General features: G+C 33.6%; 4 protein-coding genes across 5 annotated transcripts in view; 3 read left to right on the forward strand and 1 right to left on the reverse strand.

The window, feature by feature from the left end:
• The first annotated feature begins 30,271 nt into the window (after positions 1-30,271).
• On the forward strand, positions 30,272-37,857 carry LOC111031904 (serine protease inhibitor 42Dd-like). The gene is made up of 7 exons (XM_022312021.1): positions 30,272-30,547; positions 30,994-31,176; positions 33,416-33,623; positions 33,806-34,014; positions 35,386-35,577; positions 37,015-37,159; positions 37,292-37,857. The coding sequence occupies exons 1-7, from the start codon at positions 30,476-30,478 to the stop codon at positions 37,435-37,437; spliced, it is 1,155 nt and encodes a 384-aa protein (XP_022167713.1). The 5' UTR covers positions 30,272-30,475; the 3' UTR covers positions 37,438-37,857.
• A 10,584-nt stretch (positions 37,858-48,441) lies between these two features.
• LOC111031905 (leukocyte elastase inhibitor-like) lies at positions 48,442-55,267 on the forward strand. Its single transcript, XM_022312022.1, has 8 exons — positions 48,442-48,562; positions 48,698-48,813; positions 48,986-49,168; positions 50,330-50,537; positions 50,677-50,885; positions 51,335-51,526; positions 54,558-54,702; positions 54,819-55,267. The coding sequence occupies exons 2-8, from the start codon at positions 48,748-48,750 to the stop codon at positions 54,962-54,964; spliced, it is 1,149 nt and encodes a 382-aa protein (XP_022167714.1). The 5' UTR covers positions 48,442-48,562; positions 48,698-48,747; the 3' UTR covers positions 54,965-55,267.
• Positions 55,268-70,862: 15,595 nt separating this feature from the next.
• LOC111031906 (lysyl oxidase homolog 2) lies at positions 70,863-108,861 on the forward strand. The gene is made up of 8 exons (XM_022312023.1): positions 70,863-71,219; positions 79,662-79,808; positions 79,947-80,152; positions 81,049-81,133; positions 87,445-87,690; positions 99,024-99,282; positions 106,360-106,612; positions 108,383-108,861. The coding sequence occupies exons 1-8, from the start codon at positions 70,958-70,960 to the stop codon at positions 108,503-108,505; spliced, it is 1,581 nt and encodes a 526-aa protein (XP_022167715.1). The 5' UTR covers positions 70,863-70,957; the 3' UTR covers positions 108,506-108,861.
• Positions 108,862-117,479: 8,618 nt separating this feature from the next.
• The window catches only part of LOC111031907 (complexin), a 196,843-nt gene continuing 170,143 nt past the window's right edge, over positions 117,480-144,179 (reverse strand). For both annotated transcript variants that reach the window (XM_022312024.1, XM_022312025.1), the window contains 2 exons: positions 121,610-121,742; positions 117,480-117,633 (listed from right to left, as the gene is read on the reverse strand). In XM_022312024.1, the coding sequence (XP_022167716.1) occupies positions 117,560-117,633; positions 121,610-121,742 (207 nt within the window). In that variant the 3' untranslated portion in view covers positions 117,480-117,559. The remainder of the gene's footprint in view (positions 117,634-121,609; positions 121,743-144,179) is intronic.

Genomic DNA, 144,179 nt, shown 5'->3' on the forward strand with positions numbered 1-144,179 from the left:
ATTTGTTCGAGTTCTTAGATAATACGACATTACGGTTTTAATTAGTAAGTAGAATTTGTCACACAGTTAAATACATTTAATTTGAAAATCATCGTATAGATACAATTATTGGAAGATGTGCTATTATTGAACGGTTTTTATATTGCCATTGATTCAAAAAATATTTCATACCACAGTAACATATATATTGGAATTTACCGAAATAAAATGATCTATGTTTAAAAGCGACCTATGTACAATATCTGTAGTCGTGCGTCGATAATATTATAAAAACGTTATTTTTAAATATCACTGCAGGTCTAAAACTTCCTTGATATTTAAATTGATACAGATTTACATTACATGAATAGTTACAGAATGTTTGGTACTTCTAAATAAAAAAAAACCCTCCGCTATTATTTTATCAGAATTACATTAAAAAAAAAAATAAAATAAAAATACAGTTGACTCAACGAAAATAAAATGAGATTGTTGTAAAACAGCTGATGTGCGATTTTGCAGTATTAAGTTTTTACAAAGCTTCAAATACTCTGGAGATCATCTCTATAACCTATACCGTATACAGTGTAAAGGCTTAATCTCGTTTTGAGCCAATGGCGTATTATCAAACACACTGACGATGTTATAGAAATAAAATTAAACACAAGAACACAACGAAATTCCAACACTGTCTAATCGATGAATTTTTATTTTTTTTTCTTCAACGTTTTAGTTTGACGATTAGTGATTAAAAAAGTTATGATTAAACAGACATTATAGTGTTAATGTTATTACACTGCTGTAAAACTTTCATTTTAAAAACGTTTTCTGTTTAACGAAATATTTTTGAGACCGTTTGGATTAGAAGTAGAACCAATTTTGTTAGATAGTATTAAATAATGAATTAAATAAATTCTATCCAACAAATTTCTTCATAATCCTAATTTTTTTTTCTTTGTCCATGAGATTTTGTATCATTTGTTTGTAATATGGAAGTTTCACCTTAACACATGAATACAGCTTTTCCGATTTCTTAAAATGTATGAATTATTAGCAATTGAATAGAAATCAAATATGTGTTTTATTTTTCACCGTAGTTAAGAAACACACTTTTAAGGTTCATAAATAATATTACTAACTGTATATCATTATATAATAAAATCATAAAATACGAATAAAATAGTTTATATCTATATAACTTACATATTTTATTATAGGAAACGTTAAAAAAAAAATGTTTACAGAATCTGCGAGATAGTCTCTAACGAGTTGAATTCAATATTTACCACGCAGAATCGTTTTCTTTATTTTTTTATTTAAACCCCGGCGTAGTAAAATATTTCACAAAAAGACGTCGTTTACGAAGTCTTAACGTTCTCTGTAATCTCGACATCACCAGGAAACGCATTATGTACCTGGTATTCGCGTCCGGCCATCGATTCCCACACTAGGGGGGTTGTTTTGAATTTATTTCCGATCGTACAGCGGATAATAATTTTTTATTTACGCTCGCGATATTCGGTTCCACGGGAGTACTGAAATATATATGCATTTTTGAGCCACAACTTACAAATACTTACAAATGTAGATCTTTAACTTGAAATCGGTCCTGTTCGATATAAGGGGGCACATATTTCACACACTCAATCTATAGACCATCAGCACTGCAAAATAAATTCATGCAGGTAGACTATACTTTATTTTTATTTTGAATATGTCGAAATCGTAATTTAAATAAATTACAATGTTATCGCTAATAAATTAATATCTGTTTGACAGTTTTAACGAGTGTATTGTATTACCAGATCTTTTGTCGTAGGTACCTTACCTACCGCGAATATTACCACAAAATCCTGTTCATTATAGCTAACTTTAGTTCCCTTCTTTCGGTTACGCTTTTGTCTGTAACAATACGAAGAAAACCGCTGAAAACTTTGACGACAAAAAGAAAATCACCGATTTTGTCTTTAATCATATTTAATCCAAAAAAAACGAAGTTGCTTACTCTTATGACGTGCAGCTCAATGCTCGTATAGTATAATAGGTCGTATAATATGAGTTATATTAACTCTGGTAATTAATATCTTTATTGAAAATTAGTCATTTGAATCTGTTTTATTTTTTTTGTTATGAAAATACATTAAATTTACTGTAAGTAGGTACATCAATGATTAACGTTCTCATGCCAATAGTTACCCATAAAATAACCATCGTTAGGTACTATACTCAGCATAATATTACTGTTATTTAAGTCAACGCTACAATGATGGCTGGAAATTCTAAGAGGTAAATAGCTAAGACTCGCACATAAGGAAGCCGGTCTTGACAGAAGCAACTTAATTGAATAAACCGGTCAACCACTTAATGTATAAGCACAGATAACTTTTGGGAGTTTACAAATTATTATTCAGATTAGCGTCGATATAGTCCTTCAGAATAGCACAAATACAGTAGTATGTTTAAATAACTTTTCCAAATTACATTATTTGTTATTTATTACATTTTAACTTGTGTTGAGGTATTCAAAAGTCGGGTGAAAATAATGATTTAAATTCCTTAGGTAAGTTTAATTATTTTTGCACTCTGTTTTAAAATTATATAATACCTATATGTTTGTTGAGCGCTTCCGGAAAATTTTTCAAAAAACAAGATAACCAACTGGTAAGCTTATCAAAATAGATAACACAAGTGTATTTTAAATTTCCCTGAAGTTCAAAATTTCAAATTTATATCTGCAAAAGAATAATGATTTACGATTTATGACAAGGGTGGTCAAAAACCCTTACTAATAGTATTTTTTACTAATAAAACAATAGATATTATTCCTTTTCTTGCTCTTCATATTTTATTTTTAATTATAATGTGCAGCTCGTAACTCTCTAATCGCTGGTCACCCCTCTGGTTTATGAGTTCTCCACTCAGACCAACAGAACGCACCAAACAATCTGATAAATTAGTGTCTACTGATGAGGGTCAATCACATACATACACATCATAATCGGAAAACATTTTTATTTTTTCATTGTTGTTGTTCGGAAAGATTACATGAAAGAGGGTTAAGGAAGTATACAATCCAAATCTCATTCATTTAAAACTAAAATACTATCTTCTTTGGATCAACCTGTATAATTATACCTATAATAATAATATATTGATATAATTCAAAGCATTTACTGCTTACACTTTTTCGGATTTATTAAAAAATGTTGGGATCACTCAAACCTAAAGAATCAATTGCATATAAAAACGTTAGAGTAACCTTTTTTTTTTAAAAAACATGGAATCTGATAACCAAATTCTTAATTTTTAAATTACATTTTCTATACAATTCAAATAACTTAATACGTGTGGTTTTTTATTCTTGAAATAATTAAAAATGTTATGCGGTAAAAAAAATTCAGACTAATCATATAATTACTTCAACATTTATAAAACCTGTCAGACTTGGCACTCCCGAGAGCCACAGCTTATAAATTGTAGATTTTTTGGTGTGTTCTGGGTGGAAAACTCATAAACCAGAAGGGTGGCCAGCGATTAGAGAGTCACGAGCTGCACGTTATAACTAAAAATAGTATATAAAGAGCAAGAAAAGGAATAATATCTATTGTTTTACATAAAATGTAAAGAATGTAAGCGCTCGACGTGGATCTTAAATAGTTAAATGATCTATATAAAACTGGTAGGTATATAATAATAAATATAATATTACCGGCTAGAATTTCAAGCAGAAATTTGGTGAAATATTACTCGCGTTTGTCAGCATTCGGCAGGTATTATAATATTAATTTACACAGTCCATGCGAAAAGTTTATGCAGTTTTTATAATTTATAACACTGAGACCATAATCATCAAAAACAACCTCGCGGGTAGTAATTATAGTTCACAGCTCATTTATAGTTCGAAACTTCAAGTCAAACACTATACTTGTGTTACAGCAACGGTCCGGAAAAAGACATAAAATGCACCCAACTTAACCTTATGACGTAAGTATAGCTTCACATTGCCCCCTCAAGACGTTTTGCGCCTGTAGGCCGACAACTTATCTGCGCACCTCTTCCAGCGATTTAGGTGCTTTTGATTCGTTCATTTAGTTTAAGTAGTTAAGTTAAGTTTCAAATATAATATTCATATATTGACTGTTGTTGTTAGCTGCTGTAATATAACTATGTAATTACATAAGGAGTACAAAATGTATTATCAAGTCGAATAATTGGTATAATCATCATATATGTTATAAATCATAACACATACAAATGATGAAAATTGTCATTGAATATAATACTCGTATTATATCGTTTATAAGTAACTTTAAACTTGAAATTTTTTTATTAATCGTGAGTACGAATTTGGCTTTGAAGGTTGGGCCTTAAAGTAGTGCATACTATTATATTATAACATATATATCTAATATATTATGTACATTACGTCATTAAAAAATGAAAATATTCAGGATACTAAGTACCAACTAAGGTATATATAGTGTTTAAATAATATGACTTAGATATAGATATTTTATACAATAGAAACAGATTTACACTGTAATATGGTTACATATTTACAACATAGGGTTGTATGGTAGGATATTAATTGTATGACACGAATTATGTTTAGACTGTCTCAATTATCTATAAGGTAATAAATAGTCGTTTGTTTTTATATCATATAAAACTTATAAAAGTATCTCATGGTATTCAATTTATCTGTTTCCTATTTTTTTTATATTCTGCATTATTTATGTATGAATGGTTTCAATTGAAATTCAGAGATAATATTATTGAATAGATAAAATGTCTTGAAAAAAATGTAAAATAGATATTCGTAGTGTACGGAGGGTCTATGACCCACGTCGCGTTTACACGTCAAACGCGCGAGTTTATTAGTTATTTAGGTTTCCGTTTTTCCGGGGCAATTGCGGTCCTGGTCTGTAAAATTTGCACCGCGACCCTGCGTCTCGACGTCCCCTCGGGGTCTGGCGAGCTCCACCAGGTTACGGGTAACCGTCTGAAATATTAATTTTCGAAAAACGTACATTTCATTACGGTAAATATCACATGAAAAACAAATTAAGTATCGACTTGCCGGCATAACCTGCAGTGCTCGACTTGGAAAAATTAAAGTAGGGGGATCTATTTACTATGAAAAAAGACCGTTCCCATCACTTGTTAAACGTTATTGAGACTTAGAGGCTACCCTCACACCTCCTAATACACCTATTTAAATCATATCGAAAATATTTATAAGTACTCATGATTAATTAAAAAAAAAAATACAAATAAAAATTAATATAATAGGAAATTAGTGACTGTTGTACATAATATTTTATCATATTTATAAATAATACGAAACTCGAAATTATAGTAAAAGTAAATAAATGAATAGCTTAGTAATAATTAGTTAATATTAACAAATGTATAGATCCGCGGTTATGAAATAATGCACGGGTAAGGCAAATTAATATGATGGTATCTCTCGCATTTTGGGAAACGCGTCCCATGCGTCCTTCTTAAGAACGATAGTAGTAGGGTTCGCTAAAATGTCTAAAAAATTAGATGGGGCACTCCATCCCTCTGCGTATACCCCCAAGTCGAGCAATGCTGATGTACCTAATATAATATATTAAACGCGATGCACATGTTGTACAATACTATGGAATAATGAAGAACCAGGATGGACTTTTTTCTTCATCTTGCATTGCTATAGTAACCGAGACTTTGTGCACGTCTCAATGGAGTCATCGACACAAAATCACGGTTTAATATGTGCACATATTTTGATATAATATGTCGACTGAGTTTATTCGGATCGCGAACCGAAATCGTACGCCACACGCCATATGCGCCTATATACGTGATAAAATGTAAAATATAAATAACTAATCTAATAATAAATAGATTATAATCTATACATTAAATATTTCGATTGCCTTGTGTACTATATATTATTATGTTGTACTCAAAATAAAATTATAAAATGTCGAGCCTCTTCTGCCATTCATAATTCATCCTAAGTGTGAAAAAATGGAAGGCAAGTTGTAGCTAGGTATCACTTGTAGTACTGTTATAATAATATAGTTAGTTTTTTTTTTATCAAATTCATTCCGATAGCTGAAATCTTATAGGCACACGTAGTAGGCCGTTTCAAGAGGTGTAATGCAATTTTGACTAACTTTTTTACGGGAACGCGTGCTTTATTATAATTGGACGGGTTTTAAAAAAAATTTTGGCATGCGATTCGAAACATCGGGTTAAAGCTACGGACTAAATTTTAGTCACCGAGCTCCGATAATCAGCGTCGAATTTCGTTAGGCATTACATGGAGTACAATATGTTTTTCTTTTATGATAATACATGTTTTTTCAATAATTACGATTAATTTTATCACATTCACTTTGCTGAAAACGATCGGAAAAATCACTCTCCGTGTGCTGCTCATCTCTACTACTAACATCGTTTTGACTTTACACTCCAATTGCGTCGGAGAAAAACCAAATAACAACAAATCGTGTCAAATACTTCCACACTCACAGAAAGGCGTTAAACCCGCTGGAAAAATCTTGGCTAAAAATATATTAGCTTTCCCCCGAATTGCATTTTTTTTTTTACTCCAATGGCCGCGCGTCAACACGCCATAAACAATTTATATGACTAATGGATTCGTCGGAAAAACTAAAAACATGTCTGAGCGTTTTTAAGTTTAAAATTCGCGTACGCATATATTATTGTTCACATGTGTGTGTGTAAGTGTGTGCAGTCATTTTGACTACGACAGACAACAGGAGCGCATTTTTAATTAGACGACTGACGCAGTATATACGGGTACACAAGCGAGAGTTTTCGTGTTTAAATTGCAATATTAATCGTACAATATAGGATGCGAGTAATATTGCGTTGTGCATGTAATATTTATGTTTGAAAGTTTGAAACACATACGTTTGAGTTTGTTGAACAGATTTTGAAGGGCAAAAAAATAACACAAAAAACGACACGTCTTCGGTCAGAAAAAATTTTAATAAATTCAAAGCGCGGAGGTCTATAAATAAGATTGTGACGTCAGTGAAGTACAAATTATTTTGAAGTGCAGTAGAAGCCGCTTATGAGTTATGAGGGACATCGAAAATAATCGATACAATCGCGTTATCGAAACAAAACGTCTAGGGCAAGTAGAAACCAATCGCATATTAGGAACAATCGGTTAATTGACACATTCCACCTTGATTCAAAAGTGTTCCAAATAAGCGGCTTCTTAAATGTATCTATTCATATTACTCGACCATAATATTGTAGTTTTTGATTAGGATGTGTCGAGCCCGAGATCGACCATCGATGGTTGATCATGATGTGTGAGTTATGTGGTGGGCATAAATGGGGTAGATATATTGTTGTGCCATTCAATAATCATTAATTAATTGTGATTCGTTACTGAGGTATAGAATTGTACACTGGACCTTGGGAAATGAATTGTTTTTTTAAGCTCTTGAAATCATCTTTGAACATTAATACGTACACAGAGAATCGGTGAAAAAATGGTAGATTGCACATTTTAGAGCTGAGAACACAATAAGATAAATCGAATACAATAAATATTATAGTCGATAGATATACTATCTTTATATGTATATAAGTACTCAGAAGGATTCACCAAGCGTGCTCATTGCCACATTTTAATTATTTTTATTATCTCAATTATATAAAGCAGTAATACAAACTCTGATTTTTTGGAATTGTTAAGTATACCTACAATTACGATTACATTAAAAAAAACTGTTATTTAGCTTTATGCTCTAGATATAATACTAATTTAAAGATTATCCATGATAGTTTATAGGTATTATATTTTGGAGTTGACGGATTGAATATCTCGGGCCTTTTACACCTTTTAATATCACAACTTTTATATCGAAGTATTTTAAAATTGTAACTGTTTTTAAAAATTAAACAGTAAAGGTAAAACCGATTAACCAGAACGTAAAATTTGTCACGTGATGCTTTATTAATAATAGATAGAACACATACAACGGGTATAATGGCATTTTGAGTACACTTAGAGGAAAAACTATATCAAAGTATCATTGGTTGATCGACTGTAATGAAAAATCGTTGACGATCGTTATTTACATAGGCAAAGATGCATTTTTTATCAATATTTCCTCTGTAACGACTATAATTACGGACTTATTTATTCAAAATTGATAAAAATGTTTATTGAATGTGCTCGTTTAATTATTAGAAATGGCCCTGCTCTGGGGACTCGATTAATCTTACCAGTAAAATAACATACTCTCGGGCTCTATAATATTACGTCGGCCATCGTTCAGTATTATTAGGTATAATAGACGGCAGAGGTCCATTTGTAGCATACATTTAAATATACAATATACAGTATAAACTATCGAGGTAAAGGACAACGTATTTGTAATAACATGTGTACACACGCATGCGTACTAGCACATCGTACAAAATATTATAATATTATGTAGTCGATCGATATTTCTGGAGACTGTGCTGCTTTATTTTACATTTTTTTTGGAATATTTCGTTTAAAAAAATTATCAACATGCTTGTATTATTCTAATGTATTAACCAAACATTTAATTTTTATTACGTTGCATATGTATTGTCCGCTAATTGACGATGTCGTCTGCTAAAGTTAGGCATTAATGGTATGCGCTAGGTATACACGGATATATTATATGTATATTGTATATATATATTATATAATAGTATTTATATCCGGTTTCATCTCTGACCCAATATATATATTTTAACAACAATAATTAGAATATGTCGTCGCAATGCACGAGATAGAGGAAATAAAATTTAAACCACAGTGCGTGGTTGGTGGTTGGTCTTTTCACTGACGACAATCATGCCAATTCAACGCAGTGCTCGATTAAAATATTTATCTTTTTCGTGCTCGTACATAATATTATTATGTATTTTTGTGTTTATATTATATCACTCCGTTCGTGATTTAAGTGTTCACTGCAGCACTATTTTTGAAATAATAAAACGCGCATCAATAGCACCATATATCTTCGTCTACTCGTTACCACAGTGTTCACAAGGTATGTATATATATATATATATATTGTTGCTAACAATATAAAAATAAAATACAATAACTGTGTAGGTGCACTTTAAAACGAAACATTTGATGTGACACGAGCAGCTAAGTATAGTGAGCACCTATCTATATAAACATATAACAATATTATAATAATTATACGCGTCTGTCGCTCGTAAACCGTTTTGTGTAAATAATTTACCGGTGTACTCTTTTTATCCTCTAAAAGGACGCAGTCGTGTGACGAAAGGTCTGGAAAAGGGATATTTTACAGCTTATTTCTCATCATCCTTCTTTTCATCCCTCTGTCCTGCCCACGGCTAAACCCGAGGGCTACGAGCTACAGTCGAACAGAGTCACGGCAATTCGCAAACAAATATAACGTGCCTTCAAGTAAAATATTATACCGTGCACTCTATGTTATTATGACATAAAAAATATAATTTTTTTTACTGTTCTCGTGTACGATATCGCAATACAAGTCATTAAATATATATCGTCAGGTATAGACTTACAGAGGAAAGGACTTGTAACAGAGAGAGAAGTGGAGAGGTCCGGGGGCCAAAAATGTTAGGAAAACACAGTGTATACGACTTAAGACCATCGTATACACTATACAGTATAATATTATACCCATTAATAGAGAGAGCGAGAGAGAGAGAGAGAGAGAGAGGGAGAGACTTCAACAACATAACTAACATATATTGGTACTCACTTTAGGTCTCATCTTCATATGCCCAGCTGAATTGCGGGTACTATACGTATGTATATATATATATATATATATATATACACACATCTGTTTCAAACAATATATTTGGCTTTTGGCACCCTATTTAGCGGGATGTGGGTGTGGGTGTGGGTGGACTTGCTGTCCATACATTAATATTACTATGTCTATGCGTTATATATATATATTATATATATACATACGTGACCGTCTTATAGTACCTATAAAATATTTTTCGGTGTAATATAATATTATACAGAATGTTGGCGCTCCGCGATAGCACTTAAATATTATAATCCAGTCTGGCGACGTCGGCTTGAGTGATGGGACTTTGGGTAGGCCCAGTAGCGAAACTTACGTTTGCGAGAAATGCAAACTTTTAACCATTTTGGCGATTACATTCTATGATCGACGGCTTTTCTATTTTTCGCCCACTCCGGTGACAAAATCGTGTTTTGTTGTCGTTAAAAGAAGAGCAAATGAAAAGCTTTTTAATCGTACTTTCTCAAGACAAGTTTAATTCTATGTACATCCCATAATGAATCTCCTCCCTGAAAAATCATTCAAAATTTAAAAAAATGTATGACCCTATAGGCTCGATTTTTTTAGTGTAGAGGGCGATCATTGCTCTGTCTATCTACTACATGTAAGTGTGTTTGTAAAATAACTTTTCACCCACTATGTATTCAATGTTTAGTAAGAATATTATAATAGACACATATATTATATTTTAAATTATAGATAAAACGATAAAGAGATCATAATTTCTAATTATTATCAAACCAGACGATTAGAGATCAACAGTCATTCGTATAAATTATTGAGAGCATAGCTCAAATTGAAGAAATTATGTACCTATAGTCTATATCTTTATGGTACATGAAGATGATTGGTAATTGATAAGATATGTATCATTATACATTAATTATCAACATTTTTATTTATAAAATGCGTTTGTTTTATTCATTGAGTTTAAATCATTATGTTCACTTTATTACACGACATCTATTATAAAATATGTTATGGGTACTTACATAGTTTGAATATTTAAGATCTAAAATAACTCATGTTAATATGGAACTTCAAATTAAATACAACTCTTAAACGTTACCGTGAATTGTATCGATTCTTGGTGATTACTTAAAAAACAAAAAGTCATAAATATAGCCGACGGAGAAGACAGAATTATTATTTATTTAACATAATATAGGTACCCTCAGTAGAATCATTACATTTTCCTCTAAACTGAGTTGAATATTTACTTACAATTTTAATTGTATTTTTCCCGAATTTGATAAGGGTCGTACGAAACTCAAACGTTATAGAATTTAATGATTTTTTTTCTCCTAATATCGTGTGTGTTCATCATAATATTGTCCTATGTTAGTATGTATACCTTTGTAATATTTTCGTTTCACTCGCATACACTAGTCGAAAACGTAATAACATATTTTAAGCTGGCTTGTCGTGTATTCTGCACCGCAGTCGTACCATGTTACATGTTTCAATTTAGTGAAATACACAACATTATTATGTTGTACCGACCCACGTGATTTACTGATAATTTCTGTCCGAAATAGATTACATCTGAGAATTCGATTTGTTTGTTGTCAGAGTGAAATCCTAAACAGAATGACCCCGCCGTATGATGAAGGTAAATACATACCTACCCACGACAATGCGATGATGATGACATTTTCAGAGTTCATTGTTTGACCGTATAATAATTTTTCGTTTGTCTCGCCGCTTACACGGCGGCCGAAAGTTGTATAGCTGCTATTATGTTTAAGTATAAATTTAATTAAACTCGTGCATGTGTGTAGGTACATTATTATAATTATAATTATTATTATTATTATTATGTAGTGATAAGGGTTAGCTAAACGAAAACGTCGCGTGGAAAATATTTAATAAAGCGCTCTATTAAGTATATTGTTGCCAGCGTAACATAATTTAATGCCGAGATAAGTGAATTAATTCACCTTGATGTTGTTTATGTTACAATAACGCTAGGTACATTATTATTATTATTATTATTATTATTATTATTATTATTATCATTATGACGCGGAGGAGGGGTCTAATTATTTTTCGATTTCGGTCTAAGGTCTTTGCGAATCCTCAAAAATGTAGTGTACACTGTACGCCCCCAGGTGTATACGCGCGTGTTACGTTCAACTTAAGGCGCCGTTGGGTTAATTATAAAATCGTTACGGATTTTGTTAATTAACAATAACTTATCGTCAACTGCAGATAAGACTATATGTGGATGTACCTATATAATGTCCACGGCGTCGTCGCTGCATTTGTCCCAGTCAATATATTTTTTTTTTTTTTTGGTTTCTTGAGTCACCACTATTATCAGCAAAATACAGTAGTTTTCAGTTTACACATGAATTCGAAATGAAAAAAAAATTAAACGTCTATGGTTTTCGGGTTTCTCGAAAACCTGAGATTGGCGATTAGATATACCAGAGATAATATTTTTGGGTACACTACGAGTGTAACAATATTGTTATATTTCACTACTATAGTGTTGTAATATAATAAGACCATATTATTATTTAGAGCAGGCATATAAAACACGAGGCTCCCGGCTATTTTTGTCAAGGCCCGTGGATAGTAATTAGTAGGTACCTAACTATAATGAACAATTAATTGAAAAACGAAATTATTCAATTTTCCTTTTGTGTCATAACTGTATGTTTGTGAGGAGTAATATGCTACCTTTTCTGACTTATTTTCTGATCAACTGTAATGGAATACGAATAAAAAAAATAATAAAACAAAAAAAAAAAAAAAAAAAAAAAAAAAAAAAAAAAAATTTTTTTTTTAGATAAATTTATATGTGAGACCCACGTAGTACACTTTTAAATAAATTTAGCCCAGTTGATACTTTGTTGAGTAAGACATGCCCGATAAAGAGATAGAGGAGTCCAATAATATTTGGGTAGGGTATAGACGATAGCAGGGCAATCACGCAGAAACTGCAGCAAGCATGCCAGCGGAGCCTTGAACTTTTTTTCCTCGACTCACGTTTAATATATTTTCACACCACCCACCATAAGCGTTTTTCCACTGCTCTCCAAATCCATAGGTGGTTAGTGGTTAAATAACCATTGAAAGTTGTTCAAAACTACATTTTCCTGGAACCATATATACCTGATACCTATACGACCTACCCATTAATATTTATGTGAATCTCGCGATTCAAATATATATATATATGCAGCTGTGCGTGTTTTTTTAATTCATCAACAACACAACACCGACGGGAGAAAAAATACGGTTTCCAAAAATATAAATATTTTATTCGTCAAAATCTCATGCTGAAGTCGCCTGCAAGTCAATGAAATCCTGCGTGCGTCATATGTCAACCAGAACACTGTAGCTCGGATAGACGAGTTTTCACTTTACCCGTTGTACCTACGTGCTAGCGTTTTTGTTGTTATTATTATTTTTTTTACGTCAACTCGTCTGATGAAAATATATTGACGTTTCGCGATACAGATGGATTGAAAAACAACCGGATAAAATCATATTTTCTGTGAGATTAGATTTTTATTGGATTGTTGCAATATCTAACTAGGCCTTCATAACATAGTGTGTAACGTTTGAAAGTGTAAGTCTTAAATTTAAAATAAGACTACAGAAAAATGAAATTGCAGTCACATATAATGGAACCGATGTAAGTAAATTTTAAGTGCACACTCTCGCGATATTAATAATATTGTATTGAAATATGTATCTCTTTTTTTCGTTTTCGTTTCACCAGCTTATTATATTTTATTTTCACGCCGACAAAGCCATTGTGTTTGGTCATTTTTATTATTTTGTCTCGTTTTCATGAGTCGTGTGTGAATAATAATTTATTCTCCATCATATTATATACGAATTATTCCAATAAAGTAAAAATTGATTTTTCTTATATAGATCTGTGTGAAATAACAGTAATATTTTGCCTAATTTACTTTTATATTAAAAATAATAAGCCATGTACGACTAGTGAAATAGTTAGGTACCAATTATCATTTATTATAATATCACATCATAATTTAAGTAGGTATGCATATTTTAAATGCCTACCATTGTAGCACTGTCGTGTACAAAACTCTACACGCAGCTGCTACTGCAGTGAGTTAGTTTTTTTAAACCTTCCCAACTGATTTTTTAGAACATTTTAAACATTTTAAATTTTAAAGCGCAGCAGTACGAAAAAAAGATTGTGTCACTTGTGCCGATGTTTTTGCGCCCATCACAAACCAATTATGTTATAAAGTCGATGAATTTTTTAAAGGTCCTCGGACGCTTTTGCAGAAGAGGGTCGTTGCGTGAGAGCGAAAAAATAGTTTTTTTTTCGCCTAGCTTATGGTATTATATCAGTATTGTACTTTATACCGTCCGAGGTCCTAAGTTAATAATGGTAGTTTTTCTCATTAATTTCGATACACAGTGCGCACGCAGCATGTAATTATGATGATATAATATTGATTCGGTTTAATGTGCTACAAACGGTTTATAATACAACGGGCAAGATTATACGTTTTTAAAATTATAAAATCTTAATGTCACAATATATATTACAGACTCCGTTAGTCTCCGTCAGTCAGGTCCGTCAGTGTCACGCGGTTGGAATATCGATGAAAATAAACGATTGCAGTCGGATCTCTCTAGAGGCCATGTCCAGTTATTAATTATAGGAGATTTTTCGCACCTGATTTTGGAGCATAGAGGTACATATAGTAAATTATGATTATATCTTAGCTCATGTTTATTAAATATTCATAGAGTGTGTCGCGCAACAAAAGTGCTTACAACATATTGTAATCTATGTAAAATGCAAATGTTTGTATTTTTTTTTGTGATAAAATACAATATTATATATATATGATGCGTCTAGGTATATACCTATCTGTACTCTTACGGATTTGTATTGAAGTGGTCGAACTGCATACATATTGAAAAAAACAACATTGTAGTTTAATGTATGTGTTAAAAAAAAAAAAAACAATATTTTTGAGAACACTGACATGACGCATATTATATCGTATGGGCACACCATATTATTATAGTCATTCGATAATATTCGAAATTATATGCAAACATTTAATCCTGCAACGAATCAGATCACGTCATGTTTTATGACATACCAAAATACATACTTTTAAATCGATTAATACTAATTAAACAGTACCTGCATAAATATATATATAATAATATATAGTATTATGTTTGTTTACGAAGGTATACAAAAGAGTACTTTGAATTGATTAAAATATATTGTGTAATATTATGTGCATGCAGATTTCAAAGATTGTCGGTTCATATACATATTATGTTGTATGTTGATAAATTGTATATTAAAGTTACGATTAGGGACGATGTTTTGATTTGCAACGATATACGGTTCGCATGTGGGTTAAATAATAATAATAGTAATAAGAGGGTGCTAAATTTTTGTATTATTGAATTGCTTTTCGATTTAATATAGGACGTAAACACCGCGCCTCCCTATATAGCTATAACAATAGGTATACCAATGATAAGAAATGAAAAATTGCATAGGTGCATGCCCGAATAGACAATTGATTGAATAACGCTCACATTCGAGAAGTAATCATTGAAGTGTAAACTATACATCAACCGAATACAAAATGAAGGAAAAATTCTAACGTTGTGTACCTATGTTATACGATACGAAAAATATTTTTACTACGCCGTCACTGCCTGTATATATATTGTATGCATTATTGTTCTTTACGGTTTTTCGAACAATTGTATATATATATACGTTTGCAGCGTGTGTATACATTTTTTTTCAGCACGAGTTTTATTTTTACGATTCGGAGATGATTAAATTTATATACGAGTATATTGATGGTAGGTATACTGTTTTTTAACATACCTACAATTTTTTTCAATCATACATACACTCCATGATAATATTAAATTATGCTTTATTTGAATTCAAAATTGTTATAGAAAAAATTTCTACATGAAACGTAAATTCTATATTATATGGTATTTATATAAATAATAAACCCATACTGCAGATAACTGAATTTTTATTCAAATATTCAAGCATTTTTAATTAAACGTTAAAACTTATTTAAACTATATAATATTATATATTAAAATAGTAAATAGTTTAATGAGAGCACGAGACACGAAAACAAAAAATTAAATAGTCAAACAAGTGTACAGTTATTTTTTTTTTATTATTTATTTATTTTATAAATTAAATCGTTTTTAATACTAGGTAGGTAAGTACAACAAAAAATATTAAGCAGTGAATTAAGAAACAAACAATGTATACTTTTATTTAACTTCTTTTGAAATACATTAAATTATTCATTTTTGACCAAACGTGCAAATGCAATATGTAAATCAAAAAAACTTTGATATTTTAATCAGAATTATATGAAAAAAATGTATTACTTGTAAGATTTTGGCTGCCTTAATCCGTCAAAAGCATTATACATTTTTTATAATAAAATTCATACCCGCGTTGTAACCTACCGTCAGTTAGTTTTGTAGAATTTCTGTAACCTAAAATATATAACTACGCCTTGATAGTGTAGTTATATTTATTATAGTTTCAAATTAGAGTTAAGATATTAAAGGACAAAATAACATAGCATGAAAACCAAATTCGTTGGTTTTAACTGATTAAAAGTGTTAAGACATGATTTTAATTTTAATTAAAAAATTTAAAATAGCTTAAAACAACTTTTGCCATTTAATTATTCAACTAAATCGAAAAAGGACTAAGAATATTTAAAGGATTCTTTAATAATGCATCTGAACAAGTGTTGTAGTTCAGCGGGTCTAAATCGTAAACGGGAGAAACCGAGCTTCCACCATACATAATGCACTTGTCTTATACCACTGAACATTTCTTAAATTTAAAACTTTGTACTTATAAAACATATACTTTTGCATTAAAATAATAATAAATTGTTCGATGGACAAGTTCAAAAAATAACCATTCCTTGATAACTTTAGGTAGAGCATTTACTTACTTTCTGCTACCTGGTGGAAATTGTTTGAAAAAAACTTCAAGAACGAAAATTATAATATTAATACGTAAATGGGTATATTAAAAATGTACAAGCAAAAATAATTTATATTTATGGCACAGAATGTGTACAACTTGACACAATATTATGTGCAATACAATTTGTTAAAAGGCTCTCTTAACCTACTCCTATATTGTACAACAGTTCGTTGACACTTTTACAGTTTTCGTAAAAAAAAACCGTCTAAATATTTATTATGCACGCTAGACATCCCGCACGACGATTAATTTATCGAATTCGGCGTGTTCATACGCGAGAGCGATGAATCCTGCCAGAGCGCGAGTATATATATATATATTATGTACATTCTGGTCGAAAAACTTTGGTAATGTCGTTCGACTAAAATACATAGAAGCGGTATAGGAACAATTAAATTCTGCACATATTTTCAACGACCGCGTCGGGCGGAATAGGCGGATGTACATTTCGCATAATATAATAATATAATATATGCACGTTTTAATTTTGATATGTAAATCGCACACGACCGACAGAAATATACCGATAACATATTTCCACTACCATTGTCCCTTTCGTGCTGCGGCAATTATGCGAAAACCATTTAAGCATAGTAGTTATGTGGAATAGTTGGCGAATTTCGAATGTCATTTAAAATCGAGAGTACTGTAATCTGAATTTTTTTTGCTCGAAGGTTCCCCGCAATGTCGCGATAATCGTCAGCTAAAAATATGTTCGCTGCACTTCACGATATCCAATAATACTATACGTTCAATGATAATATTGTGCAATAATTGCCTCAAGTTATAATAACTATGGTTCGCCTATACAACTGCAGGGTATACCTACCACCCGGTATATAAAGATAATATTATGCATTGAAAATTTGGAAAATTTCATGACGTATTTATTTTAATATTGTTTTTCAATCAAAACTCTATATTGTTTTGATAAAAAAATAATATAATAACAGTATGGGGTCTGCACTGCGTACACACACATCATCCTGAAGTTTATATTATGACGTTATTGGCTCGATGGTTTTCTTGGTTTTATCAAATTTGCATATTGTAACGCAGTAAAATTTCGTTGGACGTAAGGTTATCATTATATTAATTTTACCTATACAGGAACCGGCCGGAGAAATATTGACCATGTGCCTTATTTGAAAAATAACGGAATTTAAAAAAAATATTAGAACGTTTTATAACATGAATCGCATATTGATATTGCAGGGAACAAAATAAAACGATGCCGTCCAATTCGGTAAAGATACAGGCACCCATATCAAACATGCAGCGTCTAGACCCGTCTAGACGTATATAGGTCATGTAGTAATGTGGTCCAAACCTGGGCGTAAACGAGTTAAAAAGTTAAAGTTAAGTTAATTTTGACCCTTTAACTTAACTTTTAAAATTTCATTTTCATAAGCTTATTTTTTAACTAACTGATTTTTATTGATATAAACTTAATAAATAACTAGTTACTAGTAATAAGTCCAATTTCGTACATTTATAAATAATTGAATAATAAATATAATACACTTAATATTGATGATACACATGGCACAAACATTTACTTTTCGTTATTTTAAGCCATATAACTAGCTGCTCATACATAAAAAAAAAAATAAAAATAACTTAACTTAATAATAAGTTAATAATACGTTACAACTTAACAGAGTAAAAAAAAAAATATACATTATAAATATTAACTTTAAACTTTTTTAAATGTTTTCTATCAACTTAACTTAATTTAGTTGAAAATTATCATTAACTCGTTCAGGCTTGCTGTGGTTTGCAACATGCAAAGTGTATGTTATAATGTTCAAACGCTATTTGAAAAAAAAGTCACACCTACAGATATACCTAAGATTTTTGTACTTGAACCGAAAATCCGTTTACGGATATTTTTTGCGAAAAAACTTTATTGTTATGTCATACCCATTCGATTGGTTTTTATTTGATATTATTGGACGTAGTTGACTATAGCTAGTGTAAAACTAATTAGTGCGTGCTTTATGAAAATCGCGACCGTCGCAGTCGAAATCGTAATAATCTCGTTTAAAGAAAAAACACCGGGAATTGTGCAGGCCGTATTACGGAGATGTGATTCGGTCGGCAAACTTAAACTCAAATTCGGAACGTTTTGCTAGTTAAGTCCCATCGCCGTCGACGACCACTAAAATATAAAGCTCCGCGGCGGCAGTTGGTTATGACGCGGAGACGCCTGGGCACCTAGACCACTTGGCTGTATACTTATTTTATGATATTATTATAATAGACGACTGCTGGTGTAACGGCTTATTCTTTGTCGACTGCCGCATTTAGGAGGAGAATAAATTATATAGCATTATATTATTACTCACACACACACACACACACACACACACACACACACACACACACATTTATAAATAAATACGAACCTCGCAACCAACAATGTGTTCGAACAATGCGCGCGGGTATAATTAATCATCGTTTGTTTAAATTATTATATTATTATTTCCGTATAATATTCGTCGTATTTTTATTATTGTTTTGCCCCCGATTCTTGGCGGCCGATTGTAAAACGTTTCGCCGAGATAACTGCCACTGTAATGTCATAGTACGAAGTTTTTATGCGTATCTCAGACCTCGCAATATCTCTGCTCCGCACTGTTAAATAGGCATTTTTACTGTCGCAGGGGTTGGTAAAATGACGTGACTGCAGCAGAAGTTTTTTCTGTCCTGTAAACTCGGCAAATATTTTTTCGATTATAGTTGCACAATATTAATGTTGTCATCTGGTTCCAAATCGTTTTCATTTTTTGAGTTCTATCTACCTTGATTTAACCTGAGCTCACCTCAATTATTGGTGGGTTACTACGGCGAGGGATTCTAAATCGAAATTGGCCTATCACCATATCCAATCACGTTTGGCTGTTTTTTCATTTCATTAAGATAACTTTAAAGTAGCAATTTTTTTTTTGTTATGAAATATTTATTTTTCAAATAGTACAACCAGTTTATGCGTTACATATATGTATATTGGGTAGGTTGGTATTTATTAATTTACATTTCGCTGTTCATGCCTATATTTTTAAGCGTGTTATTCAACAAGAGTAAGTACCTACTAATTACTAACTAAAACTGGGTGGTGTTCACTATTTTGTTGTGGCCAAATCAATCTACTTAGGCACATTCAGACATTCTGCAATTTTTGAGTCGATTGAAAGACGAAAAAATAACACGATATAATAATCGATGGCTAAAAAAATATTATAAACCAATATGAGTCCAACAATTTTTTTTAAATACGTATAGGTGCTAGATCATACGAATGTAAATTAGTTTGACAAAAAATGGTTTTTTTTGTTGTTATTTTAAATATATTCAATCTGTAAAAAAAAAAATGGTCAAGACTTAAGAACGAAAGAGTTACAACATAATTCAACGACGGCTTACAGACTTCATTGGGTACCTATAAGGCAAAAGAGACAATTTCATAACTCACAGTTTTCTTTTATTTTTGTAGACAATTTGAATTAAAAATGTGAAAATTAGTCTACAGTCTTAATTTACCGTCCCGAGTTGAGCGGTACAAGATTGACTATTGCATATATTTGTCAGTACAAACATGTAGATAATATTAAGACATATATAATATTATACAGATAATAAAAAAATCATATTATTTCTATTTTAATAAATATAATTGTCGTTGTGTTGTATACAATAATACTATTGTATATAGTGTATACTATTACAATATAATATGGGTACCTACTCGTACGGACTTAAACGTTTCATTATTGAATAATAGTAGCATTGGGTACCTCTACAGCTATTGATATTATTTGTTTTAGTATTAAATAATCGATAAAATAATGATAAATTCGTATAATAGGTAGATAATTCCGTTGACTTTTTATATATAAATAATACAATTAAATTACAACAGGTCAGTGGATTTTTCGTTTCCTGCAGTCAGAAGGGGGGCTATTTCCACAAGTATGTTCAAAGTGTGTTGTGACGAGCGGCTAAACTAGAGGCGTTGCCGAATCTCTCATTCCCTTCCTCCTCCACAACCACCTCCTCAGTTGCACAATAGTGTATTTCTTAGTACACATAGTATATCCGTTTATAGTAAAATATTTAAACGTTTGCGCTTTTTTATTGTTATTGACTGTTGTGTAATAACTGTACAAGTCGCGTGTACCTACGGGGTACTTTTGGAAATGGCTGAGGACTAGACAATAATATGACCGTTGCAAGAAAAAAAAATGAAAAAAAAAATTATGACCTTGCCGTTTTATAGGATCGTTAAACGGAGCCGCCGTTTGAATGCCTTCTCGTTGGCAGGATATTGAAGACATTTGCAATGTTTTGTCTAACTCAATCGCGGAAACTTGATGTAACATTGTGACCCGGACTATTTGGCTGCTTTAGTATTTTATATTCTATACTATAATAATACGTGGTGGGATTATTCATTTTTACTTTAGATCGAAAACTTTGCTGTTCATTCGCATTACATTACACACCCCGGAGTGCAAAACTCGCATCGGACCGATTCACCTACAGGTATAATATAATTTTCGATCAGACCTCATTGTGCGAGCGGTTTATTAAACGTAATTCCATACACGTTTTGTCGTCTACGACGACGATCGGTTCTTAAAGCACCCGAATTATAATAGAAAATAATAATCTCGACCGTCTCAAATCGCTTACGTAATCGATACTATATAAAACCTGCGTCAGCCTACACTAAGATTTTGTACGATTATTGTATTGGTATTGACCTTTAAAGTACTTATTACGTTACAAAGTAGGTTTTAAATTGTTCAAAGAAAAAGGAAAAACCTACGGCGGTACACAATATGTTAAGCCCTCGCCAACCGAGTATCCTGCGGAGTTTTATTTGGCCCTAGGGGGGGGGGTAGTTGCTGATAAAAATAGCGAGTATACGAGAATACCATATGGACCAAATCCTATCTCGGTTTTAATCGCAGTTACTCGTTCTTGAAAAACAGTTTTTTAAAGTCAATTTTTTTATACGACTATCAATTGTTTTCAGGCAAAGAAGGAACAGCGGATCGAGTGTTTTTCATGAACTGCATATTTTAATTGATATACTAAAACATAGTATGTATTGCAGGACTCCACTTCAAGAACTGTTTGTAGGTATACACACTTTTTCGAGCGCACCAAAGCAAGACAAAAAAAAAAACAGAAACAATACAGGTAATAATATTTTACAATAATCTGATTTCTACAAAATATTAAACAATTACAACCCAACGGTACCTACCCGGACAACATGCATACATATAATTGCGATAAGTGATATAAAAGCACTATCTGCCTTGTATTGGCTGTATTTCACTCTGCAGTGGTCCTTAACACAGTTACGGTGTAACAATATGATATACTAAATTACTAACCGATCGTAGTAAATCTTCCATAATATAATATATCTATACTGCAGTTTGCCAATTACGCACATTAATAGAGTATTAAATTGTATGACTGTAGTACACGATGTAGTATACCTACCGTTTATTAACGAATGTTAATATAAACACAAATTTAGTTATTATCATTATTATTATCGTGCGTGCATGATTGATTGCGTTCTAGTAATAATATACGTACTCCGGTTTGCATGACGTAGTGAGCTAACTGGGTATCAGCGGAGTGGATTGAAATTTATTCGTTCGTAGTGATACTTACAAGGTATTATTATAACAATATTGTAGGTCATCATATTTTATAATTTAAATTTTAAACAAACACATAAATCCATAATGTTTAATATTCGTGACTATACAAATATTTTTCATTTCATCGCCCAAAATTATGGAACGCGTAATGTAAAATCAAAATCGTTCTCCAAAAAATTGCCATTACAAATCCGCAGACGCGATTTATTAAACATTGTCCTTGTTTTTTATCTCAAAAATTATTCTCCATAATATCCCATTTTAATTATTATTGAAGGTGTATGTATTAAAAACAAATCTCAACGTTGTGTTAAATGCTTATAATTTAATGATAATTTAAAAAGCCCGCTTTCCACGTTCGATTTAATACTATACATTCCTTTTCAATGTTTAGGCTCGCTCATATGCAGCTATAGTGAACGAAGTGGATCAAAATGAGTAAGGGATTACTCTGGGATTAATAGCTGAATGTCGCGTTTCATTGATAAGCTCGAGTTCAGCTCGTCCAGTTCAGTGGCGTATATGTAGGAATAACTGATTTCAGTATGGGCCAATTACATTTTTCGATGGTCCAGGAGGTTATGATAATAATTATGATTTATCTTAATACTGCGTTTAAATTGGACCTGCAATTTTTCTACCGGCCATTGACCAAGTGCCCTCCACCCCCATAAACTCCACTACTGTAGCTCTCATCGGTGATGGGCCTAAAGGCTCAATTTTGACGCAGTTGCGTCGACTTTTCAAATGGGTAGTGGCTAGAAGTCTATGCTAAGGTCCGACCACTGCCCGATATCTTTCAGCTACATTTTATTTACCTCGTACCAAACTTGGTAATATAATAATTAAATAATGTATATTATAGTGTATATCAGCTGTTCTCGTACTTTTTTTGTTCGTGGAGCCCTTATGTTCCTAAAAAAATTACGGAGCCCCAACATTCAGAAATGTCTATCTGAGGCAACAAAAATTTATAAAAAATGATGTTAATTCGAAAAAAATATGTGGACTTATAAATAGTTTACAGTTTTAAACGTTTAAAATAATACATATTAGTAAGGTCCAAATAATATTGAATACAAGTTTAAAAATTAAAAATTAAACTAAGAAATATAATAACAATTTAATAATTTGAATTTAATTAATACAGATATCTATGGCCAGGGAGCCACGGAGCCCCTAGACTACTCTCGAGGAGCACAGTTTGAGAACCGCTGGCGTATATAATTGAGGTGGTGGTAAATACTTCAGTACGTCATTTAGAATTTTAGTTCAGTCCCCCGCTGAATGTCATTGTATTGCGCTGTAGTTTTCCAACTCAATGGTCGATTTTCGGCGTCAAACGTTATCATTGTTGATTACAAAATATTTCTTAAGCAAAATAAAGATTATTTAAAATATATAGTCAATATCGTTTATAATAACATAATATAAAGGCGCAAATCATGTTAGCAATCAATCGTTCGAAATCCAAAAGGATGGATAATTTTTTGAACGGGAAAAGTGGTTGGGGATAGAGGATTGGGGGGGGGGGGTTGTGAAAAATGCTTACTTACAACGGTGGACGGTTGGCGTCACACCAGCCGTAATACGTTTATGCACGTGAAGTGTTGGCGCACCAACCTGCTGTTGTTGGCTGCCGAAAAGTTTGATTGATCTCAGTCGAAAAGAATTCCTCGGAAACCATCATTGTACGGCTATCGTGATAGAACGGTCATAGAAGTTTTAATGAAAAAATATTACTTCGTTCTCGTCCACTTGTTCGCGTATTATTATGACTCTGTTCCGCTCACCACGCCGAAGAGCATAAGCTGATTCGTATCTAGTCAACTCGGACGGAAATTACAATAAATTTCCCGAAAGTTCGTGTATCACGAGATCAACCATAAATAACTTCGGCACCTAACTCTTCGCTCACAGCACCGAGGCCTGGCCGTAAACCATTTCGTCCGTAGAACAATATTATTACATTGATTTTACATATTTTTCCGATTTTCGCATCGGACAAATTTTACGTCGTACCGTATAATATGCGCTGGCGGAGTCGTGTCCATAATCCTATTTAAGAATTAATGCGACATTGTCACGGGATGGTTTACTGCGTCAAATATACCGGAACCGCGGTAGCATGACAAAATGTTTATACATATATATTATATATATGTATATATTTGAGAGAAGTCAACTGGTAATTCGAAATGTATAGTATGCGAAAGTTTTGTTCGCACAATGTGAATTACCAATTCAACCAATCCTTCAATATTATTATTACTATTATTATACTGTGTGTAATGTAAACTTTTGATATGCAAATATCGCGTTGTATGTTTAAAAATCACCAGGATAACGAAGTGAAACGCGACTGAAATACAATTATGATAATATTAGCACATTATTTCTGAATTTTGATGTTATACGGGGTTATACCGTCTGTAATATATTTTATTTTTTTTTCAAACAAAGACTGCATAATGAAAAAAATCTGAAAGTGTTTCAGAAAAATATAAAGTTGAAATTTCGCATTTTTTATGCATTAATAATAATAACCCCGGCGAAACCTTTATACCCATGTGAGATTTATGATGAACTATCGTCGGGTGTTCTTTACAACCGAAAATGATTAAAAACCAAACAGTTTTCAATGATTAAAAGTAAAATATCATATTATACAGTGCTGCAGTATCCACAGTATTGCAGCATTATTCTGTTCAATATCGTAGCCCGGGGGTACTTTATTCTCGATTTTATATACGCACAATAGCTGCTTTAGTTTTATACCTTTTGGTTTTAGGTCTTAAATATAAAAGCGTATCGCTCGGTATCAATTTATAGTTAGGTAATGATTAAGAAATACCACCTCGCGTTGTACAGAATTGATCAAAATAAAATCGTTTTAGTCAATTCAGATGTTTGTCTCGTGACTAACACGATATCAAGGGTACATAATTTTTTTTAACTCGATGCTTTATTCATTTTTATGAAAATCGAATATCATATTATATTTTAGATGACGCTTTCCACTGTCATCATAGTCCAACTCACTCACCGGTTTGTACGTATACGTACTTACGACGGGAGTTGGGCGATGAAACAAAACATTAGTCGGTCATATGTCATCAGTCTAGTTAGTCACGTCTGTTGTCAATATCCATTAACCTGTTCACTCTCGTCGAGTAGCACCTGTGAAAAGTAAAACCGCGTCATGTACATTATATCGGAGTTCAGAACAAATTAGTTTTATTTTTACACGTATCTACCAATAATTAATTAATAATAACTATAATTATTATGACAGTAAAATATTAAAAAAAAAATATTGATATTTTGGTTAGAGAACAATATACAATTTGGGAATTTTAATTAATTACTAATGATATGCCGAGGAAAAATATTGGATTTATTTATTCAAAAATTCATAGTAAACCTATGAGGTTGATGACGGGTTCTACCATTCATATTTAATCGTTAGAGAGATGTGTTTTTTGTTTTTTTTTTTCTAATCAATTGGAACAATGTTGGGTACCATTTTGTCTGTGTACACCACTGATATTATAATGTATTACATCAATATAACCTAGTTACGATTTATGCATTTCAATAATATAATATTAAATCGCAATCGAATCGAAAATATAAAAATAAAACTCTCTGCAAAAGCTTTAGAATTATTTTCACTGCAATATGTAAATATACCTACGTCGGTGTTGTATGCATAGTATAAAATGGCTGTACGAATTCCAGTGTACATTAAAGTAAAGCACAGTGATTTTGAAGTTTATTGTGTGACTTGTTATACTAGAATGTTGTGTATAAAGTTGAGTGGCACGATGTATACGTTTTGTTGGATAACTGTCGTGTGCAGGAATTGTTTGATTCTTGAAAGGTCTGATTTGAATAAACAAAATTGCGCAACTATAACACCCAAAGGAATCGTGGTCGGAGAATTTAAGGACTGCAGGTTTTCGGTTGGTGTGGGAAAAGACTCAACTTTGTTCAGCGACGTGATGTTTCAACGTCTATCACATTAAAAAGAAAAAAAAGAAAATTGTTTCAAAAATTACCATAATGTTCAACGGGGAAAAGCGTAGGTATATACAAATAACTCATCTGCCTTATTACAACGATAATAATATTATGTAATACTAAGTAAATAGCAATCCGTGTACCTATACTTATCTGTTGAAAACACTATGATAAGATCATTATTTCGTTAATATAATATTATAATAATTGTTTTAAGCAAAATAAATATCAAACACACCTATGTACGATGTAATGATTCCGGCAATGTTGTTAACGTATCGATGAGCCGAAAGCGAAATATTATTTATATTAAGATAATATTATTATTTTTGTATCGTGAAATATATTACCCCTACAATAATATAATAAAAACGTCTACCTAGAAATGTTGGCATAAAACTAAATCATTTTTTTTTTTAGACGACTATAATACTTTACATTTTAATTTTTTTTAAATGGAATTTATTATATTGAAACGTGTATCAGTGCATCACACTATAATATATTGGCGTTGTATCTATTCGACGAATTTCGTACCTTTATTTTTGGCTTTTTTTCAAAAATCAAAAGATTTATGGCATTACATGTTATTAAAATGCCTTTTACAGAGCTGTATCTAAAACACGAGTAAACTCTTAAAATACTTTAAGCTTTCTGAAGTTTGTATTAGGGTACCCATACAGTTAAAAAATTCAATTCAATAAAATCTGAAAATAAATATTTCATTTTCAATTTGTCGTAACAATAGATGCTGGTTCTCGAACAATTTATGATAACTTTTATAGGCAATATTAAAATATAATGGAATATAATATTAATGCGAAATAATTTTATGCACAGCCGTACCAACATTTTACGGTTGACTAAAATATTTTGTAAATCTGATATAATAATGGCTCGTTATTAATAATTATCGGCTGCTTGTTGTAATTATTTTTTTTGTTTTATTAATATTACGTCATTTATTCGGGTAGCTAGAGCATAATATTATAGTCTAAACGTGAGATTTTGAACAAATAATTCAAATAGCTTATTTATCACAATATTTATTTATTTTTAACATTTTTATCCGTCAAACGACGGACGAAAGTATACGTGATTTAGTGTAAAGTATTATATCGTTTGTTTTTATAAATTAGCTACTGAAAGTATGTCACTGACAACGAAATACGAGAAATATTGATTATACTATGTATATAATATTATAGTTTATAGCTCAGTCATTAAATTGGAAACTACTAACGAATAGCGTACCTATAGATAAGAGGATTTAATGTTTTTTTTAATAATAAATTACTACATTGATTTCATATATTTGTAAAGTTCGAGCTCAAGCAGTCGAATTCGTATCTTTTTCCAATTAAAAACGATGTGGCATATAAATTATTATGTCTTATGTTCCAAGTAAGTATGAACTGTTATATAATATACAATTTCCAATGCACAAAACACTCTGTTATATAAATCACCCGATTTGTATGCACCCTTCTGTCGTACGCAATTAAAAATCATGACTTTATATTCATTAGTTTATTTTCTTGTTGTTTATGACCTTTGTGTGAATCTATAGGTTGGAATATTATGTGTTCGGAATACATATTATAATAACATAATACAGAGGCTTACGCAAAAGTGTATATACCTACCCATTCATATGTATATACAACTATGCAGGCGTCGAGTTAGCAGAATTGGAAAAAAATATGCTTTACCTGTAGCTGCCTATTGCTGGGGCATTAATTCGAAATGTAAATAATTGCTTTCATGTAATTATTATATTATTTTATACCCATTTCCGCTGCACTCGAGAGAAAGTCTTCCAGCTATATTATATATTATGCACTTGGAAAGTGCGATAACTACGGATTAATAGATTAATAGACAGTAAACCTCACAAGAAAGTGATACCTATAATAAGTACGGCGGAAAAAGTAAAAAACAAACTTGATAATTATATAATGCGTATTATGTATATTTTTTTATGGTGTTGATTGCATAGTTATAAGCCGGATTTGTCACTAAGAACGCGGGTGGTCACCCATCCAGTGACTAGAGACACTGATCGGTATTGGCTCTCAGAACAAGTTTGTGACTGAAGCTAAACATCACACCACACCAAACCCAAACCAAGGCCGCTATATAATATGTTTTACAAGTATGATGCGAGTGTATACAAATATCGGAGTCGAGTTTCTGAGGTTCATACGATTTCACATGGGACGTTTCGGTGATGGGGCATAAAATCGGTTTCAAAATCAAGTTTATATATATATATATATATATATCGATGAAAAGTGCAAACGACGAGCCAGCACGTATATGTATTTAGGAATAAAAATTAAAACCATAAAAATATATATATATTTTTTATTAATTTTTATATTTACAATCTGTTACATAATAAAATCGAACAATAAGTAAAAGAGCTAAATGAATAAAAAGTGGCTTGAAGAAAGAACAGATTTAAGAAGCCTTCCAGTGAAGACACTTAATCAGTTATTTATATAAATTTTTATGAGTTTACAATAAATACAATTAGGGGCAATTAGCTAAATTAATAGGTCCCTACACCCCACCGGCTTTTTAGTATTTTCCTAGGATTGTCACGTATGTTTGCCGACGCAAAGTCCTTTGATTAGGGGATCATGGTGGTTTTTAGCAAATAAGTTGAATCTATAAAAGTCTATAAAAAGTTCTATCTACATCGCAGACGGGTGAAATGGCAAGATCGTTATGTATAAGGTCTGGTTGGATACGTAAAAAGCGTTGAATACGGTTAGTGTTTGAAATTTTTGCAGGGCCCCTTCCATAAAAATATAAAAGCCATATTTTAAATCGAAAAAAAGCAAAATTGTGCTTAAAACCTGATGACCAATCAGAATAAGATAAAAATGATATTGCTCGATTATATATTATAATAATAAAAAAAAACATGGATTAGAAAATCGATACGCATTGTGTTCCAATTTAAAATAAAAAAAAATCCAATTTTGATGAGCGAAATCGAAAAATGTAATTTTGATGTCAAGCTTTGGGCCATATAACACACTCTGTATAATGAACGCACTCATGCGTTTATCCACTACGCTCTCGAATTGAGTGAGGCCGGTTGACCGAAAGTCGCGACGAAAGATCGTCACGTGTGAAAGCTGCAGACGTTAGGTTTATGTATTCTTTTTCGAGTGCTACGTGCCCGAGTGATGGTTTTCGTGTTTTACGCGTCCGTTAAATTAACGGCCGACAGATATATTCTATTATATTATTGCGATGACCTCTCGAGTCATAACATATTTTATACACGGGGTCGTCAAACTCTGAATAAATACTATGATATAGGTGCTGCTATAATAATATCGACATAATTAGAAGAAAAAAAAAACATGACGTGAATCTGTATCGTCCGATACTCGTAGCCGATAAGCACAACAAAATAATATGTATATTGTTTTAATGAAATTTTGTTCGCCGCGGTTCGATCACAAACGTTTTTCGACGACGACTCTCTTCTCGCTCCCGCACGTGGTCTTCCGACCTCTGACCCGGAGATCGATGATTACAACCAACACTTGCCGCGGTTGCGATCAAATAATAATACAATATAACATAATACTATATATATTGTGATGAATGAAATAAAATAATTGGCTCTGATTGCGCGTGCGTTATCGGCACCGAGGGTTTTCCGCCGGAAGCGGGTGATAGTGTGGGTATTATTGTTACTATCATTATGACCGTTTGAAAGATTGTGTTCAATTCACAGGTGGTACCTATGACGTGTTAATTTACAACCGCCATAGGTATGTTTAGGTAGGCACGCCGAAATATTATCCGCCGAGCCTATACACGCCAACACCCGTGCAGTCCAAATCTGGACCGACTACTGTGCAGCAGAGTTTAGCCTCGATCGATCGATCACCGGAAACGCCGTCATCGTCATGCAGGCCTCGCCGTCTACGAATATCCACTACACCTCCCACACGTCAAACTATTCGTTCACATTGTTCAAGGTAGGTATATGTATACATTATATAGTCACCCCGAATAAGGTTATAATAATTGCAATTCGGAGTGTATCCAGGAACGTCAGCCCGGAACCGAAATTATGAAATCAAATCATACTAAAAAAGCAGTTGGTAATATTGTGTAACCAAAGTCACTAAAACCAAATGCCCTAAAAAAGAAAAATATCGAATTAATCATCCCCTAGATTATTAATGTTCTATACGGAGTGCTCTGCTGGAAAAATTTCAAACCAAACTGGAAAATTTGTATACGATTCGTAATTCGTAACCGCAAAATTAAAATTTGTCCCAGGCTGACGGGCCCGCTTAGTTCTGGCCACGGAAAACCGAATATTATGATCCGGAGTCAGTTTCCGATTCCGGTCGTCGTTTGACGAAATACTCATTAATACAATGCATAAAGGACGTATGTTGTGGTTGTTTTTCCTCAGGAATTGAGCACTTCCGTCGATGGCAATTTGTTCGTCTCCACTTACAGCGTGCAATTTTTGTTGTTGCTCCTGGCTTTCGGCTCCAAGTCAAAGACCGGCGATCAACTCAAGACGCTCCTGCGATTGCCACAAAAGATTGCTCCGAATTACGACAACATCAAGTCGGTCATCACAAACATCGAAGTAAGCTGTGTTTGGATAGGTTCAACGGGACCGAATCTCTGCTTTTTTTTCCCACCAGCGGTCTGTGGACTTTATATTTATTAGAGACTACAGGTGTGGATAACAATCATAATATTACGAAATCGCTCAAAATCTCATTTGCATCGGAATCGTAGATAATTCATAACAAAACAATTTTGTTCTATTTGCTAGAATAACGTTAATATTCAGCTTATATTACCATGAGAAAAACGTGGGAAATATTGGGTATCTTACGGCGGGTACTCTTATGCTTTGTAAATATTTTTTTCGAGTAACATAAGAAACCTCAAAAAGCATCTCCATCTGTGAAATAAAGCACTCCAAAAGTATGTCATGGTATTGAAATGTTTGTACGGAATTCGGAGAATAATCAATATTTATTTAATTATTTTACAAATTTGTGCATATTATACTAGGGTCCTATTACAAACCATTATATTTGATGGGATATAAAATATAGCTAAAGCGGTGATAAAAAAACTGTATTGTTAAACATGATCTAAATGGATTCAGTTTGTATTGATGGTAAAAATAATTACAAAACGTTTATTGGAGTTCAATTTTAATTTCCAAAAATATCGTAACGATGAAAGCATCGTAATACATTTTGTATCACACTTCAAAAACATATAATATGTATAGGTACGTATATTTTACTACCTACCTACTAATTAATTTAAATCTCTTCATTTATTATCGTTATCAATCAAACAATATTTTATGTGAAATTTGTTGATTTATATTGTGTTTGAGTGATTTACATTACATGATCCATTCTTAAGGGCGATAGTTACCGTAACATTACTATAACTGTTACCTACGTCTTTGTTTGTGTTACTCTTCTCTTATTTTGTATGTGTTATAATAATGTTACAATGTATTAAAACTAAATTAATCTGTAATCGGACTCGACTCAACTTTTTTTTTAAATGTTTAAGTTTTTATATTTTGAAACGATATTAAACTTTTACAAATTCACTGAAGTGTTTTGACATAAAGAGTTGTCTAATTCACGCACAAAAGATACAAACATGTCCGGTCTTTTGTTTTTATTTAATTAAATCTAAGAGACCAGTGAAAAATGTGTAATGAATAATAATAATGCGGAGCGCATAAAATAATTAATTCGTTTATAATTACTTGATTTAATATAAATATTTCCGTAGAATAAATAATGCATATTTAAATTATTCGACTTAATTGGTCAACAGCTTGTTTTTCGGAAAGCTAAAAGTAATAATAAATATACATCAAAAACAAATTATATAGTAATTAACAATTACAGCCATAAATTATTAACCTTAATTCAAATTTGATATGACTACTATGTACATAATTAAACACATTAAATTATATAGTAAGGTATGATTTAGATGACGATTAGTAAATTGTTTGTATATATAATATATTAGAGTGAGTTCATGCTAAGAAGTAGGTACCATTGAATATTTAAAATGAATGACGTTGGATTGAAATGGGTGGTTTTCGGGAGGGGAAAGGGACTACACATTTTGAGAACATTTCAAATGTTTAACCTTTTTGGTACCCACATGCACAATAGATACAACTATAATGTGATTCTTGAATATCGACAGATTCGAAAAGACTGTAAAGATCTTTAAACAATTTTTATTTTTATAAAAAAATAAACAACGTTAGGGTTAGTTTAAATCTGAAATTTGAACTAATTCGAAGCGTGGATTTCAGAAGTACGATTTCAGTAGTAAGTTTTAACCACCTGAACACTGTTTTAATCTAATAGATAATTTTAACTGAAATATTTGCTTTCACTTTCTATAGCGTTAGCTATAATATGTTTTTATATATTTTATACATAATAGTAACGACGTGGTTAATATCGGAACTAAAAATAATTAGATTTTAGTGCAAAATGTTTGTACAGTGTATGAAATGTAATTTTCTCATGGGTTTTCTTAAAATTATTATTGTTATAATCAGAGTGCAGAGTAAATACCATTTAATCGTCAGTTTGAATAGTACAGCGAACGAGTACGTTTTATTTGAGGCATGTTTCGATTTATAAGCATTCCAAATCAAATTGGTATTTTGTTATCAAGTGTAAACCAATCTCAATATTTTCATGAGATTGCTGTTTTTCGCTTTTTGTTTGCTGTGTCTCAGATAACGCCACGTTGCGTTCTTTTAGATACATCGACGACGTTTATAGTAATTTTGAAGTTTAATTAACTGTTTTCAGGACCCTGATTATTTAACCATTGCCAATGGAGTTTTCACGGATATGGCGTTCGTTTTGAGAGACGATTACGTGGAAAAGGCTCGTATCTACATGAATTCCGAAGTGAAAAGTCTCGATTTCGCCGGAAATTCTGCAAACGAAGTATTGGAAATCAACAAGTGGGCTGAACATAAGACCAACGGAAAGATTTCCAACATTTTCGAACCAGGTAATTATAAACACGATAGGTAATAATAATAATATAAACATAAAAATATAAAGTGTCTGTAAAATTAATAGTACCGCAACAAGGAAATCGGAAAATGTTGCTAATAATTAAATATTTAAATAAGTAGGTACGTAAACATAACGATGTGTACGCCTTTCATTGCTTATCATGCCTTCGTGTAGGTACCATTGACAGGGATACGGTGTTGGTTTTGGCCTCGGCCGTGCACTTTCGAAATGAGTGGAAAAACCGATTCACTGATACGAAGAACGCGAGTTTCTGCCTTACGCCTTCAAAGCATATTGACGTCGTAATGATGCAGCGAAGAGGCATTTTAAGATACTACAAGGACGACGGTTACAAGTTCTCCGCCGTCGAATTGCCGTACAAAGTATTGTATTATTTTTGTGTTTATCTTTGTAAAAGAAACCGTATTTTATTCGAAAACACTACAGTTGAATTGGAAAATTAAGAGGATGTCAGCCCACTATTTGTTTTCTCTCTCTGGCCCACGCGCGACATAGCAAATATGAGTATGGCAACTATGTGTTATTATACTTTTAATTTTAGAACGGATTCACATGCTATCAAATTTTAAGTTAAGAACATTACCTGTTGGCTATTTTAAGATATTTTAATTTTTGTGCAAGTTATGGGACTGAATGCTATTACAATTTAAAAATGCTTATACATTCTATACAAATTTAAATATCGTAAAAAGCCAACGTAGTGACTCGGATAATATTCATAGCTTAGAAATATATAGTAGGTGCATCTACTCTATTATTAAAAGTAGCAACACGGGGTTGGTTTGGCTAATAACCATACATTTTCTATGTTGCGAGGTAGGTCAGAGAGAGAGACAAACAAACTGTCTGATGACATACTCTTAACTTCGTCACTTAAACGAATTGATTCAACTTTATAATATCATGACATATATTCGTCTATATTTCGTATATCGGCCCAACGTTATAATATTTAGGGGGATCGGTGGCGGACAGCTACTTTCGTCAAAACATACCAACCTTTTGTCCATCATACCGATCGACCTAGTAATGCGACAATATTTTTTAAAACTGAATTTTGTAGTATGTTCGAGATCGGTCAGTCCGCTTTTTCCAATTTCGCCCCTACAAAACTATAAATTTAGTTTGATTATTTTGAAATTTTTATGAATTTTCAAACGCTGATTATTCGGAATTCAGAAATCTCTAAAGTATCTCAAGTAGAAATTAAAATGATTTTCAGGGATCAGTTTTCTGAAATATAATCTCAGTAGTGGGTCGATTGATATACTGATGGATAAAAAGTAGGTACTTACAAATGAACATATTGAACTGTTTACCATTCACGTGCTCAACGCCGAGGCGGCGACTTGTACCTTATATCCCCTGGGGGGAGGGGGTGATGGGGTATCGTAAATTCTCAAAAGGGTATAATATTTCATAGGAATAAATAATGAAGGTGAGTAAGAATATTTTTTTCTGGTGGTATACATTTTTCTCCGGGTTGCTATAATAGCCCCCCCCTGAAATTAACACTGGAAGAAGTACTCCGCTGTTTCTTTTACACTGCACTGTAGTAATATACACCAATGATAACTTACTACGCACACATTCACAAGACCCACATACATGCAATTTCAAAATTACCAAATTCGAACTCCTTAAAAACTGTCCTCCGCCGATCCCCTCGATATGACGTATTATTCGTATAGCTGTAGATAAATATTGTCACCATAATAATTGTTGTGAACCAGGCAGGTGGTTTCGACATGTTGGTCATACTGCCGGACAGGGTGGACGGATTAGAAGAATTGGAAAACTCGTTTCTGAAGAACTCCAAAAACTTCGCGTACTTGCAGGGCAATCTGACCGTCCACGATGTCACGGTGGATGTACCGAAGTTTAAGTTCGAGTCGGACGTCAGTCTCGTAAAAACATTGGAAAAAGTAAGTACCTCGGCGGCTCAGAACGCTCACATACAAAACAAATAACAATACGTCAATGTCCGTGTCGTGTGTGTGTTTTTGCAGTGTTATTCGATTAGGACGCGTAAAAGTTTCCAACACGCGAAAAATTATCTCGCCGGTTGACAGTTGACTATAATTTATACGACCCGTTTTCATCCATCGCGCCCGTCAAAACCAATTTTGTGTATTTTTTTCGTCCAGTCAACGAGCTTAAACGATTTAATATGTAAAAAATGTTTCGACAAATCTTATTAGGGGCAAAGAATTATTATTTTCCCTCGGAATGCCGCGTATTAGGAGGTACCGACTCTACATATATTATATATAAATATTGGTATAGGTTTCGTAAAAATTTCAGTTTCTATGGAGTTTATTATTATATTATATTGTATACTGAACAGTCACCAATTTTATGTCCATTCGCGTTCGTCTACCTAATCTGATATAAAACACGCGTCACTTTTAATTTAAATTCTGTTTATAACATTCTGCCCGTTTTGTGTCGGACTATTTTCGTGGGTTCTGGTATTTTTTCCTTTTTTTTTTTTTAAAAAAGTCAAATCTCCTTGAAATCACTGTTTAATCTATTTCGCAAAACGCTTAAACCGCTATTAGTTCGTCGTTTTTGTTGGACAATTTTAATTCATATTGAAGTCTACAGTGTAGAGTTGGATCATTTTAGTGTTACACCATCACTTCAAATATTATCATGTTAATGAAATATTTTCAGCAACATTAGCGTTTTCTAAAATAATGAGTATCTTACTTTAAAATATGGAGCATCCGGTTGAGTGTATATTATCTACCTACTACCCAGTGTAAAACTTTATAAGACAAAAGGTCAGAAATATTTGTTTTGTGACTATAACATTTAGAAAATACAATGCGCTTCAACGGCTGAAGGTCAGATTAAAACAGAATAGAATATAATATTAAAATATTAAATAAATATAGATACTCTAAAGTATGCAAACTCGAACCGCTCTGAATTTGGTGGACCTAGAGTGGTGGGGGGGGGGGTCAATCATTGTGCATATTATTAAATTCATAATATCATATATACGTCACGTTAGAGTTGTCTCGTTATTCTTCTGGGAGTGCGACGATAGTAGAGGCGCGCGTAGACCACATTTAATACGTGCAAGTAGATTTCTTTTATACGACTGCAGTGATCTTGACCTAGGCAACATAATGTAATTCGTGCGAATTCATATATATATATGTATATATTTTTGCGAAGTTTGCGCAAAAAGTAATTTATTTGAAACGTATGTAGACTACTTTTGAACAACTTACAACAATATATTTATGCGCCATTATATTATGTCTCTACAATACGTTCCGAGTATAAATTAGTTTCGAAAACTTTACGTCTGTATTTACTTCTGTAAGGCTCATCAATATTGTTTTTGACAGTTGGGCTGCACCGAGATGTTCACGTCGAGTGCCGATTTCTCTTACATTAGTACATCTGCAGCGGGTAAGCTGAAAGTTAGTGACATCAAACATAAGTCGTTCGCGAACATCGACGAAAACGGCACCGAAGCCACAGGCGTCGCCGGTAAGAACGATGATTATAGTAATAACAACAATGGTGTAAATATCGGATGTTATTCGATTTAAAAAAAAAACAAAAATTATTTTGAAATTCGAGCGCAAACGATTAACGAGTTGTGTCGTTTCATTTATACAGACATCGGCGTGAACCTGAGAACGTCGGAAGACAGACCGAGCGACATCAAGGCCGTTAAGTTCCACGCGTGCCATCCGTTCATGTTCATTATAAAAAAAAACGCGAATATAATTTTTATGGGTAGATTGTCCAACCCGAACGCTTAGTGACTGATAATATAATAATATTATATACGCACATTAATATTAATTGTAATATATATATATATATGTGTTCATATTACTCCAGTCATTATAATATTATATTTGTTGATATTTTATTAGTTATAAGTACATTTTAATAAAGAGTAATTATAATGGCTTGTAACAATGTCCTACTTAACATCGATAACAGATATGACTGCAGACCGTCTAAAATTAACAAAATTACAATAATTGTTTGTAAGTATAATATTGAAGTGTGTATAGTTTGTAACAAAAATATTTGTTATTATATAAATTGTTATTCGTCTTAGAGTCAATCTCAACCGGTACGTTTTAATGTGATTATGAGTCATCTCATATACATGCTCTACATAATGATGTATTTAAAAAAAAAATACATTTTAGATTGCATCACTGCCAATATTTTTGTGTCGTTTTCAATTATTTGATTCATTTTTTGTAATTACTTTAACACGTGAACGGAAGTCAATATTTTACCTGAAGCGCAGATGCAGTCAACAGTGTTTTGGACAGAATACTCGGACAGGTGTGAATAAAAGGGTGCGCAGGTTATCAATCTAAATTTTAAAGCAATACATCATCGCAATCGAATAATGGTTTTTCTCGTTTACTTTTTATGTTTTTAGGTATTTTAACGATTTACTGGTGAAAAAAAAATATTATTGCAATACCTATACCTAATCAATATTATTTAAACTAAAAACATATCTTCTTGTACGAACTTAATTATAGTAATTTAGAATATATCTAAACTGATTATATTTTTTATCGGCGAATGCCTAGTCAATATTTTGATAAGTATGCGTTTTAAAAAAAAAGCTTGTAGTATGTACATCAAAGAAAAATTCAGATTAACTTTTTTTAAAAAACATTTAAGTTAAAAATACCTAGGTACTTAGAAATGAGCAAAGACATTTTCTGGGGAACATTAAAATTAATTGAGTTAATGAGTTATGAGAGTGGACGAGTGATCACTTTTTATTGTAGAATAACCTATATATATATTATATATATACATATACTCGTATATTATCATGTATTGGTAATTCGAAATAAAAACAAATTATTAACATATTAACTAATATTACGGTAGTTTGATACAAATCACAAGGTATTAAACATTATAAAGGCAGGTACGTATTTAGGAAATTCTGAAGTATGTGGTAAATCGATTGGATCAAATTTTCAAGTTTATTAAAATTCTTTATTTTTAAGCTTAGAGCAAATTTTAATTGTACGACGGTTATGTTTTGTATTTAAATTGTGATCACCTAATTATTATATTATAAATAATTGATGACGTGATAACTGATAATAATATAGGTTCACATTTAATAATTGCCTATTATAATGTCAATGACCGTTCAGAAGACTATCAAGTACAAAGTAATATTATAGTCATGTTATAGGTGGTATGGTTCTAATGGAAACATTTGTAATAACGCAAAAATAGAATAAACACAAATATAAAAAATAAGAGAATAACCGTAAATATAAATACGACGCCTGCCAACACTTATATTTAAAATTATCTCAATTTACGCTATTATTACCTTCCTCCTGATCGTCGGAGGGTTCTCGAGGTCGCGTATTCGAGAATTTGATCAAATACACTGTACAATATAAATGTAAAGGTATGTGCATATAATGTAATACAGTGCAGTCAATAATAATATATTTTATATTATAACATGACGTCTTACCTGACTCGCAGCTGTCCCTGGGTTATATGCTGTGTAGGAGTTTTAGGTGACGCAAATTAATTACTCAAAATACTCAAAATAATAAAACGCACTGATAATTGCTCGTCATAAGGAGTCCAGTTGTCGCTCGTAGAATTCGGTATAGAGAGGTTGTTACTCTGTTTAGTGGTGCGCGTGCACTGGTGAGAGGTGACGACGTGGTCAAGCCAGCCAGATTCGCAGGCGGCTTCATCAAAGGCCTCTGAGTTTCCAAAGCTCTACCGTTATCCTTAGTGACAGAGTGATCGGTCCATCCCTTGTATCCGGCTTCACACGAAATAGATCACACATGTTGCGCAAAATGGTCACAACAGTGTGTGAGTTTCTACGTGTCCAAATAATGCAAATCGTTCCTTTCATCAGTGATCAATGGTATTTATTGGATTTTTAACGGTTCTCTGCGTGCGACAACTTGACCGTTATTTATTTTATTGAATAAATCAATATAGACAATTATGATATGTGAGCATAATATCTTTACACATTATACATTTGACAAATCCTGTAATGCGAACAAGTAGTAATATGCAAAAATTGGTGCAATGTGCATTTTGCAATGGATTACCTACACAATAGAGTATTATTCAAAGACATTATTATTACTGTTTAGTGTAAAATTAAATTAAATTTTAAAAAATAAACGAGATGTGGAGACTTTACGAAGAATCTAGTGATTTTTATAAAAACGATTAAATACACTTCTCATAATTAGGTCGACTATACCGTTTGTTTTGTTTTTCAAATTAATTTTGAATGCGTATTTATAATGCCCTGTAAGTATTAAATGGATATGTCATTAATCTGTTCTCGTAGAAAGTCGAATTTATTGTGCGTGATATGTCAAACAAACTCAATTTAACTTTGTAATCTATTTGATTGGCATATGGAAATCGAAATGCCGACAGTAAATACATCCTTTGTTTCGTTTAGAATCTAATCGTTAAACTGAAGTGAAAAAACTTATTATATTTTTTAGTGAAAATTTGACTAAAAAAAACCTAAAAAATCAAATAATTAATATTAATAGGTTTTGTTTTTAAATGTTTTAATTTTAAGTTTTAGGTTTCTATAAACATAAGTTTAGAATACTTAATATCCCCGCTGTGTCCACCTGATAGGTTATTATCAAGGCTCGTAACTTCATGCACTAAAAAATACCTAAATAAGCATTAAAAATATGTACTAAAAAGTTTAAAAATATGCAATTTTATGCCCTAACATTTTTTAATTATGCACTCAAAATATGCATTATGTAAAAAAATCATGAGAACATTTAAAAATAATAAGGATAAATCAATACATTTTAAAAGTGTTAGCCTAATAAATTAGGTATTTTCTTTCTTTTAATTTTTATGTATTCAACAGTCAAAATTGATAAATTAAAAAATAATTTTAATACTTGTGTAGTTCAAATAGCTTTGTTATTTTTATAAATCTTAATTAGGTAGTCATTTGTGCCTAATTTGTGTACACCCATATCCAGCACCTACACTGAAAACATTTGGAATGAAATATTAGGTATTTCATTTTGATATATTTTATTATAATATTTATAAAAATTATATTTACTTTAGAAATAACTGTACTATTATAGTGTTTTTTTTTATGTTTTCCAACTTAAAGATCGACGATTGTCTACCAATAAGTTTTTGAGCATGAAAAAGGATCTTTCTACATCTGCTGAAGTAAGAGATGCATATTTAAAGTACAGTAAATCGTTTGCAGTCATATCTTCAGGTAGACCTAAATTTTCAATATTTTCTTCTTTGCCACACAAATTATGTTGTACCCTTTATTTTTGTCCAAAACATATTTAATTTTTTTTTTAAATTTCAATCCTTGTCCTTTTGAAGACAAAAAATGTCCTTCTGGTTTTTCAAATGTGTCTACGATTTCTTCGACTATATCAAGTCCTTCACTTAATAGAATGCTTTGTTCTTGTAGACGCGTGATCGCTATTGGAAAGTAATCAAAGTTTGATTTGATATGAATCAAGTTGGCCTGTAGTTGTTGGAATTTGAGTACTTGTTTCGATTTTTTTACAGCCACAGCATCTCTTTCGTCAAATGATTCAACTATAATTTTTATAGTTTCAAAATGTGTGCAGTAATACGACGCAGCAGTTAACCATGTACTCCTGCGAGTAATAACGGGTGACGGGGGTAATTGCAAATCAGATGCTTCATTTCTAAATATTTGTATTCGATATAGACATTTTCGAAATACTTGATTAACGTTGGCCACTAAATCGTCTACATTACCAAACTGTGAACGAATTTCTTCGGCAACACGATGTCGACCATGTGCCACACAAGTGAGATGAATCATTTTCGTGTAAAAAGATCGTAGAGTACGAGCTGCCTTTCATATATGGTGCGGCGTCAGTACAAATAACAGGACATCGTCGTACTGCATTCCATCGGGCCATAGTAACAACAACGATTTATCTATATACCTATATCTATATGTCTTGCATATAGTACTATGATTTGCTTTTTCCAGTTCATCAATATTTAGTAAAAATATTTCACCAGGAGAATCATGCAAGAGTATTCCAATCGTTGTGCTCACTATATACCTCCCCTAAACATCTGTAGTCTCATCCAACGATGTCCATATTTTTTTACCGTTAACTTTTTTTTAAATTTTGTTAACCGTGCCGATGTAACGATCGTCAACATATCCTAATCGTAATGTTGATTCTATAGGGGTATCTTTCATAGTATACTTTTCAAGAAAACTTTTAAATTGTGCATTGGATAATTTATTAAGGGGGATATTGGCAGCTAGCATCGTTTTACATAAATCTAAGTTATATTCACTCTTTTTTGATATGGAAGGTACGAGCAGCTGTATTTTTTTGTTCCCTTCTTTTCTTTGGAATCGTTGAACACCGCGACATATGCTTATCTGAAGTAATGTGCTGTGTAATACTAAAACGTTTTTCACTAGATACCTTAGATTCGCACACTGTACAGATTAAAACTTTGTTGTCGGTTGACAAATATTCAGCACCAAATTCGGCCACAAAATTTTGCAAACGGCCTGCAACTGTTTGTTTTTGTTTCGGCATTGTTTAAACAAAATATGAATAACACGAAAGTATTAAAACGGGAAATTGAACGGACTTACATACTAGCGCATACGACTCGTACGAGTAACCTCATCGGCGACTGGCGGGTGCAAGAAATCTATACTGTACCAATGTACACAATTATAAATGCGGGTTGGTGAGAAGCTGCACGCGTGTACATGCCTGAACAGGTTTGTTTCGACCACGACCTTGGTACGGTGGAGTATGGTAGTGGTAGCGATTACATTGTTTCCGCGGTACTGCGTAAACGCATAAAATCTAAATAGGTCCTACTAGGATACTAGGTACTCACACATTCACACGGGAATAAAAATAAATAAAAACACTTTAATTTTGTAAACGGAAAAGTAAACAAGAAACAAGAACATTTTCAAATACTTGTCTAAAAAATATTTCCATGAAACAATATGTACTAACGACTGTAAAAAGTGGACTGTATGCCGAATACGCCTTTACACCCAAAACATGCTATAACATGCACTATAAAACTTCATATTATTATTACTATAATTGTTATGAAATGGATTTGTATCTCAGTTAGCATGTTTTCCTGTGAAGCAAAAGAAACATGCAGATGCATGCACTCACGAGCCCTGGTTATTAGTTATTAATACTTATAACGATTACATAGTTACGAATGTTGATATTAATATTTCTATTTACTATTAGTATTTAGTATATTCACATTTTAAAACAAAAAACTGGAAATTCAAACTAAAATTTAACCAGAGACTTATTTATATAAATATTTTAATACATCAGTTGAATAAATAAATAATTAATTTCCGATTCTACTCAAACTAAATTCATACTAGCCAATATTAAAAAAAAAATTGGAGTACCAAAATATAAAAGTTTATCAAATTCGTTTTAAATTGCAAATGGAACTATAATTTATTGCGTTCTACTAAATTGAGTTTAGAAACCTGGACTTTCGCACCCCCGAAGAGTGAGGTTTTCTAACTTGTATAAGAGTATACACAAAAAAAAGTTATAAGCCGAACGTCAACATATTTCTAGAGAAGATTAAAATTTGATATAGTAGATATTATGGGTATGTTGAAGTTATTTAATTTAAAAATCACATGTTTATTAAAATTAACTGTCTTGCAAGAAAAATGGTTCTTATTTTAAACAGTTCAATGTTTTATAGAACGATTAATGTTGAATTATTTATTTTTATGACCGTGTTAGGGCAATATTGTTTGTCGATTCAAAGGTGTTTGCAAAATAATATATTATGTGAAAAATTAATATTATGATATATCATCATAGAAAAAATTTGATTTATTTAAGGTGCAAAACTATCATAAAAATAATGTAAAGCATTATAATATTATGATATTAACTGTTAAATAGAGTTATACAGTCTCATAATCAAAATTGTGTCATTTTATTATATATATTTTGTGTTCAATAGTTATTTTATAATTTACTGCTGTCCTATCGTGGGTAAGTATGCACAAGATCATCTTCAACATAAATTAATTATGAAGACCAAAAGAATTCAGAATAACTGACATAGTGATAAAAAAATAAAATAACCCCAATAATATTCATTCCCGAAATCGTATTTCTTCAATTATTACGAAGAGGCGCGTTCAGGCCGTTTTAGGTGAAAATTAAAATGTTCTCTTATTAATCATAGCCATATAAATAGTTATTTGTTTAAAAACAATCATCAATAAAAATAATTAAAAGTAGTCGCCAATAATGTTTTTCGATACGTATTTTTAAATCGTTCTCAATAATAATAATTTTTAATTTCTTCTTAATTATATTTTGTAATCATAAATAATATTTATTTGTTATTCCATTATATATTATTCAAGTAATTTTATTTAATAAACAAACGGCTTAAAAACCGGTGCGTTAATAAACGCATTTGAATAAAATAAACATTGCAGTATATTATGTTTATGCTATAAAGTTTAGAGAGTATAATTTTAAAGTATTATAAAAAAATAAGCATTATTTTATATAATTATAAATCAGTTTGAAAACAACTAAAAAAATTAATTTATTAATTCGACTGGGGGCGAAATACGTTTCGGCTGCTTGAATTGTATGCTGGCGCCAGAACCCAACCGAAATTATAGCAATTCATAAATCATGATATAATAACATAAATAGTTTACACTTCATAAAGTATTGAGTAACCTATTGTTAGGTAGTTGTAAGATTACATATTACTTATTTGTGGGCCACGGTCCGTATAAATACAAGGACCAAGATAGGTTAGGTTTGTTTAGGTTTGGAAAAAAGTAACTTCCTGGAAACTGCCATCAAATAAAAATATTAAACTCTGATGACTTTCACAAGGAAATCGATGGAAATCGATCATTTTATTATGATTAATATGGCAAGCGAATTTGTATCCCATAAAAAAATATGAATGATTTGACCATCACTTCACTGTAGCCCCCGGAGGTGGAAAAGTTTGGCAAGCCTAAACATTTTAATGCTTTGTTTTAAATCTGAAATTGCGACCCAATTTAGTTTGATAATTAATTTATTTGGTATAACATGTGATATAATTTCAAAATATTGACAGAGACGGTATGATGATCATATGTTTAACAATAAAATACATTGTTTGTGTGGGTGTGTGTAAGCGATCCTTATAGCCAAGTATATCAGACTCATAGACCATAGTTCTGAAATTAGATACATAGGGAATTCTATAGGTACCCGAAGGATGTGCACCTCGAAGCCAATTTTCAAACTTTAAATTTTACGATTCAAGTTTGCAGCCCAGATATTTGTTGGCTCTCGGAAAACGAATATTTGTCACATATATGTACATATTGCAGCAGTGGTTTCCAACCTCTTCCATTATATGACCCCTTTGTAGATTTTCAACCGGTCGTTGTTCATTTTTCTTCTTTTCCATGCATAGAGAAATAAAAAAATTAAATAAATACAAGTTTTACTTCGTCACGACTCCAGTTAGCGTCTCCTCAGAAATGTGTACACCGCGGCCCCAAGGTCGGGAACTAGGGAAACACTGCATTACACTATTTATTGTCAACGCAATAGGTTGCATAAAATAAAATAGTTACCATACATTTTACGCTTGTAGTTTAGAATTGGTGAAAACGTGTGCATCTTACATAAAACTGAGTTTAAAACGGGGGTAAATCCGGTGGAATTATTTAATATTTGTCGTGGCCGTGCAGGATCATCTAAAGGAGAATTTTCAGCGGTCTGAATCAGCAGAATGTTTCCATTTGTTTGTTTGTTTGTTTGTCCTCTGTTTACTCAATAACTACTGGGCCGGTTTCAATAAAAGTTGTATCAATATAGATTCCTATCGAGACCCCGAGGAGGGTGTTTATAGCACATAGTTATAATAACCCCTAAAGGTTGCAGCAATAGCGAGGGTGGCTCACACAATAATGATATAAATCCACTGGCATTATTTAATTTGTCTCTAAAAACGTCATGCAGGATCAGTAATGGTCCCATTCCCGTAGCCCTCTATGTATATGATACGTAATATTATTACGACAGCGTCTGAAGAGTGTTGAGTCTTTCCGAAGACTATATTTAGTGCGGAACAATAATATCGCAAATAAGAGATGCCCGTCGAAGTATAAATAAGTGCGTTGTATTATTCTAAACAGAGTGACGACTGCGGTGTATAATATTATACACAGGCGACAATATCTCACCCGCGGGTGACGTAGCGGGGAACGATCTCGGTACACGGACCGGGCACAGGACACGACAACTGCCGGAGACGGATGCAATCTCAGAGAGAGCTTATAAATTCCACAATGTCGGACGTTTCGAAAAGGGAATTATTTCAGTCATCCGGTAGCGGCCTCGCCATCGCCCCACAAACCGACACGAGGTCTGTTCCTATTGTCCGCTGATGGCTGTGGCGTGCTGGCGTTTGCACTTCGAAGATCAAATTCCCATTGTGCCAGGGGTCGACTGTACTTGATCGTCCTCCGAAGAGACGTTTGGCCACTTCCGAGTACTCTCGTAGGAGAGGGGGGGGGGTCCTAATGATTTTTCGCGAAACTGTAGAAGTCGTGACCAGAGGCGGACGTTTCGTTTGCAGAAATACTGCATTTTAATATTATATACTTTAATTATTGATTAACCTATTATGATATTATGTAAAATAAAAATAAAATAAAATATTAAACAGTTTCTTTTGCATTGGCGTCCCTCTAGATAAACTTTTTTAGAAGGGGCAACTCGTTAACGAATCTAGGTTAGGTATGAAAATCCATCTAGAAAAAAACAAAAATCAGGTTAATTACCCTCCTAGGGCTATCTTTCAATTGCTCTTACTACTTTTACAGAGATTTTTGTTTAATAATACATATTGTATTAGGTACTTATTTTTACGTTTGAAACATCAGTCTACTTAAAATGTAGTAATGGCCAAAAAAGTAATAGCTTTTATTCTAACAAAACAAATACAATTATTTTTTACGTTTGAAGTTTAAACTTGTTCTTATGTAGTTACTGTTAGTTATTTGTACAATTGCAATATTAATATTGACTAATTAACAATTAATAATAATAATATTAAGAGCATTAGACATTTTTATTTTGAATAATTCACAAATATTTATTATAATTTATAATGTTAATGCCGGGTGTATACGGGGTTATACGGCGTATATTGCGGTAATTATTATTTGCCTTAAGTGTTATTGTTATGCTGCTAGTCTAATCCTTCGAAAAACAAAAACACACGGTGTTTACGTCTTTTGAACTATTGAAACGTGTTGACCTTTGTGTAAAAGTCCAACGAATAACGTTATGGGTTTGGAACTCAGCGAAGCCGGCTTTTATATTATGGAACGTTATAATAACAGAACAAAATGAAGTCCGCCTGATTCATCTGTAAACAATCGGATATAATATAAGCTTGGTATTTATAACAAAAAAGAGAGGCGAGTAAAATAATAATTAGAAAAGAAAATATATAACGAGCCTCCAATAACGGAAGTCTCTGTCAACATCTATCTCACCTTTCTCTTAAACACGGTTAAAGATAGTGTACCTACCATATTTAACGTGATCGTGAATAATAATATATCTGGCTTTAATTATTTCGTTTAATTAACTTTTGATTGAATACCGTTTTGGGCGAAAACAAATTTCTCATCGAGTAATAGACACCGATTACATTGAACTGTATTTAATTAGCGCTCAACCATCCACCATGGATGTTAAGGTCAAATGGAGTAATTAATTAATTCGTTGAGGTTATGCGTTGTTGTCAAGCAACAATAATTAAAAAGTACGTACCTACAACTGAAGTACCTTCAATGTACGTGAAAACATTATAATTTTAATCCGAGCGTTAAAAATCGAACTTAATCCTTATTACAGTTTCAATAAAACATAAAACTTGTTATCAGGATAATTTTTTTTTGTGGAGGATATCATTTTAAAATTCGTCAATAAAATATTAATTTTTTTTGTTACTCCTCTTCTACATGAAAGGCAATATTACAAAATATATACTTTTGTACTTAATTTTTCTTTTAATAATTTACATTTATGCTTATTTTATAATATCTGTAGTCTTTACATTTGTATAGTCCTATATTGGGGCGATTGAAATTCATTTTTTTTTCTTAATAGTAGTCTTCAAATGCTAAGAAGCCAGCTTTTCATGAAACTATTACAATTTTATTATTTTTAAACTGTATTTGAGGGGGAGGGGGGTCTTGGAAGACTTTTGAGGATTAAGTTTCCACTACTTATTATAATATTATGTATATCGTAAAATATTATCATTTTATATTTCTAATGAAAATATAATAATGAATGCATCGGCAGGAACATGCGCAGTCCAACAGGAAGTAAACAAGTAGGTACCTACAACAGCGACCGGAAGTCTATACAAAACATCAATTGCAGAAAAATCACGAACACTATGTATAAAATGTATTTTAAGTTTGACTAACGTTTCAACACATTACACATTTTCCAATGATAATAATATGTGCTCGAGTCGTATCATCATGACCTAGAACTCGCTGCAGAGTCGCGGTCATCGAACTGCAGCTATTATTATGGTAATTGGAAAAAAAAAATATTTTAATCGCACAAACATAATAATATTTTAATGATTAAAACGACTATAACACCATTAATGTTATATTTCACGTTCGCGAAATCGATCTCGGAACGAGCCCACGGCGGCTGTTATATTCGCTCCTCCACGTCGATCTTTGGCCCCGAAGATTATTTCCGTACATTGAAACGCCGACGTCGCCCGATATCGTCTGTCGTGGAGGTAGATCGGCCGCGATCGTACACGATCGATAACCTCTAAATAATAACAACTCGTGGTCGCGCCTGCAGACGCAGTTCGCACACCGGACCGGATAGTTTTAGAATAATTAATATTATAATTTAGTTTTTTTGATAGCTGCAGTTCATGGTTCGAGCTGTTTGACTGACTTCTCCAGACACGACGTCATGAATAGCTCGGCGAGTATCCACTACACTGCCCTGACGTCGAACTATTCGTTCACGTTGTTCAAGGTAATGATATTATAATATTATGTTACCCGACTGTTGGAAACGCGACCGATGAAAGCGACATTTCCAACTGTCTACTCTGCTAATAAAAAATAGATTTTGAAAACAAACTGGACTTGTAATCAGTTCGATACGATTCTAGTAACGACTTCATTGGATTAAATTTTCTTTCCAGGAACTCGGCAGTTCAGTCGAAGGAAACGTTTTCGCTTCCACGTACAGCATACAGTTCCTGTTGCTGCTCCTGGCCTTTGGATCCAAGTCTAAGACCAACGACCAACTCAAAAAGGTCTTACACCTATCCAAAGACAAATCACCAAATTACGAAAACATCAAATCGGTCATTACAAGGCTCGAAGTATGTGAAAAAAATCTCCTCACTCTGAGTGTTTTTCAACATGGCAATAATTTTAATTTCAAAAATTCAAAAATGTAAACAAAAAATGGCAACTTATAATCACATAGTTTATTAAGTGGGAGAAACTAGGATGTATTTTTCAATCTAGAGTAATTGTATACCTATGAATTGTACTAATAATGATTTTCATCAGTTGATACACAATTAGATCGACTTGTAATTTCCGGTTTGAATTTTTACTTTTTAAAATAACGGTTTTTATAATTAATAATTCAAACAAAATTATTGAAATAAGCATAATACATTTTTCTGGTATTATATTTTTATAATAATCAAAAATATTTATATATTTTAGAATAATAATTATTAAAATATTGTATATAATAAAAAGTTGGGTATTAAATAGCATAAATGATTTAATCTAACCATAAAACCTGACTATAAGTATAATTAAATGATTTATGACATTATGATTACATACAAATAATAGTAATAATTATTTTATTCTATTGAATGTCGGTTAAAATATCAATATGATTTATTAATAAATTATTTAATGATTAGTTAAATTAAGAATTATAGTATACTTGTGTTCAAGAAATTAAATTAATACATTTTGAAAACAAATTATATAACAATAATTAGCAATTTTATGAGTCATTCGTTTTTAATGAACAGCACGTATCATAAAAGATATAAGTATTTATCAGTAGATAATGTAGTTATAAATAGTCAATTTAAGTTATTGACTTCATGATAATAATTCGAAATAATTAAATAATGGTGTTCAATATTCAAACAAAAAATTTAAATCCTCATACCTAATATTTATAAAAAAGGGTTTATAGTTTTAAAACAAAAAAAAATTGATTCAGAAAAATGTCTGTTAGTTTAAACAATACTTTGCAAAAATGTATTGTGCATTGAAGCATGAACGATTTTATTTATATAATTTTATTTTTTTTTTTTAACTGTGTACAGCAGTTTTATATTTTGTAATCAAGTGTATGTCAGTTATTGATTTTTTTTTATGCAGTTCTTTTTTTCAGCTTTTTTTTTGTTGTTCATAGTTTCAGGCAATTAATTCTTAATACTTGTGCTTTACCAGACTAATTATTATTAATGACTAGAAAAGTTTATAGTTGAATTTATTATTCTTAGGTCCCGGGGCATTTGACCGTCGCCAATGGAATTTTCTCGGACAAAGCATTCAGTTTAAATCCAGAGTACACTAAAAATAATCAAAAGTACTTGAACTCTGAAGTGAAGAGTGTCGATTTCTCCGGAAATCCTGCATCCGGGGTGTCGGAAGTTAACAAATGGGTTAATAGCAAAACCAATGGGAAAATTTCGGAAATTTTCAAACCAGGTAAAAATTTTAAGATAATAGCAACAGCTGTATCATAGCAGTGTGACGTACTGTTTTGTCGTCGGTGTCATCCGAAAAACAAACGATCGTACGGCGTACCTCAGTTACTTACAGTAGCGATATCATTATTTGCCTTCAGGTGACATTAACAAGGACACGGTGTTGGCTTTAGTGTCGGCCGTACACTTTCAAAACTCGTGGAAATCACCATTCACGGCGACGAAGAACTCGAGCTTCTGCCTCACGCCTACGAAACACATCGATATCAAAATGTTGCACCAAACCGGTCACTTTAAATACTATAAGGATGAACACTATAAGTTCTCGGCCGTCGAAATACCGTACAAAGTACGAGTCTTGTAATGCCCTCCCTCATATTATTGAAAACGTTGGAGCCCCCATCACCACTATTTGGCTTTTTTTTTTCCACCAGTGATCAAGAAAACAGGGGAGAGGATTTAAGATCTTTTGAAATTTCCTAGTTATTCTCTCAAATTATTATAAAAGAACAACCTATTTTAATATAACACTATTTGGTTCTCTGAGGACGAAATCGTCGTCGAATTGTTCCGGTCGGATCCGAAAAAAATTTAAATTTGTATTTTAATACTTAAGTTTTACTCAGTCATCATTTCCCAGAAATATTTTACTACCCCGAGTTTGGGCACGTGTCCTTCCACCCTTAGACCCTTAGACATTCTTCACCCCGAGCTTGAGAAAAAATCATTGTCCTGTGGCGATACACAATTAAACATTACATATTATTATACTGATCGATTGCGCTCTGTCATACGTAGGTGGGCGGTTACGAGATGCTCATCATATTGCCAGACAAGATGGACGGAGTAAAGGACTTGGAAAACGTGTTCCTTAAGAAATCCAAAAACTACGCTTACTTGCTGGGCAACATGACCGTCTACAATGTCGAGTTGGACGTACCGAAGTTTAGGTTCAAATCCGATTTGAATCTCGAAAAAACCATGCAAAACGTGAGTGCACAGAACATAGTTATATGCATACGTTTATTTTACAGCTGACGATTTGGTTGGTAAATATAAATATTTCGTCCGTACGTGCAGAGCCACCTTGACGGAGTTTGTCGGCGGCCGTCGGGTTTTACGGGTTTTTTTTTTTTTTTTTACCATTTGATGCACACGCTCGAGACAATGTTTTTTCATCTTCAGTGTTGACAAACAGGAAAATCAAATCATTTTATAAGTGTTGTTTATTTCGATAAAATCAAATCGGAAGGTCATGTTGTTTTTTTTCTATTCATATCTACAACAGCGCTCTATCTTGGTAGCCGTACAAATATCTGTCAAATACACCATTAACGTTTTAATTTGTTTTTAAATTAAAAAATCAAATTGAAAAAAAAACACTCCTGCAATATATAATATTATAGTATAATATCTAGGTGCCTTTCGACTTATATTTTCCTTTGATTCCGTTAATTGCAATAAAGAGTTTCAATCAATTCACATTATAATAAATTATATACATTCTTAATAAAATATAATAATGATAATAATAATATGTGATTGACTGAATTCGTTTAAATGTATTTTATTGTTCGCTATGTGAATGTAATGTTACGATATCAGAAAACATAATTTTTAAAGCTCTAATTGTTTGTATAACCATGTTATCACATTATTGTCAATGATGTCGTGGATAAGTAAAAAATTTAAATTATTATATAACTTATTCTAAATCGAATTAAATATTTACTTTAAACTGATATACGTCATCTACAAACGGGTTATTCGATAAACAAGATAATATTATAATTTACAATACATAGGACATACTATTATTTTGAACATTTGTGTGCCCGCATATATTCTTCGCAGTTTTAAATGATTTAATATTTGACGAACAATAATATTATTTTAACGTACCTATAATATTAGATAGATACCGAACTAACAGTTTCTATTAAATACTTTTAGCTAAAATCATATCGATTTCCGCTTCATAGGTAGCTATAATTGTTGATTTGATTTTCCCGTCTACATAATATATTACCTAATCTATCGTTACTGAAAACGTTTTAAGCATAACACTGCTTGTCTGTATGTGAACTTGGTTGTATTCGAGTAGGCAGTCCAAATTATTATATAATGCTATAATCGTGTAGTAAATTAAAACTTAGACATTGGTCGAAGACAACGGAAAAGATATAAAAGGTTAGATCGGGAAGGTCGGTACATTGAGATTGTGTCCAATGAGAGTTACTAATAATGAATTCGTAACAATTTACACTTTAAACAGTATATTTAAAATGCCTACTATTGTCGACGGAATATATAATTCCAAATATTTTAGAGTACAATATTATTTTCAATTTTATCGAATAACTGGAACTTTTTCATTTTATAAAATACTATTTGATTTAACCGTTTATTTCTGTTCCACTGAAATTCATAAAACATATATTATAGTCAAAATATCTCTAATCTATGTGTATTCATTTATGTTAATTCGGTTGAAATAAAATATAATGTGTTCGTGTTGGTTGTATCTTCGAGTACCTACGTTGTTATAACACAATATGTTTATTTATTTTTATAGTTTTAACATTATCCAGTCAGCTTTTTAGTAAGGACTTACAGGGACAGTAATTTTTTGAAAATTATGCTGGGTTTTCGTTTTCATATTTTCAACCCATATTGATCACATGATGTTTATGTTATATATCTACGAATTAAAAATTAGCGCGACATTTCTATTTTTACTTTTACTTTTTATTATTTTGTACTGTTATTACTTTTTGCTAATAGGTAACTACTACATGCATATACATACCTACAATTCTTGAAATGTTTTGAGCACTACAAGTATATAGTTTCAAAGTTTAATATTTTCAACGAAAACAATGGATTAATCAAGGTCTCAAATTTTCGCAATCTGATAAAACAACTAACTATTGTAACTTTTGATTCTTAATGAACCCTTGTTTCTTGATTTCTTTAAAAATGATTTTAATGTAGTCGATAAATGAAAACGCATATATTATTATCTTGAGTTAATTTTAGTAATTTGATTTGAATATAAGATTAAGTTGTCCGTTTTCTTTTATCAAAAAATTTAAACATTTGGTTTATTTCCAGAGGGGATTAATATTTATCTTTATTTTAAACTTTTTAATATATAAAAAAGAACGTCTTCATTGTAATGTAATAAAATATAGTATGTAGCTAGTTTATTACAAAAAATATATTTTCGTTGACTTTAAATTTGATGTTATCGTAAAAAATTGTTGATTTAATATTAAAGTGTCTCACAACACGTTGTCTATAAGTTATAACTTATAACTAAAAGAAATGACGCGTATGAAGCGAATATCTGACAAATAAAATATTTTTTTCGCGATACCTAAAAATATTATTATCATGTGTAGGTGGCACAAGATAATTAGTTTGCGACCTACACGTTGAGAATTACTAGAAGTGTACCAGGTACCTATTTAATATTATTTGTATGATTCATCTGAATAATAATTTTACCCCGGATTTTAGGTTATGTCGTAGTGTATACCAATGATGTTTATTTTTCCATTGGCGACAAAACTATTTTTGGTAACACATATATTATTATTTTGTACTATTCGATGTACAGCACATATTTTGTTATTAATTATTAATTATTTATATCGTGTGAATGGTCGGTTCAGTGTAATTTCGGTGTAATGACTACGAAAGTGACGTGCGCGGGAACAATATCACATAATAAATTTGGCATTTACAGTGTTCACCAAGTCAATACAATAATATTATATCATGATATTAGAGATGAGATACGTATTTTATACTCTGAATAACTTCCAAGAGCAATCCGTTTCCAAAACCAAACGAAATATTCTAACCGTATACCACTATTTATATACCTGCGCTCTACCTGTAATATCCAACCGTTTTATAAACTGTCGGCCAACTAAACTGTCTCAGTAATTATCTACCCGCCCCCTCCACGATAACGTCCCATCAATCTATAACATTTCAATTTTGTTGTCGACAGTTGGGTTGCACCGAAATGTTCACGCCCAGCGCCGATTTCTCCGAGCTCAGCTCGTCCGCCGCTGGAAAGCTGAGGGTCAGCAGCATGAAACACAAGACTTACGTGGACGTCAACGAAGACGGAACGGAAGCCGCGGCCGTCACCGGTAAGTCGCAGTCCTTCCATCGGACTTTTGTTCGAAGTCTTCCGATTTTTCGGATTTTCAAGCGAATATTAAAACGCAAACGAGATTACCTAACTCGCAACGGTCTTACACTGCAGGTGCCAGCATAGCCAACTACAATCTGGAATACGTTCCGGCCAACATCAAGAAGGTCAAGTTCCACGCTTGTCATCCGTTCTTGTTCATCATCAAGAAAGACAGAGACATCATTTTCATGGGCAGACTGTCCGACCCGACAGCGTAAAGAGCCACACTTATGTTATCACGACGCTGCAGTGATGCACGTATATTATAGCACTGTGTAATAACGAGATACTTGTATAATACGATAATATATGATAAGGTTTCTGCCATTTTTTTTACGTCGATAATGATGATCGTAATTTTTATAATATATATATAGGTTTTTTAAAGAGTCATAATATTATACAGAACGAAAATCAAAGGAAAGCATATTACTATTTTGTGTGCCAAAAATCTTACGGTATAATAATATAATATACGGGTGATTTTGTAATCATGCGAACAATATATTTTTATGCCTACATTATGCATACGTACAAATTATGATTTTTGGAATTTTTAAATGCCTCATATTTTTGTGTAGGTACTTTAGATTTTGTGTACCACTTAAGCATCACCCTATTATAACACAAACTTATCTTTTTAAAATTACACCCCTCCAACTCCTTTCACTTTTGATTATTCAGCAGATAATTTCTTTGAGAATTTTGATGAATGTAAATGAAAATTCGAACGAGTAGTTTTTGAGTTAAGAAATTGTATGTATTATGGATAGTAATATGTGTGCGATAATTATTATTATTTAAGTAGACATAGGGGCTTAGGTAATTTGAAATCGTTAGTAATTACTATTGATCTATCAAAATAAAAAATCTAATATAACATATAGTTTATATATTTTTTTTAAAACTATTTTTAAGGATAATCATCTAAAGTATAAACATTCTAATAACTCAAAAACTACTCATTAGAATTTTCAAGAAATGACCAAGAAAATTATCCGCTAATTAAGCTGTAAACAAAAGGGAGGTTGTCATTTGAAAAACAGAAATTTGTATTGTCACAGAGCACTTTTGAGTAGTACAAAAAATATCAGCAATTTGAAAATATGGTATTTAACTATAGTTAAAATTTTAAAAATCAAAATTTAAATAATATTATACTATTGAAGGGAATATGGGGTGGAGCGTACTTAAAATATATCGTCCAGTATATACATGATTATAATCTCGGAAAAGCATCGCTGTCAAATAATTTTACTGCGGTTTATATTTTTGTTAGTATTTTTCGGTAATATTATTGAAATATTGTATTATATTTATGGTTACACAATATATGCAGACAGATATTGTTGTCACCAAATGCTTCAAAGAGGCCGTCCTGTAGGTGGACGTGAAGACGATGTGTGTTATGCTATTTTTAATGATTTGAATGAGTACGCACTGTATCACTGTTAAACGAAAACAAGTCAAATCACATTTAAAAATTATTTCTTGAGAAGCAAAAAAAAAAACCTTGAAAATATTATCTGATGGATTTTACGGTGCTTAGAAAGTTATGGAATAAAAATTTTCAATACATTACAAAGGGAAGCAATAAATATTTATAGACTTTTAAAATCAGCCGTTTTTAGTCTAGTGGTTTTAATGGAAATATTATCATATCGAAAAATCCAATGCGAACAAATAATCAGGTCGTATAAGCGCTGCGCGATACGCTGTTTGAAGTATTATTGTATTGACTGCGCGCAAAAGACTAACGCGAACAGACCAGAGTATGGTAGCATTCTTAGTTAATCTTTAAAAACAAAAAACCAAACGAAAAAAAAACGGAATCGTAAAACTTATAGCTCCAGTGCAGCGCAGCTTAGAATACTAAAGTCACGACATCGTGTTCAGTGAATTATATTATATGGAAGCAATTTTAGACTTCATAACAAAACGTTTTATTACCGTCTCTCGTTGATCGATTTTTTTTTTTTCATAAAAACAAATTATCATCGATGCGCGTATAAATTATCTCCGTGGACGCATAAAAATCTCGAAATTTTCGGAGATAAAACGTTTTGCTCGCCCGTCGAAGTGAGCGTTCGTTTAGGTGTTATATTATTATTGTGTACATTTTTACCTACACAACTCGCGCACAAAATACACTTCGAATGATCGCGATGTCGCGTACTTGAGAGCAAGATTTTCAGTATTTTTAGCAATTACAATTATTAATGTCTTAGTCTTATCGTCCCCGCCGATGGCGCATGAATATTATATTTTAACTCTGAAAAACTCGACGAGTTTCCGAAAACGATAACGTCGTCCCGAGTGTCTCGATAAGCGATCGACGCTCAGCGTACACATCGTACCAATTCAAAAGAAAGTATACAATTTTCAAGGGCGTCGGGGACGTGAATGATTTTTAACACGCACTGTTTGATCTTAAAAAAATTGTAGTATTTATGGTTAAAATATCATGAAATAAAAGTCACGGAAATATCTGTCTCTCACGTCCCTCGCCCACCCGTCTGACCGCAACTGTACCTTATTCTATATAATATATTTTAATGCATCTGAACCGGATGCACATCATTCCGCGGATCGTCAGACCAAATATCGGTAAATCAAAAAAAAAAAAACGTAATAAATGCAATATTTTAACACTAGGTCACCCATCTACAGAGGCATATACTATGTGTGAAGTGCCAAAATAATTTATGCCACGACCCCTCGGGAGTTATCGTCATCCACACGTTATTCTGATTTAAAACTTTTTCATAAACACATTATTGAATCAATACTACAACAGATGGTTGATATTATGCTATAATATGTGTATAGTATATAGATAAACGAAAACAAGCAATGACTGCGGTTGTTATGAAAACGATCCATCAAAGGTCTAGTTTTCGATATTCCTAAAACAACATTTTGTTGATTAAATAATTATTTTTTTAAGCGAATAAATTTAAAAAATAAAAATCTCAACCACGGTTCATTTATTATATTGGTGATATTTTGTGAAATAAATTGCTCCGAAAAATTGGAAATGCTAATTGGAAATATAATTTACACGATACGTGGGTGCGGCATAGCATCATCGAGACTGTCCCCCTCCCTCCATTCACTATATCACCAGGTGGGTAAATTATTATGATATAATTATAATGGCCACGGAGAGAACACCAGCAACTGACCTTTTCGTACTGAACGCTTACCTACTGTAACCGGCTGGAAGTGACCGATATAATACTATTATCGTCAACCGTTTGTGAATCATAATATTATTATTTTCCCTAGGGATTTTATTGTCGGATGCACTAACGGGGTCGTCGCGGTTTCCATCAATTTAATTTGACATTATTATTATTGTTGTGCGTGGTACAAATCAAAAAGTATCATAGGCGAACTCGTCGTGGGTGGTCCTGCGATTGATTTTCTAATCTGGAGGCGGTTCGTCATGATTTCGTTCGAAAATACCTATTATGCGCGTGACGACGACCGACAATATTGTTTTCGCGTACCATAATTTATTTCCAGCAGGTGGTTGTAAGACATTCACGCACTCGACTTATGCTAATCGAAAGACGGCCGGTAACTGCAATAATAATAATAATAATAATATTATGTGATCACCCGAAAACCAGTGGCCAGTCCGCTGTCTTGTATCGTTACGATTCAATGATGCATAATTTATTATGGTATATCAATATCTAACACCTAAATATTACGAAAAATAATTATTATTCGAGAGGATCCATTCTGATAATGCAATACGATTTTTTTTTACATAAAATCGACTAAATTATGTTTTTAACAACCGAGAAAAAAAATTCTATATTCATTTTCTCCTGAATAATAATATCGACATCGAATCAGAAAAACCCGTTGAATATATTCCAATACATTTTACGGAAAGCGTCAACTGTTGTTTTTACCATTTAAGTTGTCTGCTGTCGATATTATAAAATTGTACCTACTGATGTCCATTTGATCGCAAAGTATTTCAACATTTTTTCTCTATAAATATTTTTTGTTGGACAATACATCTCATTGAAAATGTATGTTATGTACCGTACTACTGCAGTGATTGTTTGTTTTGCAACAAATAATTCAAATTAAAATATTATCACTCGACAATAAATAAATATGAAAACATCGTAAGTACACAGACTTACAAATCGCATTATCATGCCTTGTTATTTTTGTGACAGATGTAAGTTCCCACCTAGAAATAAAAATACACCCCCCATGTAAGTTCTTATGCTAGAAACAAAGTACGCACACGTACAGAGTTATTCACACAGCATGCTCGCCCTTTTATGAACATGTTGAAAACGAAATATTCTTGATGTTTTTTTTTTATAGCTGAATGCTCAATAACATAATATGTGCAATTTTGTATTCGATTTTCTAGTCGTTATGAGTTTTAACTCTGTGTAAAAATATTCAATCAAATAAATCAAAAATGTATTTGATAATATATTTTTATGTACCTGCAGCTTATACGATATAAGTCAGCCATTATTGAAATCACAAAACATGCAGTCAAGGCTATATTTTAATCTCAAATGTCGTTTTCTTAGTGAAAATTAATTACATTTACAATCTGTATTTTGTATATCAATAGTTTATTTGAATAGAGAAAGTAATATTTTTTTTAAATGCACATAGTAGACATGGAATACACACAACGAGTAAAAAACTATGACGATGGGGAGGTACATGATTGATAACTTCGATTTTCCGGTTATTTTTAGTAGAATTAAACTCATGCACTGTTCAAAAATAATGACACGTTCAAAATGTCCTCCGCGTATAAATATAGTGTGGCAAAACATTGATTACTCCAGACGGAGTGGTGCCTTTGGAATGGCGGTCGAAAGAGATTAAATTTGAGGTCAGTGCCAATAATAATATTATCGTTTACCTACCCTTGGGAGTGCCTTTAGTTGGAGGTACTGATTTTCTACCATAACGTCTACCGGAAAATTGGGCCACGGCAATGGTGTAGTGACATGGCCTATATGTTGCGCCGTGTGGCAAGGCGCCACGATTTCATTCCGAGGCGATGCGTAAAATAGATTAACACATCTTGTACGACTTTTAATTGTGACACTATCTTAATGGAGTTGTATATTAATTATTTATCACGAAAATTCGAATGATGCGATATGGAATCTAATAATCCATCCACCTTTCAGACGCAGCAGAGCACAGTGTTGGAGTTCTGCGGATCGCGTGTCGGTCGCTCTTTTCCTTTTCACACTTTCGTTCCGTTATGACCTACCGTGCTTGCTGTCTCAAGTCTGTGTCCGACATCGACCAAGCTTATGTATTGAACCGTTTGGCACGCTTTTGATTGTACTCGGTATTATACGACGTGTGTATCACAAAATTTTTCCTGAAAATAATTCCTTCGTCAGAGTTGACCGCCAACGGTGCAGTAGATCGTGGTAAAACATCTACAGGATTTCGCAATTTTCCGCTCAAGTCGACTAAGGCCTATAGCATCGTTCAACATTTTGAAAGGAGCCATGGAAATGCAACATAACTGTCATGCAAAATTAAAAGTTATAATTAGTAGTTAAAACGGCCATTACACAGTATAATAATGATATAAGACTAAGTACAACTAACAATACCAGAAGTGACAATTTTGTTAAGAATTATGACTTTTATGATTTAGTTAACGGCTATAATATGAAATAATGTCTTAAGATTATGAATGTTAAATTAAAAGTGTGATTTAATTTATAATTAAGTTTAAAACAATTATTAAGTACTCCACTTGGAGGAAATGTTTTTCTTGATATTATATAAGTTATTGATAATGCATATATATAAGTTATATGTACTTTCTAATAATTAGAATTACCTTCGGAAAACTGTGTTTGGTACATCCTGGAATGCCTTGAAGACTTCATGTACGTGTATAATGTATAACAAGAGTGAACCAATAGTGTGCTTCACTCTGTAAAAAAAAAAAAAATATTCGTAAAAATTAGTTAAAAAAAATTATAGAAACATATTTAACCCGTACAAAGAGTATTCCACAGTATGGCCACGATGCAATTCTTTACGAGAGGCTGTCATAACTACGACTTGATTCACTTTAGTCTGCAGTGTTGGTTAACAATCAAAGTTGTATTATCATTAATTATGCTAATTAAGTGGACGGATGTTTTACATTTTAAGTACTATTAACTTTCAAATAAACCTACTCTGAAGTTTGACGTGCTCGAAGAGTAAAGACGAGGACCAGTTGCACTGAGTTTAGTATTTATTTTGTAGATGGGCGTTAATTATATTATTATTGCAACCTTTACGAGACGATCTGTCGTCAGTGGACTTGATTCATAATTTGTTTGTTTTTTTTTAATGTTCAATAAAAAAGGTATTTTAATTCGAAATAGAGTTGTACATTTTTACATTTTTACTTCAATGGACTTGACATTTATATAAGTAGGTATATAGTGTTAATTAATAATAATGATACACAGACGCATAGTTTATCAAGGATATTATATGGTAATCAAATAGTAAAATAGTTATAGATTGAACGTTATCCATTTATACATTGTTCATTTATATAATATGGTATATATAATTAATATTAAAATATACATTACATTGATAATAACATAGTCATTATGGAACCGATATGATTGAGTAATGATTAAGGAATATTATTAGACCACAGAACATATTGGTAGAGTAGTGTGGCGGTAAGGATCAGTGGCAAATTATCCAGGCATAATAAAAAAAAACATTAACAGTAAAAATACAAAAAGATATTTTATCACCAACAATATAGTATTATTATATTCGTATTTAAGAAAAATCATAATGTGTAACAAACATTTTATCCGTCAAAATATCTAATATTATTGTAAATTTTACTGACGGAGCATGCAATAACTGAACAGGTGGCAAGCTATATGATAAATCTCTATTGTTATCGCTGTGAAATACCATCTATACCGATACTCACTATCAGCCGTGGTACAAATACCATCCAGGGCTTGCTTTTTCGATTTCGTCAATGATTTTCACACGAATTTATATTCGACAGTATTGTACACTAACTGTTGATTAATATAATTATTTAAGTATTATATTAAATTTAAGTCATATTATTAACGAAAAAGAGTAATTAATACGTTTAAAGTAACAATTTTTTTTTAAATGTAATTAATCTTGTGATAAATTTGTATCACTTAATAATTAATACATTATGATGCATGAGAATGCTCATATTTCGGAATCAGCATTCACCACAGGTAACGAAGGGATCAATCGTTGTAGCAAGATTTCAAAGAAATTCGCATAGCCATGTAGGTAATATGATAGCATGGGGGTCAGAAGCAAGACGGAGCTGGGAAGCGACGCCTGGGTTTTTTATTCCTCCGGATGAGGTGGTTTGTCCGGTTTGTATTACGACACTTGAGGTTGGCTTTGTACTCCTTTGTAACCGGAAGTGTTATCGCCTCCACGCGGGGCTCACATCGATGGGCTTCTTATATTATTGTTACACTCGTCTGCAGAGGAATGTGACCTTCTCCGAAATCGACACACTGTGGTGGACCACTCTTGGCACCGTAAGGTATTTCCACCTTGATCGCTGTGTATGCGTATTATATTGGAGAGGATAGATCGAGAATAATATCCTTGTTATGATAATCGTCTGCCGGATCGGGGAAGACGACATCAGAGTAGGCCTTTGTCCGTTTATCGTGACGTCCGCAACGCGTCGTTGGATCGAATGGCGAGTTATTGTACCTTCTACTGCGATATTATGCTTGATGAAATTCTATAAGACTATATTATATGCAGTCAGATATCTGGTGGAAAATTATTAGTTTTCAAGTCCAAATCATTAGCTCGCGGCCAACTGTATAGCTGATATAGGATACTGCTGCAGTGCACTTAAACAATATCGAGTAGGCGTGGCATTGAACCCGGACCAAATGTTTTCCGCTGATTGGCAGCGTATTAATTTGAAATTGTCATTGTTCGATGGTTTAAAAATGAAAATATTCTCCAGCGAGTATTTACCGCAGTTGATTTGACATTTTTTCTCACGAATGGGGACTTAAATAGGTATACAAATATTGCACTGTTAAATATTTTTTTATAATTTTCTTTAATAATTTTATTCAATAATTATTTTAGTAGCGAACAAAATATGTAGATATGTACGTGATTGTCTTATTCTGACAAAAAATGTATTTATATTATAACTCTGTGCCTCGTAACTGTACGCACACCAGCAAATGCCATAATTCTGTATTTTTGTGATTACGACTTATAAGAGAGTGATACTTGTAAATCCGTCCCCAATTAAAAATGATACATACTTTTCAGTTGTCAGGTTTTAACAAATATTTTTTCCTTTGGGTGGGTTTTCAATGCAATACAATATTTTCCACCACTAACAATTTTATATTTTATCAACAGAAAAAAACATTCTATTTTTTTACTGTTATTAAAGTATTCGACTGTTAACTGCAAAGGTCATTAGCCTACAAGTCTCACAATGGTTTATATTTTACAATTTTTTTTTACATTATTCATAAGATTTAGAAGTTATTATTTAGGTATAGTATTTATTCTTTTCAAAAACATTGAAAAAATCCTTATCAATACCTACATAGGTTTATATAAAATATTTCATTCGTGATTGTTAATTAATAAATGCAACCGGAAATGCTTAGCTGGCACGTTGAGAATATTTATGTTGATATAGCTTCTATGTACTGCGCCTTGGAAACCTAAGCAAAATTGTATAACATTTAATTATATACACAGGAGTACACTTTGTATAAAAACTTGAAAAAAAAAAAAATTAATCTCGTAATATTCAAATATTATACTATAGTATATTATTTAAGCTTATAAGCTATAATAGAGAACTACTTAAAAAAAACATCAAGCATTGTTAACTTAGGCAAAAATTTAATTAGAGAATAATAAATTAAAACACAATATTTATTATTTGGTAAATAATTTAACATAAAGAAAGTTTTCAACATTGGGTAATTATTATACCTGCTATAGTATAATAATATTACGTACGGGGAAACTAATAGGAATACCACACATGATGAAAAAGTAATCTCTGCTTATGCGCGAGTACGTGGAGCTGGATCGTGGACTTTTTATGACTGTATGTGGAAGTGTACAATGTTGGTTGTATCACGAAGTTGAAACTATTTTTATTTATTAATTTTGAGGAAATATACAGCTTGTATTGCATAGTAAGTACATTTGATAAAATGCAGAGAAATATAATTATTAACAGTAAGTCTTAAGGGCTAAGACTAGGGAGGTTACCTAGTGCCAATGTGACAGTTTGAATACATATAGATTAAAAAAAAATATATATAAAAATCAGAATGGGTATTATATGATTGAGAAGGTGCACCAATCGTCATGCTGTTCCAACCCTTACAAAACCAGAGACTAATATCCCCGTCGTCACTGATGTAGTTGAGTTTGAATTAACCGAAACTGAAAGATTTATAAATACCAAATAATAATTATTATTATTGTATGTCTTATTATTGATAAATGTCAAATGGAAAAAAAAAAACAATTAATTTTTATTCATAAGTAAGTTCCAAGTGATTATTTCAAATAGTTTCGTCGCAAGAATGTCGCAACATATATTTTTGTATTTATGTATTTTTTATGTTATATTAAAAAAAATTGTACGTCATCGACGACGGAAAATTAATTTTAAGTTCCGACCACTAGAGAACAGCCAGGCAGTCTGTTATAACAATCGTGCCCGATCGCGTCTTCACTTCCTTGAATTCGACAATGGACGTAATAACAATTATAAGTTGGCGTGTCGTTGGCAGTTTTATTTAAAACCGTTATTTATTATTAAACTACCTATTTATTTTGTGAATAAACATTTTAAGAAAATCTTAATGTCGATGAGAACATTGGAATAATATCCCATAAATTGCGAAAACGAGTCACTTATTAAAATAAGAAGGAAAAATGAATTTTCCAATGACGTTTTTTTTTTGGAATGTAGGTATTATTTCTATTTTTTAAATTACTATGAGCTTTCAGAATTGAGATAATATACATTTTTTTATCAATTCCTTTAATATTACTAATTATTTTATTTTCAAACAAATATATGTTATAACAATCTCTTATATTATAAAACGCTGAATAGTGGAGGTTTTATCACTTCGCCGTTATCACGACGGCCTCGGTTTTCTATCGAATACGATATTTTTTCGAAATTCGTCAAGATTTTATGTTACCAGGTTTCTTCCGATTTTGACCCTTTTTGGGCTCCGTTTGTATTTAATTCGTGTTCCTCAAAAAGAAAGTCTTTGCGTGTTAGGGTTTCGTTCATTTTAAGTCCATAGCGGTGGCAATCTCGATCGAATACTGTGTCGCCCGGCCGCCCTACGTCGCACGTATTTCTCGCTTTTTTCGTTTTTTCGTTTTTTCTCCACAGGTTTCGTCTTTTCGTACACCGTTTGTGACCGAATCGCGTAGTAAACTTCTTTTAAAAGACATGCGTATGAAGTTTTCACTCGAAATCGGTTCGTACGCTTCGCAATCGCGTTAAGAAATGATGCGGACGACCGACCTTCAATACACGTATATGTATAAGTCGAATACGATTTTTGTGAATAACTCAACGATTCCATTCAAATTTTATTATTTCAAATTCTAGAAAGTGTGGTAAGTAATTTCTTTTTTTTTATCGTAGTTTATACAATAACGGTTCTATAAACCGTGTTTCAGGTTATCGGTCGTAAGCGGTGACGTTCGTTTCCACAAACAACGTGGATTTACTATATTATAAGCTGTATTACTGTTTTTTTTTCAATAAAAATTAAGCCATGTACTATATTCGTCGTTTTGTACATTATATTCATAATTCACTAACCTTTATTCATAATACCTATACCTATATTTAAGCTGGATCTTACAGGATCATTTGAATACTACTGTGTATCACAATACTTTTTTAGAGCGACTAGAGGCAAATAAATAGCTATTTACTTTCACCATGACTGGCATAATATATGATATGAAAAAAAATAAAGGAAAAAGGGGGGGGGGAAAGGGGAAAATAGAAAAAAATAAATAATAAATTTGAACAAAATAAAAAAATAAAAATAAAAACAAAAATAAACAAAAATTTGGAAAAAAAAAATTAAATTAAAAGTAAAAATAAAAGTAAAAAAAATTGAAAAAAAAATAAAAAAGGAAAAACAGTTTGAAAAAAAAACGAAAAAAAAAAAATTAAATTAAAAATAGAAGTAAAAAAAATTGAATAAAATAAAAAAGGAAAAAACAAATTTTGAAAAAAAAAAACAAAATAAAAAGAGAAATAAAAAAAAAAATAAAAAAAGGAAAAATACATTTTGAAAAAAAAACAAAAAAAAAATAAAAGTATAAGAAAAAATTGGGGAAAAAAAATAAAAAGGAAAAAATTAAAAAAATTAAAAAAGGAAAATCAAATTTTGAAAAAAAAAATTTGAATAAAACAAAATAATACATTTATTTTTATTATTTTGGTTTTTACATTTTTTTGTTTTTTTTTCAAAATTTGTTTTTTCCTTTTTATTTTTTTTCGATTTTTGTTACTTTTATTTTTATTTTTAATTTAATTTAATTAATTTTTTTTTCAAACTTTGTTTTTCCTTTTTAAAATATTTTTTCATTTTTGTTTTTATTTTTATTTTGTTCAAATTTTTTTTTGATTTTTTTCCTTTTTTGATTTAAAATATAGGACCGTTGAGACGACTATTAGTATTAGCACTCTAACAATATCATATTTTAACAGTCCAATAGGGTCCAGTGCAACAATCATTGACAAAAAGTTCAATTAATTATAATTATTGTGATAACTTATACTTTTATAGTTGCAACATGTAGCTTTCCCCTGTATTGATAGATACTTCGTATTACAATTATTAATCGTTTACTAACTCATCATAGACAGTTACTAATATGAAATGGAATTCACTGAAGATGAACTTACCATATTATATTTTCTTGGGCATAGTTTTTTTTTTTTATAATTTAAGTCATTTATAAATGTCAGAATAAATCACTGATAGTTGTGATATATCATAGATTTATTTAAACGATTTTACGTCAGATTACAATATTTTTTAAAAACAGTGTATGCTCAAATCAACAAGTCAAAAGTCGATTGTTGTTACACCGACAACTATCAAAAACGTAAGTGTGAAAAATATCAGGCAACATTTTTTTAAATTTGTATCAAAATAATCACGCTGTATATCGTGCACATATTATGACCGTGACGATAATACGTTTTGCATGTTGTGTTACGTAATCGATGAACTGAACTAAAACCGCATGCTCTCTTATAATCTCAAACGGTCGCGCAGCTTCCGAGAAGCCCTAGAAAAAAGAAATGAAGAAAACAACCGTGAAACTACTCGTGTTCAAAATATCGTGTTTTCTATCATTACAACACACCGCAGAGCAATTTGTGCTCAGAGCACTATAATATTAAGGAAATATTATTATTACAAAAATATTAAAGAAATATTATTATTATTATATCGTTGTTGGTTCAGGAATTTATAGTGTCTCTTTTACGCGCTGTATATTATGTTTGGAGTTGTGTGACATCGGGAGCGTATTAAAACTTATCAACTCGCGATAACATAATGTATTAATGTTAGATATAACTTCAGAGTTCAGAATGTATGCCAAAGAAGAAACTGTACACAGCGTATTAGCCATCGTGTATTATTATATAATTATAATATACATTAACTATGGTTTTGCATTAATTATATTCCCGGAAAACCCTTTCAGCTTCTTCGTGATTCATGTTATTGGATCAATAACTAAAGGCATTCGGGTCTTGCGTTTTCCTTAAGATCGGTAGGTATAATTCGTTTCAATAAGGGTTGTCTATGTACTTATATTCATAACTTAAGGATAGTCTACTCGAAATAACATAATGTTCAAACACGACAGTCTCCCTATAGTCTTATAGGCACATAACTTGTGATGAGAACGTTAAATATAAAATAATAATCTTGTTGTTTTTATGTATTTTAAGAACAAAACACTGTTTTTAATAATGATTAATAACAGTGTAGTATAATAATAATAATAATAATAATAATAATAATTATATAGAGATGTCGCGCATACACGTAGCTGGTAATTAAAAAAAAAAGAAAAAGAAAACGTTAGGTAGGTGAAACGAAAAATTAAAGCTTATACTACTCGTGGAGTCGAAATGTAAGAAGAACAATAAGAAGAGAAATAAAGTCTCTCTCTCCCTAGCGCCAGGTTCGCATTGTCTTACTTGCGACTCATCTCTTCCGGTTTTTTTTCCGTCAGTCTTCCCCAAAACAAATGCACTTCCTACCTAGACAATACCTCAACTGTATAGCATACGTGCTCATAAATTATGTATAATAATATGTGTGTGTGTACATATTTTGTATTAGCCGAGAGCTGTTGCGCGATCTCCGCCGTGTTCTCGGAAGTAAATCGTGTTCGGTACAATATTATCTTCATCGCCGTATACCACGGTAATATAATATAGTCGTATTAATGTATTATGATGATGTGCACACATCGCGTTGTCGGCAGCCACTCTTATATTGCACGAATGTTGTTGTCTGACACAAAAGCTCGGGGCGACTACCTGTATGTATATTATATGCATGTAATAAGTATAAAAAAAATAAAAAACAACATCCAAATTAAAAACATAAAATAAGTAGCCGACTCATGTGGGGGGTTTTAGAAATATTACCATAGGTACATATTATTTGTGAACCAGTATTATACAGTACGTTATATATGAGTAATACATATATATAACATACTGTAATATATATATATATGTATTTGAAATTAAATGCCGACTGACGACCACGCCATTTACAACGCCGCAAAATGTAATGGATTACCTACCTATATTGCTGATTGCACAGCTCGATTTGGGCGAAGCGAATAGCAACGGTCGGCATCTGATTTTTTTCACAGAGTTTTAAGCAAGTATACATGTATTGGGTAATTATTGTCGATGAGGGTATATTATAATATTATTAACAGCGTGTATAATTTAAAGACCTGCAAGGCCCGGGGCCTGCCCGACTCGGTCCTCAAAAAGCCCGGCCCGTAGTGACACTGGACCGGGCCGGGCCTTCAAAATAAAATAAAGGGCTGGACCGGGTTTGTTAAGTCTTGGAGTTATATTTCGGACCTGGCCATCGCTTTTTTTTGCCATAATTTGTCGGACCGGGCCGGGACAGACTACGAATAATAAATCAAGGGTTGGACCGGGCGTTTTAAGGATTTTTCTTCGACAATAAATAATCATAGTTTAAAAAATATTACATGTGAAAATTTTACAATATTTTTAAACCAGCCTTATAAAAAAAATCTAAGATTGGACCGGGCTTTTTTTAACAAAACTTTATATATTAGCTTTAAAAAAATATGACTGACAGAGCCGGGCTTGAGGATAAAATGTGTGGACCAGACCGGCCGAAAATGTACGGTCCTTGCAGGTCTATAGTGTATATACAGAGTGTTTTTGTAAGCATTCTCATCCTATTTGTATGCTTAAATTATGCATAATATATTAAAATTCAGATTTTCGGATTTTTTAAATGGGTACACTTGAAGACTATGTTTCGAATTATTGAAATTTTTTTTGTACCGCTTAATGATGATCCTGTGACAATACAATCTTCAGTTTTTCAAATAGAATGAACCTCCCTTATTTTTTTTAATTATGAAGCAGATATTTTTTTTTGAGAATTAAGTTGTATATCCACTCAATAATAGGTGTATTACAAAAAATATAAGACATTTGAAAATATGGTATTTAGGTCTAGTTAAAAATTCTAAAAATCAGAATTTGAATAAATGTGCTATTTAAAGGGAAAATGGAGGTGGGCTTGCTTAAAAAAATCACCAAGTAGAAATTATGCAGCTTATGTAAAGTATGAAATTAAATACTGACCAACGGCGATGCTTTCTTTTAAAACAACTCACAAAATTAATAGCTACCTATAATACGGATCGAACAGTTCGATCCAGGCGAATCGGCAATATCGCTTCCTGATTAGTTTCGCAGAGTTTTAAGTAAGTATATATTTACACGCCGGGGTTGTTGATGAGGGTATATTATACTACTATAAACAACGTGTATATTATATGTGTGTGTGTGTTATTATATTAATACAACATGGACGTTTAATAATAATATGAGGTCGTTACACGACGACGACGATGATAATATAATATTATAATAACGTCGTAGGGCGATCATATAGTGCACCCGTAATCATATTCGCTCGCCTCCTCGTATCTGCAAAACGCATTATCGACGGTGCGATTATGATGATATCATATAATATTATTATATTGTGCTGCACCCTCGAATCCGAAATTATGTCAAGTACCTATACGACAATCATGACCTATTATCTTTCGAAGGCACAACGTTATAGAATACGTTTTGTATACAGGGCGATAACGGTGCAGTGTCGTGGAACTCACAACTTGGACTCTTTTTCGAAATCCTCCTCCGGCTGCCCTAACCTGCACACTGCTCGTAGACAGATGCATAATAGTATTACGATTGCTTGACCAAGCCGTGACACACTGTAATCAATCGTCCGGCTTTCTATGCACTTCCATCGGCACCGACTTCGTTGGTAATATAATATCGGTGTGGAGTATCCCGAGTGTGGCGTAGATAGTCATTATTACTCGCCAGTTCAGGCCCGGGAATTTTCGGTCTTAAATAGAATTTTTTTCCTTAAAGCGCAGTGGATATTTCGCATTTAAATATTGTTAAGAATTCGTGTGAACCACTGTCAGGGAATAAATAAAATTTAAAAAAATAGAACGAGCAATAAAATCAAACCATCAATCGATGTCACACTGTATATACAATAATACGATGTGCACACTACTGCAATAGTGTCGGTATAGGTGGACGACAGCTGTCGACCGATCACGTGTAAAATGTTTGAATATATATTTTTTAATCTTACGACAATGATATTATCCGTACGGGGGCTTCGGGGCTAGTGGGGGGAACGAAAATCCGAGACGACATATCGGTTTCGTCCTGCAGACCGCACGACGATCGGCACAGTACCACGCTCGTCTCGTCACTGCACCATCGATACCGGTCCACGGCAGTCCGCGCATAACAACACGTAATGGTAACCACCGGCGCGACGTCGGGTTACCGCGGTCGCGGTTCGCGGACGTCCAACGGCCGTCGTCCGGCGGCGGAGGTCTTGATGGCATTATCCGTGCTGGCGCTGGGGCTACTGTCGCTGCTCGGGCCGACGGCGGATTGTCGACGGGCCGACAAGCGCAGGCACCACTGGAAGGTGAACGTGATCAAAAACCATTTGAAAAATCACAAGAGCCTCGAGGGGATGGTGCGGCTGGTCGACGGCGAATCCGAATACGAAGGTACTTACCGGTTATTGTTAGAATAATATCGATAATATTAATGCGAAAATAATTGTATGACAATCGTGTGAACGCTGCCAGACTAGCGACACGAAACACGATGAAATGACAATCGGTTTTTAAAAATTCATTTTTCCACCTGATTTAATATCGTACATAATAAATATAAAACCTATACATTTTAATGAAATCTTAAAATTTTGTTTCGAGAATAGGTACATTATGATTTAAGACAAAAAACTTTTATTCAAAGAAAAAACAGAGTTTGTACTTAATTCATTTTTTTGGTTTTTTTTATGTGTCAGACATTTCAGTGTTTTGTTTTTCGTTCACTCGTTAGGTTCGTAGATATTTGATGAGTATATTGAGTATCTATTCCTGTAGTTGTGATAATAAATAATAATATGTTATTTTTTTTATAAAAATTAATTTTTTTATCTTGATTTATGTGTTCTCAAACCTGTTGTTATTCACTCTAGTCTATAATGGAAAACACGTCTTCTAAATTGATGTTAAGACACGTCATTAGCCATCAGTTGTCTTCTGTATCGTGTCCACATAAAAAAAATGTGATCAACTATGTTATGGTCGTGCACGAAATATATAGTAGGCACGTGCTATCATATAGGTCCAACAGCAGTGGTGAGTCAAGTGTTAATACACGTAAACATTTTTGTTTCGAAATTCAAGTAAAATGCAATACTCTGTGATAACCAGACAGTTTCTTTTATGAACAATTCCCAAGGAACGCGTGCGTTTTTGAGAGTATTTGATTGTCGAGATACAATACATCGACTTGAATGGTATCGTGAGAAGTTTCGATTGAGATCTCGATGGGATGAGAAAAATCGTAGGTCATTACAGAAACCCATTTTTGTACGTTTACTTACTTAAGATTTAAACGGGCCATGACCAATTACATAACTTCTATAATAACAACAATCGTTCCTAAAAAGTTAATAGCATAAAGTAATATCATAACAACAGAATACAAGTTAAATATAAGATAATAAATACTTACAACCATGTGAACTATTACAAAGTAAGAATTACATTACATTTGTAATAGACAAAGTTTGCTGAGATGAACAAATCGATGTTTAATTAATTTATAGTTTTTACTATTCGAGTGTGGGGGAGGAGGTATTACTCGCGTAATCGGTTACTTTTATGCGCAGTATTATTATTAGATCGAGTACTCCGAGTGAGAGTATGGGAGGAAAAACGATTTGAGAATTTTTTTAAAAAATGTTTAATGTATTGAAAGTTATCATAAATCATAAATTACAAACGAATAAGCGTTGTTCCAGCTATAGTGCATGACGCGTCGAGGTTCGGAATGGATAAAATTTAAGAGTGAAAAAAATGCCGATAAACGGCCATGGTGCATAATATTTGAACTACAAGAACCGTGAGAATTTTTGACGATTTTTTTCTAATTTACATTTTCATTTTAAGACCCGATTGATTGTATATGTACACCATGTTACGTAATATTCGCAAATGGAAAGTTCCAAAGACCGCGATATACCTAAATGGATTTTAAAGCACGGTCACCATGTGATCAGCATTAAAGCCAGCACGACAAATGACGGATTTGTTGGATATGTCGACAATGTCGGTAGGTAATATATTGTATATTGAAAAAAAACAACAAGAACTACAAAAAACAGCCCTTTCAAAATCGGCCCGGAAAACAGCGCCGGCAGAAGAGTCGTCGACATAGCGTTTACCGTATTTGGGAATGTGGTGTTCGCCAACCACACGTCATTATATATCGACACGTTCTGAGACGATAATATTCGACGGGCAGGTGTCTGCATGATATTATTACGTAATCAAGACGTCGTATGGGATTTTAGCCCACTCGGGTAATCGTGTGGGCCGAGCATTATTATATTATACAGGCGCCCGTCCCGCCGTCTGCGGCAGATGATCACGTTCCCCGTCCGCAGTTTGTTTGTCAATCGTAAAAGATAAAAAAATACCTTAGACTCACGGTTTTCATATTACGTTATACAGGGCGATTCACCTAGTGAGTTTACAGTATTTTTCTTCTTCTTCGATGAGGAGATCGTTCAAAATATGATTTTTCGGAATCGTCACACACAATAATGTTACTCAAAGACGATATTGTCCAATTTTCGAGGCTTCTCGTGCCTACTATATTATATTCGAAAAGTGTCATGTAGAGATACAAATTTCTGTTTTTCAAATGAAAACACACGCCTTACCCACTCTGGGTTACCTCAGAGGATATTTTTTCTGGACGTTTTGACGTATCAAAATCAAAATTCGAACTAGTAGTTTTTGAGTTATTTAACTTGGCGTGCCGAGGACGTACAATTAAGGTTCATGCGATCACGGACATTTTAAAATGTTAATAGTTTATATCGATTCATCAATAGGTATTTGTAGCTTATAAAAATGGTCCAACTATCATAAATATTAAATCCTATATTACATGTATTTATTTAGTTTTGAAAAAACCATTTTTAAGGAAACTTTTATCCTTACGTAGTGTAAACATTTTATATCTGAAAAACTACACTTTTTTAATGTTGAATTAAGTACATCGTCGTTTCCAAAAGAGTCCACTTGATAATTGATTTTAAAAAGCACTCCCCTCCCCCCGTTCTCGGTCGAGTAATGGAATTCTGTGTCCTGACACAAAAGTCTCATTAGATACATTTAAAAATTCCAAAAATTCTAATTTAAAGAAATTCATAATTCAATTTTTAAAAAAAAACGATGGTTGGCGAGCTTAGTGAATCACTCTGTATGTAAACGAACACTGACCATCACGTTATTATTATACCTAGGTATATATTATGTTGTGCGCGCCTCGCTGTCGCCGTAAAACGTCGCGACGATCCATAATTCATCAATTTTTACGGCGGACTTGCGCACTTATCTGTAGGTATCGGAGTAAAGTAATATTATATCCGGTATCGTATTATTGACATTTACAAAAACTTCGTGTTATGGAGTTCGTGTAAGATTAAGGCGTCGTCCAGGGCCTGATTTAAAGGTACCTACATTATTATATACAGTGGATCCGATCTCGACTATGAAGTAACTTTAATTTTAATGCCCAAAATATAAAAATGCGTCATCAGTGTTATTATAAGAACTAAGCGTACTATTATTGTCATAGATGGTTGGCGGAGTTGATGTCTCGTGGGCAGTGTTGTAAAAGTACTTGAATAAGAGTATTTTAAGTACTCAAATACGTAATATGTAATTTAAATACTTTTCGAGTATTTTAATAATTATTTTTAGAATTTAAATAATTTTAAGTTTAATTTTAATCATCTCAAAAGAAAATAAAAGCTGAAAATATACTTATATAATTGTATATTGTCTTAATGTGAATTATTAAACTGAACTGAAAATCAAATACTTTGACAAAGAGAACAGTCGATTATTTTACAGTTCCCCCAAATAATAAGGTGTAAAATTCTGTATCTACACAATTTACGTAAGACGTGAACAAATTGGATCAGTTGATTTTTAAGGTAAAAATAATAGTTTATAAAAAATTTGAATGTATTCGAAGGGTTTTTACAAGACTCATCATGGGCTTATCAATTATTATTATTGTCATTGTAATTCGGTGATATAATGTCGGATCATGTTATAGTTTTATGCAAATCTGTATGAAAAATATTGTAGGAAAGGAGCATCTGAAAATCGTTCAAATTTAGGGGTCCGAATAAATATGCAGGTCTGTGTGCATCTATATACCATCATATTATTATTATTGTTATTTTAGTATCCGAATTCGACCGTTTTGGGTGTTTTGTCGAACGGATGTATCACGTAGATGGCGTTTTAACCGTAACTTTAGGACCACTGCAGCTGCACGACTAATTACTCGTAAAGATTTATAGCAACAATAATATTAGAACGACTACGATTCGAACGTCGAGTCGCGTTGTGTTGCCAGCTAGTCGTAATTAATTAATTGGTCTAATCGAAAACGCGACGGGGCAAATTATACAGTATTATGGAGTATTGATGAGACGATATACGAACTACACATTTGTACGACAATATTATGTACGAAACTGAAATCAACATATGGTCGAGGACTTAAGTCACGGTGTGCCTGAATATCATAATATCGTTCGTCAGAACGATTACAGAAGTTTAAGTGCCGAACGTCTTATAAAATATTATACTGACGTAAAATTAACAAAACAAATAATTATGCTTAGATTATTCGAGAAAAAAAATTCCTTCAGATATTTGTAATGAAATATTTAGCTAGACATTTGGACTAAATACTTCCGTATTTAGATCACAAAATAAAAGCATTCTTTACAAGACTTCAAACTTGGTTATTTTTATTAATTGCCAATTATTCGGTTTATTTTTAAAATGTAGAATTTCTTAAACACGCATTGTTCTTAAATTCGTAATTTTATAACATTTCTATAAAGACTGCACAATATATAAATTATAATATATTTTAAAAATAGTCGTGACTTTCTCTTGCTCAGCTGATCGCCTATGGTGAACTTGGATTTTAGTTTTTCAAATAAATTATAATTTTGATGGTTTGTATTACAAAATTATGTATTATGCAGAATAAATTTGAATGTATTTATGTTTAATATTTAATAAATAGTTTATTATCAGTGAGCGTTTATGCCTTATAGTTAAAGGAGCGGTAAATATTCGTATATTATATTACACGTTCGTGGGATGATAACATATTTCTCTACCTCACCACTTCGCACTACTGAACTTTTAGCGATTATTTATATGATATATTATAGCTACTAAACTATTTTGATCAATATATTGGATAGGTAGTACAGAATGCAAGCAAAATTATTCTGAATTATTTAGGTAGTCAGTTCGGTAAAGTTAGTTGAAAAATAGTTTTGAAAATATAGAATTTAGCAAGAATACAGGATGAGTTCACCAAGAATGCAATAAGATACCAATTAAAGAAAAATTTAACAAATTCAAATTTTTGAAATTTTCCAATATACATTTAAGGCCGTATTTTCAAATTCTTGGGATTCTCGTATCACTTAAGGAGTGTCCCGAGGCGTTACAAACTTCTAATTTTCGAACGAGATTCCCCCTTTCTTAATGACCATTATTTAGTAGATCATTGTTTTTAAAAAGTTAATGTAGCTTATTCAAAGTTCGAATGAGTAGTATCTTAGTCGTCAAAATATTTATAATATTTATTTTATTTATAATGATTGTCCTTAAACATGGTTTTACAAAAACATAATTTAGATGTGATATTGATTCTATACTTCTATCATATTTATCATATTCGAAGAATATTTTTTTGTATAGGAGCGTCTCATTTGAAAAACAGAATTTTGAATCTTGTTTACATTAAACGTCTCTACTTAGGCAGTACAAAAAGTCTCAAGAATTTGAAAGTAATAAAATATGGTCTATAGGTATAAGTATTTTAAAAAAATTCCAAAAATCATATTTTGAATATGTACTGCGTTATTGAAGAAACATCTGGTGATCACGGTGGGTAAATCATTGTGTGCTTAGATAAATGTAATCACAAACAAAACTTACAAGCAACTAGATATTTGATGAATCGGAATTTAAATAATATCATTATTATCATTCATATGGTTAAATAAGAAACAGATGGTGTCCAGCGTGCTCGTGTTGTACAATACATTATTGTACCTAATACAAATAAAATCACCGTTTATCGTCGTAATATGAACGGTACATACAGTGTAAACATAAAACACATACCACTAATACCACTGTCGAATAAACCTGCTATTGGCCCTGGAAGAAATAAAACGGATTCTGCACGTTCGGCGCGCGGAACAGCAGTAACAACGGAGAGCTAGACGATGCGGCGCCACGGACAATTATTGATAATATAGGTATATTGAATATTGTATTTTTTTACGATATTTACATTATTTATCGCTCACCTATAGCGAACGTTAAGGGCGCGACGATCACTACACACGCAGAGCGGGTGCAATCGGAATAAAATTACGCGGTCCGTGGCGGTCGTAAAATCCGCCGCAGTTGTCCTGCTATTCAATTTTTATAATATTACAATAATAATAATAATAATATTAATAATAATAACAATAATATTACACAGTGAAGTGTGTATAATGATAACAATAATGATAACCGCGAGGCGAACCTAACCGCGGCCGGTCACAATGTGTATGGATAGCGGTCGTAAATACCGGAAGGCGTACCTCTCTCACACACACACACACACACACACATACACACACACACACATACACACATACACACACACACACACACACACAATACCCATATGGTAGGAATCATATTGTTGTACTATGTTTTATATTCATATTATGCGACTCAGATTTAACGACGGACACCTACCTACACACGACCACTACGGCCATATTACACTATAACGACTAATGAAATATTTTCACTCCGGTTTTATTATATTATAATTCGATTGCGTTATAATATTCCATTACGCTTTTATTACCCATATGACCAAGTGCCAGCAGCAACCGAAAACCCGCTTGACCGTTGAACGATTTGAGGCGTAAGAGGACTATATTCCTGCTATTACATTTTAATAATATGAGTAGGATTGTGAATTTGTAGGAAAGTGTATTTTTTTTTTTTGGTGATTGCGAAACGTAGCTTTGTAAGTACATAATTTGAATGGTGTAACTGCGAATCCATTTAAGCAACTTTTATTTTGTATTTTTTTTTTGCATTTTTTGACGTTTTTAATTTTTTAGGTCATATTTTCCTTTTTTATTTCATTTTCCAGTATTTTTAATCAAATTCCGTCAATTGACGGAAAAATTTTTGAAAAAAAAATTGATTTTTGTACACAGGCTGTATCATATGTCGATCAAATAAGGAAATTGCGAGATAACTACATAAGTTATTTGTAAGTTATTCATTTCTAAAATGTTTTCTAAAAAATGTTTCGGGTGAATGCTATAAGTATGGAAAATTCAAATTCAATCAACATTTTCATTATTTTTTTATGCATGTAATGCACTAATGTATAATATTGTGTATCTAATATTAATATAAATATTAAAATTAAATTAAAAACCATTTAAAATGAATTTTATACTATAATTTTCGGGATTTTATATTGCATTTTTTTTCATTTTAAGTGCATATTTTATTGCATTTTTTTGACATTTTTTAAGATTCTTTAGTGCGTTAAATTCAGAGCCCTAGATATGAGAGTTATGAAATTAAAAATCAATGAACAGTGTGCCGTAAAAATGCATCTATATACCTATATACAAATATAAATAAATAATTTTTCAAATATTATGACACAGTATTCAATATTATAATACTGCAGAAGAACCGTGATAACTCGAAAGAATGCCGTGGCCCCATGCATTTTGATATGTACATCAAACAATTTTTTTTACTAATTGAATTTTTGAAACCACGGATTTTCTTGTTTTGTCCCCGGCCGATTCGAGTTATCGAGGTTTCAATACTGTGAATATTGTTCTCTCAAAGTTATACCCAATAATATGTCGTGCCCAGAACACAAGATTACAACGTTATGTCACCATTAGCTTAGAGAACATGCTTATACATTGTTGTCAAGTTGTAACTTAGAATTTATAAATACGGTTTTCTGATCATGTTTTGTTTCACATTTCGTGTGTGACTGGACATCTTCGTTTTAAAAGAACGTAACTATACAACGAGAGTTTATATTATTCTTAAATGAAATTCTTCGGAAACATAATGAATTGCCGTAAAAAAGTTATCGTTGATACTCGAAATCAGACACAATATAATAATACACAACAAATGTAAAATACCGAAAATTGGCTATTCAATCAATGACAAACATCATTCCAATTCACAGAAAGTTAATAAGCAGCTTGTTATCCACAAAATGGTCGACGGAGAAATTATGATAAATAAGTAAATAACAATAAGTGTCATAAGCCAGAATAGATCACAAACATCTTACCCAATCCTATTCTTTATCATCAAAGAACCTGCCCTAGTATGTGACAAATCTAAGGAAACCCGCTCGATCGACTCCATCGTTAAACAGATATCCAAAACAATCAGAAGCTATGAAAATCTTCATCAATCCAATTTCTCACCAAATAGCTCTCAACGAAGAAAACATCGAAGCAATCCACACATTTTTAAACACCGTATATTTAAGCGAAAATCGTAAACAACTATAAATATTTCAGTCTCGTCTTCCTTTACCAGCTGTTTTTATCTCCGTGTTGCAACTGTAGGCTAATGACTCACGACGTTGAAACCTTTACTTTAATTAATTATAAGTATAAATTATTTATTATAATATAACAACACCAATATATTACCAGACACTTTTTCAATACACTTTACACACCTGGTGCGCCGATCACACGGATATTTTCATCTTGGGTCTTACATATTTTCTTCTTATCGTTGCAGGTAACGTGGAGATCATGCACCTGGGAAAATGGGGCGCCATCTGTGACGACGAATGGGACTCGAGAGAAGGACAAGTGGTGTGCAGACAATTGGGCTACAACGGCACGTCGAGGGTCACTCACAGCTCGCACTTCGGACAAACTGCCAGTAATGATGATACACAACAGTTACAATAAAAATATTAATATTACGTTGACATCCAAAACGGATTCTATATAGATGCTGTTTTTAAAGTCCTCCGAGGACGAAAAATGGTTAATATTATAAAGTGACGTTTTTGTGAAGGAATGTATTGGATGGACAACACTCAGTGCGGCGGCCAAGAGCTGGAAATTTCCGAGTGCCGATTCGACAGTTGGGGCGAGAACGACTGCGACCCTTCCGAAGCGGCGGGAGTGGTGTGCGATTCGCCCGAACCCGAAAAGCCCAAATACTCTGTGCCCTCGGTGACGGTTGCTCCGAAAAAAGCCACCCGAAAGTACAGGATCAAAGTAATCTCGATAATACATTATACCCTTCGATTCACTTTTATACCTTAACCGTGTTAAGCGGTTGCTGTATTATAATACATATAGGTACTGTATTATTGATTTTGAATTTAATTTCACTCTTCGGCCTTTTTTTTTGTTGCAAAAATCGATTCTCAAGAGGACGTTGTGCATGCATAATATGTTCCAATATTGCTTTATTGTTGGCCTAAAATATTATGTTGAGTGAATTTAACTATTATCAAACTTAAATGTCAAAACATTATCTGTGTTCTATCATTGGATTTTTTTTGATATTTTATTTTTTAAATGAGTTTTGAGTATATAAAATATTTATATTTGAAAATGATCGTATTTTACTTGGAAATAAGAATATTATAAGCTACTAACAACACAACACTGATGATGTTCTTGCGTTTAAGTTTGATGCTAGGCCGACTGGCTATAATATTTATGTTAACAATACAAAGTCGAAACTTACATTTTGGAATATTATGAGTTAGTATAATGAAGGCAAAATATTACGTGACTATGACGTTCTCTCAACGGTTTATCGAATACCATAATGATTTCGTCTTTTGGCCGTTAAACTTGCACCATATACATCGTCGTATCTTTGTACGGTTTTTGAACTTTCGATCAACTCTAAAAATATTACATAAAAAATTTAAAAAAAACAATAACATTACAAGCAAATATATTCCACACAGGTATAATAGTTATTAATAATAGGCTTATTGGGGGGGGAGGTGTTAATTGTTAATCTTGATGTAATATTGTACGTATTGTTATATTAACAAAATACATAAATAATAATAATAAACATTTTAGACACGTCTCGTAATACTTTTCAAGAGTATAGCTTGTTATGATTTCTTTCTGTTTTTCGTGCACCGCAGGACACTTCTGGGTCGGACATCGAATTGCGGCTGGCAGGAGGCAGGACATCGGAAGAAGGCAGAGTGGAAGCCAAGACCAATGACGGTAAGTCCAGCTAAATGATCATATCTTTCGTCATAATGTTGACGTTCATATTTTAGTTTATCGAGGAAAGTACTACAATAATGGATGTATACTATGAAAATAATATTATATATTATATACGCACGTTGTTTTGACGCTTGTTATACAATTATACATTCGAAAATATTATGTCCTCTGTAAATATTTACAGTTCGTTAGTATTGTCGTTCGTTGTTTGACTTAATTCCAAAAGGGGTAGTTTTTCAATATCTTTGACATTGTCCACGGCATTCGAACGAAAGCTAGTAGGTATACGTTTGTATTTTCTGTGAAGTATAAACAACGACACGTATTTACAGTCATATTAGCTTAAAAAATATTCTGCAATTATTTAAGAGTTCGTTGGAAATTTTTTTTTTAAATACAATTACTTTACGAACCTATTTGTGCAGTCAGTCCACTTGAATTGATTATTTGATTATACCTGTTCTTTTTTTATTAGCTTGTTCCACGTATATATATGTCGACGGCGTGTTTAACGTGCCGGCTATTCTCTTTTGTTTTGTCTTTAATAAAGAAATCATAAAATATAAAGTGAGTATATAGGGTGAACGTTTTTTTCAAATGTATTATTTTACGACGCGTAAAAAGTTATTTAATACATTTTTAAAGCATCTATATTGTTTTCGACAAATTCATCAAATATTCAATGCAATTAAAAATACCATTAATTTTAAAGTGATGACGTAAAGTTATCTTTACCAGCTATTTCGATTCTCTGCAGAATGTTAATTATTTTCCGAGTTTCAGTATAAGACAGTATCTCGTTGACAACTTATATTGTTTTACCAATATAATATGTCACCTCAGTATGGAACTCGAAGGAGGTGAGAAAGTGTTGAAATCACGTTTTCCGTTAAATCGAAGTCGAATCCGTGTAATTTCATGTTTACACTGCGAGTTGTTCGCATGCACCATGAAAATAAATCTTATAAAAATAAGTGAATATTATATGAAACGAACCGCGTGATGTGTCAAAAAATAAGTGCACTAGGTATTACGTAGAAAACTGTTCGAAAAGGTAGGTAGGTCACTTTTTTGAATGTCGAAACACAATTATTTAAAAGCCAATGGAGACTCTACAACACTACGATGGCCATAGCGGTGCTGTAGATAATATAATATCACTTAATTAAAAATGGACGTCTATTAAACCCGTTTCGTTTGGCCTAATTATTATCAACAAATGCAATTTGTTCCCTTTCGCAACGCTGACTAAGTGTTCTTGTCGAACTTCGAGCGTTAACTTAATGAATATAGCAACGTTACGGCGCGCATATAACTATTTATTAAGGCAATACTGTCCCCCCTCCATGCCATCCGCTTTCTTCATTGTACAAATTTACAATATATCGACTATTACACGGTAGCTTATAAATCTGCTGAATTCCGACGACTAAACGATCATTACCATAGCAAATATCCTAAGCGTCGAGCAAAGTTCAAATCCCGCGAAAATGTTCATCCGCACGTTTCCTCGGATTCGAGAGGAGAAAAGCGCACGGCGACACTCCGGGGGAATATAATAGTTTTCACCGAATATCTATAGGCTAAAAATCCCTCTGAAAATTATAGGTAAGGCACAATAATCTATCAATTACAATACACCCGTTGCTGTTATAAATATTGTGTTTAGTATGATATTGTTTCGACAACTGCAGCTACCATATTGATATTATTATAACGTCTCGGATATTCAGACAAAAAAGTCTAACATAATATTTTCACAAAACTGCTATCATAATAATACTGCATTAGGCGACTCGGCTCAGGTGTTTGACTTCAGTCACCATGAACGTGTTCAGCCAGCACCGGCTGGTGACACTAGTTGCCGGATGGGTGACAACCCAGGTTCTCAGTGACAATTCTCGTCATACGTCTGAACTAACCCCAGTAAATATCAGCTAATAACAATGCAGTTGATGCCATAAATAATGAAAATAATAAAAATATTGCATTATTAATTTAATTGTCTCGAAATATGGGTCTCTATAGACAGAAGTCGATTTTTATTCACCAGACGAATTTTTAAAAAACAACTCTATTAAATAGGTAGGTATAATTAAATCTTTCCTTATTATATAAATCAAATTACACAGAAATGATGACGACGAATAAAATCACTTTTACAACAAACCGTAATTTTCAATATTCATTTTTGGTAACATTTAAATTCACGTGAAAAACGATTATTTTGAAATACGTACGATAGTACCCACCTACGTTATACATTTCGGTGGTAATATTATAATATCTCTAAAACCAATAACAATCATTATAATATATTATTACTATATCAATCGGTTGAATTAATAATCAATTAATCTCGGCCGTCGATATTAATCGAAATTACCACTCTGTACATCGAAACGCAATGCAATAAGGAATTAGCATAAACTATATTATTCTCACCTAACTCTATGATGTTCTCATCGTGTCGAGTAAACGCAATTGTTATCCTTTTGTCCGACACTCACACAGACACACAGATTTTTAATACAACAATAATATAATAATATAGGTATTTTACTACGACACGTGTTTTAGCCAAAAATGATGAATGATGATGGGCCGCACGCGACATATTTATGATAAAAAATATAAAAAGTTTCACCCCGGCAGTATGGACGCTAATGATTTATCCTTTTATTAACGCTCGTGTACCTCTGATGTTCAACATTTGATTTTCCAACCTTAAAGTTAGTAGTTAATTTTTTTGACAAAACGGACTTTAATACGCATTCTATTATACGCACCTAACATTAAACTTGTTGGGAAACCGCAGTGCCGCTCTGTGACTTTGATTTTTGAAAAGTTACTTGAATCACACATAGAGCCGAAATAAACTAAATTTGATTTTAATCACATTTTCGAGTGATAGCGTGAATTTAATTTTTTGACAACCGACTATTTTTTTTTTGCTAATAATATCGATAGTACCTAAACTATTAACCAACTTACGAATTGACCGTGATTAGATTACAGCAGATCAATAAATTGTATGTCATGAGTTTTGTGAAGAAAAAAAAGTGGATGAAAAAAGACATATTATAAACTATTAAAATTTAAACGAACCATCGATTTCCGAACCTCTTATATGAAATACTCGAATACGAGAACACGTCGTTAACTTACTTCAAATTCCCAATGGGCTTTTAAAATAAACGAAAAATAGTGGAAATATAGGATTTTGTTTTCGACAATAACTCATAAATAACACTATTTATATATAGTATATTATACTGACCGACCTCTTTTAGAGCCATAAAAATATGTCGACGTGAAAAACTATCGAAGAAAAAAACCGATTTCCGGAACAACACAGCTGGGACGTTAAATTTTATTTACAGTCACCTGTGGTGAATGTCTTTGACGTGTGCCGTTAGGTACAGAAAGTGCGATTCAGACCGCGAGATCTATGAACGATGATAAAATGTCGCAAAAACACAATAGTTTATCCGGAAAGTGTTTATTGCGGTTCCAATTATAATTACGATACATCAGTCATCAGCTTTTATTAAATTTGAGTGAAAAAAAATTCCTCTGTTCCCGATAACCTCGTATACAGAGTGATTCACCAAGCTTGCTCCATTTTTTTTTTAGTACAATGAATTCGTTCAACAATTAAGATTTTTGGAATTTACAGGTAGACTGATTTTTTCAAATTCTTGATTTTTTTTTGTTATATTACTGTGAGTGTCCTGTGGTGATACAAACTTTTTTTCAAATAAGAACCTGCACCCTCCCCTTTTTACTGTAAATTATTTAGTGGATAATTTTTAGAAAAATTTTGATGTACCTAGTTCAAAAATATGAACGAGTGGTTTCTTAATTATTAATATAAGATAATATGATGGCTATGGTGATTTGAAAATTTTAGTCGTTATTAATCATCACAATAATTTGTAAAACTGGCCAAGATATAGTAAATACTAGATCCAATATTAGGAATAATATGTTATACTTTTGTAAAACAATTTTTATGGACTATTATCCTTAGAACAAACATTTTAAAAACACATGTTTGTATCTCCTCATGACCCTCCTTCAGCGTAGCACAAAAAAATCTCAATATTTGAATATCTATTCTTTAAGTATATTTAAAAATTCCGAAAATCAGATTGACTACATTATTGAAGAAAAATAAAGGAGTTGAGCATGGTTGGTGGAGAATTATTCCGTATAGATGATCAAGGCATTTGCGAATGAAATCCAAATCGAACGAACGAGTGAATAGATAGAGAATAAATTCACGTCACGGTCGTATATATTGTTCTCAAATTTTTTTTCTCTTCCCAATCAAATCGCAAGACGCATACGAAGTACGAACGCCTCCTACAATCGGTACGATTATTGTTGTTATCTTAACGATTGTAGGTACCTGTGAATTTTTTTTCTCTCGCAGCTCTACGAAATTCTACAGACTCACAAACTTGTTTACTCGCAGACCTTAACGATACGACCGTAGGCACAATAATATTACTATGATATAGTACATGATATACCGATCCGTGTGCCGAATAAAAATCTGAATTCCATGTGAATTATTTAAAAGCAGCGCATACGTGGGAACTCGGAAATCTACTGCAAATTCCATGACAATATTTATCGGATACGTGTCAGGTCGGCGGCGGCGGTGACGCCGTATTTTTATATATCTCAAACTTTTTCGTGACTCTTCGACGATATTTTTACAGATACATGTCGTACAGCAACGTGCGCGGGTGGGTGAAGTGCGGCGTCTCTTGATTGAGTTTTATTTATACTTTGGAACACTCGGCGTCATCGAACAGGGGCACTTTTGCCGTCGAGCCAGTCACGACTGTAATAATAATATATACGTACCTAGCGTATAATACTTCCCAGAAGTTTTCGTTCAATTTGTTTCTGGAGAAAACTATCGAAAAAGCACATCGGGTAAACATTATAAACAGAGACAAACAAAAGAGATATTCGTAGGCTGCTCGGTTTTACGTTGGTATACGGACTGCGATATTATACATATATGTTTGTGACGTCTTGTATCGATGACGTTTGATCTCGTCGGTGGAAAAAAAAAATGTATAATAAAATATAATATATAAACAACAAAATATAATATTGCGATATTATAGTGTTATAACGAACGCGGAAAGTTTCATTTCGACGGAAAACGCGACAGCGGCGGCCAAGTTATCTTTAAAAGAGGAGGGAAAAAAAGGAAACGAAAAGTTCTAGTGGAGCGAGGGTGGGAATCGAGTTTTTCTCGCGGGCGTTGAGTTGATGGTTTCGGGGTGGTGGTGGGAAAAGGAGACTGTGGGAAAACAATGAGAACGGAACGGTGTGTGTGTGTGTATTATAGTAGTAAATTCTAAAATGTTTTTCGAGTATTTGGGAGGGCAAGGGCATGCGAGAGGGTCGTTTTTGTTCTTATCGATTTTCAAAAAAAAAAAAAACCACTAGTTCTATATTAAACACAGTCCACCGTCATATATATTATTAATATATTAGACTGATACTGTATAGTAAATTATTATTATTATTATTATATAGGTGAGTGTGTCCTTATACGCATATTTTTATACAGAGTGATTCTTTTCACAACTAACCCTCACATCCTATATACATTGGTTGATTTTTTTCATTAGTTTTTCAAAAATATTTGACTGCATAAGGCATAAATTACGTACATAAGTTATAACACTTAATTCTAAGGAAAATTACTTTTGTAAGATAAATCAAATATTTTGCAGTTTTTATTCAACAACAATCCGCAATAAATTCTTACATCATAAACTGATACAGAATATCTTTATTGAGTTTTCTATGGATAAATATCGAGCATTGAATAAAGAGTTTCTTTTTGCAAATATTTAAAATTTAGATTTGAGTATGCGTAGTACAATAGTAAATGTAAGTCCTTGTGAAATTTACTCCAATCATATTGACTTAAAATTATTTATATAAAACTGTTTGTTCAATATTCTACATGAAATTGTGCATTAAAATCATAACTTATTTGTGTTGAGAAAAACCAAAGGAACAACGAACAAATTTAGGTATGGGAACAAAAAAGTAGTGATGCAATTATAGTAGTTACCTGCAGCTACTTCGTAATCACATTTATTATAAAAGCACAAAAGTGATATGAAAAATAGTCATTCTGTTGTACATTAACACTTTTGCATCATCGCATAGTAATTATGTTACTACCTATGTTTTATTTGACGTGACATAACCTATAACATCGATTGTGTTTTAAATTTTCATGTTTACCATTGGCCGTCGCTTAGGTTGGGGCGTGATATGCGGCGACGGGTTCGGCGTGCTTGAAGCGTTGGTCGTGTGCCGTTCAGTCGGGCTCGGGTACGCAGCAGCCGCCTTCCAGACGGACCGGTTCGGAGGGCTGGACCTTCCGGTTGTGTTGTCAGCAGTCGAATGCGCCGGAAACGAGTCGTCGCTTGCCGGATGTTATCACCAGCACAAGGCCACGTGCTCGACCAGGAAAGAGACGGTGGCTGCGGTCGTGTGTGCCCGGGGTGAGTGATTTTCGTAGTCCGTAAAATATTTATTTATTTCATTTATATACAGCCAAAACTCTTTATAACGAATCTGAAGGGACCAAGAGATTTCTTTCGTTATAGAGAGTTTTCGTAATAGAGAGGGTTTAAAAAAATCAAAATTTTAATTATTTATCAAACACATCATTATTTTTACATTATTTTATATATATATTTACGTATTATATTAAATTATTATTATTATTATTATTATTATTATTATTATACATACTTATTAAATATAATTTAATTTTTATACTATACATATTTATACTTTATTTAAAATAGTCTGTCATCTTAGTTTGAAATTTTTTATTCGGCATTATTGCCGATTATTTTTATGGTTTATATATGTAATGGATACAATAACACGTAAATTGTATTATGAAACATAAAATATTGTTTCGTTATTGAGAGTGGTTAGGTTAGGGAGAACAGAGGTTACGTTACAGAGAATGAATTGTCTAATGGGTTATATAGCAAACCAACCATTATTATGTAATGTTTACGTTATATAGAGTTTTTCGTTGTAAAGAGATTCGTTATAAAGAGTTTTGACTGTACCTATGGGTTCAGAGCCCAACATAATTCATAAAGATACTATTAGATCAAATAGTGAGTCCTATGCACATACCCAATTTTATATATTAACAACTTTATTAATATAAATATAGCTCACTGCTCGCTCTGTGAGTTGCCTTATGACACAGTTCACCGTCGAACACAATTATTGTACATAGCTTATAGATTAAAATAAAGATAATAATCGAGTTAATAGATAAACAGCGATATAAGATAAAATTATTACGATACCAATAATCGTTAGTCACGAGTATAAATGGTAAATATTTATATGCAATGTGTCCTGTAATACGGATTTTGGAATTTTGGTGAGATCGCTTCGCTGCAGACCGTAGAGCTTGAAGAAGTCCAATAGGAGTTCCGATGCGGTTCCCCGTGCTCCTAACCATAGCCCAAATACTTCCACTCTAGTACTCCAAAGAACCTCTGACTAGGTGTGCACGGCAAGTATATATCTCTCTTCTCTTCGTGCACGTTGGCGTCTTGTTGGTCTCCAACCGAATCGTGGGGTCCAAGATGAGGCCTCGTCCGTTCTTTCCATCAATCCCACTATGACATCAGCCTCTCTGTTTTGAGTTGCTCCTTGGCTGAGTACTACACAGCACACTTCTTCGAGTATAGTTATTTCGTTATAAGATTATTGTAAGTTGGTTTAAATAACGTTAGTACCTAGATAATGAGGTACAGCGATAACAATAATAAACTTGATAAATTAAATAATGCACATACAAATGAACAATAACAATATCGTCTTTAAAATAATTGTAGGCGCTCATTGTCAAGGTGCATCATCCTCGCTATACTTTATACGCTGCATTAATGTCGACGGATACGTATTTTAGCCCTAATTGAAGAATAATAACGTTATATATTGTTTTATGCTTAGCAAGAGTAAAAGTAGGTGGACACTACATTTTGCAATAATAGTTTGTCACGGACACTCGTCGGTGACTGCAATGCTGTCGGAGGCTTGTGATGCACCCCGAAACGTTTTGTAGGTATGCTGTACGCGTGCGGTTTCAAACGATTTTCAATCACATCACTGGGGTGGTGTATTTTCGAGGAATTAAATTTTACCTTTATAGGTTTTTTCGGGTAAAACTATATTCGATGTGGTACGATTATTTTCTAAAACATTTATCAACGTTTTATGATAAAAGACATTAAATTAACATTTTTAATAAAATGTATCAACATTGTTCATGCCTACCATGTTTCGTTGCATGGACGTGGACATTAACTGCGTAGCCAACAGATTCCACGTGGAAATTATACGTTAGGTAAGTTTAGAGTAATAAACAGTACTAAAACTATTACTCTGATTCTTGTTTTTTTTTTTTTATTATTATTTATAAAGTTTTCCTGACAATTGGTCATCTAAACTTAAGGCTAAAGGAAAATAATATTTGACATTTTGAAAAAGGTTAACATAAAAGAAAAAAAAAAAAAAAAATTTTTACAAATCAGTAAGAATTGATAAATTAGAATTTAACAATGTTTATGAGCTTAGATCTAACTATATTTTTACAACAGTAATAGGTATGTACAATTAAGATTTAATTAAGAACTAATAAATGGGAAAATAATAATACAATAGACAATTAACATAGGAGGTCATGTGGACGTCCACGCTTGAGACGGCGTATTGGAGGAGGGACACTTAGGTTGTAGTATTTAGCGCTGCTAGCAGACTGTAAGTGGTTGAAGAAGTTGATTGTTAGTTTCTTTATATAATCAGTTATAGACGGTAGTTGGAAGTCTGTGTGCAGTGCAGCATTACGTATGAACCATGGGGCGTTAGATATTGTCCTGAGGACTTTAGATTGAAATATTTGTATCTTGTGTATATGGGTCTTAGCACAATTTCCCCACACAGGGACTGCATATAAAAGTAGTGGTCGTAAAATTTGTTTGTATAGCAAAATGGAACATTTCCAGCTTAGCGATGATTGTCGGTTTAACAATGGATAAAGTATCTTTAGTCTCTGATAGCCTTGTTGAAGTTTAGAGGTGATGTGTGGGTTCCAAGTTAGTTTCCTGTCTAATATTACGCCAAGATATTTTATGCTAGGTGACCAGGGAATGTTATTGCCGTACAGTTTTAAATTTCCGGGAGTTTTGGGGCGACGATTAGTGAAAAGGACTGCTGTGCTTTTTTGAGGGTTCAGTTTTATTTTCCATTTATCTCCCCATTTTTGGATGTCATTCAGGTGGTCTTGGATATTTTTTGTCACTGTTTCAACGTCTGTAGAGCTTGAATATATTGCGCTGTCGTCGGCATAAAGTGCTATTTCCGTATTAATCGATGTAGGAAAGTCCGAAACATATAGGTTAAAAAGTAACGGAGAAATTTTTGAACCTTGAGGTACACCTGCATTTATAATTTTTATTTGTGAAGTAGTATCGTTAATTTTGACTTTAAAACAACGAGCAGTGAGGTAGGATTTAATTAGATTGTAAATAGCATTTGGTGTGTTTAACATTTTTAGTTTATATAAGAGTCCGTCATGCCAGACCCGATCAAAAGCTTGGGCTACATCTAAAAAGGCTGCACCTGTATGTTGTTTTTTTTCGTAACCATCGCTTATATGTTCTGTTAGACGTAGGAGTTGTTGGGTAGTTGAATGATTTGATTTGAATCCGAATTGGAAATGCGGAATAGCATTTATTGCATTTAAATAATTGGTGAGCCTGGAATGTATAATTTTTTCAAAAATTTTTGAAACTGATGACAGTAAACTAATAGGTCTGTAGTTACGCGGATCAGTGTTATCTTTGCCTGGTTTTTTGACCATGATGATTGTGGCCAGTTTCCATTCCTTAGGAAAATATCCAATTTTTATTAGGGAGTTGAATAATATGGCTAAATAAGTAATTGCTTTCCTAGGAATATTTTTTAGGATATCATTAGTAATTAGATCGTGACCGGGTGATTTTCTTTTTGGTAATTTTTTTATTATATCTAAAATTTCGTTTGGACAAGAGTAAGGTAAAATATTTTGTGGAAAAATATTGGGCTCACATAGTTTTTGTTTGACCAGATTGTCTGTAGAGTTTTCAATTGCAGAATTGTTTAAAGTGAAAATATTTTCAAGAGTGTGGGCAAACAGTTCACATTTTTCCGAGTCAGTATTTTGGTAAGTACCACTCGCTTTTAAAGGGGGGATTTCATTTGAGTTTGGTTTAATTAATCTTTTAGTCGCTGCCCATAGATTTGAGTCTGCTGGGTGTATAGCAGATAAGTATTTTTGATAACTGTTAATTCTATGTTCTTCTAGTTGTCTTTTAACCTCTTTCGTTAAATAATTTAATTTTTTTCGATCAAGTGGTTGTCTGTACAATTGCCAGAGTCTTCTGGTTTGGTGTTTTGATTTGATTAATTTTACAATGTTGAGGGGAAGTTGATTAGGACTATAATTTATTACCGTATTTTTTTTTTCTGAGCATTCTTCGGCCGCTTGACATATGATTTCACGTAAATGTGTTACTGCAGTGTCTGCGCTGTTAGTATTTAATATATTTTTAGGAATAATTAGATTTGTTGTGATGTGTTGTTTGAATTGTTGCCAATCTGCTTTACCGGTGATGAGTTTGCGAGTAGGAGTTGAGAACGATAAGGACGCATCTAATGTAATTTTAACAGGTAAATGGTCCGAGTCGAGTTCGAAAAGTGGTTCTTGGTGCAAAGAAAAACGAATTGATTTTAGTATAATTACATCTAAAATATCAGGACTTCTACTTTGATCATATGGATAGTATGTGGGTGTGTCTGGAGCTGACAGTATCGCAGGATTGCTTGCAAGGTATTTATAAAGTTTACGTCCATTAGCGTTTATGGATTTACAATTCCAAGTTGTATGCTTACAATTTAGGTCACCTACTAAAATAATTTTTTGATAGCTATTTAATATTTTTTCAAAGTCGTTTATATACATTTGAAAACTAGGTGATTGATAAGCACTAATTATTGTTGTAAATGATTGGTTTATTGTAATAGATATTGCAACTGCTTCGAGAGTTTGTGTAGCAGGTAGATAAGTTAATTGATGTTTTATTTTGGATTTGATTATTATAGCAACACCACCTGAAGGTCGAACCGCTAGCCTATCTTTGCGATAGGTAGTATAACCGTTGAATTTAATTTTATCGCTAGCAATTAGATGCGTTTCACTCACACATGCAATATCAACATTATGAGCCGATAAGAAAGCTGCAAATGTGTTTCGATTTTTCTTGATTCCATTAGCGTTCCAATTTATGATAACTAGATTAAGATTATTTATAATGTTAGACGACATTTATATTATTTAATAGAGCAGGTAGATTTTCGATGACTTTTTTGATAATTTGTGAGACGAGTGTGCTGATTAAGGGCATAAGTGACTTAATAAGTTCGTTAGTGATATTTGAGTTATTTGATTCTTCATCTTGTTTAAGATTATTTTTTTTATTTTTAGTTTTGTCAGCATAAGTTGGAGTGTTGCTTGTGTTGAGATTTGTTTGGTTTAAAACTTGGTTTTGGGGATTTTCGATAACCGTATTGGTTATGGGTTGGGTATTTTTGTTATCGTGTACACAACTTTGTTGAGTAATGTGTTTAGGAGCGTTCTTTGATAGTTGGGAGGTACTTTTTTTATTTTTTATTTGCTTGTATATTTTACAACCTCTATAATTAGCAGGGTGATTTTCATTACAATTGACACATATAGGTGGACTGTTTTTATCCTTAGTGCATTCGGAGTAGTGGTGGTTTTCTAAGCATTTGACACATCTAGGGGGGAGGTTGCAGAAGTTTTTTGTGTGTTGGTAACGTTGGCAATTTTTGCATTGTGGTATGGACGAATCGCTTTTACGACTCTCGACCGAGACAACGCAATGAAGGAGGCGATCAAGTGAAAATATGTTTTTCTCGGATTTGTCTAGTAAGACAGCAACGATTGGTATGGGAGATTTGTAACGATTTTGGAGACGTGTGACCGAAGTGACGTTAAATTTTAGTTCAGTGAGGGCCGAAAAGATGGTTTCTTCGGGAATAGAAGTAGGTATATTTCTGATTATTACAGATAGGTTTCTTTCCTCAGGAAGTTGATAGGTGTGGTATTTAATGTTTTCTTCAGATAAGTATTTTGTAATTGTACGGTAGTCGAATACCGTTGATAAATTCAACTTTAAGAAAATATTTTTGTTGTTTATGTTAAAATTGTCTACTATCATAGGTGTGATCTTGTTTATGAACTCAATATAGTCGACGATATCATAAATATATAGTGGGGGAATTTTTTGAACTATTTGAATTACCTCTACAGCATCCATGTCAGTTTTCTCCGAGTTGTCATCATTTGTATTGTCAAGATTTGCGAGAGGAGTGTATTTATTTTTGTGCGCATGCCGCGGAGAAAGAGCCTCGCTGCTAGAACGTTTATTACCCGAGTATTGGGAAGTATTGGCTTTTACCATATTTGCACCATGCACTGAACTATTGATTTAGAAACACGCGCGACGGTAGATAAGCGAGCGAAATACGTAAACACAACCGGTTGCGATGTACGCCGCGCGAAGACTGTGATTCTTGTAGTACCCGTATAATAAAGTCGTATAGTATATTTATAATGGATGAGTACGGGGAGATGATCGTAAAATGTATTAAAAATATAACAAACTGTTATGGATACATCGGTTACTACCGAAGCAAACGTATAGTTGCATTTTCGGGTGATAATAATAAACATTTAGGGATAGCGAATTCGTATTGTTGCAAAATGTGTGCGAAAACAGTGCTGTAGTGACCTATATTCGAGAAATTAACCTACGGCAATGGTTTAATAATTGTAGGTACTGGGGAGGCGGACCATATTTTAATTCAGAGTTTAAAAAAAAAATCGTTGCGTACTCCACATCACTCCGCGATACTCGTCAAATTTAAAATTTTATTTTATTACGAAACAACCCGTGCATATTATATTTTTTAATTATAAAAACATATTATTATTAAAAAAAAAAACAACAACAACAACAACCCGACATCTCGTAAACAACTCTTCATTAAGTGCCGTTGAAACAGTGCTAAAAATACGTATACATACAGACGTGTACACAAATATACGGATAAACTCACTACCCATATGTATGCGTGTAATTGTAATAAATATATATATATATTTATTAATGTTTTGTGACCACGAGTAGGTAGAAATAATTTATTTACACATTGTGTGTGTGTTTTCTCTCTCTCTCTTTTTTTTTTTTTTATTATTGCGCTTCGTCTGAACGAGCAAACTACAGTGAGCTGCATGAAATATAAATTTCCAGCAGTATGTATAGGTTCGAACGCCGCAACAGGAACTGAGAGATGATGAGTTATTTTAATTTATTTTCACGAATCGAACGACCCCCCCCCCCCGATGTTGGCCGGTCCGCTTGTATTGTTATACACAGTAAAGTGTCGAAATGAAAAAAAAAACTTCGCCCCCGACAGCCGGACCCCCGCGGGGGTGTTTTTGTTTCGTTACAAGGTTATAAAGTTACACGGGCATTTGGATCGGATAAAAACGTACATTTCGCTGGACCGAAAATACCTTTAACGCGAAACCGTACAAAGTACATATCTATCGACCGTGTAATAATAATAATAATAATAATAATAACATGGTAAAACGCGTTTTATTGTACGCGGTCGAGGGCCGGATATGCGAGTCATTTGTGTTCGAATTTATGTAGAAAAAATATTTTTTTTCGTGGAAACGGTTCGACGGTTCAAAGTGGTACCGATTTATGCCTATCCTGTGTTGTAGATACGTATTGTCGTTGTGCGGGTTGTAAAACGACAGTAGGTAATATTTTGCAGTGGTGGAATCGGTGAAAAAGTCTCGGTCGGAATTGTAGATTTTGAGGCCCATTTATGATTCGAAAATTTTCGATTGACCTTAAGGTTTTTTATCATCACGTCAGCTAGGGAGTGACCGACCGACCGACTGACCGCTAATTCGGCCATCGTTGATAATATTATGCGCTATCCGGTAGTCTGCCTTGGTCCCAGTAATGGAGTATGGTGCGATTATAAAGATATTATTACGGTATATAAAATAAGGTATGTATAGGTACATGCGGAGCCATTAGTGTTCGGAGCTTGTTATTTTACTAGACGTATATTTTGATAACGCGAGGAAACTTTCCTATTATTACGACTGCGTAATACTCATTAACCGAATTCCATTACGAATAATTATTTATACCAGCGTTTCTTAAACTTTTTATCAGCGGAACTCTTTTTTATGTGCATAATTCACAGTGGAACCCCAACTTTTTTTTGTTGGCTTTTTTGTATTGAACTCTTAACAATAAGTTATTACAGCTCGATAATTATAACCACTGCTGTTGTTTCAATACTTTCAATGCGTTATTTTATGTGAGAATTATTTACCTACAGTAAAAGTTATAGTAATGTGTCAACATTTTAAATTTTAAATTTTGAAAAAAACCACAAGTTTCGCGGAGCCCTGAAGTGACGTCCACGGAACCCAGGGGTTCCACGGAACACATTTTAAGAAATTCTGATTTATACTTTTACATTTGAATCATAAATCTCAATATATATTATATTATAATTTTTAGAATACGAATAACAATAATTATTACGTAAATATTGAACATTGTATGTGTTAAACGACGAGATTCGACGCATAAAATAATCGAGACAACTTTCTAGTCGGATATCGCATTGTACATAATATTACAACACAAAACGCGATAAGCCGTTATGTCAAGACCTCAGCTTTTAGTTTCAAATAATTAGAAATGGCATAATTAGAAATTAAGTATAATATATTATTGTTTAATGCACAAGTAATAAATATTATCAATCATAATCATTATTAATAATAAAAAATCATTCATTATACAGTCCGCTGGTATTTTTTCATTTTTTAATTTAAATTATAAACTAAGCCGAAACAATTATTATTGTACAGGGTAATTCACCAATCAACCATGGTCATCCCAATTTTTTCTTTTGATAAATAATCTTCATAAATTATTCTGATTTTAGAAATTTACAATTGGTACCTCTGCACAAAGACCTTATTTTCAATTGCTTTAATATCGTATCATTTAAGGAGTAGTATTTTTAGTTACTTTTAGGACTATATATTATCTTCTCGGTACGTATCCACATAATATTTTACATTTTAATAACTCAAAAACTACTAGTTCGACTCTCCATTTAGATACATCAAAGTATTCAAAAGAATCGTCTGTTTCACGGTTTTCAGTAAATTGAGGTTGTAAAAAACAAGTTTGAATACGTCACGGGAGTACAAAGTACGCATATACACTCTGAAATCGTTGGAATACAATCCTTAATTGCAGATGTGAAAAGCCCAAGTATTCCAAAATAATATGGTCCTTAATCAACTGTCTCTGTACAGTTAAAAGTATTCTGAATTTGAAAAAAAAACAATTATTATCAAAAGGAAAAAAAAGCGGGGGTACTTGCGGGTGAATAAACCCCGCATGTATAATATGCATTATAATATTTTAAACGTTTCGTTTTCACGCACGACAAACTGTTCGTGGGTGACGGTCGGGGGGTTTTTTTTATCCGTCACAATATGCTTGGCGGGGTATCAATTATATTTTATTAACAGCTGTCGTCCCGGTACAAAACGTATACTATTTTAATATAATATATATAATATGACGATGTGATAATCGAATGATTTATCGACGCGGCGGCGGCGGCGGCGATGCCGAAGAGTGCGACAAACTCCACGGGGTCGAGTGAGCGGCGGCGGCGGCGGGTGGGGTGGTCCGCTGTGGCGGCGAGGCGTTTCGATAACTATACGTTACACTGACGGACGGTGTATTAAATATGAATGGCGACATCGGGACGGGTCCCGTCGGTTTTTAAATCAATTATTGACCGTCCCCGGTGGCAGTTAATTTAAAACACCCGAAGTAGTATGGCCGATCGGTCAGGATTACTACGTTTCCTCGGTATCGAGTTTTTTTTTTCTTTCCCACCGATATAATAATATATATATATATATAATGTATGTCATGGGTTCGACGTCGCGGGCATCGGCTGCGACGTTTTTGTCGAAAAACTTTGGAAACGAAAGAAAGTCGAAACGTTTGAAGGTCCGCACCGAAAATCACGCGACCTAGGCAGCGGCTCCCGGGAACTTGTTAAGTTGATTGCTTCGAACGGGTATCCTTTTTTCCTTCTATTTACCTCGGTTTTTTCTTCTCTCGTCCCGGCACCAAAAAAATGCAGCCACCAACCTATATATATATATGACTTATAGAAATTTAGCTCGTTATTTAATATATATATATATATATATAGAGAGAGAGAGATTCGGGTAGGTATATTATGCGAAGGTTCGAAACTTTTGTCATCGCAAAAATATCGTAAACATTATTTTTCCTCCCGAAATAATATTTAATAACGTGCCGGTTTTAGTATACTTATTGTCACGTTTTTTAATAATGATTTTTTCCCCGTCATATATATATTGTTACTAGTTATCTCTATCCAACATATTTATAGTGATTTTCATCGTATACTGAATTCATATTATTATTAAAACAAAATACCATGTATATCTGATTTTTTTTTTTTAATTTAAAACTCCTCGAACATTTTGGTATTCAAAATTAATTATATATTTTGTTAGCGACAGCATATTCAGTAATTATTTTTATCGTCAATTTATTATGTTCGTTCGTCATCGTCAAAAAAATTGAACAGTTAACGAAATATTGGGTGTTTTGGTCGTCCACATTATTATCTAGTAGATATGGCCCGAAAAACACCATAATACTTAAGTGATTACATTTTTTTGGGGTGATTTGTGAACACGTCTTATAAGCTACACATAAGTCATTTATTTTATTGAGCTATATACATGGTGCAATATTAAGTCTGTTTTTCCGAGTGTTAAAGGTATTTATAAGAGTATCGCTGTGTCTTTTGTTTGTTTTAAGTGTACAAAAGTGCTCAATAAAATTAATGGAAGTGTTCGAACGGTTGGCGCAGGTTGCTAATGATATTGAAAAGCTTTTTACTGGATCGTTGTTTTAAAAGATCATCAGTAACAAGAATTTGGTGGAGAAACCAACGTTTTTAATTAAAAACTTTTATGTCGGAATTACCGGAAACGCTTTTATACCGAATTTCGGGATTACTTGTCTATAGGCTGCACCTGGTATACCGTGACATCGAATTATATTGGTTTAGGGAATCAATCAATTAATTACCTAACTCTCAATTGCCGAGGCCGAAAATACTACTCTGTAAATTAAAGTTTCGCCTAAGGAAAGGAATAGGAGGCGGAGGAACAACGGTTCAAAAAAAAAAACAACAATAATATTGATGAGTTAATTTAAGTTTCTTGTTTTTTTTTTTTTTTTTTTTTGCGTTAATTAACTTCATACAATTACTGGTTTTTAGTGTTTTTCGATTTCAACCTTACAGTCATATCCGTTTTAGTTATTTTAGTTTGGTTTTTCTGGTACTATAACTGCATGCATAAACATATATAACAGTTATTAATATTGAATGGATATGGACATTTTAAATGATACGTTATACCCTTTTTCTAAAAGTTGGAAAAAATATATATTTATAATTCATACGAGTGATGTCATAACAATACGATAGTTATGCCTCTGACAATAAATTTAAAAAAATAAATAAATAACCACATAATTTTAACGACTGTGCGTCGCAGAGATGGCGGACCTGGCGGTGAACACCGACGAACTGACGAGATCGGCGTACCTGGAGGACAGACAGATGTACTTCTTGCAGTGCGCCATGGAGGAGAACTGTCTGGCGTCGTCTGCGTACCAGCTCCGGCGGGACGAGACCGATTGGCACCTGATCACCCGGCGGCTGCTGCGGTTCACCGCGAAAATCACAAACGTCGGCACCTCCCCGTTCCGGCCTGCCGTGCCCAAACATCTGTGGCAGTTTCATCAGTGTCACATGTAAGTGTATGCCAGACGGGCGCCATGAATAAACATGACGAACCGAAATAATATGGCGACAATAATATGTACGATAAATTTATGGTTATTGAAACGTGGAAAATATTATGCAAATGATATTATGTGAGTCGCCGCCGACGGGTTTCGCGTGTTGTGACGTGTACGCACGTTTCGAGCACGCCATGGTCTGCAGGTTTACGACGACGTTAATCATGGTCATGAATTTTGCGGGAATTTCGACGAATTATTAGAGTTCAGAATTTTTAAGCAGACACGCACACTGCAGTGTCGTTATTGGTGGCTGCTCTGCGACCGTATTCTTCATAAAATACCTTCTGTCGGGCACAGATTTTGCAGGGAGTTTTAAAAAACGCACCATGCAGCGTTACACATTTCGCAATGTTCATCGATATTGTGTCCAATCGATTTCGTGACTGACGATAATCGAAATTCGGACGACTGTCACATTAATTGAGAGAAAACATAGATATGGTTTTACCATTGAGGCGCAGTTTTGTTCCATTCTTTTCGCGGTATAGGTACATAATGTCGTGGGTAATATTAAAACATGCAAATGCCATATAAGCCGCCGTCACTGCATTTTGCGTGTTATGCGTTTATGACGTGTGCGCGGGACAACGTTTTGAGCACTCTCGTCTAAAATTATGCGTCTCTTGGAATTTTGATGCTTTAGAAATTTAGAATTTTCGACTAGACAAGCATATCATAACGGTGGTCAGTAGATGACTGTAATATATTCTGAAATACCTAAAATCTAAGATTTAGGACAGCGTTTAATAACTGGCCATCGTGTTACACGTTTTGCAGTTTAAATAAATTGTGTTCGATGGATTTTGAGACAAACGGAAATCGAAATTCGAACGAATGCATAACATTTAAGAGATATTATCGATTTGGTTTTATCATTGAGGCGCAATTTTTTTTTCATTATTTTCACAGTGCATTAAACTGCGGGTAATTATGACTTGTAAATACTATAAGTCTTCGGCAAGGCTTTTTGCTTGTTCAGTGTAGACGCACCGACATATCGAGCTCGATCGCCTAGTTTTTGACGCTAAATGATACGTTTTTTGGAATTTTGAAGTTTTAGAATTTTTGAGTAGCCCCCTATGGGTGCACTCAACGACCATACTCTCAAATACCTCCTGTTGTAGAATTTGTAGGGAGCTTTAAAAATGCACGGTGCAGTTATACATTTTGTGGTATAAACAATAATTTGTGTCCTGCGATATTGATTTCGAGATTCCATTTAGGAGAAAATACCGATTTCCTCATTTGTTTCGTTCTTTTGGCGTTTTATTCGATTCCGACGGCCGAACGGGTAATCGATACTTAAATCTGCAGAATATGTTTTGTTGGAGACATTTCGCGTACCATTTTTTTTCGTAAGTAATATAAAAATGTAATTTATTTTTTCTGTACGATTTATTTACTTGTTCGTTACGCGACCGTCGAGTTTTGATTTAAAATCAGTGACCAGCGCTGGTTTTAGTATATTTTCTAAGGCGAGATGAAAATAAAAAAAATAAAAATGTGTGTGATTAATGACGTTTTAAACTAGGCCATCGCCCGTTGGTGGTCGGGTGCGAGTCTGACCTGTGAAATATTACGTTCAATCCGTTACGACCCAGACCAATAGGCAGTTGTACATGCAGTTGGAAGGGAAAAAAATGTGATTCGATATAAATTTGCTTAGCGATGTCTGAATTTCAAATTTAAAAATGGCTAGTTCGGATTTTCGCCAGTCGCATTCAACATTTCGGATAATTTGTCAATGGCCTAGTACGTTATGACGTAATACTTTTTCTATATTTTTCATTAAAAAAAATGTCACAGCTAGCTGAATATTTTTAAGACCACATTTTAAAGCTTTTTTTTGTCCAAACACAGTATTACTGATCTATATTATGTTATAACGCTTGTTGTATTTTGATTAAACTTTAGAGGATTGACAGTCATCGCGCATGATATATTTATTTTTAATTTTTTAATTTAATTTAATTTTATTTATTTATTTATAATTCAATGGGACCGACACTTGAATGTGGAACGTATGAGTAAATTAGTAGAATGGAACTCTAAACACAGAAAAACATGTACAAAACTAAACTGATTAAAAATAAAGGATAGAGAGCAATTAACAAATGAACATAGAGAAAAAAATAAAAAACACAAATAGGACAATAAAATGACATATAAAATGCTAAAGAAAATATTGGTTGACTAATTAATATAATAATAATTTATTTTTTTTAAATATGATTGACTAAAATCTAAAGATTTGTATCAGAAAAATCCATAGCCATAGGTTTCAGAGCTCTAGTAAAGTCATTACCGGTTTTACACTTAAATAATATTTTAGAGCTTTTTGTGTCGAAACGTTTTCAATTTCGCTGGTACCCGAGGCAAACTTTATTGCGATATATAGTGGTATTTAAATCCCGATCGATGTATAAATCGAAAAATTCTCACTCGTGTAATACATTTCTGGACGGACGGTAAGCTGCCTTTGTGCAAATGCAATATTGCAGCAGCCCAGCTTTCATCTTAAGAGGCGCGTAGGTACAAAACACTGACTTACGATATTTGTCGAGCTTTCGATTGACTCCGATCGAAGGTTGTTCGGTACCGTAGCCTTTTTCCCGGGAACGGCAATAACATTTAATACTGAAAAGGAAAAAAAAAGGTCACGACGATATTATTATTATACTTTTGCGCGCCGAATTATCGATGTACTATACGGGTGACCTAGTTTTCTAGTTACTACACATAGCCTTTAATAATTATTTTTAAAAGAGTATCAAAATTGTTTTTGAAATGCCTGATACCTCGATGGTATTCAGAACGTTTTCGATTGTGAGTTGATTACATTTTTCTATCACATCAGTTGAAACTCGGTACCTATATTATTTGTTTATGTTAATGTTTTTTCACGAAATTTCCATAAATTAAGAATGTATAAACGAGTTGTAATCATCGTTTAATTTCTTTTTATATTCTTACCTTTTTAAATTTTTGTCTTTGAGATTGTTTTATTTGATTTGAAATTTCGGTTGATCAAAGATTACGATACGAAATAATTTACATTGCAAACGTTTCACTCTCTCTCACTCACTTTCACTATCTCTCGCTCCCTCTCTCTCTCTCTCTCTCTCTATTTCTTCCTTGATATTTCTTTTTTTTTCATTTGTATCATTAAATATTTTGCTCGTTTTTGTATACATATTATGTATATTAATTATTTTTTTATTTTGAAATAAATATTCTTTTAGGAAAATTATTTTAATTTAAAAACAAATACATTGTTATTAGTTTTATATTAAGTTTTGAAAATTTGATAGGTATGACGCATAAATATAATTGAAGTACATTTGAAATATAAATTCATTGTTCAATTACTACAGAAAAATATAATGTACACGAATTTAAATAATTTATCTGGAGTACGTACTTGACGTGCTTTAATTTTATTTTTTGATATTTATTATGAAAGACGTAGAAATAAAATTACATTTCATCGATAAATTGAAGAAGTAGAAAATTTCAAAAAATATGAAATAATATAGCAAAGTGCTGTACAAGAAGCAGGTAAAAATAATGATGAAAATAAAAACTACACTTATTATAAAAGTTGAAATGTCAATGAAAAAATATGAATTAATGACTGCAGTATATTAGAGAGAATCTAAAATGAAGATAAGTCTTAATTGCGTTATATTATTATAGCAGAAAAGCAATAGTCTCACAGAGAAAAATTAGACTGTTTAGCAAAACTTCCGAATAGAATTTAATAGATTTTTGTATAATTGAAAAAATACGTAAAATGTATAATTCCATTTTCACCCTATATTATATTCAAATGAAAAAAGTTTTAATTGAAAAACATTTTAATATTACCATTATAATTGTTTTAATCGTACAACGTAAAAGTTGTAGTTTTTACAACTGTGCAATAAAACGATAAATTAAAAAAACGAATATGTTTTATTAACAGTTATTGTTTCCGAGAAAATTAAAGTTTAAAACGTTTCAGAATAATATGATAGCCCGCGGCGGGCAGACAAATGCGAATTTACAGCATTTTAGCTGCCGCGCGTTGTAGGCCACAGTTGCAACGATTAATATTGTGATTATGACATTATCGTCACTATTTTAAGTGCGTCGTCGACTCTGGCAGTGTCGGATATGAAATTAAATTTCAAAAAAAAAAGTATAGGCTTATAATATTATAAAGCTGTACAGTCGAGGGCATCCGAGTAGATGTTTAACGTGTCCGTTTCGCAGTCAGGTACCGCGAAAAGCGGACGTTATTGATTTTCGGCGGCATCGGAAAAACGAATGGCGCCAAGATCAAAGACCACGTCGTCGTCCTCGGCTGCTCTGCACATATCCATATAATAGGTAAGTACGAACACCCGCGACAGGCATATTACACGTTTCGACGGATCCGTGTCCAGAGATGAAAACATAATCCCTGCCGGCGAGCTGCGGGTCTATTTTCGTTTGTTGGTGGCCGAGCCCCAAATCGGAGGGACGCCAAAACGATAGTTTGGCAAATATTTTTGCTGGCCGTCGGGATTTCGGACGGGAGACGGTGGCTCGCCGACGGGAAAACGGCAAAATAATATTATCGTTATAGTAGGTAATAACTGTAAAGAACAGAAAGCGTTCGGACTCGTTATGTTTAATGACAATGCCGATGGTAATAATAACGATAATAATGATAAAAAACCAAACGGATTTCTGTCACGTCCGCGTAATAATAATACCGCGTAATACCCGCCTTATATAAATTGTGCTGCAGTGCCGTCCGCTTTCAGTCCCAGTGTGCATTATAGGGCAGTATAAATACGGGGTGTACGAGAGAGGACCGACGAATGTAATTAACCGACAGGGTAAAAAGTTTTGTTTTCGTTATAAATATTTAAAATGTTTTTTTTTTTTTTTTTGTTTTAATACGATTACTATAATATGATAATCGTAATAATTTTACTAACAATAACAAGTTGTAAAAAACACCGATCACAACAAAAATATAATGCGCATATTATAAGTTAATAATATTAGTTAGTTAGCTGTCTGTCACGCCATATATCATATAATATTATATATTTCTATGTCCGTGTGTGTGTGTATGCGATGTTCACCCACTCACCTATACAAAATTGTATTATACGCCGTGTCTTACATACAGGACGATCAACCGAACAATTTATTTGAATTCTGAATTTTATAAGCATACCTGGGATGCATACCTTTTAGATATTCTGAGGTACATTTTGGCATGCCTCTTAGGCACACAAAGATCTTATTTTAAAACATATTTATATTTTTTAAGCCATTCAAAGAGTATCCTGTGGCGTTACAAACACTTCTTTTTTCCAAATGAAAACCACCTTTTTTTGTTTAAATTGATAATCGACTGATGACGTATTTGAAAATTTCCATGCATAAAAATTATAAAACTATGCATAGGTACCTAGTCCTATTAAGGATGATAATTACAGTTATTTTAACGTTTTTACACTCAATATAAAATATATGTAATATGCAGAACAGTACTTATTATAATCGGAACATTTTTACAAATCATACAATTTAAATAAATTTATAACGATAACTATAATTGTTTAGATAATAATAATAAAGCTGTTACAATTGACTGTTATCTATTAAGTACTTAAAGTTTGTCAACTCGGAAACTTCACGTTCGAATTTCGATTGTTATAAACATAATAACACTTTTCCAAATAAAACTAATCTGCTGAAAAATGAGTTGAAAAAAATAAGTTTATATCGCGACAGAACACTCTTTAAACCGTCCAAACATATACAAAGTCTAAGTTTTTGGACTTATATGGGCGCTTGTGCACACCGGCTATACTATTGAGATGTCCAAAGTCTAGAATTTGAATATGTTATTGGCATGGGAAAAATTGCGGGCTAGTACGTAGTCTGGTGACCATCCTGTATAGTGCGCGATTGATTTCCGTCGGCGGCGGCACGGTTGATTCGGTTTTACGACGACGTTCACCACAACGTCCAGAATTTACGATACCAATAATACAATATAACGACAGCACTAATAAATTGTTATGTTTATTGTCGTTGCGGTTTTCCATCGGAAAATGAGGTCGATCGGGCCACCGCAGTGGTTCGCGTTTTCCGAGTGCGGCCACCGGAACATTAGTGCGTACGCCGTGTAATATCCAGCTAAAAGATCAGACGCCATCAAATCGTTTTATACATCCAACCCCACGATGTTGATACCACATACCATGTTGTAGGTACACAACGTTATGATATAAAGCCGAGTGTACCATGCGAGAACGTGTACAATTTACCACGAGAAATCATGATGCGCCTTCGTGTAATAATTATTGTTCGAAATAATCGATCGTTATCGATGAGTTAGAACTTTGCCGGTTTTCCGATAGAGCGATAACGAGTTCTGTGATAGTATTTGTTTGAATTATTTCGATTCGATTGAAGTGCATCATCGAATTGTGACCACACTAACCGCTGCAACGTTGGTCGGGGAAAGATATTGTTTGGAAGTAGGTATATCCATATATTTTCCTGGTGCGGGAAATACGATTTTCCGAGAATTTCCAACACCGAAAGGGCTTTTCTCCTGAGACATAGAGTGGTAGAGCGCTCTCTTTTGTGCAACAACCAACCTATCCTTACGTAGTGTAAGCTCCGAGGACATTTTCACATCGTGGAAATGTAAAATATTTAATATCCTACCACTATAATAATTACATTATACCCAATAATATTGTTGACAAAATAATAAAATATAAAAATACACAAACACATGGGATATTAATTATAAGTACAACTATTAACGGTATACACAGTAGAAATCAGTTTTATTGAAAACGGCTGCAATGACAACTTTTTAAATCCGAAGTTTTTTTTGTTTTTTGAATTTTTTACTGACTTGTGACTTGAACGTATTCGCTCTGCGCATGTGGACTACAATACAATATTCGATTTAGAAAAAAACCTACGCAACACTACTTGTGCTTAATAATATTATCACTGTCGCAGGCACTACCACAGCATGGAAGTGTTTGCCACTTTCGACGTGCTGGACGGCGGCGGCATGAAGGTGGCCGAGGGACACAAGGCGTCGTTTTGTCTGGAAGACAATCAGTGCACGGACGGCGCCAGGCCGGCCTTCGCGTGTGCGGACTACGGTGACCAGGGCATATCGGTCAACTGTTCGGACATTTACCGGCACAACATCGACTGTCAGTGGGTTGACGTGACCGATCTGAACCCGGGGCTGTACACACTCAAGGTAAGCTCGAGGGTAACCGTGGTCGGTTATTACGACCTATGTCGCGGTAGCAGTAGACCTCGAGATATCGGTGACCGAACTCGGGGTTGTCGGCGATACACAAAACAATCAGAGTACGAAAAATTGAATAATATATATTGTTTGCGATTATTTTTTTGACGTTTTAAAATGTTTTCAAAACAGAGATGCTCATTAGTTAAGAGGATCGGCGGTGGACAGTTTTTAAGAAGTTCGAAACAGGCAACTTTCAAATTGCTTACACACAGGTCTTGTAAATGTGTGCGGAGTAAGGGATGATTAGTGTGTGTGACTGTGTGTAAAAGAAATAGTGGAGCGCTCCCACCCGCACACGTACAAGTCATCTACTCGGCGTTGCACTAGTGCACTGTAAACGATTTATGATCATTTGTATGCACTTTTTGCCCATCCAACAGATCGACCTAATAATGCCATAATATTTTAGCAAACCGATCTGAATTCGTTATAATGTCCACTTGAAATCGGCCAGTCCACATTATAAGATTTCTGCATTAAATCCCGAATACCCGAAATTTCAAAGTATTCAAACTAAATTCATAGTTGCCGATCTCAAGTAAACATGGTGAAAAAATCAAATCAGTTCTAAAAAGTATTTTCGTATTACTAGGTCGATAAGTATGATGGACAAAAAATTGTCATGTTCTATGTAAAATAACTGGCCGCCATCAATCCCCTTAAATAACCACGCTGTGTTTTAAATAAAATTAAAAGCATAAACGGCAAACAAAAGTATTTGTGTGGCCTGGTGTGGTACAGTATGGGTGTATTCAGTTACGTTCCGTTTTTGATTGCAAGCATCGGCTGGTGTCACTGGTTACCGGATGGGTGTCCAATCGGGGTTTAAGTGACAAGTCCTGTCCATACACACTCAAGTGAACTAATCAATCCTCTTCTGCAGTAATCAGGATGCTACAAACCGCTAATGTTCATAGTTGCCAAGCTCGAGAACAATAAAAAAAAAGTATTTGTATGCGTATTGGATCCATTATTCACTCGGATGGAACTTGATTTTTATTGCTTACAAGCCGATCGCATAAAATATGTATTGGGTGTAATATATAATGACCGTTAAAAATGGCGTGACGAGGACACAAGGTCGAGTTGAAAGGGAGCCCTACGACAGTCGGCTACTACCAGTGAAATGAGTATTGTATTGTAGACCGGCTATACGGTCAAATAACGATAAACTATTATAATAATATGAACATAATATACGGATTATTGATTACCCCAATCGAGTCTCTATTTGTAGAATTTATTTTTAAAATACTTTCGCTATGAAGTCCTTCACTGCGATCATCTCTGTAATATTCAATGTATATAATATCAACGTTTTTGGACAACTCATTTACATAACATAATATTTTCAATGAATTACGCTTTGATATCACAAAATTACTCGTCAAAAACGTCGTCAGTAAACGAAAATTTCTCCCCCACCATCCCAGCATCTGTTCTATTCAATAATATAATATATAATACGATTATATACATCGTCGTCGTCGTCGTCGTCGTCGTCGGAAAACACTTTTGTTTTCGCCAGTCGCCCACCTATATTCACTGTCTGCCGCACACCCGTTCGCCGAGTATACATTATGTTATTGTGTTATTATATTACATGACATGGTCTCCTGCCCGTGACACCGCGCAACCGTATCGAACCAAAAACAATTTAATGTACAACGAGGCCGTATATAACGTCACGGTTTTTTTTTGTTTTTGTCGTTACAGGTGTCAGTCAATCCGGAGCACAAAATCCCGGAGATGACGTACGCCAACAACGCGGCTGTGTGCTCGATGTTCTATTCCGAGACTTTCGTGAAGATCCACGACTGCGTCCTACAAGCCCCGTGACGGACTGTCGAAGTCTCTTGCGTGTTGGTCCGTCGTGCGACGAGTCACCGAAAAGCGTTTATTTGATAAAAAAAAAAAAAAAATAGGTTAGCTTTAGGTTAGCACCATACTATTACGCCGCACATGCATCGACTTCAAATGATTACAATTACACTCATTACATAATATATTATCGCGACTTTATATTGTATATTAACTATTAATCATATTATACCCGTGGGTGGGCCTGCTACAGTTGTAGTCGTGTACATGGTATTATGGATAACCCAGTAACGTGCATTGTGAACTTTTTATTAATGTAAGGTACCCGTACACGTGATATTGTTGTGAATTTGCAATCTAATAAAATTAATTTGGAAAAAAAATTGATTTAAAAGTTTTTGCTTTATATTATATTATATTGACGTCAACAACTAAGAAGAAGAAGACAGAAGTAAAAACTTATGTTGGCTTTTGTAGAACATGATTAGCCAAACTTTTACAACTTCCTGTTATTTGTTAAGTACTCATATTATATTCACCATTTCAATTTCAACAAATTTATCTGACTATCTGTAATATAGTGAGTAGCAAAGTTGCCAGAGTTCATTATGTTAAAATCAAAGACAATACGTCATGTATTATACTCGCGCGTATTGTAATACTATAAAAAAGGGATATTTTTGACGAGTAAAATAATTAACTATTTTGAAAACAACGATCGTGGGTAAAAAAAAAACCCCCCATGTATTCCATTATTTGATAATCGTATTTGTCGTGTAAGTACCTTGGTTGTAAGTCGTTAGCTTCTAATATGTGTACCGACTTTAAATCCAATGAAAACATGCATGACTTAACAGCAACAAAGCCGACCACTCACCGAGGCAGCAATTCTAAGATTAAATATTAGACATTTTCATATGACGTTTCATTGTTCATAAATGGATTTTACGTTTCACATATTATTATTATATTACCTTAGATTAAATGAATGTTATTTATAGAAAGGAAAACGCTGCAGTGTCGTTATAATTATGTGTGTTGATTATTAACCATAATATGTTCTCATTTTTTATGAACTGGAATAGAATATTGATGACGGGAGTAAAAACCCATCGATTTGTGAGTACTATTGCCATTATTTATCATTTGTATAATTTAAAAACATTTAAATTATAAAAGGATGAATAAAAAAAAATGAATAGCACATAATATGTAGAAAAATGATTCATATAAGCAACCCTGGGAATAAGCGAGTTAAAAAGTTAAAGTTAAGTTAAATTTAACTTTTTAAAATTTAATTTTCATAAACTTAATTTTTGACTTCACTGATTTTTAATTGATATTAATATTTAATTAATTAATAAATAACGAGTTACTTTTAATCAAATTCAATTTCGTTCATTGATAAATAATGAAATAACAAATATAACAAAATTATTATTGGTGATATATTGCATAAGCATTTAATTTAGCTGCATATATATTAAAATTAAAATAAATAAATAACTTAGATAAGTTTATAAATTCATTATACGTTTTCAAATAACATTTAATTTGACTGAGTTTAAAAAAAAATTAGGATAACTATTAACTTTAAATTTTTCAAAATGTTTTCTATCGACTTAACTTAACGCAGTTAAAAATTATCATTAACTTGCCCAGGCTTGCATATTAGAATACCTGAATACTTGTAACGTTTAGAAACCAGTGGTGCCCAACACGCGGCAAGCGAAGGTGTTCTATACACGGTCCGTGTCGATTTGCCCAAAAAATGTTGGGTATCACTGTAACACTATAGTTTAAACGTACATATTGTGAATATAACTACTTACCACATACCAATTGTAGTGAATACCATTAAAAATAATGTGATTAATTTATTATAAATGATATCGTTATATTTTTTGGAACGAAGTACAAACATTAAATATAGAAATATATTCCATACAGGTATATTACTTGTCGTTGATTCATTTCATTAGATCGTATTATATTATTAATTATTTTATGACATATAATTATTAATATCGAAAAACAATAACTGAGTCCAATAATGGTGTAGCTAAATTGCCTATCGAAATCGCCGTGTCACCAAAATCATGTAATGTGATATTGAAATGCAGTATAATATTTATGATGTTAATCTACTCCATACTAAATAATAAGGATTCGGCAGCCGGGGACTTGAATGTTTCTTTGTAGAAGTGATGATTGTCTGTAACATAGATTAAACTCGGTGGTTATCGTTTTGAAAATAACATACTAAAAGTATGATAACAAACTGTAATATTATTATGTACACAATGAGTTAAGAATACAAATTTACAAAAAAAAAAAAAAACACCGGAAATCAAGAAGAAACATAGTTTTCGTATTGCCTTTGGTCTTCTGAATAACAACCCCGTTTTCTCGAAAATTTTCCGGCATTTCCATCTTCGATAATAATACTATTTTAACAGCCTCTCAAAATATACGAGTAGAAAGTTTACACGCCGGATATCGTCTTAATGCCGTGTAATATCGAATTTTCGACACAGAAAGAAAACGTTTTCCTGAAAAAATTGTCCCCGTGTATGATATCAACAATAATTATTATACCAGTGTTGACTCATTTCCAAAACGTTCCGGGTATTTCGATATTCGGTTTAATCGATTTTATAGTGTAATTGCGTCGTGGCCAACAGCACGAAAATGGTTCCAATAAACAGCAAATATCAATTAATATATTATTATTATTACTATTATTTACTTTTTATTGTTATTGAACCACAACATAGACCTTATATTAATAGAGAGTTCATGCCTGGCCAGAGGGGTTTGATGGTGCGATGAAGGCAAATTGCATTAAAGTGATGATGTAGTAGGTATTGTAATAAGTCAATATTAACAAAAACGTTGAAATCGGACAAGTATTATTACTACCTACTAATACTTGATACAAGTTTATTCATAATTCGTTAAATCCGTTTGAAATCGTTGTAAGTAATATTCATGAATAATGATAAAATACGATAGTAATATAACATATTTATGCAGCTTTCGTTTTTAATTGCGCACAAACTCGTGTGGTCGACGCACATGCGCAGAAGTACGGGTTACCACGATCAGCGTTACACATGTGCACAACTACCATCATGCTCCGTCTGTTAGTATAAGGTCTATGATCTAAAATAAACTTCGACTCCATGTCAATGGCTACACGACAACACTTCGTAAATCGAAATTGTCAACAAAAAAATTTGTTCTTAGGTGCGCACTATGCATTTTGATAACGTAATACGGAAATATTTTTTCATGTACTTCCTTAAGATAATGCACAAAAATAAAAAATTGTAACTGTCCTATTATTAATATTAATTTAAAAAACAGTTTTTCGCTACTCCTGAAAAATTTGGTAAAATTGACTTAAGAAGTTAAGAGTCACTTACTCGCTTTCACGAAGAGTGATAAGTGACTAGAGTGATCCCAGTGGTTAAAATTTGTAAGAAGTTATTTGAAACAATAAACCAACATATTCCACGAGCCTTTTGTGCTTTTGAACAGAAAACATTTTTTTATTTGTCTTTATCATCATATTTGTTGCAGGATTAAAATAAAATAAAGATTCATTTAATTCATCGTTTTTCAATATTACATAAACAAATCCTCTCCGTAGTACCTAATAATACATTATGAAATAATGAGAACCTCTGTTAACGGGCGAATGAACCACTGGAAGCGCTGCAGTCAACTACCATTTTTCGGGAAAGAGACTATACAGTAACTGTATGTTGCTCAAATTAGTGTTTTTTTCCATCTAATATCGTCAAATACATTCTGTCTTTTCTCTTCAGAATAACAAAATTATATTCTGATCGTTTTTAGGCTCACACACGTAGCAGAAATCTGTGTATCTAAAATGGTTAGGCGTTGAACATTCTTGAAGCTAATGCACTTTGCACTCTAAACCAGTGGTTCTCAACCTGGGGGTCACCAAAAATAAACGAAATGATTTTTCCATTTTATTAAAAAATAAAATAAAATGTTTATTTTGTTCTATATTTATACGATAACGTGTTGAGCAGCGTAATCTTATATTCTTATCGATATAGATTATTAAATTGTTCGTAATCTGTACGGTATAGTCACTATACTATATTAGTAAAATGTATACGTAGGTATATTTGAACAATTTCAAAACTAAATTTTGATGAATAAAACAACATTACTTTTGTTTTGAACTGGGGTCGCAGTACAAAAAAAATAAAAAATTGTGGTCGAGAACCAAAAAAGGTTGAAGATCACTGCTCTAGAACTTTCGTTCGTAGGTCAATATTATTTTCCTATGTATTATCTTTAAATTATATTTATTAAAATACAATAATATTATCGTCGACATTCCGGACAAACAATATTACTGCAACTACACAAACTCAAAGTACGTCAACAGCTGCAGCTGGAGTGGTCGCTTAGCCGGTGCTATTCATTTTGTAGTATAATATACAGTGAGACGAGTAGAGCGGCCATGGAGTCGAACCCAACATATACTTGTGATAGTTGTAAAAAACGTAAATATCTGTATCTGTATCTGTCGACTCCACCCCCCCCCCCCGCTCCGACCAGCAGGACTTTTCCTGGTAAAAGTTATGTTTTTATTTACGAAAGTGTTTTGGTTACGAATCGACTGTTTTCGTTACTCGCACTCGTGTTTTTTAACATTTTATTTTATTTAATCATTATTATTATTGTACATTCATGATGTATTACCCTCTATCTCCAGCTCCAGTTTTTAGCTTAAAATAGATAGATAATACTGTTCACTACGGCTGCTGCTACCTATATCGTAGTGTTGTTTTTTTAAATATAATATGATGATTTTGTTTGTAAAAACAAAAACCATTAATACGAATATGAAACTGTAGTAAAAGTCCAATCGGGTCGCTATTTTAATAGGTATTTATAGTTGTAACTACGATAAAAAAGAGAATTTTGTAGCCCACGTATGCTCGACTCAAACCGGACTTCGGCCGACCAATCGTCGGTCGAACGGAAAAACATTGTAGTCGACCGACGCCTGCGGCAGAAACGAAAAACACTCACCACTCGAAATACGACCGATGCGTACTGATTTAATGCATATATAAATATATATGTAAGACTACCTGGAGGGCGCGTTCCAATTCTCAAAATAATAATATTATGAAACGTTCGATTTGTCCAGAAGCGCGTTTAGGGTTGGGTGGTGAGAATCTCGAATTTCTCCTCCCCCCGCCCACACCCCGGCGAGGCCTTTGTCGAGCCAAACGAGACGGCGGCGCTTTAATAAAACACGACGATGACCGCCGGGCGACGGAGGTGTTGCCAGAAAATCGCGTACGCTGGCGCCGGGTGCGGTCGAGACAAATTGGAAGTATTTCCGAACGAGACTCGACGACGACGACGACGACCATCGAACGGGGAGGCGCATTAACGGGGAGCCGGGGAGGGGCGGGAGTATCCGTTTTTCGGGCCGGAAGTGCGAGTGACGGCTGGCCTGCGCTGTTTATTATATATTATGCGGTCTCCTCGGCGTTCTCCTCATCGCGAATTATTATACCTCCGCCGACGATCGGAGCTAATTTTAAATTATTTTTTAACTGAAATAAATTGGTCCGTACATTACATTATAATATTATTGTGTACGTACAGCACATATATATTATATATATATAGCGTATTTTTATAATAGTGTCTCTCTTCTCTCCTGCAGCAGCGCCTCGACTTAACGACTCATAAATCGTCGCCGTCGAGTCGGAGCTATTATTATTATCATCCGTCCCAAATGAGAACGTTATATCATTTATTATAATGATAATATATAATTTTTTATTCTCTCTCCCTTCCTCTTTTGTTGACGCCCCCTCGCCGTTCCGCAGCGGATTCGACGACGCCGCGAAACGTCAGTCTCCGGGTCCTCGTGCACTATCTGTGCGTATTATTACTGTTACTATAGCTGCGCCTTTTAGCGTTGTGACTTTTTGAGCATTATTGTTTCGTTGGTTTCTTTTTTTTTTTAATTATCATGACCGAAGTCAGACACAACCGACGACACTGGCACGGCGAGAGACGGACAAGTTAAATTTTCTACGTTCTTATATATTATTATGTTTACGCTGGAATCGGCTGAGGATCGAGTGGAAGGGATGGTGAAATGCAAAACACAACAATGGGTATTTGAACAATCGTATTTTACTGGTTCACATCCATCGAAGTCTAAAAAATAAACAACAAATAAATAAAATTACTAACTAAGAATTCGAATCCATTAACACAGACGGAAATCATTGATTCGCACATATGAATAATATTGTATATTAAACATCTATAGAATATATTTTATATTTAATTTTAACTTTAATTTATAGTAATAGTAGTTTTTTGTCTTCTAAAATTTGTTACATTTTCTATTATTTATAAATAATTTTTTTTTATTATTATTAAATAACATGTCTCTACATATAAAATCCCAATAAATATTTAAAATTATATTATATATATATATATATAATATACGACTCTAGACGAAAATAATAATATTAATAATAATAATAATAAAAATAACAACTAATATTTTAACACAAAAACACTATTTACACATTGTACGACTATAATAATATGTTATTATACACTAAAATAAAATTATATAATTTCGCATGTTTGTTATTTAATATTATTGTGGATCGTGCAGACCGGAGTCGTTCGACTGGTACAAACAAAATTTATTTTAGGTTTGTCGTTAAAATTTTATATAAATGTTTAATTTTTATCAACATTACACCTATATAATTCAATATACAATCAGTACAAATAATTTAATCAATATTTTTTTCTAATATTAATTTAGATAATTTTGAGCAGTCTATGAAATTACTTTTTACACATTCGTCGTCTGAATGCTGCAAAACAATAAAAACAAAGTTAGATGGCAAATAGCTTATTCGTTTGAGAATATTCACAGCCTGATTTTTTTTTTAAACAAATATATATATTATAATATATTTTTTTTTCCAAATATTGAAATGTTTGCAACAGAATGAGAGAGATAGAGAAATAGAAAGTGAGAGACAGTGAGTGACAGTATATTATAGTAGAATGGTCTAAGACGGCATATTTGTTTGAAGTTCGAAACGGTGTCTTAATTTTTAATTTTCTTTTTTTTTTTTATGTTAAAAACGTCCACAATAAACAAAGAACCCGTAGAACAAGCGAAACGTAAAAGCTTGGGTCCGGTTGAAATACATAACGCGCAGTGTAACCTAAAAAGTCGAATCTAAAAAAAAAGTATCTCTATACAAATAATAAAAGAGATTTAAAACTGTGAAGATGACAACAAAAATAATAATAATAATAATAATAATAATTAAGAGAGTATAATAATATAAGTAAATAGGGTATAAAAGTATATTGTAATATTATAGTAATAATAATACTAATATTAGTAATATTATTACTAATATTATGACACGTATTATAGTAATAACAGTAATAATAATAATAATAATAATCATCGACGGCTCTCTCGTAAAAGCTTGGGTCCGGTTGAAATACATAACGCGCAGTGTAACCTAAAAAGTCGAATCTAAAAAAAAGTATCTCTATACAAATAATAAAAGATATTTAAAACTGTGAAGATGACAACAAAAATAATAATAATAATAATAATAATAATTAAGAGAGTATAATAATATAAGTAAACAGGGTATAAAAGTATATTGTAATATTATAGTAATAATAATACTAATATTAGTAATATTATTACACGTATTATTGCAATAACAGTAATAATAATAATAATAATAATACTAATTATAATAATGTATGGAATGATGACAATATATTGTGCTGCTGGGAGGACGAAACGAAACGTTGAGAAACTGAACGCATTAAACATAATTGACAAAAACGTTGGCCTTATAACAAAAACCAAACTAAACTAAAGTAATACAAAAATAATTGTTTACCGAAATAAAATATAATTATAATATTTTTATGTAAATGTTAAATAATTGTTCAGAATGATAGGATACCGTGTTTCGGAGAACGGCTAATAACGAGGTATAAATATTGTGTTTATCTTTATGGTATTTTTTTTTTTTATTATTATTATTGTCGTCCCTTGAAAAAATAAAATATAATAAAATAAAAACTACAAAGAAAACGAAAACGTTTGATCCAAAAGGAAAAAAAAATAAATTTAAAAAAAAAAAAAAACACTACTAACAGAATAATATATTATTATGTAATTATTTTATCGATAACGTTATTATTATTAAATTTTTTTTTTTTGATTTGTTGATGAGAAGTGAAATGACGAAAAACCACGATTACCTCTATTTTACATCGTAATCCGTAGAATATATTATAATATTAAGACAGTATATTATGTTTATATGTGTACCCGCTATACCTCAAACTACTATTATACCACATCTATATAGTACAATATTTATATTATTATAATATTGAACGAGTGAAAATCTTCAATAACTTGAAATAAAAAATACGTTAGAATGTGTATGTAATATATATATTATTGCGTACAGTACTGTACACAATAATATACTATATTTTATATTTTAGTAAAGATTCAAAAGACGTGTGCTAATGCTTCACTTGCTCTATAAATTTGTAATTTCACAATAATTAACAATATATATTATTTTACTTCGATTTCATTTTAAAAACTGCTGAAAATCTAACTCGACGTTTATAAATGTTATACAATAACAACAACAACAATAATAATAATATTTTAAATTCTAATATTTATAATATAATATATATATTTATAAATACATGTGCATACGTCACGTGCGCACACATATTTTTGTATCATAATATAATAATAATGTTCTATATAATAATAATAATAATAATAATAATAATAATAATATATTATTTTAAATGGGTTTGAATCACAATATTTTTTCTTTTCTTTTTTTTTTGAAAATTTACGCTGTTTTAGGTTTCTTATGGTTTTTAAAATTTTTTTTTGTTTTTTTTTTTGCAATTAGGTTATCTTATGTATTGTTCCGCATTGTTTTTGAACACATCTCATTGGAGACTGCACTTGCTCTCGATTTGAGACTTGAGTTCGTTCACTTGTGTCTCGATGGTATTCTTCAACTCTGTGAACAAAAACGAAAAACATCCAAACAACGGTGGTATAGTCATTAGAATAATAATGAAATACAAAAAAAACAAAACAAAAACACACGCCACATTCATCCTCGGGTGAGTGGTGGTATGGTATTAAATTTGCGCTTCGGATATAATAATAATAATAATAATAATGACTTAATCCTCCGGTCGGTTTGTAGTACGCTATGGCCAAAAGTTTTCGGTACATACCACCGCACTAGAAAATAATATGCGCCCGTAAGCTTCCATTCCGAAACTTTCTTATCTCTCTTATCGGTTTTAAACTCCTCTCCTCAGTGTTTTCATTCAAGTGTCATTTATGCATTATTATATACTTCTCGGAAATATTATTATTATTCGTTTACTTGTAATAATAATAACATAACATAATATATCGACTGGTCGGGGGGTCGGGGATGGGAATTATTATTTTTCCTTTGCATAGGGCGGAGCGTATAATATCGCTCTCTGTTGTTGCGCTCAGAATTTCGAGAAAAATATAAATATCGTTTTAACGCGACTGCACAACAGTCTCCTCCGGCGGTGTCTCTGAAATCTGTGATTTAATCGAAAACCGTCGAATTTTTTCCTACGGTAAGTTCGTTTTGGAAATGCTAAGTGTCGTTACGTGCGCTGTCCCGGAATGCGGAAAAAATACGATATTGTCTTCGCCCTGTGTCGACATCGGTTGTATCGATTCATTAAATCCCTGCCGACATTAGTAAAAAATATTATGCTGTACAGTGCGACCGAAAATCCGATCACACAATACCCACGGTTAGTACTAAGACGACGTAAACCAATTTGTCGACTTTAACGTCCGTTTCCGACAAAACAACACTGTAGTAATGCACATAATAATAATAATAGCCGCACATAAAAGCCATGTAAATAGGCCATTATTGTCCGCTTGCTACTATACAACTAATGTTATTTTATTATTATTCATTTCGTATTTTAGTAATTTTGTCTTCGCAATATGCATGAGAATTTAAATATCCCCGGGTCCTTGTATTCTAGTTCAAGCGCATGCGCGACCGACTGGTTTATTATAGTACGATTCTAGCCCTGTTTGCCACCTTCCGTTGCAGAGCTGCAGGTTCTTACGGATTAGTAGTTTAATCATGGTTCAAAGTTTATTGCATATATACCCCTTCCCAATCAAATATTTGATGATAAAAGCAAAAATTGCAGCGTCAAGGGAGACAATAACAATCAAGTATATTCGGTCGGAAATTTCGAAGGTTAGGTTAGGTTTCACCAGCGTATTTTTCACGATAAGAACAATCTATATTTTTTATATCCCTTTACGCAGCCATTTTGTTACTGATGAGTACAATTCGAATCTATATGCAATAACCTGTATATAACATAAACCCCGAGCTTGTTCTTATTCGGTTCCAGTGCGTATCGTATACACACTGCAGCGAGACGCACGTTGTACCGCGTTAATGGTATACAAACCGAGTCTGATAAATCGAATTTAAATGAAGACGAGAGGAATGCAGTAATGGAGGAAAAAATAATCGATCCTCGGGCGTTCAGGCAACGCCAATCATTAAATTACTATTCTCCATTCGCCGCCGAGTAGCCGTATAAACATTGTTATTTCTAAACTGTGCGAAACTAGATTGATTCTGTGGGCGTCGGATCGAAAGGGTGAAAAAAATTTCGAGTTCGTTTCGGGCATTTAATTTGCGTTTAAAATCTAATTGGAAATATTAATCAGCCGATCCGGTTTGTGAACGCCTCAATGGATCCGTGTTCATTCCGTCATTCTGTGTATAAATGGGATTTCATCGAGATTAATAATATGTTTATTCAACTAATACGTATCGATTTTAATATATTACGCTTACAATACATCTGCTCTCTCGTTTCGGTTTAGCTCCCGGAACGGATAATACGATATATTATAATGTATTGTAGTGGGTGCATTGAATTTCGAAAATCATTCTCGAACTTGTTATTGATCACAAAATAATCAGTCATGAAACACGATGAGTAATTGTAGCCCTCTATCTACGAAAATGTCTATGAAAATTCATTAAAGATTAAAAAATGTTGTATTAATTGTAATATTATATTGAAATTGTCCTATAATATCAACTGCAAATACCACTAAATGAGTTGTCATTGTAAATAACTGTCCTATTCATCCGTTCCAAGATGAATGATGATTATAGGTGAATGATGAGCGGCGGTAGGGCGGTGTCCGGGGACAGCAAATATACTCATATCATTATGACTTAAATAAATTTCGAATTTTATATTATTATGAAATACCGGTATAAGGAAATATATGAACTTAAAATTTCGGTGTTAAATTTCGGATTTCGGGTATTAAACTGTTTTTTTTTTTGTGAGGGAAAATTTGTACTGGAAAAATCGTCCTCGCGGAATAAGAGCGGTCAAAATTCGTGCGTAAGAGATAAAACGAAACGACGTAATACCTGGTAAGTGGTATGGCAGACCATCCTGGAGCACTGTCTATATTGCATTATAAGTAATGTGATTCCGGGTAAATCGTAAAACCCAAAGGATCAAACTAGGCAAACACGGTGAAATATTATACGAAAACGGTATTTCTAAATTTTAACTCTACTCGATAAAAGAGAGAGAGAGAAAGAGAGCGACTGCCTTTTAATAAAATGCTTTTATACAAACGAGGAATTCATAGGGCTCGGACGACGTGTGCATAATAATATAATAGTGATAACAATCATAGCAATAATACATCAAACCATCTCCTCGGAGTGCGGGGAATGATCGTCGTGGTGATGTGTATAAACGCCTCGATAATGTTTTATTTATATATACGCTCCGAAAACGGTGGCCACGGACAACAATGATCATCATTGCTATCCGACGAAAGTGTTCTAAATGTCAGTTTAATACTGATGAGAAGACCGTAATATACTGCTGTCTATCCGGCGAGGTCTAAACGTGGACGGGAGAGCGATTTTTTCTCGGACGACTGAACGATAACCAGTGTTCTTTTAAACATTACGCGCACCTAACTGTATAACAAATATGTGTGTGTGTGTGTTTATATTGTGAAGCCAACGCCGCCGCCGGACTGCGATGAATAAAACAAAAGTGGCAATAAACTTCGGCCAAATAAATCACGGTAAAAGAGTGTTGGTGCGAAAGAAAAGTTGTCAACTATTATTTCCTGTCTAAAGAAAAAAAAAACCATTTTGTTATTGAAGGAAAGTATTGCGAGCTTTTCGAATTTACGACACTAGAATTTTTTACGTTTTTTATTTCGCATTTTATTTTCGTTTCTATTTCCTATACGATAATATAGGTAATGGTCATCTGTATACCCATCGACGTTACAAAAAAAAAATTTACTGTTTACGAAATTGATTCTTACGATTTCGAAATGACAGTGACGGTCGTTGTAGTAGTTTTTTTATTATTTATTTCGGTATCCCGTTTTCTAAACACCGCCTTTTTTACGAAAAAAATACAACCATTTCTTTTTTTATGTTATTTCGGAGGAGAATAAACAACACCGACCCCACTTGGCCCCGAAGTGGTCACGGCCAACATTCAGTGCAATATCTTTTTCTTTCGTCGAGTGAATTCCAAATAATGTGCACACACACACACACACACATACACTTATTGTTGTGTACGTGTAAGCATATACATATATAGATATACAATATATTACAAACGTTAGTTTTACTTAACGGCCGTCGTCTGTGATAAATGCATTTCGGTGTAGTCATGGACGAGCAAACTCGGCGGCGAGACTCGGGTTACTAATAAAATAACCGGAGGACGTTTTAGAGGGTTTCGGGTTTTTCGATTCGAGTACATAACATAATGCATATACACCCACCACCCACACGCGTATGTTTAGTGTGCATTTGCGTCCAACAGTGAAACAGAAAAAATGGACAACATGTAAATGTATATTATAATACTGTATATTATCGCGTTTATCCTTACTCGTAAATTCGTCCTCTTCTTCCATTTCTGCCTCTTTGGCCAACTCTTCGGGCGTTTTCTTTTTGCGCATCAACGGATTGGCGGGCTCCTCTTGTACCGGTTCGGGTAATTCTTCTTTCTTCTTGATGTTGTACTGCGTCCGAGAAAAACAAACGAAACATAACACAATTATTATTATTATTTTATAACCCCATGGCGGTTGACATATATTTCTACATTTACAATTTATTTTAACTGTTAACGTATAATAATAATAATAATAATAATAATACAAATATCATATACGAGGTCGTATTCAGAACCGATTTTCGGGAAGGGGGAACACCACACCACAGGTATCACACAGACGCTCGGATATTGAAATATCTAATATTAAAATAGTTGATAACCTACACGATGAGTCCCAATCAGCAGCATATTATGTAACAATGCGTAGGTGCAACTGTTATCAGTTCATTATTCAAACACTTATTAGTAAACGGTAAAATTAATAAAGTTCAATAATGATTTGAGTCTGCGATGAATGTTCTTGCATAGCTGCAATAATGAATATAACTGCGTCGTCCTGACTTAAATTATTATCCCGCGTGGCTATCTTTGTATATATATTATGCATTGCAGGAGGAGATTATCAAATTTTTCCGCGATCGGTTTGGTAAACATTATTTTTTTTATTATTTATATGTATATAATTTATTTCTTTTTTTTCTTTTACGTACGTTTAATTAATGATTAATTGCCCATTTCAGAGGCGCGCTGGACGGTGCGGACGGTAGACCGCCAAGCGACTGGGTGTTTTTATGTATTTTTTTTTCACCGTCCAAATAGTTCTTAATGGGAAAACTAATTACGGACATCATCATCCATTCGTTTGTTAATCATTAAAAGAAGAAAAACAGACTACGCACACTGCAGCGAGCTCTGCGACTGGTGCCCGACGTGATGGAGTGGGAGAGGAGGGCGGAGGGAGAAGAGATCGCCCGGGTGCGTCTTTCTTCCCGCAGCCGTTTTTGGTCTGACGCATTATTTTTACATAATTCTTCCATTCATTACGCACGCGCTCGAGTTTCTCGGGTCCTTTCCCACCCACTCACCCACTCGTCAACCCCCTCCTCCTCAAAAAAAAACCCGACATAATCCTTAACGCCCCTGCAGACGCCTGCCGCGGTACAAAGTAAATCCTTGTCGATTCTCGTTCGTTCCAAATCTCGTCTCTTTTGTTTTCTTCCGTCTATTATTATTACCATCTGCGCAGCATTGCTGTACATAATATAATAATACTCGTATAATATAATTGCGGACGCGCGACAGTCTGTGTGTTCCTTGCAGGACGATTTCCTTTATTACCAAAAGGTCGTGACGTCCGTGGTAAATTTACTCATTTGAAATTGTAAAAATTACGGTAAGAATCACAACTCGAAACCAAATGTTCGTCCCTCTTAAAAAATTAAATCGATATGGGAAAAAAAAATGATATTATTTTCGAAAACACACGCCTAGATGAAAATCACCGTCGGATGATAAAATAATCGCCTAGTCGCGACCTCCGGGACACGAGGATTTGAACGGACGCGGTCGGATATTGGGTTTTTGGTGAGGGTCATCTCGGCGGAGGACGGGCGGCGTCGGTGGTTTAAGCTGCGGACCTACGTCGCATATAAGTATTTTCGCCATGCAGGAAATCCGAGAAACGCAATGCATAAAGGCCACACGGTTCACGAGATTTATTATTGTTACAACACACACACTCACGCCGTAAATGCCTTTCTGCCGAAATCGAACCTCATACATGACATAAACAATAAATATATATATATAATATTATTATATATTATCGTATCGCAGCCGGTCGCGTAATAATAATAATAATAAATTATGTTGCACGTGAGTGTCGCGCCGGCGGCGGCGGCAAGCTGTAGGTAGCGCGGAAAAAGGCAAATCTATTACGACGAGACGCGAAATAAATAATAATAATAAAGTGGTTGGTTTGCGTAGGTATTATATTGTAGGGGCGAGAGAATCGGATGAAATAGGAAATTCTCTTATTAAACTGTTTAAAACGGCTTATATTATATTATTGTAATAATATATTCGGCCCTGGTGCGATGCGACTATATAATCGTGCCGTTATTTAGACGGTTTTGTGGGCGATAAAATATCATATCCACGAGACGTCGAAAAGAGAAGAATAAAATGTGAAAATTATTCAAATTTCGTTCATTACTTCGACGCGTCGTCGGCCGGCTCTTATTTATTACATGGTTCTGATGTATTATTTTCCTCGTGATTACCATTATTCGACCTACTGCTCGATTTACAACTACAGTGGTTGTGGTTCTCAACCGGTGTGTCGCGACACACTAGTGTAACGCGTACTACCGCCATGTGTGTCGGCAAAACAATTGTTCGTTTATATTGTTGCTCATGTTCAAAGTGTAAATAGGTATATGACATAATTAAGGCGTTGCTATGTAATGGTAAAAAACCGCAGGTAAGAAAAACAATTGTGGAGATGGTACAACTAAATCTTTCATTGCCGTGTGTCGCCATTCTTGTCGAACTAAATTATTGAGCTGTCGTAAAAAAAAGGTTGAGCTGGTCTACATAATATTATAATACGGAGTATGGGACTATTGCTATATACTTTATTGTGGCCGAGAATATTCGGAATTACGGTAGTCGAGCATTTTATACATTATTATACACATACACGACCGTATTATCACATATATATATATATATGTACAATATTATACGGTCTGAAAAGTGCATCAATATTATCCAACTGGGAGAGTTTTCGCTGTGAATGATGGCACAAGTGGTTAACAAAAATTTGACATGTACTCCTCCTATCCGATGTTATCGAGACAATAAATCAACATAGCTTGTCTCTCTGGGCGTATACACCGGCGTCTGGTCTTGATGTGTTCCCGTTTCACGATTAACTTCCCATTCGTGACTTTTGCCCTACCCAATCGACCTAGAACTTTGAAACTTGACCGGCCCATAAACTATACATAGCAAAAACATTCTGTTCGGTTTATTATTATTATTATTATTATTATTATTATTATTAATATTTCACCCACACGCACACACACACACACACACACACACACACACACACACACACACACTCACGTACACGTGCCCCGAACGTATGTTATATTATACACCTTTTTGTTACAAACCGTGTTAACGTACAAAAGTTTTGTTTGGTCGAGGCTGCAGTTCCCTTCGGAAATTACTATCATTTAGCAATCAATACTCTCGCACGCGGTTTCATTGAAAATTAAAGTGTGGTGTATATACTTCTCGAATTTCCGGAAACTTTTTTTTCCTATATTATCAATCGTGCCGTCCAATACCGGCAAACGTCGATCTCAAGCTTGAAAATTGTGTTTATTTGTAAATGACTCGCGCTATGCGCAATAAATATTATAATAATATTATAGTCACTACAGTTTCATTAGCTGGAGTACGCCGTATATAGAGGTAATATTTATCATATGAATAGTCTCGGCTGGAAATAGCCGAGAAAACTTCATATTATGATGTTGAATTAAAAAATTACATCGAGTAGCAAACGATTCAAATCTGTTTGTTAAATTCTTTGAATCGTGTGTATCGGGGCAAAAAAAGTCGATTTAAAATTATTATGAACCATAAACACATTTCCAGTTGACTAGTTTAATTTATAAGAAGTAATTATACGAGTCATATTTATTTAGTTTACACTTATATTATTATGGTGCAGCGTAACCATATACTATTATTATAATACCATACGTATACAGATAGTATACCTATGGGTAAACTTTTTGTAATAGGCTTAAATAATATTAACCATACTATGATTATTGAGTACCTATACAAGTATTATGCGGTAATTCAATTATATCGTGTGGTACGTAGACATTTCCCGAAGCCATAGTACCTAAATACTGTAATTCGTCATGGGAACGATTGTAACAGAGCTTACTACTATGCACCCATGGAACGTATAATACACGTCATTATGTATGACGCAAAGTCAAGTCTTTATTAGATGTAACCTACAAATTCTACAGAGGTGGTAAGTATACGAAGTAGCGTTTTCGTATTCAATTTTATGTTGAATGAAGGAAATGATTTTAACCCGAACGAAAAACAAAAGAGTATGATGTTTCCTAGTATACCTAATATACGTCTTGAAAAACAATTTTTATTTTGTGATGTAATAATAATAACGACGATAAAAATGATATATATTTAGCAGCAAATCACAAATCGTTCACCGATCGACTAAAATCTTCAGAAATATAACACACGCACCAAGATGAACATTTTTTAAATGTGGCAATATATTGGTATGTGATATTTTTATAACTTTGAAATGTAAAATGATTAGCATGATGGTCACACAAGTCTATCCACCATGAGATGGGCAAATGAGATGAGAATAACTCCAAAAGTGGATTAAACAATATTATTTTTTAATGTATTTTAAGCCAATAGTTGTTAACGGCACAGTGGATTTAGTTGAAGAACATTGATAATATTATACTTTCGCATCAAAACAAACACTCAAAAGCATTAATTGTGTTTGAATAAATATCTGAGAGTGAAATTGGAACAAAACACCGAAATACGAATGTCAAAGGTGTTTTCGTTTTGAGTTGTTATTCTCATTTCTTTAATTATTGTATTGTTCCAAGTATTGTTCCATGCTTTAAAATAACAATCGAAAGCAGTTGTACTCTTAATCAAATTTTCATCAGTATTTTTGTTAGTAAACTCAGTTAACAACAACAATCTAAAAGTATATTTTTTTCGTAAAAGAGCCAATCAACGAAAACAGTAAGCCGTGTCGCATTTACTTTTAAAACATAATATTGTGTAATAATTATAGTAAAACGCAAACGAACATCAATTCAGTGTGTTTATCAAATCGTGTAAGACGGCGTCATGTACAAGCAAAATAAGTAAAAATTACTCAATTATTAGTTTTGGTCATCGTAAACTCCGTGTTTTGGAGTCCTAGACATTTTCATATTATCTAAAATCGCATCGACGACGACCATATAATTATTGTTACGAAACATTATAATCAGCACGACGACATGGTATTATCTAATATTATGATGTACACGTTTGGAATATCTTATAATCGACCTTCAACCGTGAATTTTGTGATACGAATTACCGAAACATCGGCTTTTAATGGTGTGCACATTATGTGTTATTATATTATTATAATAAAAATAACAAAAAACATAAAGACGCTGTCATTAAAATATTACTATTTGTTCTGGACTTGCTGCTGAAGTGCCGTCACTCCGAGGGGTTGTTCCCTCGCCCACACTGCTCACCCTCAAGCTCTGTTATCACATCTCATGCTTGAACTGCTGAACGACTTATAGATCGTATAGTTTTCCGAATTCACAAAATACCTCGTTTTTGCATTATTTACGATGTTACAGCGCAGTTATATTATATTATTTTATTATTATTAATACCAATAATATGATAATTACACTATTATACTGTGCCGTGTTGCGGGCGAGAACAACGCTATGCGTCAAGACAATATTGATATTATTATTTTATCGGGCGAATGGTAATTAGAATAACCGCTCGGGGACGAGTTTTGTTTGCATATTATTTTATTCTCATATATATATATACAATACATTTTATAGTTGGCGGAGAGAGTCGAAGAAAACGTCCGTGCCAATCAACGAGCTGAAGGTTAACGCCTAGCCCGTGACACCGTGAAATAATATCGTTACTCCGCCGCCGAGACAGCAGACGACGTGCGAATCTCGAAATTATTAATTTTCGCCGACTAAATATGCGCATATACACATAAACATATACATATTTATATATATATATACATATCATGTATATAATTTACGAACAGTCGGTATACACGCGGATCGAGACGAGACTATGGCGTTTAAATAATTCACGAGCGTCGATCGAACGGGCGCGGGTCGGCTACTAATTTGACAGTCGACTGCCGCCGCCGCCGCCGCCGCCGCCGAGTCGGGACTTCAACCGTTTAATGATTCAGGGCCGACTCGGATTTCGCGTCGTGAAAATTATTAATATCGAGTGCCGGGAAACCGATTGGGCTGCGAGGTAAAGTAGCAGGCAGCAATTAGTGGCGTGCGTAATTGTCTATAAAATAATCTACGGATAGAAGACGACGTAGAAGACGACTGCGGCACGAGGGACTTCGCGGAGCGGGTCACGTCGGTGTCCGGGTCGGTTGTAACAGTTTTTATTCGAAAAATGTCCATGAATAATATTATTGGGAACGTTGCCGCCCGCGTTCGAAATAATATAATAATATTATATTCGTGTGACGTCACTGTGCCATCGCCTGTGTCGTAGGTGATGGTAGTTGTTGTATATAGTAATAGTATTACTACGATTATCGTTTATCATGATGGTTCATTCTTTATTATAGCAGTGTCGATGAGATGTGTCTAGAAGAAAATACTTAAATCCTACGAGCTCGTCCATAGATAAATAGGATAATATGAATACTACAACTATATTTTTAGCAGCTACTATTGTATTATTGAAATTTTTTTATAAAAAGGGAAAACTGAAATAGTAATTTTCTATATGGTTCATAATATTATGTAATAATATGACAAGAAGAGGATAAGAAAGTAAACAATAAAATTACATAATAAGACACACTGCTTAAGCGCTGTTATTTGTTAGGATGATATTAATTGTTTTCGTGTCAATCAAAATAAAAAGAATAAAATCTAAATATTTATAAGATATTTACTATACTATTAAATAGGTTATGAGTACTTGTTAGTTATGGTTAGGCTACACTTGGTAAAAGCTATTATTGACTTTAAAATATTGTAGTTTTTCATATTTTTAAGTGAACAATATTATGGCAGAACGTTTTAAAACAATTCGGTAAAAATATGAATAGTCCACACAATAAAATCATGCATAATAACCTATCGTACCTGCGCCTTATTGTACAGATTTACAAGTAGCCACACAATAACAACACCAAACGATAATAATTAATACGGCATAATATTAAACTGCCTATCCGGTGGTCGACGTTTATAATTGGCCATTAAATCTAAACACGATACACAATATTATTATTATACAAACACGCATTGCCGGAACACAGAATGACACACGAATTCTACAACTACACAAGCGTTATAATATTATTATTGTTATTAATAGTTAATCCAGCGATAGAGTTCCACGCGAGTATATAATATCAACCGAAAATTAGTTTGAAAAAAAAAAATCGTATACAATCAAAATGTACGCTACCATAATGACAATAACACAGATAACAATTATTATAAGTAACATAATTCTCTCTAGCAGCTATTCGTCTCGTCCGGCGCTCGTGGTGACTAAACGAAACAAAATCGATGACGGCTGCAGACGACGTGGCGGCGGATTTCGACGATGATGGCTGCAGCGTTTCAATCTGACCCCATTAGGGAGTCGCATTAAATATAAGGACTCCCTACTAGAGTCAATTTGAACCACATAAGCACTACTCTCAGGACTTGAAGGAGATGACGATGATGGACGCGCTCCCGCACAGTCGGCCGAACGACGACGTTGTGTATCGCCTTTGCCATATTAAAGTCCCTCGTCGGTCGTCTCTGCAGTGGACAGGCGTGAAAGGTTGAATGTGCGATGATGACACGTGTCCCGAATGACACAAGTGCGATCACACACATTATTATATTATTATTATTATTACTATCACATCCTCTCGGTGGTCGGTGCACCCGTTATTACATCATATTAATATCATTTACATATCGTCGGTCCGTTTGCCGTATCCATGCGCCCGTCTACAGCGAGAGCGAGAGACGTTTAAAGCCGGTTTAAAGGATATTATCGATCTCGAATCGGATATTTATTGTGAACACATAAATACATGTCCTACCTTCCTGCATTACATGTATATATGTACATTAAAACAGGAAACGGCGGGTCAGGTGCTGCGCAGCGGAGTAGTACACTCGCTCGAGCATTCCGTATACCGTAAATCATTTTTAGAGTAGACTATAAAAATGTCAAATAGCCCTTGCCCGGGGACCGAATCCAAAAAGTAAACTTGCCGAACAAACGATTCTTCCCCGCCATTACATACGTATATAACTCCGCTCAATTTCCCATCGGCATTGCGCTATTCCACCACCACTAGCCCACCCGCCCCGTAGTCCCATCAAAACTACCTACCCCGTCTGGACGTCGAGGCCCAGCACTTTTTTTTTCCACGCGTGCCCCAAGGCGCACAGTATTTTCCTTTCTCCGAATCTCCATTCGCCAGCCATCATGCTGCTGCTCTCTTTTCCTTCGCTACACTATTCCCTCCCTCTCACTCCTAGCACCGTCATCATAATAACATATATCCGTCTCACCGGCGTACTGATATAAATGTATATTATGTACGAACAACGCAAGTCCGATGTGCAATTTGTGCCAACGTTCTATGCTTTTCTGGTCTCGCTTCTGCGTCGTGTACGCACGACATACTCGTAGTATTATTATTATAACAATAATAACGAAACGGCATATGTGTGCAAAAAAAATAAAAATAAAATAATAGCTCATTATTTACATTTGTGAAACGAGAAACGTTATGTACATATAATATCATATTTGTGCACATACATACATATCCTTATCCTCGAATAAGGTTCTTTTTCTGCATTTACATAATTTGTTTTGTTTTCAATATGAAAGCAATTCGTTCCCTAAATACGGTTTGCCGTTATGCCAACAATATACCGTAATTTAAATTCTTATTTATAGGTACGTGCGCGTCTGTGTTATTAAAATTTTCTTTGTTGTGCTCCATTATAATCTTTGTGGATTTCGTTTCAGCGTTTTTATTCTCGGATGAAATAAAAAGTATAAATGCAAATCAAACAATATTGATGTCTAATTTAAAAGTAAAAACTTTTCAATTCTCCCACACACACATACAGCATAACATATATATATATGAAATATATAATATTAAAATACCACACAAACTGAAAAGAAATACGCATTTTGAACCGCACATTCAACCTATATAGACGATTTAAAATGTAAATATAATCCTCAACGATCGTTTTTCTGCTATCGTCGTTATTTATTCGGATTATTTTATTGTTGGAAATATATCATGACCCCACAATAGTAATAATAATAATAATAATAATAATAATATTTTATGATGAAAATAAATGTTGTTAATCAAAAAAAAAATTATATATATTTTCGTCGACATTGCAGTGTACAACTCTGCATAAGCGATGACCCGGTGTATAGGTAGTTGCGGTTGTCGGTCGAAAGAATTTATAGATCAATGTATTATTACCGAAATTATCGGTATCCAGGGTCGTATTAAATTTCCGGTTAAAGTATTTGCAAAAAAAAAAAAAAACACTACCAACACCGACGCGTCGACGACAACCGAAAACTAAAAAACGAAAAGCGAAATACACGGGCGCGCGTAATATTTTATGCGTGGATGTGCTGGGTAAAACATCCCAAGAGAAATAAACCGTATTATATTATTATAATACACGCAGGTCGTTTTCGAGTTTGAAATATATTCGCTTTAGACGAAATGTTCATCGTTTCGCTTTTGGCGATCGTACAACTACTCGCTCGTGTATTAATAACAAAATACGAGCTACAATAAAATACTGTACCAACATTTTTGTGTGGCTTGGCGTGGCCCGTTGGCGGCTACCAGTCGAGGAATGCGACTGGGAGTAAGTAACGGCCACGGCTACTAGCTCCCGGATGGGTGACCACCCGGGTTCCTAGTAGTTAAAAACCTTGCCACGCATACAAGTGTTTGCTACCTACCGTAACGACGGTAACAATCGTAAAAAAAAACCATCTACCGCGCCAACCTCACCACAGTTCATAACCCCTACAACAGCCAATGGTCTTAGTCGCCGGGCACAAGTTCAATAAAAAAAAAAAATAGATAAGTAAATATATAAATAATTTTCGTGCCACTGAATAAACCTATGATATTAATAATAATGATTAAGATACCTGTGAACCGTGTGTAGGCGCGTTCTCTCTCTCTCTCTCTCTCTCTCGGCAGGCAGACGTTTTTTTCGCTACGATAATGTTTCAACGATAATAATATTGTGAGTGCCTCTTCGCGAGCCAGGAGATAAGACGATTACGCGGCCGCGCTTGCGCCATAGATGCCGTGTAATAAGAGTATTATTATTATTATCGTTATACCTACAACCATCTCGTGCGTTTTATTACGGTGCCGACAGCAACTTACTATTATAAACTACCTATACCCGTGTAGGCATACTTATAACAAGCGACGAATCGAGTCGACGGCGAACGTATAACGCGATAAATCTTCGAACACGGGCACCTATATACATATGTATATTATGATGTATATATTATGACGTAATGGCTGTGTGCGTGATATAAATATAGTGTGTTGTATATGGGTATATTGTCATACGAGTTACACGCGTAGGGGTAGTTAGGTCATGCCTATGCCTATATATATACGCGCATCGGAGCTTGTTGAAAATACATTTTAAGTTCCGAAACAATATGACGAAACAATATAGGTATACATATTGCTATTATTATGGAAACACTCACACGACAGTATTATAATACTAGCGATATAATAATATAATATGTCGTAGGTGTATTATACCCATTACGCGTCTAACGAGTTGAACACTCTTCCGCGTGTGTCGTGTCGTCGACGTCGGTACGACAAAGTTATTACGACGGTGCGTGTGCATAATACATTATTATAATATTATATACACTGTAATAATAATAATAATAATAATCATTATCGAAAGCATAATACACCGCGCACGATGTTATGATATTGTTATGTATACCAAATAAAATAAAATAATATCAACTTGATATTGGGTCAACGATAATGATAATAATAATATAATGGGCGGGTTGTGGACATGCGTTTTGCCGTTTGGCATCGTTCTAACGATTTAGATATTTAAATAATATACCTTTTATTTTTTTCGCGAAAAAATATTATTATACACACGGTACTTCGGCGACGTCGACCTCTCGAAACGTGATTATGGAGTTGACGTAACAGTTATTTTTTTTACGTTGAACTTTTCGGGACTTTTTTGCGGAGTTGAAAATTTGGGTGGTTTTAAATCGATTTTTTTTAACTGTGTGGCTCAACACAATGTGTCTTTTTTTTCTTCTCGGGTACCGCGGTGTCTAATACGGAGAAAGTTAATTTGAAGAAAAAAATACAAAACTAATTACTCGCGTCAAATCGATAGTTATGTTTTTTTTTTCACCGGGCGATATGACATCCGCACGATAGATTTACCACAGAGGTGTCGAAATGGTAAAAGATTATCAAAAGTTACGCCTGTCTGATCGACTCGGCCACGGTTTACGATTCGTCATAAATCATAATCTATTCGTTATATTATATTTTAAGAGGACGTTACACACATTAATATTATAGTCCATTTTACCTAGTCGGCTTAAAAATTAAGTTGATCTATTATGCAATTTAAAGGTAGGTACGATAAATAATTATCTTAGGCATATCGGAGGAGTTTATTGCAATTTTTACTTTGAAGCGGGTCATGATAGTTTTCGAAATTTACAAAAATCGAACATTTTTATACGCTCATATCATAATAGTATGAAAAATTATTTTGTAAAATTAAAACGTCACTAAAAGCCTCCTAGGTTCCCTAGATAAAACAACGATTTTACCTTCGACGGATCAATTCCCTCTGATAATTGTATAAATAACCTAGCTATACAACTGATTTTAACGAACCTAAAATGTATTGTACGTCGGACGTTTGTAAGACGCAGGAACAACACACCCGCGGATGACGTCCTCTCGAGTACCGACGTACGACGTACGACAACAGGCATCATTATAACAATAATATCATGTTTTAGGGATTCGCGACTACAATAAACCAAATTGGCTCTTCGAATGCAGGGGTAGGTACGTTTTTCGAGATTCGACTCGATTCTATTTCTCATGATGTTCCATTGGACCACGTATACCCCTGCGCAACCCTCAGGGCTGGCTAGATAAAACACAATATTAAGCACGCACGTATTATGCGGAAGTTGTCGCGGGTGGGCGATCGATATAAGCGTAATATATTAATGCGTATACGGTGCGGTCGGCTCATTTTGGATTCCTACGACGTCCGTGCGAACACTGTACACATATAACATTATATACCTACACAATATTATACGATTGTGCGCACCTCCTGCGGTAAGGTCGCGTGCACATTCCTATTTCCTAAACTGTAACGATATGCGCCTCCAGTGATATATTGATATATTATTATTGTTGTTGTTGTTGTTGTCGTCGTCGTCGTTATTAATGGTTTCATTATCGTACGGGCGGATCGCTGGACGCGGGGAAATCGGACGCGTCGCCGATCGGCTCACAGCGGCGATGATAATAATAATAATTAACCGTAATAGTATCTGCGTCGCAGGTACATAATATTACGCAGGGATCCGAGACGGAACTGCTGCCGCAGTTTTCCGGGTTCCGAATGAAAAACTTCTGAGATGCGTACAATATGTGCTTTCGTGTACGACGGAAAACTGTGCACGAACAACCACTAAAAGTCGGATTCGATAGCTAAGGCTTGGACGAGGACGTTTGACTTAGACGACCCCGACAGGACCGTACCGCCCCCGAATCACTGTTTTTTCTGTATTCTGTGTATACCCATGTATATAGAAGACCTCTTCTCTTCTGCGATTCTAAAACCTACGACCTTTCGTTACTTAATCAACGGTCACTACTATGGTCATTGCACGTCGTTAAGATATAATGATGGGGAGGGGGAGCGTTAGAATCGTGAACGTAATGTAAAAACGAAAAGTGTAAAAAGCAGAAAGTGGTCAATTTTGGCAATTTCGCATTACGGCAGCTAAACTGTATAAAATTTTACAAAAAATTTTGTTTATTATGTTCGTGATATATAATATTTAATGCTATAATTTCTTATATTTAATTATATTTTAGTAGGTAGCCATTGGATATTAATTCATCAAAATTAAAAATAATAGTTTGAGTGTACCCCGCATAGACAAACTATAAATTCAGACCGAACATGTAGGCATTTGTTTATTATTAGGTTCGAATAAAATTGAAATTTTCAGTTTGCTTTTCGAATAACTCGTTGAAACATTCGTTCAGCGTAACACCGCTGAAAAATGATAACAATAAAGTGGTGTTAGATAATTTATGATTATTGGAACAAATGAAATTTTGAACACTTTACGTTCAGGCCCTTTACCATTTGATCATTTAAACGTTAGGTTTATATTATGTACTGCAGTCGGTTGCACGCATAACGATTGTGCAGCCTTTGTCGTATATTGGACGGACAACGAGAGCACTCAAATCTCTATTACAATTATTATTATCATCATCTCGGTCGACAAACACACACACACAATATATTATATATAATACAATTTATTATATGGTTTGATGAATATTATTTATGATATGATATATAGGTGATAGGTATATATGAGTTTTAAACGGTCCAATTTCCGGCGAAAACACGAAACCACTCCAACGCAGTGATATATATATATATGAAAATAGCGCTGCCGCCAAAGACACTCGCACGAGGGAAAACCTTTATTTTTTTTTCCACCTCCCTTTCGTCACCGCCTCCGTACCACCTGTCATCGAACAGATACGGCACACCGAGTATTTATTTTTGCTTTTTTCTTTTCCCTCTTTTTTTTTTTTGCCCCGTCCACCCGTTGTTGTTGTTGATTGCGAATTTAATCTATCGCGAGGACTGAGGCGTGCAGAAACGGGAAATTGCGGTGTACTGCCAAATCGAATTGTGAACCCAACGAACCGCACCGGCGACGACGGTATAGCGGCGGCGGCGGTGGCGATGGCGGTGAAAGAGATTGCTACCAAGCGCTGACTGACGCGCGTCATGCACCGTCCGTACCTCAGCCGCCTCACCACTGAGGCACCTCCACCGCGGCGGCAGTCTTACCGTTTCAAATTTCGTGCATAATAATATATAATACATATTATTATTTCGTCTCGAGATTTTGCGTTGTGTGATAATTATACCGGAGAAACGATTTTAGCCCATACGAGCAGAGCACACGTCTGCAGCGGTGTATTATGTGTAATAGGATGACACCGCAGAAGGTAAGAAGTATATAATTCAAAACGCAGCAGCAGCAGTCGTATAATGAATTTCATGATATTATTATCAACAGCCGGTGAGCGAAAGTTGCAAAACGACGAAAAATTGTCGGAGGTAGGTAATTCGATCCCGAAAGCGACGGGAAAGGACTCGCCCCGGTCTTAATTGATGTTATAACTTTTCGTCTTGGAAACGCGATATGCTAATATACAGAAATGTCATTTGGAAAAGTGATCTTTAAAAGACCTCCGGCGCGTGGCGTGGCGTATTAATTCGAGAGAGTAGGGCAAAATCGACTTAACATAATTATTCACAGGTAATCGCGAACGTTTTTCGTCTTACCGGAATCGCGTTTGCAGCTTAAATTCACAGGCAAAATTATCAGGAGTAGGTGCCGCGAGCTTGAATTGGCTCGACGACTGTCTCTCCCCAAATGGGCACTCTTAATTTATGTTATTTACGGATAATATTATGAATCTTATTTTATATTAATAAATCTAATACGTTCGGTATAAAACCAAATATTATAATATTATTGTTTACAATAATGATTTAACGAAATGTGAGAATATAGTAGGGCAGTCATCGTGATGCTAGCGGATAATATTGACTGAATTAAATGTTACATAGGGAGCTGCCTCTTTTTCGGTTTTTTTTTTTAAATTGCACCCCTAGTCGTATTTACTTCTCAGAAAGGCTGGTGGTGCGTGATGTAAGGGACATGTACAATCGACGCATATAAGACTGTTGCAGTTTAAGACGTTGCAGACGATGATAGGCGGAGTAACGAACGAAACGCATCCATGGCACGACGGGCGGCGGTAACGAAGGATCGGGCGCTTGTAACACTGCGATTCTCGTTTGCCGAAGAAAAGTAAAACGGAAAACCTTTTAGGTAAATTAATCTGTCGGAATCGGGCTAGCGCGCGAGCAGCGGGACGGTCCCGGAGGAGGCATCGGCTTCGGTGGCGTTTTATCCGGCCGCTAAAAGCCCGAAATAGCGTGATAAATGGCACTGATAAATAAAAAACGCTTTGCGGAAAGGCCGACGGTAACTATACACACTGACAGACACACACACGCGCGCGCTCGATCTCCTAAACACTATTATAGTCCTCGCAAGTATAATACACCTATATATGTGTGTGTGTGTGTGTGTGTTTGGTGCTTTTTCTTCTTCGCCATATTATATATAGGTACCTATAATATGTACGTATATATATATATATTATATTATATTGACTTGGACGGACCGCTCGCGTAATCCGATATTTTTTGCGTTCAAGCTGACGGTGTAGACGGATCGGCCATCGATAAACATTATACATGTATAGAGGGCGACACATCATCGTGGATTTTCCACACAGTGTTGTATAGGTACCCAAATGTACGCGCGCGCGCGTGTGTGTGTGTGTGTGAGTGTGTAATAATACTTTTTTCGACTTGAAAAATAACCGCCGCCGCCGGTTGATTTAGCGACTGTGATTTTTATTTTATTACTATTACTATTATTGTTGTTGTTTTATGTATTGTGATTCCGCAGAAAACGAAAATAAAATTTAAACGAATTGTACGGTTCCAACTCGTGTAGTCGTTTGCTTTGAGATAATCTGACATTTCTATTATTGTAATCGAATGACGACCGTTCTTTTATCTCGTTCTCTTTCCATACTATCTCTACAACAACTCATTGTTGTCGTATATTGTACGTTCTGTGTAGGAAGCCGCACGAATACTTCAATAAAACATCATATAACTTTACCACATTATACAATACAATACAATAGAAAAACAGCATATAATATCTTGCTGGAAAAAAAAACGTCTCTTGTGTTCAGTCCACAACAGAGGATAATATGCCGATATAGGTTCTTACAAACAGTAACAATAATAAAAACTGAGCAAAAATACAAGACAGTCGATTATTTCTATTGAAGTCATTACGTTAACAATCGTTTTTACTATTCGAGAGGATGGGAAAAAATACGATTTTGAATTATTAAAACGGTACAAAATGTTTATAACTTTCAAATTACAACGGAGAGAGGAAAAAAAACAGAAAATAAGTGCATCGTATATAGGTAAGATGTACTTACGTATTTTCCTTATTTCCATTATATAGGTACCCACGCGGCATGTACATAATAGTCGGAGCATGCGATATATAAGGGACGCAGCAGGTATATACGACTGCAGAGGTATACATTTTTAATCTTTGAACGACTTCTTTTTTTCTTTTTCTTTTTACAGCGCTCACAATAGAAAACAAAAAATATCGAATGAAAAATAAAGGGTGAGAGAGAAAAAACGAACGTAAGGTTTTTGGCATCGGACCCGGTCTGGAAATTGCTTTGGTTAACAAAGAACCCCCTCGCCTGCCTCAAATCCTACAGCTAGCTATATCAGCCGGTATCGCAGACGTTATCTGGACCGAAAAATATGTAGGCCGTTCTTGTCGTACATAATATACATATATATATATATCGTTTAAGACGACTTTACCGTGGCGTAAACTATGGGGTGCGTAAACAATTGAACGACGACGGTCCTGCCCCGGGCCCGAGGCGTCGTGGCCGGTGTGGTGTCGGTTGTGTCGCCGAGATTACGATAACACTTAGACTTTAGAGAAATCGAGGACCCCGGGGGTAATAATATTCGGATGGGGGGGGGGCTGTTTAACAGACGCAAACTTGCCGTACGGCTAAACGGGAATTATCATCTACGTCTCTCTCCCTCTCACTCACCCTCTCCTTTCTGTCTCTCCCTCACTCCCTCTCCCTCGTCGTATCTCCGGTCCGAAATTAACTTGTGTACATAATATTATTAAGCGCGTGTACAGAGCCTAATTTCAACATCATAAAGTATTAACCGCGACGATCCGATTCCCGTCGGCCGTAAAGTACAACAACAACTCATATGTGCGTCGCCCGACTGCGTTGTACCAACAAGTGTATATACTATATATATATATGCTAATACAATAATAAAAAAAACTTATGTTAGACGTTGGGCTTAAAAAACACGTCTGCCTTCGATTAAAACAGACGTATGGTAGTTACGTAAGTAGGTGATGATAATTTTCGATTGTCGTTTTCTCGACGCTTCGCGCAGATCCGATGAATGCGATTGGCTCGCGATAAAAATATATCCTACGAAGTCGTCATCGTCGATATACCGCAGCCTGCAGCCACCCCGGGTTTTCGCACGGCATGACGTGCCATGTATTTGTATTGGATCTCGCCCGAACGCACACGCGAATCAACGATAACGAATTTAACTCTGCGAAACTTTTCCGAAACGCAAGTTGGCTTTTTTCCGTTCAATATATATATATATATATATATATATATATATATATATATATGTAACAGAGTTGAAACTTTTCGATTCGCGGAAACCAAGAGCTATGTAGCCGCCACCGTTGCCGGATGAACGGTCACCGACGAATGCAGTATCCGCGGGATTAAGACATATTTTTATTTTTTTTCGTAAACATATTGCTCACGATATCGTCTTCACAGCAAGGTGCTGGATGTCGTCCGGGAGTGACAATTGGTGGCGCGGGGGGGGGGGGGGTCGTAGCATTCGCCAAAATCGCGTCCGCGGGGCGAGCGACAAACAGTCAAACGCCCTTGTATATTGTAAATGACGGAACCGCGTAATAGGATTTCCTGTGCTGGCGTGAGTTTTCGGGGCGGGAAATTTTGGAAACGGCCAGGTTCTATCTATATTATTATTATATAATATATTAAATTGTCTAAAAGTCAGCTACGCGTCGGTTCCGGTCCCGAAAACAACGATCCCGCCGGTTCATCCCGATCGCTGATCCGTACACACAGTATCTGTTATTTACAGTTGTTTTATTATCAGGATTGCCGTTTCCCGTGATGCATAATTAATAACCCAAACACAACTTGCGCATTGTTTATAATATTATATTGTCAATAAGCCTCTTTCTAACGTCTTTTGCGCGCGCATTGGGAATTCTATATGCAGCCGCAGTACCTATACAGTAATAATATATAAACCTATATCATATAATAATGTATTGTTTTTCATCCTTTTAGAGGCTGCGTGTGACAGGCGACTGGCGACGGCGACAGTGTGTAGTAGTGAGTTTTATATACCTACACGTGCGCAAAATATAAGTTGGCCTCAACGGTCGGCCGGTCTCCGGAAACTGAAAGTCGCAAGTCTCGGAGGACGTCTCCGCGGCCGTCATACGATTCCCAGCGCGCCCCGGCGAGTCTCCAGCGGTCAGTCTACCGCATATTATATTATTGTTGTGTGTACCATTTTTCAGTGAGATATATGTTGCATGATCCGTGCAATACTATAATGTGTATTATTTTTGTATTATATTGTGTATTATTTTTGAGCATCGGATTCTCGTCTTCCGACCGTCGCTGAGGAATATTACTGCGATCCGATAGACGGAGGCACACACAGGGAGATACGGAGAAAGACAGAGCGAGAGAGAGAGAGAGAGAGAGAGAGAGAGAGAGAGAGAGAGAGAGAGAGAAAGTGAGACTGAGGAGAGAATATCAGACGACACACCGATGTGATACACAACCTCCCGCCGTTGATTATGGAATTCGGGTCAACGAGTTATAATATACTGTTATCGCATCGACGTAATCTTGTACCCAACTGGCGTTTCCCAAGTGGCACGATCGGTTTTCGGCGCAAGAAAGACAAATTTATGATGATTCAACGCTCAACGCGAAATCGAAATTATCACAATCAGACCATAAACATTAAGGATTTATAGAACCATATTAATAATATAAATTATTGTTATTATATTATCATACTCTCGTGTTGAAATCATTATAATAATAATAAAAGTAGGTAGTTTATTGTATGTATCATATGATAATATGCTGAATGCGCGTACCGATATAAGATATTTTTGTAATAATATTACACGTGAAAATGTTCGCACTATTATAACTTAATATAAACGGTGTATTGTTGCAATAAAAATATTCGTTTACGATAATGTGGTCGTAATGATAGAATATCACTGTATATAGGTTTATAATATGTTTAAAATAGTAAGTGAACTGCAACGTTTTGTCGTAGGTATATAATAACTGTAATTTTATAGCTTATGTTTTTTAAATATTAAACAGAGGTGAAAGCTTAAAAGACACTTTAAACGAGTACATATGGTTGAAAAATGTAAATTTATGATATTTTTAGTACGAGAAAAAAAGCGACGGGGTTATCATACATATACTCTAAGGTTGGTGTATATTAACAAAATCATTTATTTTTTATGTTCACGGTAAAAATATGTTTAAAACTGAAATTCATAATTTAACAGTATTAAATGAAATGGAAAGAACGGATACTCTCATTAAATTAAATACATATCGGTATGTATAGATTCGAAACGTTCAAAGTTTTAATTTAAAATACAGAAACTTTATTTCGCCCGGGAAACGCACGAACTCTGGACGTACAGAATTGTTTATGCGAATTTACATTAAACAATTACTCTGGGAACGGATACGAAGTAATTTGTTTAATTATCCGAGTCGATAGTCGATTAGGTGTACATTTTTCATTTTAGGTCGGTTAAACTCTTACGGAAAACGATTTTGTATAGAGTGTTGTGCGTTTTTTTTGCCGTCGGTGCGTATAAATTAAAAACAAAACTAAAAACCGCGCAGGAGAGAATTGCGACGAAGATAACAATACAAATGTATACACATTATATTGTCGTGCTTTATAATACATATAATATACATATATATATATTATATATATATACATCGACACTGTGCGATCGCGTTATTTTATAATACAATACTTAAATACATTTCATCGCAATATACAATATATATATATATATTTATGTTTGAGCAGAGGATTTTGGCTTTATATTATTCCAAGTTGCTCGCCAAAAACTGGAGACCGGTGTTTTTGCGCTCACTGGCATCCGGCCATATATATTTTGTTATATTATATAGACGCATATTCGATGCGGTTTCGGGCAGCCGACGTTATATCGTCATATTATTAACAAACATCAGACCTGGCCGGAGGTCGCCCAGACGCGGTAAGAATGGTTTTCGCCAGCGGTGAGATCACGTTTTTCCGTAGAACCGTACACATCCGATCGTGTGCTACACCGAAACCCATGTCGACGCACCACCGAAGTCCTCATCTGTGAAAAAAGTCTGCTCACACGATAAACCGCTAAGCATCATTACCGACTACGATGATTAGCGATATACTTAAAGTCTCGGGGAACAGACCCTTTCGGTTCGGCTGCAGGGTACCGTCGTGTAAGGGTAGAGGGTTGGTGGTACGACAGCGCAGGCGTACTTTGAGGGTGATCGTTTTTTGGTATTTGTCTTATGATTGTATTTCTACGACGATAAAATGTATGTTCGCACGATATCATGTTACTCAATACAAAAAAAAAAAATAAACAACAGTATCGATACAGCTGCAGTTGGTGCGCAGTTGAGAAAAATTAAAAAGGTTGTTCAATGCGGTGCGTGTAGGAACAGGGCGATTATTTCGTATCAAGATTTGTGTTTAAAAAACTTGTAAACGTCCCATCGCCCACCCATCTGATCGAGCTGCTTCGGACGCGCCACCGGGGGTCGTGCTATGATGGGCACGACACCGTTATTAATCTATACGCGACGATGAGCCCGTTATTTGTCCCCTACACGGCCCGGTGGTGCACACGCACATATTACAATATTATACGGCCGATGTATGTACACACGGCGACACGGTTCAATATGATCATTATTAATATATATATGTATATATATATGATGTATATAGGTACCGGTGTGTACACCAAAACGGTTTAATAATGTATAATAACGCCCGAGTGCCCTCGGTATACAACGCGGGACGGCAAATTTCGGAAACCAATGACGTGGACATGCGCGTGTGCGCATCAGCAAGTTGTGTTTGGTTTGTGTGTGTGTGTGTGTGTGTGTGTGTGTACATAGGACGGTACAATCGAGCTCACCAAAAGTTGTTATCTCGTTTACGTATCCCGCGAGGCCGTACACGGGCCGACCCTCGTTTATCATAACTATTTATTATCATTATTATTACCGTTATTATTATTGCTGTGTGCGCTGTGTGCATGTAATATTATTAGGCTTCGTACTGACGCGTTTTAACAGATTGCGAGACGGGGCTCACGGCGGTCCTGTAGCAAGCAATTACTTTCGTGTGCGCGCACGTATAGCATGTACATAAATTACATCGTATACGTATATATATATATAATACTGCGTAGCCGTAAGTCAAATAACACTTGTCAAAACCACATTTGACGAATAAGACTTTATCACCGTCATCGCGTTACCCTGCAGCGAATTCCGCGTCTCTCCAGCCACCACATCCAGTAGTGCCCGCCTGCCGTAAACACATTTATTGTATTAGCGTTTTGAGGTTTTTTCAAAAATAAATCGAAGGGCCGCAGTACTTACACTTATTCAACTTGTATTTTTAGGATATTTTTTTTTTCTATAATAAAAACGTTTGTCGGCTTATAAAATACTATATGAACTTGTCAGTTGGTTATTATGATTTGTGTTCAAACGCAATAACTGAATTCCATACTTCGTGTGCTTTGAATGCCGACTATATGGTGTGCGGGTTAGTAAACTTACAACATGTCTGACTACAGTGACTACCGAAACCATAGAGGTGGCAGATATCAGCGAGGATCGGTTGTTATGTTATTGTCAGGGTGGTTCAGTTCTACGAATTGCTAATCGAGTTTGTATCCATAAGGTTTCTTGTTATTGTTATTTTTGATATAAGACTCAAAATTAAAATTCCACTTTCAACAATACACTATATACTAGGAACAATAATTATAAAATATATCTGCTTTTCGAAAATACATTAACTTTTAAACGTTTTCTATGCGAGTTCCGAAGACCATATCATTATAATAAACGTAATGATTGTTCAGCTAACATTTATTTAGATGAGTTATTTTAATTCAAAAATTCTCAACACAGATAAGTTTATATAATGTAATGTATTTCGTTATATTATGCTATGTCCAGCGTTAAAACACGTAGGTATATTATAATATTATAATATTTTCACTAAGCGAGATATCAAATATTTAAAATAAATGATTACCGTCCCACAACCATTAGGTATCCGTTAATTAAGAATAAAAACTTTTTACATTATGTCAAACAAGATAATTATAAGTAATCTGATATTTTCTTTGGTAACCGTAATAAAATTTCGGGTGTTAATATTAACTTCGCATTAATATTATAAGAAACTATAAAAACATCACGATGGAAAAAAACACCATAATGAAGTTTAACTTGAAAACA

Source organism: Myzus persicae, unplaced genomic scaffold (assembly GCF_001856785.1).
Source record: "Myzus persicae strain clone G006 unplaced genomic scaffold, MPER_G0061.0, whole genome shotgun sequence".
In the NCBI taxonomy this organism is placed as follows: Eukaryota; Metazoa; Arthropoda; class Insecta; order Hemiptera; family Aphididae; genus Myzus; species Myzus persicae.

Excerpts from the sequence above, each read along its gene's own strand:
- LOC111031904 (XM_022312021.1), top strand. The coding sequence starts at position 30,476 with ATGCAGGCCTCGCCGTCTACGAATATCCACTACACCTCCCACACGTCA. Across the intron at positions 34,015-35,385 it reads CCGTCGAATTGCCGTACAAA|GCAGGTGGTTTCGACATGTT; the intron begins GTATTGTATTAT and ends GTTGTGAACCAG. Across the intron at positions 35,578-37,014 it reads TCGTAAAAACATTGGAAAAA|TTGGGCTGCACCGAGATGTT; the intron begins GTAAGTACCTCG and ends TGTTTTTGACAG.
- LOC111031905 (XM_022312022.1), top strand. The coding sequence starts at position 48,748 with ATGAATAGCTCGGCGAGTATCCACTACACTGCCCTGACGTCGAACTAT. Across the intron at positions 49,169-50,329 it reads CGGTCATTACAAGGCTCGAA|GTCCCGGGGCATTTGACCGT; the intron begins GTATGTGAAAAA and ends TATTATTCTTAG. Across the intron at positions 50,886-51,334 it reads CCGTCGAAATACCGTACAAA|GTGGGCGGTTACGAGATGCT; the intron begins GTACGAGTCTTG and ends TGTCATACGTAG.
- LOC111031906 (XM_022312023.1), top strand. The coding sequence starts at position 70,958 with ATGGTAACCACCGGCGCGACGTCGGGTTACCGCGGTCGCGGTTCGCGG. Across the intron at positions 79,809-79,946 it reads GCACTTCGGACAAACTGCCA|GAATGTATTGGATGGACAAC; the intron begins GTAATGATGATA and ends GTTTTTGTGAAG. Across the intron at positions 81,134-87,444 it reads GGAAGCCAAGACCAATGACG|GTTGGGGCGTGATATGCGGC; the intron begins GTAAGTCCAGCT and ends GCCGTCGCTTAG.